Source organism: Tympanuchus pallidicinctus, unplaced genomic scaffold (assembly GCF_026119805.1).
Source record: "Tympanuchus pallidicinctus isolate F22 unplaced genomic scaffold, pur_lepc_1.0 scaffold11, whole genome shotgun sequence".
Classification (NCBI taxonomy): Eukaryota; Metazoa; Chordata; class Aves; order Galliformes; family Phasianidae; genus Tympanuchus; species Tympanuchus pallidicinctus.
In genome coordinates, this window is record NW_026294627.1 from 3847745 (window position 1) to 3968891 (window position 121147).

General features: G+C 41.7%; 2 protein-coding genes and 1 long non-coding RNA gene across 10 annotated transcripts; 2 read left to right on the top strand and 1 right to left on the bottom strand.

The window, feature by feature from the left end:
* The first annotated feature begins 14780 nt into the window (after positions 1 to 14780).
* On the top strand, positions 14781 to 19529 carry LOC128074665 (uncharacterized). The gene is made up of 3 exons (XR_008203261.1): positions 14781 to 14994; positions 16386 to 16596; positions 18623 to 19529. It is a non-coding gene; the product is annotated as an uncharacterized LOC128074665 (long non-coding RNA).
* A 10372-nt stretch (positions 19530 to 29901) lies between these two features.
* Positions 29902 to 93755, top strand: PICALM (phosphatidylinositol binding clathrin assembly protein). Of its 6 annotated transcripts, XM_052669844.1 has the most exons (24): positions 29902 to 30185; positions 56457 to 56599; positions 59593 to 59668; positions 60837 to 60939; positions 62480 to 62573; positions 63091 to 63202; positions 64433 to 64539; positions 65564 to 65605; positions 66292 to 66377; positions 67568 to 67691; positions 68050 to 68186; positions 71158 to 71258; positions 75917 to 76066; positions 77470 to 77553; positions 77909 to 77989; positions 80114 to 80221; positions 81071 to 81202; positions 81288 to 81318; positions 82293 to 82392; positions 83734 to 83757; positions 85859 to 85918; positions 87914 to 88018; positions 91367 to 91469; positions 92407 to 93755. In XM_052669844.1, the coding sequence occupies exons 1-23, from the start codon at positions 30056 to 30058 to the stop codon at positions 91457 to 91459; spliced, it is 2223 nt and encodes a 740-aa protein (XP_052525804.1). In that variant the 5' UTR covers positions 29902 to 30055; the 3' UTR covers positions 91460 to 91469; positions 92407 to 93755. The 6 variants fall into 6 exon arrangements, with proteins under 6 accessions (XP_052525804.1, XP_052525775.1, XP_052525772.1 ...); XM_052669812.1 differs by lacking the exons at positions 75917 to 76066; positions 77470 to 77553; positions 77909 to 77989 and having other exon boundaries at positions 29906 to 30185; XM_052669815.1 differs by lacking the exons at positions 75917 to 76066; positions 77470 to 77553; positions 77909 to 77989; positions 83734 to 83757 and having other exon boundaries at positions 29905 to 30185.
* Positions 93756 to 98554: 4799 nt separating this feature from the next.
* CCDC83 (coiled-coil domain containing 83) lies at positions 98555 to 117023 on the bottom strand. Of its 3 annotated transcripts, none has more exons than XM_052670243.1 (9): positions 116780 to 117014; positions 110951 to 111056; positions 108591 to 108675; positions 106963 to 107131; positions 106129 to 106296; positions 103733 to 103824; positions 102832 to 102900; positions 100561 to 100682; positions 98555 to 99547 (listed from the first exon to the last, which is right to left on the bottom strand). In XM_052670243.1, the coding sequence occupies exons 2-9, from the start codon at positions 111022 to 111024 to the stop codon at positions 99436 to 99438; spliced, it is 891 nt and encodes a 296-aa protein (XP_052526203.1). In that variant the 5' UTR covers positions 111025 to 111056; positions 116780 to 117014; the 3' UTR covers positions 98555 to 99435. The 3 variants fall into 3 exon arrangements, with proteins under 3 accessions (XP_052526203.1, XP_052526210.1, XP_052526220.1); XM_052670250.1 differs by lacking the exon at positions 116780 to 117014 and adding an exon at positions 114772 to 114868; XM_052670260.1 differs by having other exon boundaries at positions 99456 to 99780; positions 116780 to 117023.
* Positions 117024 to 121147: the final 4124 nt, after the last annotated feature.

The window sequence follows — 121147 nt, forward strand, 5'->3', positions numbered from 1 at the left end:
TGGATTAATCCTCCAAGTGGATAAATAAGATTTGTGTGAATAATTGAAACGACAAATGGTGTGAGGGAAAAAATCTAAAGACTTTGGTTGTGTGGTAAATCACTGTATTGTGCCTATTTGCAGCAAAAGAATGAAAGAACTGTGACTTTCAACCCCTACAAATAAATAGAGTTTCAGGAGAAGGGGAGAAATAAATAAATAAATAAATAAACAGGATTTGTAGCCGCACTAATTCCTGTGGTTAGAAAATATTTGGATAATGATGGGAGATCATTAATAACAACCAGGAAACAGAGTGACAAACAACAAAAAATAGCAAACTCAAAGGCACTCAGCCCAGAGTTTTCCATCAGAGCCAGCTCAGAAAAAACAGGCACATTTCAAATAACCATTGTGGATGAGCTCGCCGCTGTGCTTCCACGGGCCGATGACTTTATGACTGCTTTAATTTCAGGGTGATGGAAACCCAGAGCAGCGCGCTGTTGACACAGACCCATTGTTTCAGAGCAGTGGATGCACAATTGGATTAACGGGACAGGTTCAGACTGATTCAGATCAGAATCTCAGATTGGAGTAAGCCAACTGGAGCAGATTATTTTATCCTAGAGGAGACCTTTAGCCCTGCCTAAGTCACATCCCGTCACAAGACTCCTGAAATAGAAGAAGCCATGAATGTAAACATGATTTTTTTATATCCTGCTAGAACAGCAGATTCTCTTTTTGCGTATGTTTTAGTACCCACCTACAGATCTGGAAAAATCATAGGAATTTGTCCATACATCAAAAACTACCCAGAAGAGTTTTCTTTCCATGTTCTCACCAGTCATCTCTGCCCTAGTCTGAGGCTTGAAGACGGTTTTCAATACAACATAATCATTTAATGATGCATTCTCCTGCATCACGGCCATTAGCAGACTGCAGAAGTACCCAAATGAAGTTCATGAACAGTTTGAACTAATCTAATTAATACTTGTTTCAAACTTTATGGTAAACCTGCAGAACGCCAACATCAGAAACAAGAATGCTGATTCCTCCTGTGCATACTGGGGAAGCACTGGTTCCCTTTCAGAAAGGAAATCTAAATTCATCCTGAGCGTCATTTGGACGTCTGACTCAAAGGTTTAGTAGCATGTCTAGCCAAGCCACGGAATGCTTTCACATCTGGATGTGTCCCATTTGCTAAACAGCTTCAGTCTGCGAACAATTCCAAAATACACTGTGCTTTATTATTATAAAAGAATGTAATGTTATATAACCAAACGTGAAAGCACATATTGTGGAATATTTCAGAAAGAACAACATGTTAAAACTGCACTTTTAAAACAAGGTTTGAATTTAATGGAGAAAATGGCCTCAACTGGTCTGCATATGTCAATAGTTTACTTTATGTAATGGGCTGAGGGTAGAGCAGTCTGCCAGCAGAACTGCTTTTAAAATTAAAATCACACCGGTGGGACAGGAGCAGCTTTCTAACCTTCAGAGCAGGGGCGGACCTGAGCCACGGATGTCAGAGTTGGGTTATTCAAAAGTCTGAAGCACCAAGACCCTGGGATATTGCCTCGATAGCTCTCTGAAGCAGATGTAGAAGTTGTCCTCGGGTAACTGGGGCTGTGCCTCTTGCTATGGTGTGCTGCTTCCGTGTCATTTCCTTCTGATTTGAGGGCAGCCGAAATATTGGCCAAGGCCATTGCATACATAACATATACAACATATATAGCTGTTTGTGGAGGTAGAATGCAGTAGAGGCGAGGACTGCTAACTCAGACCTTTCTTAGACCTCTTGGAAAAACCTTTAATTTACCCATGACTCAGATTGTGCCTATAAAGCAGAGAAGCAGCTTTCCATCCTAGAACAGGGTTGTGAGAATTACTGAGAAATACATCTTTACTTGCAAAAGGCCCCACTTAGTATCATGGCATCGTGGTGGAAAAAGCTTTTAAAATTTTTCAAGCAGAAAGTAAAACAGAGAAGTCCCCACCATGCCCACGAACCCATGCTCCTCAGTGCCACATCTCCGCAGTTTTTCCCTCCTCCAGGATTCCACCACCTCCCTGGGCAGCCTGCGCCAATGCATTACCACTCTTTTTGAGAAGAAATTTTTCCTAATATCCAATCTGAACCTCTCCCGAAATCATGGTTATTTCTGTGCAATTCTAGGTGTGGCTAGTGTTGTTCCTGGGATCACTGGAACTGGCTCTGTTTAATGCTGATGATCTGGACAAGGACATGAGTGTGCATCCTCAGTAAGTCTACAGATGAGACCAAGTTGGGGGAAGTGTCAACCTGCCTGCAGGTAGGAAGGCCCTACAGAGAGACCTATAGAGGTTTCATTGGTGGGTTGAGAGTAGCAGGATTAAGTTCAATGAGAACAAATGCCAGGTGCTGCATTTTGGTCACAACAACCCCAGGCAATGCTACAGGCTTGGGGCAGAGTGTTTGGAAAGCTGTGGGGAGGAAAAGAATCTAGGGATGTTGGTTGAGATTTGTCTGAACATGAGCCAGCAGAGTGCCCAGGTGGCCAAGAAGGCCAATGGCATCCTGACTTATATCAGAAACAGTGCAGCCAGCAGGAGGAAAGAAGTGATCATCCCCCTGCACTCTGCTTTGGTGAGGCTGCACCTCAAGTGCTGTGTTCAGTTTTGGGGCCCTCAGCACAAGAAAGACTTCGAGGCCCTGGAACGTGTCCAGGGAGAGAAGGGCAGTGAAGGTCTGGAGCACAGGTCTTATGGGGAGTGGCTGAGGGAACTGGGGTGGTTCAGGCTGGAGAAGAGGAGGCTCAGGGAAGACCTTATCTCTCTGTACAACAACCTGAAAGGAGGCTGTGGCGAAGTGGGGTCAGCCTCTTCTCCTGTGGAACAAATGATAGAATGAGAAGGAATGCTCTCAATTTGAGTGAGGGGAGGTTCAGGTTGAATATTAGAATGTTAGAAAAAATTTCTTCTCAGAGTAATGGAGTATTGGAACAGGATGCCCAGGGAGTGGTGGAATCACTGTTCCTGGAGGTGTTTAAGGGAAGAGTGTATGTAGTACTTATGGACATGGGTGACTTGGCAATAATTGTGGTAGGTGGACAATTGGACTAGATGATCTTAGAGGTCTTTTCCAACCTCAGTGATATACGATTCTATGACAGAAAGAGCCCTTATTCTCCATATGAAGAACAGACAACTCACAGTCCTTAGGATAACAATGCTCCCATGTTTGCAACACTATTGATAAGAACACCAGCATGCCTAATATTGTGGGTAATATTAACCCTCCTAGATACACAACTTCTCTTAAATGCATTTATAAGTATGAACGTGATTCTTTTTTTTTGCAGACATCCCTCTCTAGTTGCATTGCAGTAACAGGCAGGATCAGTGGTGGGAAACACAGCAGCCTTTCCCATTTTGTGCTCCCAGGATTACACAAAGGAAGGGAAGTGAGGAATACGTCATCCCCCTCAAACTACACAGCAAATTCAGGAAGAAAGAAAAACATCTGAGTTGGAATGTGGCCATGTCTCAAAGGTTAACACCCTACTTCTGTGAAAAGTGCTATAGTCACAAGGGTAAAAAAAAATAAAATGGTTAAGTCCTCATGTTTCATTCAAAGGAACATATTCAGAGCAGCCAGGTCCTTTCTAGGCACACTAAAATGCAACCAGTAGGATACCTTTTTTGGTTAAGTCTTTACGAAAATGTGTGTCAGAATCCAGTGAGGAAATCAATGAATAATTCTTAGCCTATGGCTTAATTGTGAATCATTTGTTTGCATACTTCACTCTCCATTACTCATGTGGTGTGGTTGATTGCTTGGGACTTTGTTTTCACTGCAGAAAGGGTCTAGTCTTGACTTAGAATTTTCCTCCCCAGCTTTATTATACACTGAGTTTACAGAGATAGGAACTGTCATGCCCTGTCTCCATTAGGATTTATACTGGGATAGCCAGCTGGAGAAAGATAGCTACTTTAATGGAAAAAAACACTGGGCTTGTGTTTGTTTTTTGTTTGCTGTGCAGCAAACAGGTCATTTTTGTCCAAGACATTGTTTCAGCTCCCTGATTGAATGACGGAAATTTTTAAAGGAGAACAATGAAATGCCATTCTTCTGAAAAAAAATCTGGTTGTCCTCCAACTATTTGCAAATAATTCTGATCACAGGAGGCAGAGTAAAGCAAACTCATTAAAGTACTTGTGAGTACATTCAGTGTTTGGTATTGTTTTGGTAGATTCTGCCTGTTGCCACTCTTGGGCATTGCTCTGTGCAGAGAGGGAAGGGCCACTTCCCACCAACATCACCAGTTTGTCACCTATTCCATCCCACCCGGTAAAGAAAGCCATGTGCTGTAGCAGTTCAGCTTTCCTCTATCTTATGCCCTATGAAGCTTTAACTAATTCTGATTAGATATCTAAGGGTAGGTAGGAGGCTCGCCTAAAAAATGTAAGTGCAAATTAAAAGCTCACTTTTTAAATGCCTTTCTTGTTTTTTTTTTTTTAGGGTCTGCTTGTTAAGTGAGGTAGCATTCAGCACTGAGGTAGATGTCAGAATCTCAGCCTTAGTCAGTTCTGCTTAATGCAATAACCTCTTGAATGAAATAGTTTATTTCCTGGAGAAGGGCTCAACAGAGAAATCAGACTGTGCTCTGGCATGGCACTTAAATTGGCTTCCAGAAAGCTCATGATTATCTTCTGAAGCCTGCTGAGCCAAGAGTCTGTTCTTTATCACTGCTTCTTGGTCTGTTCTCTCCTTCTCATATCAGTTCTGCACAGCATTTTAAGCTGATGATTGGGTCTGCTTGGGAAATTGCTCTAATTTGGTTCAGGACATCACTTCTGTTCTTCTTGTAGCTTCATTTCATTGCCAAAGACAATGTGGAGCTGCAGAAGCCCAGCTTATCATCTTCTGAAAACAGTGTCTCAAGTTTTTAACCAGCTATTAGTAATCTCATGGATTGTTTTTTCATTCATCTTTCTCCTTCGATTGGTCCACCGAGTTACTCTTCCAAAATCAAAGAACTGAACTACTCTTTTTCCAGTATAACTCACAATGAACCCCACGGAAAAATTCGTATTGACTTCAGTGCTCCGGGTTATGGTCCAGGAAGGCATTTTCATGTTGTGATATTCCTTACAGCTTAAGAAATAAACTCTTAGCTGTGGGTATGTAATTCGCAGTGCTGCTTGGTACACTCACATTCTCCCTACAGTGAATAGTAGAAGTTTAAAGTAAGCACTTAAAAAAAATTAATTGACTTTTTCAGCTGCTACAAAGGGAGCTGTGTCTCATTGCTGTCTCAGTTAGCTACCATTATCAGTGTTCCAAGACACTGTAGCATCTTAGCAGAGAAGCCAACACTCAGCCAATGTAATAAGGAAATTATCTTCTCTCCCTGAGAGGTTGCCTTTCCAGATTAAGATTGGCCATAGGTGATAGAGGGCACCTCAGAACTTCTATTGCTGCTGTCCGTGCAGTTCTTGTTTTTAATAGCACCCAAAAAGACACATTGTTCTGTGAGTGTGAGTTTATCAGAAGGGCAACCTGGCTCTAAAAAAGAAAACAACTTTCACTATCAGTGTAATAGATCAGTCACAAAGCACTGTGTGGTGATTTTGTCCTGCCCTTGAGACACAGCCTCTCAGGTACACAGGTAAGGAGGCGGGTCATCGCCCTGCCCTTCTGTTTTCAGTTTGTTAGTTTGGAAGGTGCACAGAAAATGTGCAGTATGAGATTTGTGACAGATATTCCCAGGCTGGATGTGGCTCTGGGCAGCCTGGTCTGGTAGTTGGCAACCCTGCCCATGGCAGGAGGGTTGAAACTAGATGATCTTTGAGGTCCTTTTCAACCCAGGCCATTCTATGAGTCTGTGATTCCTATCTATGGAAACGGGACTGCAAACATGAAACATTTCTTTGGCGTACTTCTGGTTCTCCCTGAACCCATTGCAGCTTGCAGCCTAGGAGGGATTCACAATGAGGTGAAAACTTAAATCGCTTCTTGCTAATCCTTTGGGCTGATCAGGGCCCTTTTCTCTCTTGGGCATGGGTGAAAAAGTGTAATTTTCCAGAATGCTTAAAACATCTCTATCTGAGTATTTTTGCATGTACAGTCAAAATATGCAAAAGCATTAAAGCAGCAGCAGAAAATTCCAGAGGAATGTGAGCTATTTTAAATGACAGAATGTTACAGAGATTCCTTCTTGAAATGTCTGCAGCCCAACAGAGAAAAAAACACTTTCCGTGGTTTGATCTATCCTCTGGAGAACTCCACAACAGAAGCAAAAGTCTGTTTAACTCCAGAGTGAACTGTAGGAAGAAGTTCATAGAAACAACTTTTTGTCTACAAAAAAAATAGACATTTTGTTTCTTGCCCAACAACAGGACAGCGAGTTAAGGGAATAAAGCAGCAGTAGTCACTGCCAGCATGGTGCCATCAAGTTGTGCCAGGGAAGATTCAGGTTGGATATTAGGAAACATTTCTCTAAAAGAGTAGCTGGGTGCTGGACAGGCTGCCCAGGGAGGTGGTGGAGTCCCCATCCTTGGAGATGTTCCAGAGCCATGGAGATGTGGTGCTGAGGGTCATGGGTTAGTGTGCAATACTGGTGGTAGCTTGACAGTTGGACTAGAGGATCTTAGAGGTCATTTACAGCCTTAGTGATTCTATATTTCTATAACAAATGTGCTCCAACCCCAATCTGAACTGCTGACAGTTCCCAGCATCTTCCCAAGAAGTTTTTTGTGCAGTTGCTCAGCACCAAATCCCAAAACTGAAGCCTATGGAGAGGTCACTGGCACTGAGCAGGGAGCTTGCACTCCTCTTCCTTGCTTGCCAGCCACCAAATTGCTTTAAATGAGAATCTAAAAATACATCAAATGCTTCCTGATAAATATTTTTCCGGGTACACCATTGCTGTACTTGTCAAAGGGCTGTAGTGAGAATGAAATGTTCTACCAGCCTCTGTCCATTAAATGCCCAGCACATCACGGCTGCATCCGAGAGCCCAGGGTTTGAATGTCAGTAGCTGCAGAGGAAACCCAGAGGACTTCGTAGCTTCAACAGGGATGTGGAAAAGCTTCCTGGTTTGCAAAAGTAGCAATAATAAAGCCTGTGAAAACTGGTAGCTCCAGATTCACGCCTGGTGTTATGTGATCCTTCCTCCCTTTGAGTTACAGAGGATACCTTGTTCCACCTTCGGAAAACATCCGGCGCAGGGGAAGGAGAATGTTTGTTCTGTTCTTCTGAAGAAGTTTGAAGCAGAGCCCAGGCCGGGCCCCTGATGAAAGGCTTCGTGATGCCACACTCCCTTGAGGAGATTTTGAAGGAGTCCAATTTGCTGCAAGATACAAACGAAACTGTTTACTCAAACAGGTTTTTTCCCCTCCGTGTGTAATGCAATCTTCCAAGTCAGTGGATTCCTGCCGTACCGTTCTGCTAAGGCACACACTGCCTCATTGTGCACATCCAGTTATAACATTACAAAAACTATCAAAGGCTCTGACAGCGTTGCAGGGCTGTTTGCAGTTCTGAATGGCCAGAATTGTCCCATGTGTTGGCCAAAGTTCTGGTCCTGAAGCACAGTGTTTCTCAGCTGCCAATCTAGGTCACCTGGGTGTTTGTGAGGCTTATGTCATTCTTTGCAATGAATGCAGAAGACGTAAAAAGATGTTTGTCTCTTTGTCTGTTTCACATTTATTCTGGAAAAGAGATTGGAGAACTCACAAAATTCTTCCATAAATAACCAGAAAAAAAAGGAGCTTTAATGAGACAAAGTGTTTTGTCCGCTGTTTAAAGCGTGGAACTGACATTTGTTTCTGTTGTTGCTATCCATTAGTTCCAATTTCTGACACGAACTCTGAAGAAAGCTGTATCTGCTTAAGATCCCATGCCTTAGATTTATGTAGCTGAAACTGCTGAAAAACTCACTGCTAAAACAAAGAGGGGAAAAAGCTGATTTCCAGATTTTTATAAGATAAACATCAAACAAATTCCCAAGCAAATGAATCGCAATGCCTCTAAAAACACATAAGTGAAACCATCCCAGATGCCTGGTTCTTATGTTGCAAAATCTACTTTTGTACACTGGAAATTTCCTCAAAACTGCACTCTTCATCTAATAATTGGCTGACTGGGGCCATCCTTTCCTAATGTTGTTAACAGTGATTCTTGTGAAGGGACTAAATAAGCAGCTAAAGGCCTAAAATTGCCTACCCAGAAGAAGTAACTCCACAGTTAGAATTGCTTAGTGTTACTGTGGTGTAAATGAGGTCTGAGACTTGCTTGGCATTGTCGTGGGTTGCTGGTTGGAATGGGTGATCTTTTCCAACCTCTGTGATTCTTTGATTCTCAGCCATGACAGTGTCAAGGCCAGTGAAGATGGCAGCTTCTGCCCCTAAATTCAGGATGGAAATAAGACAAATTCAGCCTCACAAGGTTCCCTGTTGATCTGTTTGTTTGGCTTGTAGTTCTGGTCCCATTCCTCATCTCTGTACACTCTGTTCTGTTCATTAGATACCAAACCCACTACTTCAAAACAGTCAAAAGTTCTCCACGTTCTGCCAGTAAAGCCCACTCCTGTAAAGCTGCTCTGGAGCAATCTTGCAACTACCACAGAGCTAGAAAGGCTTAGGAGCATTTCTATCAGTCAAGCTTCTTGTTTTGCTAAGTAGCAAATGAAGTGGATCAGATTGTTGCAGCTCCAACTCCAGCGGGTACAGCTGCCATTTGATCTGGGCGCGCTCCTCTCCATCCACGCTGCGTGAAAGCGGTGACATCTTTATTTGTTTATTTGCAAAAGGCCTTGTAAACATTTCCACTGCTCCACCTGGGGGGTAATTTGGTGGTGTTCCAACAACTCAGGTTTTAATCCTTCTCTCACTGCCATGCGTGAAGCTGAGGAAAGCTGTTCTCTCTTGTGGCATCTGGAGCAGGAGCAGCTCATATCTGGGATGGAGTTCTGATGAAACTGGAGGAATTCCGTTGCTCATGGAGCTGTGCAAAGAAATACATGGAGACAAAATCTGTTACGTACTGCGTGGATCTGGATATCTTGGGTGGTGGAAGGCAGGCAGGAATGCTATATAGGATGGGATGATCTTTAAAGGTCCCTTCCAACTCCAACAACTTTACAGTTCTAATTGCTATCTGCGTCTCCTGTGACCGTGACTGTTATGTATTTACTACACATGACAGATTCTGACCCAGAATCCGCTGATTTTTAGACTAACAGGGGCAACACAAGTGTGCTTCCTATAAAATTCTCAGCCCTAAAAGCAACTTGAGCCCAACTGGCATCCAGCAGAAAAGGAAGCAGCCTCAGGGAGACGTAAGAGCTGCTACTTATTGCTCCAGCAGTACAAGCAAATTTCAGTGTTGCGTTGAAAAGATTATTTGTAAAGAGCACAATCTTGTCCAAGTGGATGCAAGAGTATCTCAGTAATAGTTCTATGCATTAAATAGGATGAGAGCGACTGAACAGATACCCTACATAAACATGCTCTTGGCTTTGTGGTTCATCCACTGCGCTACTGAAAAAAAAACAATTTGTGAAAATTCACTTCAAACATTTCATTAACCTTCCCAACTCTGACCCAGCAGGATGATACATGCTGAGAAACTAATACTATACTTTACATAGCAAATATATGTATCTGTCCCAGTCATTTCTGGGCACGGAATAAACATACATGGATTTTCCAGCTGTACCAGCTGAGGAAATTAAAGACCCTCCTCAGTAATCACTTAGCATCTTGCTAATTTGCATAGCTCCTAGGGAAAGCTTTACGCAAAGCGGTCCCTTCCCTTGACAAGAAGTTAGGGGCAGCAGGTACACATATGGGAAATACTTCTTATTCACCAGCACTAAATGCTTCCTACTCGAACTGGCAGCAGAGCATCTAATTCTATGGTGGTTTATTGAGGAGCTGGGAAGTTAGTGGGAGAGGGAAGATTCTACTTGTGCCTACCTAGAAAAGAGGCTAAAGCCAGCACAGATAGCTCTCCAGTAGCACTCCTGTGTCTTACATCAAGTGGGATCTCATACACTTGTTGAAATCCACATCCAAATAAAACAGGCGCCAGAGGAGCATTCAGGATCAACAAGGTTGATTCTCACAATACAAGCCAGTTTGCAGAGCAAATATTAACTTTGCCAAGATTGTCAAAAGGCCTTTGTTCATGATTTTGGTACTACCAGTTTACATCGTGACAGCTCAGAAGCACTCATTTTCCCTGCTGAGGAGCGCAGCTTTCCCGAGATCAGATAACTCTTTCTGAGGTATTTCTGGGAGGTCACTCAATATTAAGATGTTAGCACATTCAAATCATCAGTATTTTTTGAAAAACCTTAGCCATAAAGGAACGGCCTTCTTAATAATGTTCCCTGTGGTCTGAGATAACCAGATTGGCTTTATTTCTCTAGCTAGCTCATAACACAGCCTCTTCTGAGAAAAGCAATGAAAACACAGTTCACTTGAACCTCTGCAAGTGGCCACACCGATAGAGAAGCAGAAAAATCATATTTTTCTCACCTCATGCGGCAAAATCCAACAAATAATGCTCAGATCTCATCTTTGAGTGCCCTAGGAAAAGCGACCTTGCCATGTTGGCAGCCATCCAGACTGAGAATTTTGTGTCCAAAGCTGGGGGAAAAGGGCCATAGAGGCAAATGATTTTGCAGAAAGTTGGACTCAAGAAGCAGTTTGGAGTATTTTTAACAGAAGCAAATATTTCACATAGTTCTACTTTCAAAGGCCTGGATGTGGCTTTTGTTTAGTTTCTTTTGTACTTGGCTAGATCCCAGTTTATGATTGCAGAATATGATCTGCTTTCCTGTACCCATGGGCTCTTTAGTCAGTCTGTATGGAGCTCTGAGCAACCCGATGGAGCTGTAGCTGTCCTTGTTCACTGCACAGGAGTTGGACTTTCCAGAGTCCATTCCATTTCAATTGATTCTATGATTAGTCAGTAGAGAGGTTTCCAACAGTGATTGAAGGAGAATATAAAATGTAACAGCAGAATTCAGTGATTTTCAGTTGGGGGCTTTTGTTTGAATGGATGTTTAAATGGTGTTAAGTCTCGCCCACCACAATGATGGGCCCTTGAGAGCCCTCCCTAAGAAATGGAGAAAGGAGAAGGAAAGTAAGATAGAGGAGAAAAGGAGAAACTAAATGACTGCAGGCCATCAACTCATCACCACCATACCACTAAACCACGTCACACAATGCAGTATCTCCTCTTTTCCTGAAAACCTGCAGGGACAATGACACCAACACCTCCCTGGGCAGCCTGAACCAATACCTCGCCTCTCTTCCTGAGAAGTTTTTCCCAATATCCAACCTGAACCTTCCCTGCTGCAACATCCAGCAATTACTTCCCATCCTATCTAGTCCTGGCCAAGTTTCCTCCAACTGTTAGCCCAGCCAAGTTCTGAAGGAGGTAAACGAGCAGGACCTGTTGTGGTCAATGTTGTATGTACTTCATTGGAATGAGCGTGAATAAAAAGTGAGGGCAAACATGCAGCCTTAGGAAGAGATTCTGAGGGAGCTGATAGAGGGAATACTGCCTGGCAAACTTGGCATCCATGTGTGCTAGGCTTCATCTTGCAAAAAAAGCATGTATCAGGAAACAATTCGGAAGCCTCTGTGAACATAGCTTTATCCACTGCTTGAGGGAGAGCTTTTCCAGTTTATGCTCACAGTGGTCAAAGGGGTTAGATGGAATATACAATAGGGAGGGGGAAGGGAGGGGCCAGGCAAGGCAAGATCTCTGTCTCAGGCCATAGCATCTTGTCAGATTATTCCTCTGGATAGAGGAAGTGGAGGCACTGGGATGCTAGAATGATGACTGGATTCTCTTTGTGTGTGCTTTCTATGGAGAGTGGCACTGTTATCATTAGAGTTTTGGTTGCGCTGAGAAGTCAGTGGTCATGGTCACAAAACTGTCAGTGCTGTATACACCAGTAGGCCTTAGCCCTTGAGCTCACTGTTAACGTGGGAAAGAAGATAAGACAATAAACAGACAGAAAGACCTTGAAAGAAAATGGTAGGTCAAGGAGGGAACACCTATCTATCTTCTCAGAGATGTTTAGAAGACATCAATCACCTTATTCTCTAAACCCCAAACAAAATTACAGAATGTCCTAGAGTTCAGAAGAATCACATATTTCTCTCTGCTCCCGTGGAATGACAGCTGTAGGTGAACTGAGTCTTAAACACATGATGGATAGAGGTATCTTCTTTCTTTTTTGGAAATCAGAGTCATTACTGAGAGAAACAGCTGGATGGAGGAAGGCTGGTTTGTGACATAAATTTAACTACAAGAACCACAGGTTTTTTCTAGGTGCCAGCTGTTTTGGAGACTCAGCTGAATAATTTTAAGTATTGGAGTTTCTTATCTAACACAGAATTCATAATTCTCTAGAGGAAGCCTATGCAGATCCCATGAGAAATGCCTTGTCCTTGGGGAAAGGGGCAGATACCTATCTATCACTGTGACATTCGCCTGAGAGGGTATATTCTTTCTATTAAGTTAGAGGCCCTGTTTTGGCCTCCTGTACTTAGATTACAGATCTTGTTCCGTGAGAGTCAGCATTCACAAATGCATTCCAAATTCTGCTTGATTTAATCAGCATAATTTTCTGTTTCTTAATGGATTGGCCTTTCCCTCTGGGAGCCAGGAACACTTCAGCTGCAGTGAGAGCAGGGAGGGCTCGCAGCAAACCTTCTGTAGATCTGCTGTTCAAGGTGTTTGCTCCCCACTCCTTCACCAGGAGCTCCTCATCTCAAGGTGCACTTCAACCCAGTGAAGCTTACAAGAGGTCCTCTCCCTTCTCATGGTCACCTCAGTGCTTCTGTAAATAGAGGCTCCTTATAAACTCTGTGTCATTTACTGACTGGCTCCTGTTTCTGCAGTGACCAGCAACAACCTTCACGAAGCAGTGTTATGCACTCAGACTGATGGAAAAATCATACTGTCACAAAACTCTCTCTTGGTTTCTTTCACTTCCTCCAGGACCTCACAGAGACTTGTCCTCCAAAGGCTGCAGCAGAGCTGCTTCAACACCTGAAGCAACAGAAGGACCTTGTCCCAGATGTTCCCCCACATCCCAATTTCTCTCCCACAGTTTGATAAATTTGGCTCATTCACAAGAAGAGAAACAAAGATGAGTCTATCACTCTTTATCTCTGTGCCTTGGGTTGCCCACCAATTAAAAAAAAAAGGCTAACAACAGGCATTTCACAGAATTATAGAATCATTAAGGTGGGAAAAGATCACTAAGATCATCTAGACAACCATCAGCCCACCTCCACCATGCCCAATAACCATGTCCCTCAGTGCCATGTCTACACAGTTGTCGTACATCTCCAGGAACAGTGACTCTCCCCACTTCCCTGGGCAGCCTATTCCAATGCTTGACCACTCTTACAGAGAATAAATTCCTTCTAATATCCAACCCAAGGACCAACTTGCATTTGCACGCCTCTGAGGGGCGCTGTGTGAGATTAGTTAATGTGTGTAAAGCATTCTGTAATGGCTTGGAATGTTATAATGAAAAGTTTGAGCAGAATAGGAAAAAGGGATCACCCTCAGAGGGAATGTGATGCTGAGCCTTAATCTTATGGTAAGAGCTGTTCTAAGAGCAGCAGGGCTGTGTTCTGAGCTCACTTCTAGCACTGATAAAAATGTTATATTGAGGAAAACAGGAAAGTCACCAGCTGTGGAAAGTGCCATTCACATTGAAGTAAGGTTCTTCCTTTCCTCAGAAGGAAAATAAGTAGCTGTGGTGCAAGCAGTGCCTGGCTGACATGACTTTTGGCACACAGGCAGGGAGCAGGAAACCTGCTATGCTGCTATTACACAGCACAAACAGTGCATCGGGTCTGCAGGCAGCTGTGAGTGAGTCTGTGGGACTATGCAAAGGGCATTAAAAGAGGCACTATCAGTGGCCCAGATCTTAAAACATCATGACTCAGGTTTCATTACCATGAAATTTGCTTAAATGCTCGACATTTCCTACAAGTAGCAGTTGTGGTGAGGGGTTCCCCCTGCCTTCTACCTTCAGGGTCCTGACTCGGTAAGTCCTTTATTTGCAAACCTGAACATTGAAAACCTTCTGAAGAAATAAATGAAAGTTGGATTTCTCACATAAGTAGCCAATGTCAGAAGCCGAGCTTTAATGCAAAGTAAAAAGAATTATAAGTATCAGTAGCAGAGCTACCAGTTTGCCAAAGTATCCCCTTTTCCTGGCAAAAGCTTTCTACAGGTGATGGGTTTGGGCTCTGGTCTGTCCCCGTCTCACAATGCACAGAAAGGGGCAATTCAATGAAAGGACATCCCTTATTTGTGAAATCACCTCCACTTAGCAAGGATTAGCTGCTCAGGTCCAGAGTCAGTGCAGACTTGTATTGATCTGCTGAGCAAGAAGCTTCAGAAATAGGCATGGCTTCCATCTGTCCTCACATTTTTGTATCAACACACTGTTGCTCGATTGCTTTCCTGTTACAACAGCAATATTTCCAGCAGCCAGAAATAGACTGAGGAGGTGAGGCACCCAATCAGTCTGAAAGCCAAAGAGCTTAATCTGTTCTGTAATTAGGTTTTAAAAATACGTGGTCACATCTGGACAGCAAAGCAAGGTGTGTATTTTCCTCTCTTTCCCTCCTTTTCCTTGTGACAGGTATGGCTATATGATGCACTGTCAGAGGGCTAAGGTCATGTTTGCTTTGATCTGATAACAAATTGTATAATAAGAACTGCTTGACGTTCAAGAGAAAACTTGCTTGCTTTAACCTGTGGTTTATCATCACAGGTGGAAACAAGGATCACCTCAGGAACAAGACAAGTGAAGGACATTTTGCAGGAGCCAAATTCCAGACAACTGGTCTAGTCTGCAGCAACAGCAAAAAGAAAACAAACAAAAGCAACAGCTTTCCATATAGCTTCCAGCTACCTCTGGTACAGGACATTGTGAAGGCTGTGAGGTGACGTGGGCTTGAAACCCAGCAAGTCCTAGGGTATGTTCTTACTTCTGCTACAGGCTTGCTTTGCAACTGCTTATTCGTTTCTGGAGAGGAAAGGAGGAGTTTGATCTTAGTTAAAATAAATTCCACAACGTATCACCTTAGGCAAGCTTCTGTATAAAGATAATGATGTTTACTCCTTAACTTTACGAGGGTATTGGGGCTGTTATTACAGCTGTAGCACTTTGACCGCGTAAATGCTGTGTTGTCATAATTTTCTCTCCTTCACTCCACTGTGTCTAAAGGAGGACTTTGAGATTTATTATTCTCAGCCATTCTTCATTCCTGGGTGTTGAAGACATCAAGAAATGGTGGTTGAACTAGCTGATCTTAGTGATATTTTCCAACCTTAACGATTCTGTGATTCTGCACTTGTATGAAATCATGCTCACCTGTTCCAAAAGTTTGTGGGTGAATATTAAATAAAATTCAGGCTTTGACGCCCCTTTGGTCCACGTTACTGCAACACTAGAAGAAAAGGCAACCGGGTGAGAGGCTGTGGCTCAAGGATGCATAATCCATTGCCTTTCTCTGGGTATCAGTGGACTCACAGAATCACGTGCTTGGAAAAGCTGCTCCTCTGAGACTGTTGATTTTCTCCATTTCAGGATCAATATTTTCAACGAACCGTGATTTCCTCCTTCAGGGACAGATTTCTACTCCAAATAAATATGGCTCATGTTCTGTCGTCTTTAGAATTGTAACCCACATTTTATTGCTTGGCATTAAAATGCTATTTTCAACACTACTATCTTAACAAAGTCAGAGCTTGCATTTACTTTGTGACTCGGATGCAAGTACAGGACTCCTATACATCCCCTTTGAATACTGCCAGAAATTCTGATAGATAAAACAGTCCCCCACTTAAAAGATTGCTTAAGAAGTCCGTGGGGTTTTTTTAAATGCTTCCACTCTTTCTATTTGAAAACCTCAAGAGTCTCAAATGAAATTCTGGCCTGAGCAGAGGTCCCATTGCCTTGCTTTGTCACATTGCAGAATTGAATTGTCATCATTTTTTAATTATTTTTTAAGAAAGGAGAGAAAAGCAGCGGAGCATTCTGCTTCCCATTTGTTAAATACATAAATGAGACAGTCAGCCACAAGGGATTGGGACGGGAGGAGGGCTGGAAGAGAAATCTCAGTGGAAATTCAGTAATCCCATTTCTCTTTTAAAATAGCCTCGCAATAGTTTCAAAAGATGTTATTTATAGAGCACCACATGTAATAAGAGTTTAGCAAGTAAGGCAGGCGGAAGGCTTCAGTCTCAAAGCATGGCTCACTATTCAGTGAGCAAACTACTGAAGGCTGCCTGCAGCGTTTTAGCATCCCTGAATTCCCATCCTTGCCTGCACGTTCTTACCCTCTCATCACCTCTGTGTTGGCAGATCCGACTGAAAAACTAACCCTGGTGGTATGTTTTGGTGAGATAAGTTCCTCGGTCTGATTCATCACCCAGAAGCACAAGGGCAGTGGCACGAGGCAGGGGTGGCTGTAGTGGGAGCAAGGAATGTCACGGCGTCTGCTTCAACTACTGGCAATGCTGACAGGCTGGTCCCGCTGATTTCTTCATCCCAGGGCAGGCTTCACTTGGACACGGTGAGTCATTCCTTTGCTAAATGGAACTATTCACAGTGAAGGGAGCCTAAGGTTGTCCCCAGTCTTCGTGATTCTTGTGGTAAACATGTTATCCATGAGAGAACCTCAGCATCCTTTTGGAAAGGTCAAGTTAGCTTGAACCCCTCCTTGCTGTGGTGGAAAAAGAGAACGAGAAGCAGATCCTCACAGCTCAGAAAAGCTGAAAACAAACAGAACCTCTTGCCCATAACAACAACATTACTTCTTAGCCTACTCACTGATAGTTTTTTTCAAATCTGATTCATCAGTCAGGGTCTGGGATGGACAGGGTGCTATCACATATGTCATTAAAGACCCAACTCCCTGGCTCTGATCAAACAGCAAAGAGCTCAGCAGGAGTGGATTTGTGAACATGGTATCACACCAGGGTTCTGATGGGACTGTGTAGGATGGTGGAAGAAGGATGGATAAGATTTGACAAGCAGATGACAGGACAGGGCTGCTCAGCCTGTGCTATGCCAAATGTATTGCATTATTTTTTTTCTTCTTTTTTTTCAGTAAAATTGTTTGCTGTTCATTCAGGGAAAAGCAGCTTTTAGTGGAACTTACCTGAAAAAAAGCATGCATCTCAGGAGGAGAGCAGCAGAGCATAGATCAGGATTAGGAGAACAAGGCAACTGAGGGGCAAACAGTTTTGGAAGGAAGGTTTTTGGTTGGAAGGCAAGCAGGGGAGAAGGAGGGAAAAGAAGGGCACAGGAAGCAAGAACGAGATGGAAGGACAGAGACAGACAAGACCTAAGGGCATATTCACATCATAGTAGCTGGGTTGCCGTAAACAACAATGAGTATTCTAGCTCAGCAATCCATCTCATTGTTACACCTTACCTGCTTAGCAGGCTGCTCGGTGTGCTCTGTAGGTGTAACCTGAATTGTGTCGGCCTTGCAAAGTGAAACAAAAGCCTTCAGGATGGTGCAGAAGGTGAGGGAAGAGCAAAGAAATGCATTTAAACCTGATGAGAAGTAAAGAGCTGGCTGAGAGATGGATTTTATGGCTGGTCAACATTTATTATGGAGAACAGGTGAGAGTTTGTGTGGCTCAAGACAGGAGGTTTTTTTCTGATTTTTTTAATGTATTGGCCACAAAGAGATCACAGTAAGAAGCTCACATGTTCCAACCAATGGAACATTTTAATTAAACAGAGGCTTGCTTCGGCATGATGCTGTGCAAGCTTCATTTTCAATCATCAAAGCTTCTTCTGTTCCCGTGCTACAGCAAATGTCCTTGCAGTTTCTTGAGGCTGGGAGAAGTGTCAGCACAGTTCTAAGGCAGAGCATGTGACTCCTGAGACTTGAGTCCTGCATGAGATCAAAGTCGTGTTGAAAGCCCTACACTCATGGGAAATCCTTTTCATAATTAACATTTACATAACGACTCATTTACTGGCCAAACACATGTTTACATTCTTCCACTCTGTTTCTTTAAGAGACAGTGCTGGCCAGAGGTTTTTCAGAGTACTGGAAATAGATCTGTGTTTTCAGCTACTCTCCATTTACCCATGAGATGTTTACTAAGTCTCTAAGGGGACAAATGCTCCTGCATCTCCTTCTGTCTGCCAAGGAACCTGGATGCATTCTGCATGTGTTGAGAGTATGTATTGGGGAGAGGTGATAGAGAACCTGTGGAGTGACAAACCATCCTACCTCCTCTCACCAATGGGAGCAGAAAGGAATCTTTGAAGAAAGGTGCCTTGCAAATGTTTGTCACCTAAGGAGGCCACAGCTCAGCAGGCTGAGTTGCAAACAGCACCAATAGCTCTGCCTTGAGGAAAGGCAGGATTTCTGCTTCCCATCTCACATCTTCAGGGCCTTTCCTGTCTTTGTGCCTCCCACTTCGGTGTTTCTTGTCTACAAAATGGGCTGCAGCAACCTTGACCCACTGAGTCTCAGATACATCTTGAAGACAGTGTCATGTCTATAAACACCCAAGTCTTAAAGTGTGGAAGCTAATACATGAGTATGATGTGGTCTAACTTGTTTCTGACTGCAGGTTCTCCCCAGCCTGGTTCACAGCCACGATCACTCAGGACAGCTACAACCTCATGGAAGATGATTTGGGGAATTATTCCCTAGAAGTGCTCGTGCTTTACTGCAGTTTCTGTTAGAGGCAAAGCATCTGTGCAGAGAAAAGTCAGCCCTGTGAGATGATGAGCTGTCCTTTCGAGGAAATGAGATGATCTGGATTAGAGAAGCACTGAAAGATATTTCCCTGTGATGCAATCTGGAAAAGTTCTTCAGGTAACAGTTTCTTCTAAAACTCTGAAATGACACATCTGGGAATGAGGCAAATCTTTACCACTGTATTCTTGAAAAAAAAAAAGAAAAAGTAGTAAGCATTTTCAAAAGCAGAAAAGATCAGTAAATAGTAAACTCCTTAGCTGGCTGTCCGAGCATTTTCCTCCGCTATAGAGGCCCATGTTCCTTCCAAACTAAGTTGAGCTGTCTGTGGAGAAGTGAATGACGAGAGTATCTGCCACGTGCACTAATTTCTTGCATAACCTTCATGACAGGAATTCAGATTGCAAGTTAAAGCTGTGAACCACAGGGAGGGTAACAGTGCTCTGTTCTAAAGGTGAATTTCTCTGTATTCAGACCCTACTGCTTCAGGGATAATCAATTTTACCTTTTTATGCCAGGACTGCTTTGAAGCCAGGATTTTCTTATTGGACTTATTTATTTTCAAGGATGTTCTTATTGGACTCTGGAGAATCCTTCATACATTTTCATGACTCTTGGGTGTATCTCCATTTCTAGACGTCAGTTTGAGAATGACACAAGTTGCAAAAGCTTTGCATCCCTCGGAACTCTACCCTTCAATTTGCACAAGAAAGCAGTTGTTCACTAAGACTCTGAAGTTCCATCATGCAAAGGCAGAGACTACATCTAGGCTAGACATTATAAGCACTAATAAATGTTTACTCAGTTGACATTTGTTCCTGTTTAATAGTTTATCCTGTGTTAATATTATAAATCTAACCTCACGGAAACCCATCCAATACAACTGGGTACACAGAAATTAAAAGCGGTGGTTTTTAAAATCTAAACATTTGAAATTGTTCATTTGAGTTGAAATACTTTGTGATTGCATTCTGCAATAGGAGATGGGATTCCCACAGCAACAGAGCTATTCACAGCAGCTGATGTTACTCTGTGTCAGTAAGAAGGCCAGGATTTGGCAAAAGTTGCTTACTGATCTCAATATATAAGTCATTTTCCTCCAGATTTTCATATCATGAAAATAACCACTTTCTCTTGGTCTTGTTTCTTTCAGTAGCTTTGAAACTGTGCTGCTCTGTTCTGTTAAAATATGTGGACTAATCTTTGGTAAACCAACATATTTGATTGAGTCGACTATGTTCTAATAACGTTTTGGGTTAGCACAGTTAGTTCATCTGCCAAGTATTACATTTTTCCTTTCCCCACAAAATCAGGACAAACTGTACGTCTCCTGCTGCATCCGAAGCCGATTTGGCTAACTTTCAGCTATGCTAATTAAAGAATACAGCAGTCCTATTTTTAACTAATTTCAAAATACTACAGATACACTGCTGGCAACTGAACTTGTCTTAATGCAAAACTGGTAAATTGTGCAAAAAGTTTTGCGGTTTGTTTTCTGTCGATTCACTTTCACATCACTCCACGCACTCACACCCGGATTCTTACCATAATGCTAAGAGATGCCAAACAGTTACAAAGACCACATCCAGCTTCAGGATAAGGCTTAAGAATATAGATTCGCATAAATTGCTGTAAACAGAATGCAGTGCAACAGAGGAGAAGGTAAATGAATAGCAACAGCAAAGCTTAAAAACCTTTTCTGGACAAAACAGTACAAGAACGATCTGTTATGATTTTTTTTCCCCTGATATTTCCACTTTATTTTTAAGTAATACTTACTAAATAGAGTTTATTAGCATTGAGCACTACAGCCATCAGGCTTTGAAGTATTCCAGACCTTCAAATATGAGTGGTACAATGCTCCAAGTGTGAAATGGTTTTCTTTTTCTTAATTGGAAAATAAAAGAATCAGGATCTGGCAGGCACTAACTTTGCAGTACCAACTCCTTACCTCTCACCTACACAGTTTATTCTTACACTGCATTGGTATTGCTGGCCATGCTCTTAGCTTACAGGGACAAAACCTATTCTGTTTGAAGTCAGCAGGCATTTTGCCATAGATTCAATAGGAACAGAATCTGGCATCTGAAAACTTAACTGAGTGCGATGAAATAAGGATCTGCAAAGTCTTTGATTTGTGGTTTCACCTGCCTACATTGCTCTGTTTTCTTTACAGCTGTTCTTAGTTAAATGTTCTTTCAGGCATCTGATCTTTCAGGTCAACAAAACGTTGCATAAAACCACTTATTTTTCCCTATTTCCTCCAACTGGGTTATGTAATGCGAATCAGTTCGATGCATCTGATAATCATTTCTGCTCTTTATCTTTCGCTGTTCTTTCGGATTGCAAGGGCTGAAAACCACAGGTGCACAAAGTGCTCATCAGCATTGCTTTTGTAGCTCTTCCCAGTCTCAGCTGCTGTTGCAATGCCTGAAGTCTTTAACAGTGAACAGGCTCTTGGAGAATGTTAAGAATGAACACCGACACATGCAGGGTTAGTGTTCAACTTGTGTGTATCCCAGGGCAATCTCAGAGACTATGAGCCTTTCTTTTGGATCATTTATTCCTTCTTTATTCCTACAGTAGCAAGCACTGCCAATATGTCTGGCTTTCCAATGAAAAGGGACACTGTATGAAAAGACAAGGGAGGGCTGAATTGATTACCAGAAAAACACAGAAAAAGAGGTCCAAAGAAAAACTGGATAGATGGATTCATCTATAATGAGTTAAGATCCTCTGCCACTCTTTGCTCCTGCTTTCAGGTAAAAATAACCAGCAAAGATTCCCAAGATTTTGTGATCCACGGGAGCTGACTTTGCTGGCCTGCAGCCCATTGCCGGTGCAGAGATTCATATCACACAATTTCCAACACAGTAGGCATCTTCTGATCTGAAGTCACTTAAGTTTGTTGCCATATTCTCTCTTGGCCTTAAACTGATATGGATTTACCAGCTGATTACCAAGGGAATTTTAGCCTTACTGGAGCCCCTCTCCCATTTCTGTGCTGTAAAGCTGGCAACTCACTTGTTCCCAGAATACCACCTTCTCTATTTTCTGGTACCTCAGACCCTTCTGCGAGCTGTGAGAATATTCACAACATAAAGCAAAGCTACAAGTATGTGTTCCCTCGATTTTTCTTTCTCCATTGTAGCATCCTCCTGAGGCCCGTGAGTTGGCAGAAAGGTGTGTGCCTTCATAGGATTGTGTAGGAAGTGCTGTGTCCCCACCATCTGCCACGAAGGCTGATGGCATCCTGGCCTGCATCAGGTAAAGCGTGTCCCCATGTATGTAGGACTGGTGAGACTGCAGCTTGAGTGTTGTGTTCAGATTTGGGCCCCTCACTACAAAGAGGACGTGGAGTTTCTCAAGTATGTGTAGGGAAGAGCAGTGAAGCTGGTGAAGGAACTAGAAAACAAGAGCCACAAGGAGTGGCTTAGGGAACTTGGGCTGTTCAGTCTGGAGAAGAGAAGGCTGAGGGGACACCTCATTGCTCTCTACAACTTCCTGAAAGAAGGTTGCTCTGAAGGTCAGTTGGTCTTTTCTCTCAGATGACAAGGGATAGGATATGAGGAAAGGACCTCAAGTTATACCAGGACAGGTTCAAACTGGACTTCAGGAAGAATTTCTTCATGGAGAGGGTGGTCAGGCATAGTAAGGGGCTGCCCAGGGCAGTGGTGGAGACTTCATCCCTGTAGGTATTTAAGAGACAAGTGGACACAGCTCTAAGGGATACGGTGATGATTTCTCAGTAGGTCTGGTGGATGGTTGGTCTTGGTGAGCTTGAAGATCTTTTCCAACCTAAATGGTTCTACGATTCTATGTTTCTGTTATTCATTCACATCTGCCCTGCATCTGTCCCTGGCCTCAGTGAAGGAAACAAGCAGAACATATAATCCGATTACTTCTAGACAGGGGTCATGGCTGAAGCACGTTATCAAGGCAGACCTGCACTGCTGCTGCTCAGAAAACATTGCTTTTTGGGACCTGAGAAATAAAACTAGGAAACATAATATGACACAGAAGGCAAGAACAGTCACTCCTATATTACTTCTAATTCTTTGTTTCTCAGATCATGAAAAAGAAAGCAGCTTAAATACGAAGATATTTCTTCTTTTTTGCATTTCCTTCACTTCTCTGAATGAAAAGCACTTTCATTTATGTACGAATGTGTGCTGGAGTGACTTAGGACAAATCCTGTATTGATTTTATGATTCAGAATAGCTTATACACCATCGGGACATCGGGAGGCATTTAGTTAATGTCCTCCTCAGTACAGCAGTTTGATTTAATCAGCATGATGCCTGTCCACGTGTAAATGCAGTCACTGACCTCTGAAGCACAGAGCCAAACACTGATAGCCTCACTCACTACAGAGCAAGATTCCGATCTCACATCAAGACCAGGCAGTGCAACCTACCTCTGCAAGGCTTGAAATCAACTCATTGGCATAAATGGTTTTATTCAGCTGAGGAAGAGAACCATGATTTACTTTTGCTGCACAGGTTTGGACCTGAGAATACTTTCACACGTAGGTTTTCCTTTGGGTGAGAAGCCCCATTCAAGTCAGCATTGGCAGGACTGGACCCAGCTATTTACTCTGTATAGTTGGCATTGCCAGCATCAACATTTTTGTTTCAGCTCCACATCAAAATTCATGTGGGTGTAAAGCTTTCCCAGACATAGAGCACAAGCACATGAATCTCAACATTAATGAGGGAATCTATTAAGCTCTGCTGCACGTATATGTGTGCAAGAGTGTGAGCTTAAGTACTAATTATAGCTTGGCAGCAGGTTGAAGTGGCTGTTCAATTCATACCCTGTATTTTCGTCTGCTTATAACTTTTCTTAAAACCATTCCTTTGGGGCTGAAGTGTGTTATGCTTGCTGTTGGCTCAGAGGTGGCTGAAGAAAATGATAGGAGCTGCTTCCGAGTTACATGAGCCTGAAAGGAATGCAGTTCCTCCTGCACTCACACTGCTGGCTGCATGCTTGTGAACTGGCAGGGGAGTGAAATGAATGACAGTGCCCTCTCTGAAGCTCCCAGAGAAGGATTCTTATCAAATGCTATCTCCTGCCAAGTCTCATGAACGCTGCCAGTCTGGAATGATGATGAGAAGAGCACTTGGCAGTAAGGCTCTAGCTTTCAACACGAAATTACAGGGAAGGGATGGCACTAGCTGGGGCCAGGCCGCTTGTTTTTCTTGTGTGAAAGACAACCTCCGTAAATTTTTTGGAAGCATATCGGTGCACTTATTACCATGTGCAAAACTTGTGCTCCCCTTGGAGCATCTGAGTGAGTTACTGTAAGACTGCCCTGCCAAGAAAGAAAGTGTAAAAAAAAGTCTTCAGAAAACAGCAGCAGGGGTGCATTAGGAATGCTTGCTGATGGGCAATGGGCTGCAGATACAGGGGACGGCATACCTCTCACTTTACAGAGGTGTCAGTGTTTAACAAGTCCACTGGAAAGTGTGAACAAAATGTAGGGCAGCTTGTTTCCTTTCTATCTCACACTCCAAAAGGCATTTGTTACATGCATTTGTCTTGCAGGTAGCAATCCTGGTTTTGCAGACATTTGCTTCTAGCATTAATGACAAGATTGCTTTTGCAGTGTGTTAAGTCTCAAGTCAGGGCAGGGAGACAAAGGTGCTATAACACATAATGGAATTCACAACTATCATACTTGTTTTCCAGCTCTCTACTTAGATTATATGTCATGGGAGCTCCTACTTAAATAACCTACTCCTGAATGAACACAGTAAAATTACTTCTGATCACTCTTCTGCTATGATACAGCACTGACTGACTTTTCTCCCTTTCCACCTGCTTTTCTCATGTCATAATTATGTTAGCTTCTGGGCAGCTGCTTTATTCCTTAACAAAGTCAGCTTCCTTTGGGAGCATTGAATAGCAGGGTCATTGACTACCGGTTAAGTGAAGCTGAGTGAGGAGGTGGCACAAGCCGCAGGGCTCAGAATAGCACTCATGAGGAAGGATGCTGGATATCGTTCTTACATGGAGAAGTACAAATAGAGAAATGTGAGAGCAATGAAAGAAATGTTAAAGCTGGCACCATTTCCAGAAAGAGTAAAGTAAAGAGAAATAATAAAAAAAAAACCTTTTGCTTGGTGCATAGAGTCAGAGAATCATAGAATCATTAAGGTTGGAAATAAAAACTAAGATCATCTGGTCCAGCCATCAACCCATCACTGCTGTACCACTGAGCCATGACGTCCCTAATCTTCAACTATGTACTTGAGGAAGCTGGCTTTGTCTGCAGGGACAAGAGCTCTGAACCAGAGTGAGGACAGTGAGGGCCTAGAAGAAAAGCAGGTGCTGTGGGAGGAACGCAAAGTAATGGGTAATCTCAGCAGGAACATTTTGGATAGGCTCAAGAACAGCGTTTAGGTAGAAGAAAGTGATGTATCTGAAGCAGGAATGAACTGAGCATGGAATAACAACCATTGGAACTGAAAGGAAGGGTCTGAGCACTTACAATGTGAGGGACCGGAAACAATTTCATATGAACTGAATATAAGAGAGGCAAAAATAAAAGCTGGTGGGCCATCACATCACGTGTGGGCAGGAGGAATGTTGAGGGTGTACATGAGCACATTTGGAGTAGTAGAAAGGGGTATCCATTTTGCAATACTCTAGTGGTCATGCTTCTCCCGAATGTAATCTGGCCACTTGGCAAACCCCTGCTGGCTCCACGGTCATGTTGGCAGCATGAATGAGTAATGAGAACCACATACCTGGGCTACTCTATTTCATTACACCACTAACAAGTGTCACTTTAACCACAATCTTTCTAAGTCACAGCTTCTTAAAAACATGTTTATCTTTCTCTCAGAGGGGTTACAAATGCAAGCTAACTATTGTCCATAAAATTCTTTCATGAGTTGCTATGGTGACACAAATTATATTGAATTTTTGTTATAGTCAGGCTGCAGTATTATTCTAAATGTCTTTCACAGAGAAAACGATGTTAAATAAATCTTCGCCAAACTCTTTGAGAATGGTGTTGAAATTATTACGCTGCAGTTAAATGAGCAGTACTCTACTAGGTCAGGCAAAACCAGGATATTCAAAAGGGCATCAGTAACCTTCGGCTGTATTAATAAACCACCTCTGTTAGAGAAGGCAACGCGCCATCAGTGAGAGGTCTGCTTCTAGATGTGCAGCTGCTCTGGAGTTGCCCAGAGGTAAACCAGAGATGAACTATGACAGGCATACATCATGGCTAGCTACATTTGGGAAGCCAGAGAGTTGGTGTTTTCTGTTTCCTATTCTTTCCTATATATTCTGACTCAAACAGATGCTAAATTCCTGGACTGACATTCCGCTTTCCTTAAAAGTTAGGGAAGATACTATAATCCTTAGCAGCAAATAAATCTACAGTGATCCCTGAAATGGGCCATAGGAAATGTCTTGATCCTGATGTGTTCTCAAACCATTTATAAAGCACTGAAACACCATTTCCTATCACATTCAGCTAGACTCACTGCCTCTGGATTTCCTCTGCATTGCCTCTGCACCCTATCACTGTCACTCTTAACCATCCCCCTCAGCCTTTCCACCCCATTCTATTGAAATAGCTCCATTTCAGTATTTTCTGACTCCACAATTTTTATTCATCAGCCCTCTACACTTTCCAGATTACAGTTGCTGGTTTCTTTTGTTGCTGTTTCTAGGTACGCCTTTTTAGCCTTAGCAATAAGCCTGCTACACCCTAAAAGCATGTGCACAACTCTGTGCCTTTCCAGTTCTGTACCTCAGAAGGGTTGATTTCTAAGTGATCTGAAATTCAGCCAAAACACCTCCTTTAAACCTGAAGCTATGCCCTGTAAACAATGACTCCAAACCACAGCTTTCCTAATAGTTTGCTGAACATTCGCAAGAGCATGAAGTGTGGAGGAAGGCACAGATGCCAGCAGCACTGTGAGCATTAAAGCACACAGTTGGACTGCAGACATTACGGAGTAGAAGGCATAACACAGAGTAGAAACTGCACTGTTGCAAGAAAGCAATATACATAATAAATTACAGAGGTCACGCTGAGGCAAGATTTTCAGAATTGCAGAGTACACGTAGGGAGAATCAGCCCTGTCAGCTGGCCTGTCCTTTCAGCATAGCTGGATGCCAGTGACCGCTGACACTTTCAGGAGCTTGAGAATGCAAGATGCAGCATTTTTCAGGAGCTGAATCCATACTCTGGAACAACTCTTCACAAGAGAAAAGAATGTTGTTTAGGTTTGCCACTTGACTAAATATAGGACTCATTTCTTTGGATTAGTTTCTTTCTTTCTCAAGCACGCCCAGACAAAAAACAAAAACAAATGAGATATAAACTAATCAAACTTGTTTTCTTCAGGTTGGAAAGGAAAAGAGATTAATATTTTGATTTCAATTTCCACATCTTTGGGAGGTGCTCAGATATTATCTAACACAGTGCTTCAAGGTCCTCACTGTAAAGGTACCAAATGTCTCCCAAGTAATTCAAAAGCAACAAACAATTACAAAAATAAGCCCTCCCAACAACTTCTCTCTTGTTTCTAATTAAGAACAAAAATAATGAGTAAAATTTTTAACTGAGTGGGGTTAAACTCTAAGATTTCTGTGTTTACAAAGGGAGATAGAAAAGTTTAACTTATTTTGGGTTTTCGAACCTTTAAAACCAAGGTCACTTTTTGTCCCCTTAGGAATGAGACGTTTTGTCCAAATCTGGTCTCAGTAACTTGTACAGTCAAAAGCTTTCTCTCTTTGGATAGTTCCACTATTCTTGGAGAAAGCAATGGGCATAATCAGAGAAGAACCAACGGAGCTTAAATTACACAGGCTAATTCCATGGACCTTTTCCAAATAGCAAGCAAGACTTCTTGAAGAAGGGTGTTGAAATCCTGGTCCTAGAAGAAGTCGGAATAAAAAAATACCAGCAGCATCAAAATAAATTCAGCTTGGAAAGCAAATGGGATCCTGCGCTCCATCAGAAGAAGGGTGGCCAGCAGGGATGGGGAGGTGATTGTCCCTCTCTACTCTGCTCTTGTGAGGCCCCATCTGGAGTGCTGTGCCCAGGTCTGGAGCTCCCAGTACAAGAAAGACAGAGAGCTGTTGGAGAGGGTCCAGAGGAGAGCCACAAAGATGATCAGGGAGCTGGAACAGCTCCCCTACAAAGACAGGCTGAGGGAGCTGGGCTTGTTCAGCCTGGAGAAAAGAAGGCTGCAGGGTGACCTCATTGCAGCCTTTCAGTACCTAAAGGGAGCCTACAAACAGGAGGGGAGTCAACTCTTTGAAAGGGTTCATAACTAAAGGACGAGGGGAAATGGTTTTAAGTTGAGGGAAGGAAGATTTAGGTTGGATGTCAGGGGGAAATTCTTTACAGAGAGAGTGGTGAGGTGCTGGAACAGCTGCTCAGAGAGGCTGTGGATGCCCCGTCCCTGGAGGTGTTCAAGGCCAGGTTGGATGGGGCCCTGAGCAGCCTGGTCTGGTATTAAATGTGGAGGTTGGTGGCCCTGCGTGTGGAAGGGAGGTTGGAGATTCATGATCCTTGAGGTCCCTTCCAACCCTGGCCATTCTGTGATTCTGTGAATTTAAATCTCCAGTTTACAATATAATTTGGAAACAGTACAAAAAGGTGGTGTATTCACAGTGATGCTGCTGTATCAACAGCCCACAGCAGTCTTAGTGTTTTTGTTGATGCGAAGTTTTATGCTAAAGCTGTCCTATCTCAGAGTCCATTGGTGTGGGTATTTGGAACTCGAAGAGCAGGTCAGGAGGAGCCAACAAATACAAATGTGGCATTATGAAGGAAGCAAGTTCTACATGTGCAAGCACTCCTTCCACAGACACAGCAATTACATTATTTGGGTCCAGCTTTCACCAGTTATCCTTCATCTGACACTGATTTTCAGCAAGCATTATGAAGAGATAATCCTACTTAGATATCCTGTCAGGCAGACCAAGCCGACCGTCGTTTGTATACCGCTTCTGTTTAAATTGCCTAATAAATCCTTCAGTGGCTTCACGGATCAGGGACATTTCCAAGAAGAATCATCAGGAGGCACTTCTGGGAGAGGAAGGATATTTGCCTGATGGAATGTTGTGGTTTTGCTGTGTTATTCGCTGCTGTAGGAGCTGGGAAGAGAAGAGTGCCCTGTTGGAAGAAGTAAAGGGTGCTCAGGGTGGCTGTGATTGCACCAGAACTGAACTCTGGTTGCTGCTCCTCGGTGCCTGTCGTTCTCCTCAGGGTCACCCAGCTGCCAGGTCCTGGGAGGTTCCTGAAGGAACGCTTGACTAACTTTTATGGAACGTGAAGCAACTTTGCACAAAATCCCGTAAGTCAAGGGCAGAGCCGCTGGGTAAATCCGAGAGCCCTGAGAAGCATTAGCTGAGAGGTAAAACGGAGGAAGGCTGATCGGGAAAGACCTGAAAAACACACTGTAGTTTATTGATTTATATATTTATGATGTAAATTTGAGAGCTTTCAAATAAGACCGAGGAGGACGAATGCAGCAACCACTCAGCTCCCAGCCTTCGGGAAGAGCTCTCCTTCACGTCTCCGTTGGCCAAGGTACCACACAAGGAATTTCCAAGGCACTTTCCAAGCCGAGGAACACAAAAATTTCCTCACAACTCCCGAGGTTTTATTTTACAACCCTTTCAAGCGCCACCCTGCAGACCACAGAGCGGGTACCCACGCCGACCCAACCTCTGTTTCCCCAGTGATACGACACAGAGCCGGGGGCCGTCCCCGCTTTCCTCCAGCTGCGCGGACCCTCCCGGCTGAAGGCAGGCAGCCCTCAACGGCCCCTCAACGGCCCCTCAGCGGCCCCCGCCCGCCGCACCCGCGCTGAGGGCAGCCAGGCACCACGTGACCCCGCCCCTTCTCGCGCCCGAGGAGCTCCGCACCGGGACTCGTCCGCTGTAGGGAAAGGCGGGAGGGGAAAGGGGGGGGGGGGGGGGCGCGAGGGGCGTGTCACGTGGGCGTGGCGCCGGGATCACGTGACGCGGGGCGGCCGGAAAGCTCCGAGGAGGAGCCGCGCTGCCGCCATTTTCCTGCGGCGCCCAGCGTGTGTCCCCTGTCCCCGGCCGAGCGGAAGGCGCAGGGGGAGGGGACGGCGGTTGGGGGAGGGGGGTGGGAGGAGGAGGAGGGGTCCCTGCTCGGGTGACAGGTCCGTCCCTGAGGGCGGAGCGGGGGCCGCCTGCGGCGCGGCGGGGCGAGGAATCCGTTCAGCTCCATCCCCCGGCGCAGTCCTCCCGTCCCGGCCCCCGAGGAAGGAGCGGCGCCGCGCTCCCTTCCAGCACCGCCATGTCCGGCCAGAGCCTCACCGACCGCATCACGGCGGCTCAGCACAGCGTGACCGGCTCGGCGGTCTCCAAAACCGTCTGCAAGGCCACGACGCACGAGGTCATGGGGCCCAAGAAGAAACACCTGGACTGTGAGTACACGAGGGGTGACGGCGCCAGGGCTCTGCTTGCGCTCCGAGCCGGGCTGCGGGGCCGCCTGTTCTCCCTCCGGCCTCGCGGGGACGTGGAGCGGCGGAGCTCCGTGCGCTTCGGCATAGGACGGTGTGGTTGGGGGGTGGGGGTGGGTGGGAGCGGGGACGTGGCGACGGAGAGCTTGGGAGAGGCTGCTCGCCGTGCGTGTGCCCGGCAGGAGAGGCCTTCCCGTGGGTTTCTTCTTTATGCATAGGGCTCTGAGCAGTGTAAGCTTCTGAAGGACGGCGCTTGCCCCGTTCCTCTTCCTCGGAGGACCGAGGGCATTGAGCAGAGGAATGGGATGTTATTTCCTCGCTTATTGGTCTGGTTGGTCTCTTGCTAGAGCACAATTCTTGAATTCTATAGAATTGGAGCCTGTCTCCAAGTTGGTCACTTCTCTTATTTCTCTCCCAGGTAGTCTACTAGGGGAAAAAAAAAAAAAACAAAAAACAACCAATACTTTCCCATCTTTTTGCTCCATATAATCTTCTGTGTGAAATGAGTGCTCAAGGGATTAATCTCTCTCTTGTCCTTTCTAGTCTCCCTAGCAGGGGGAGATGGGCCTAAGAGGGCTTCTTTAGATCTTCAGCACCTGAGTTCAGCATCCCATACAGCTTCTATTAAAACTAAATCCAAAGTGGGAAGTCTTAAAAGGTTTTCTCTGAATTCTGTTCCACCCGGTTGATTACAGTGAGCTCAGAAGTTCATATTAGTGCATGTTCCATTAAGCTGTGAGGTCATAGGGCGAAGGATGCACTTCAGTTGGGTACTTGAGTGTATCATGTCCATTTATTGTAGACCTGTCCTCCTCCATCTGTAAAGAAAGATACTAGAGAGAAACCTGTGGATGTGCCTTCTGTGTAAGTGCTTTGTCCCTTCCTCCCACCCACGTATGTGAGAAGGCTGACTCTTTGTGTATCTTGAATTTCTGCGTTGACTCCTCACTATGTCTAAATGACAAGACCAGATGATAGTAATAGTATACTGTAGTTACTACTTTTTTCTATCAAAATGTATCTGACTTGAAGCATAAAGAAACTCCTGGTTTATGAGTACCTGAGAGAGATATGGACCATTTTATAGAGTAGCCATGGAAAAGCTGCCTCTGTTTCTTGTTGCTATTCTCTCATCCATTTCATCTTTTGCTTCAAGACTGTGTTATAAATGACTATATGTGATTGGGTTCTTCTGTTCTTTGTTTGTTGTATTTTGTTTTGGGTCAGCTGGGGAGATCTGTGGGCTGTAGTTAACTTCATTCTCAGGTAGAGAAAGCACCTTGTTGTATGGCTGACGAATGAAGCCATGATGGTACTGGATTTCTCACAACAGAAAGGGAGGCTTCATGGTAAAACCTTTAAGTTTATCTTGGAGTAGTAGAAAAAACATAGTTCCAGGACCGTCCAACTGACCCATCAGCTGCTCTTCAGAGTTGTGTGTGTTTATTCAAAGGTGGTGTTCTGAAAATGTTTGCAGGGGGATGTCCTAATCAAGACCTGTAGAATACTGTTCTGGAGGGGTGCTTGTTATACTTAGAACACATCGGAAAGCAGTGTCTGGTGATTGCTGGATGAGAGGACTGCTTCCTTATTTCCTGTCTGCTCTGGATTGAGAACTTCCCAGTTCCTGCTTCCTTCTTGGATGATTCTTTTTTTTTCAGAGTGATGTGAACTTATTTTCCATTAGCTTTACTACTATCACTACTTTTCCAAACAGTAAAAATAGATCCTGAGAAGATCAAGTTTTGTGTGCTGCCTCTAATAAGTTTCTTGGGAATCTCTGGTCCTGCCATCAGGAAATGACACAGTTCCATATTTTGGAAGTCTTCTTTGTTCGTACTGTTTATGGTTGCATGGTTAAAAATAAATGCTTTTTTTTTTTTTTTTTCAGAAGCTGTTATTCAAGCCCCACCTCTGGGTCATTTGCACATACTTTTTTAAAAAATAGTTTAATTCTTTTAACTGCTAAATAAATCCGAAATGCTGACCTCTCACTGTGAACAGCAGTATACCAGTCTCCCATGGGCAGCATCCCTCTAGAATATTTAAAAATATCTTAAACTTTCAAAACTTGATTTGCTGAAGCCCGTCTCCAGACTTTAGACAAGTTAATGAGTTACGTTTTCTGAGACTCTCCTGGAGTTAAGCCTTACTTTTGTAGTGTTTTCTGTGGTTGTTGCATATTCTTCTTGATGTGGTATATGCGTTACTTATGCAGACTTCTAATTCTGTGGCTGTCCTATTTCTGAAACTTTCTTGTTTAAGCTTGAGCTGTCATGAGCACATTGAAGTAGCCCAGCCTTGCACTAACCCGTATAACTGGGAAAAATGTAAAACAAATGCCTGTATGTGTGAGCATTCCAACTCTAATTTATCTTGTTCTTGATTGCCTATGGAGTTCCAGAACTGAAGGGCTTCCCTTACTGTATTTCTATGTTCCCTCAGTGACTGCAGTCTTAATAGCTAGAGTGTAAAAAGTCATTCTTGGACCGTATTGGTCCTTTCCAGTTACAGATTTAGTTGCTTTTTTTTTCGGTTAGAGGGAGAAAGAGATTTTGGATTGACAATTGGACTTGGCCTATGATAGGTAACATCAATCATCTTGTGATCCAGTGCTCTCACTCTGGATATGATGCTGTTCTGGAGGTTCCATCTTGTAACTGAGATAAGAATTCTGTTTTGCCATCCAGGTGCTGCATTTGTAACTACGGATTACTTGTTCCATAGTAATCAGGCTCAGTAGTCTTGAAACCTCCCGAAGTGTAGTTCATTAACTTTATTTTATGGAAAACCTAGTTTAACTAGGACTTCGTCCTAGTTTTCACACCACTCTGATATCTCACAACTAGCTTGTGGGTTTCATTTGTATGCCAGATTTCATACAGCCCTTCCTTTCATGGCTAGTTATTGTCTGCTGTATTCAGTGCTGTACAGAGATAAGAACAAAATTGAGTGTAAATGGTGCTCAAAACCTTGTTGCTGAATTTTGCTTTAATTTTTATGGTTCTAAGGTTGGAGTAGGGGGAGCTGTGTATGTATATATTGGTGGTGGGCAGTTAGTGTTAAGAAAGGCACTGGAATGGGCTGCCCAAGGAGGTGTTCGAGGGCTGTTTGAACGTTGTGTTGAGGGACATGGCTTAGTGAGAACTATTGGTGACAGGTGGATGGTTGGACTGGGTGATCTTGTAGGCCTTTTCCAACCTTGGTGTTTCTGTGATTCTGTGAAAGCCACGAGATAATGCATGTAATAGCAACTAGGGTCCCCAGTGGCACAGAGAAATGTTTGTGTACCTGTGCAAGTTTGTGAGTACATCAAAAAAGCAAAATGAAACAGCTTTGATGTGATATATGCTTAGGGCTGGGTTTTTGAGTGTGTGTGGTGTAGTAGCCCTGTCTGCTTGTAGATAATAGTGCTCTTTAAAGGAGAATGTGGATGGATGGGTTGGAAGGAAGTTATGATACTGTAATTATCCTTTCTTAACAGGAAATCTCTCAATAGTTATGCCAGAGTGTAGCTTCCTTTACTTTGTTTTTATTAAATAAAAATATTTTCTTATTGTGAAGAAATTCATTTTTTTGAGGAAGACAGTAAACTGACACTGCCCTCTGTTATGTAGATGTTACTGAGAAACTATGTGAGTGAAAGTAAGTTGAATTAAATTTGTTGGGAACTTATTTTCCAAGTCCTTCACTCAGCTGTTTTGGCTTTACTTGCAGACTAGAACCGCAACAAAGTCCAGCTCAAGTCTTGCTTTATGTTTCTGCTCTCAGGTGACAGTCAGCAGAGGGGATCTTGTAGCACTGAAGGAGGACAATAATCGCTGCTTTTTCTCTGTACCTCACTGGAAATCTGCAGTAAAGCTGTGAAAATCAGTGCTTTCAGTGATCACCTGCCTTTGAATACTGAGTGGTGCAGTGCGTTAACTCCTGGGTTCTTAAAACACTGTGGTGTTCTGCAGTAGCAATAGGTTATCCATGTTCTCTTTATGGCACTTAAAACTTTACCAGAGCTACTTTTTTTTTTTTTTTTTTTTTTTTTTGTTAGGACTTCCTGATGTTTCTCATGGCTTTGCTTCTCATTTTATATCTGACTGAAATTTCTGGAGGCAGTCCATGGCTATTCTTGCTTGGAACGGTTATGTGTAACCATAATTACTCCAAATGCAGATAATTACATCATTACAGCTTTCTTTTGAAGTATTTCTTTCTCTCTGAGTCCTTCTGTGACTCCTTCAGGATTTGTTCCTTAGTGAGCTTTCCCCAACTTCTTGCTAGAATTCCTTTACAGTATTTGTTTATGCCTTTTAGTAGAGCACAAGAACTATCACACTCCTCTGGAGTGCCAGAGGGCTGATTTTTCTACCACAGCTGCTCATTTGCAGAGAGAATAGCCATTTAGTTCTGCAGCTGTTGTTTTACTTTACTTAGCCTGAAGCAGTATTCTACTTCAGATGAAGTAAGAGGCAGGAGCTACGGAGGAGAGGCTGGAGAACACCTGCAGTCAGCTTACTGTGAATCTTCATACTGCCATTGTTTTGCGTTGGCTGAAGTTACTCAGGTGTCATGTAAGTTTGGGCTGTTGCTCTAACTATAATTTTTAATGCTGCAGACATCTCTCACATCTTCTAAACAAGATGCTCAAAAAAGACATTCTGCATTTCAGACTGTGACCTAATGATCTATTTCAGTCTTGTTTGTATTCTTAAGATCAGTTTTCAGTCCCTAGATGTGGAAGTTTTAAGCTGTTCTTAGTGGCAAGAAGTTTACAAAGTAACATTACTTTGCATAGTGATACTTTAAAAAACAAAAAACAAAAAAAGAACCATGGAGTACAAGCTTCCTTTTGTTGGTTTCCTTTTTTTTATGTACATTGCCTGTTGTAAAGCATATGATCACTAAACTACTGAGTAAATGCTGTGAAAGTTAACTTATGAAATGTTAGAGATCTTGCTCTCCCTGAAAAATACCACACCTTTTCTGCAACACAGACATGTTTTGCATGGGGAAGTTCAGTATTTTATAACAGTCTCCTGAAGTTTATCAATATCTTGAAGGTATTTTCACTTTTTAATGCTGAAACATCAGTTACTTTTCCAAAAATAGCCCAGTTGCTGCAGATAGGATGTGTGCACTCTTACTTCTGTAAACCTTGTTGATCCTAAATCATTATAGAAGAAAACAGGTGAGTGTTGTGAATGACTTGGTTGTAGTCTTGTTGTAAGACAGTCACTAAGCATTTGTGTATAAAGCAATAGTCTCGAGTGCACGTTTGTTCTTCTGTGTCAGCAAACTCTTTTGCTCAAGCAGTGAGAACTTTTCACAAGTTCTTTGACAGAACCTCATCTTGTCTAGAAACCTATTTATGTCCATCAGTACGGGAGTTTAACTTTCTAGGTTTCCTGCAGGTCGAAGTATTAACCTCAAAAGTAGCTGTAATGTGGAGCTGAACATTATCTTGTAAAGGTTCCGGTAGGGGAGACTTTGTTGCTGATTGTCTGCACTGGATTAGAAGTTGAACAAGAAGTGACCAGACAAAAAGCCACTGCTAAACAGAAATGGAAGAAACTGATGTTGATATCAAGTTGTTCTGATATTTTTCTTGCTGTTCAAGAAGTTATGTCTATTGTGAAAAGTGATTCTGTCCAGGCAGGGTATGGACTTTTCTTACCTGTTGCACACTTAGCTCAAAGGAGGTAGAAATACATGTGTTGTGTCTCAGCAATCACCCTTGGCTTCACATTTCAGCTTTATCAGTTAGATGGCAGTTTGTAAACCTCCAAAGGCTGTCTGTATATTCACCATGAACTTTGGGTATTCTCAAGGCTGTTAGTGGCAAATCCAGGTTCTGAGCATTTTGTGACAAATCGGGTATTGAGATTTGAGAAATCAGGGAACTAAGCTGTATTTAACTGTCTGTGAAAGTAACTTCATTAAGTTAAGCGTTTCATAATGACTTAACAAATGGGTCGGATTTTCAGATTGTGACTAAACATCCCTATGCTATTTTTCTAAAGGAGCTTTATTAAGGTAATACTTATCTGGATCATTTGAATATTAAAAATGAGCGAATTAGGCTTTTTTTTTGTTTTTTCTTTGGAACAAATGTAGTAAAATGACAAGATCTATGCCAGAAGTTGATGTGAAAAGTCAGTTCTTAGCGTGAGTCGCATGTAAATGTAGTGGAGAGAAGTGGTACAAAGGTCTTGTGGTTTTATTTTAATTCATGTGATGACGTACATGTAGTGTCTGGGCATGTATTGATGTATATATAACATAATAGACAAATATGGCTCTTAGGCTCATTCTCAGCTCTGTAATGTAATTTCTTTGAGATCTGTCAATTTCCTAAGGAAAAGCTCTCCACATGAAGCCCTTTTTCTCCTTCCATTCATTCTCTTGATAAGGCACTTCTGAAATCTTTGTGTAATGTTCCTTATTACCTCTGAAGCAAGCAGTCCTTCAGTTACTGTGTGTGTGTGCCGTGGCAGCAGTGCCATTCTGGAAGCAGCAGTTCTTCTGCTTATGTAGGAAGTGATACATTTGTGCTGGTTCCAACTCTGCTATTTCACATATTTACTCTAAATATGGTACTTGCAGTAGCATGTAACTTGGCCACTGCAGTTCCCAACTGTATACCATGCCATCAACAAAGCATCTCTACAGTTTGTAACCTTTGTCACTTTTAATACTTAAGCATTTGTTCTTCAAATTGTTGATGTTGGTTCAATTGTTATAACTGTTTCCTTCCCAAATTTTTTAATACTTTTTTTTCCAATTTAGTGGCTTTTATAACTGTATTTAATCCAGTTTGAAGAATGATAGATACTTCATTAGCATCCTCACAACATTTCTGGGTGTCTGTGATCTGATTATTCTGGTACTTTCTGCCAAATCAGAAGATCAAGTGGCCATCAAACAGGGGAAATAGCTGTCTGTGTTCTCTGACATTAAGGGCTGCCTGTGACTTGCTTAGCTCTTGGCAGTATTTGAATCTTCTGGGATGGATAATGAGGAGCTGTAATGTGATATGACAGTTTCTGTACCTGTCTCATGCTTTTCAGGTGTGTGCTTTCTGTGTTGGGTTTACTTCTGTTATATAGAGTGCTTCTTCTCCCTGTTTATACTTACATTCAGAAATCCCTTCAGCATTTCACTTAAATTTATTTCCAGTTGTGCTTGGCTTATTTGGCTGATAAATAGGTCGATATTTAATTGGAAATTGGGTCACACATGAGTTTGAATTTGATTCTATCCCCTTTACCTCCTCCCTAGCCTGCACTGCTGTGATAATTGCAGCCTTCACTGCAACCTATTTCAAACTTTGAATTTTTCTGATCCACATCTATGTATTCCTGACCTGACCTCATTTTTGATGTAAAATGGTAAAACTTGCTTAGCTATTCTCAGTATGGTGGCTTGAACACTGTGACAGTGGTGTCAGTTGATTGATTGTCCATTTTTCTATTTGCCAGAAACCATTGGTATTAATAATTTAGCAGACAGTGTTATGATAAGCTTAAAAAAATCTTGCTTTAAAAAATAAGCTATATACTTAGAGTACACAGCAACTATATACAGATGTGGTTTTCAAATGAAGCTAACTTTGCATAAAGCAATTCTTGTTTGATCTGGCTTTTCTAAATATTCTTTCTGTGCTCTTTTTCTCTCAACAAGTTTTACTGGTCAGAAATAAACAGATAGGTGAGGATTCCAGTATGACTTGGAATCAGTTGTGATGGTTCGTGTGATGGTCCGTGTGGCTTTGCTCTCATTGATATGGAGAAGTTCTGATTAGCAGGTTTAGTCAAATTACAGTGCCTGCATTTGTTGTCCTTCGTTACAATTGACTGCCACCAGTCTGTTAAGCTCAGTTGGAGTTATTCTCCTCTAAGTGCATTTCAATCAGATATTGAAACAGCACTGTAGAACGAAGTCTAGAGCATCAAAAGTATAGGAGGTGGACTTTGATCATAGGAATGAGCAAGAAGTCAATAGATGCCAAATATGAACACTTTTGCATGACTGGGCTGTAGTTATTTCTAACAAGGCAATGAAGTGTGTCGTGAGCTGCTGCCTTTTGGTTAGCTGTCTGATGGGGAAGCTCAAGATACACAAATGCCAGCTGTAAACTGTTTGAAATGCAGGGACTGACACGCTGTGCTATGCTTTGGGGAAAAAATGATGCTCTGGGGGCAGACTTCTTTTATAAATCTTTGATAGTTAATAGGGAATGAGATGAAACTTCTTTTTGGATGTGTTGAGCTGGAATGCTTTGCCACAGACAGTAGCATCATTAAGCCTATCAAATGTAATCAAGGCTAATGCTGTTTCCTGGCAGATTACTTTGCATTAAATATATGGAATATGTGAAGTTTATTTCCGTGCTTAATTTGGCATGTAAGCAGATAGAAATCCAGGGAAGCTTTTGTGTTAGTTCTCACGTGCCAGGGGACAGCACGGTTAATTGAATGTGTGATGTTGGGAATTGCATTGCTGTGAGTTTGAAGCATTGTTTTTAAAAACTTTTTTGCCTACACAGAGTTATTTTACAAGGAGACTTTATTCAGATTAAATTATTTGTAAGAAAAACAGAATACTTTTGTGAAGATGCTTTTGTCCTTCAAAAAAAAAAAATGTTAATGAGGAGCCTTTGTAGATAGGAATGTGTTCATCCTCTTGGTATGTAGCAGGGTGGACACAAGGCATTCTAACACCTAGTTGTACTGTAGCTGCATGTTCTTTTTAGCTCTCTGAGGTTCCAGCTAATGAATGACTTGACTTTGAAGTATTGGAATAACTAGCTAGATCTTGCAGTTAGAGCTTTTCTTTAGAAAACAGTTCTGTTTTAAAGATAGAATCAGGCTGAAGCAGTCTTTCCTTTTACTGATGACCACTTTGACTTTGGTTGTGGTTTATTTTAGAGGCTGTTCATGGCAGGGACATGTCTTTGTACATGGTAAATACAGAAATTTCCGTCTGGAAGCAGTGGGATGTGGGAGAACTCTTACATTTTACTACTTCTACCACTGGTCTAGTTTCAGACTGAAAAGGTTTTAAGCTCCATGCTTGCTGTAAAACTTTGTGAAACTTGCTAACTGCATCACTGCTAATGAAGTGCGCGTCAGGAAGGTCTCTAAATCTTGGGAGTGAGCAGAAGAGCTACTTTGGATTTATGAAGCCCAAACACAACATTACTGTTACAGGATGGGTACCCATTTGTAAGGTCCATGGCTTTAGCTGTTGATGATCAGTAGAGCTTTATTTGGAGCACCAGATAAGCACAACTTCTCTTCCACACTCTGTGCTTGGTGAAGGCTATTTCTGTTCCACCCTGACCTATCTCACATCATATTTTTGATTTTATTTTAAACAGCTTTGGCATGGACTGTAAAGGATAATTCTGATCTGTTAGCAGTTGCTAACAATGCTATTTGAACATGCATTGAAGCTGCACTAGGATGAGCCAAGATGAGTTTCATTTGCTCAGGGAGCTCCAAATACCTCGTGGGAAATATTATTCTGAATTGAAGAAGGAAGTGAAAGCTAAATCAGGCAGACATTTCCAACACTTCTGTGAAAAGAATGGAGGATTTTAGCTGTTGCTGTACTTGACTGCCTCTTCTTACATGAGCTGAGTACACAAGTTTCAGCTGAAACAGTTTTATGATTATATGTGTGTTTCGACTGGGGGAAGATACAATTTTTTAAATTTTCCTGTTGAGCTCCTGTACTCCATTTATCTGATCTATCCACAGTTCATATCAGAAAGCAATCTGTATTGTCCAGAAATGAAGGCATGAATGCGCCTGTCAATGAGAAAGCTCATTTAACGAGTTCACCTTTATATGCAAAACAAAGGAAATACTGTGGAACGGGTGGAGCTTGTGTTAAAGCGGCAGCAAGAAATATTCCAGTTTGAAGTATCTTGAATTTTAGTATTTATTAGAATTTAGCACAAGTCACCAAATAGGAGCAGCTTTGCATTTTGTTTTGGTGTCTTTGTCCTGTTCCTGTTGAAGATCGGTTCCTTTTGGAGTAGCTATTCAGATGGAACCTCTTGTTTTCCAGCTTGGATCCTTCCTCTTTGCATCCTTCAGATATTCATGGACATTGTAGGACCTGCCTGGGCCTCCTTTTCTCCAGGCTGGGCAGTCCCAGTGCTCTGTCTTCATTGGAGTTGTTCTCCAGGTCCATGGTGATCTTGGAGGCCCTCCATTCAACTCTGTCCAGTCTGCATTTAGTGGGGAGCCTGGAACTCCAGTTGCAGCCTCATGATTGCTGAGTAAAGCAGAACCATCACCTCTTCTGACCCTGCTGGAGATACTTTGCCTAATGCAGCCAAGAATACCATTAGCTGCCTTCACAGCATGGCTGCACAGCTCTGCTGGCTCATGTTCAGCTTGGTGTCTTATCAGGACCCAAAGGTTTTTCTTGCAGGCTGGCTTTCCAGCTGGGTTCCCTTAGCTTGTGCTGGTGCCTGAGGCTTTTCCTACCCAGGTAAGGAACTCTGTACTTCTTAGTGAGCTTAATGAGATTTTTGCCATCCAACCTCTCCGTTGTGTCCAAGTCCGTTGTCTTTTGTGGTGCTCTGTTGGGCCAACACTCCCACCAGTTCTGTTGGTGTGTATTCTAGCTTGGTGTAATTTTCAGTGATAATAGATATTTGATTATTAGCAGTTATCCATGTTGAAATAAAATCATTTTTCAGGAATCCTTGTTTGCCTTTAAGAAAAAGGCTAATATGCTATGATCAGCAAATAATCAAAATGTGTTTGCTCCTCAGCCATTAGCTGAGATTTGGTAACTAAAAGCTCTGCAGCAAGCTTTGAGCAAGTGTTTCTTGTCAGTGAGAGAGAAGTCTTATGGTAAAATACTGAGGGTTATTAGCTTGAATTTGATGAGCTGCTTTTACAGAAATTTCAGGAAAAAAAGATGGATTTCTTGAGAGGACTCCCTTATGAAATACATGCTGTGTTGTATTATTCTTTATTAGCAGTTTGATTGTCTTGACTTTTCTCCACTTTTTCCCCTCTGTACACTTACATTAGACTGCTTTTTATATGATGTCTTACAAGTGCTTAACTCAGAGCTACAGTTGCCATGAAGAACCCTTAAGCTCTGTTCAGTCAGCTAAAGCAGCAAGCAGCCATCTGATTTTAACCACTTGTAGGCATGTGAGAAGTCATGCTGGTCATAGAGCACAGAACAGGTATGGAACACAGCAGTATTTTTCACATACAGTATGTTGCTGTTTACTTCTTAACAGTTGTCCTGCTAAATGTCAATATTTCTGCAATGACTTCTCTGAGTAGATCTTCGTAAGCCTGTGGCCACACAAAACTCCTTAAAGATACAAACAACTGCTTTTGAAGCACTCAAGCTTGATTTTTGTAGTGCGTACAGAACACCTCGGTATCTGCAGGGTAAGTTCATTTGCCTTTTGTTCTCTTAGTAATATGAGTTAAAAACATGGTTGAACTGATATTCTGCAGGGACAAAAGGACAAAAGTCATGTATGGTGTTGGCAGCGTTTGAATCTTTTGATGGTGCATCTTATTTGGTGCAACAAACTGATATGAACTCGACAAATGCAGATGTTTCCGCAAAACCATGTCTGAAGGATTTTTTTCTCTTAGTAATTAACTGGGCAACCGTTTATTGCAGGGGAAGCTGTGGAGGGTGGCAAGTGCCAAGGCAGACATCCTACTGTGCATTTAAATATTTTTACAATTACAATGTACTGCTTTAATTACATTGCTTTTATTTTGCTATGTAATTACTGGTTTGCTGAGGACATCAGTATACTCCTGCTTTGTGTTCTGCAGGCGATGCGCAGCCGGGGAGGTTGCATACTGGAGGATGTGTTCTGGCATGAGTGCTTTTGAGAAACAGGGAAAGCTGGAGGTCTTTGAAATTCGAGAAGGTCATAGTCTGACCAAAATGCTTTGCTCTGTGGGGGTGGATATATGTATGCATCTTTATCTGCAGCTTCAGCACTGATGGAGGTAGGCAAATTCAGTGGTAGGCCTCCTTTCACTCAAATGTGTTTCCTTACAGCTCTCAAAAGCATCTAGGTGAAGTGTTGTGTTCTTGTTCTGAATTAGGTTTGTAGAAAAGGAAATCCTGCTTCCAAAGTCTGTTTTAAAAATGGGAGGAGACAAGCATGTTTTATGCAGCTTTGCAGAAGCCTCAGGTTGGATGGCTTCATTTCTCAGCTTGGCTTTTGTCTATTAAACTAACTAAGAGATGCAGCTCCTCTTTACAAAAAAGAGAAAAAGGGATCAATGTGTGATTCCTGCTTAAATAATGACTTGGAAGAATTTTGTGGCTTAAAAACTTGTTCAGTGAGACTTGTAAGATACTCTTGCATGTGTGCACCGTTTGCTTGGGATTGCTTCCTGCTTTCAGTGGGAGATTAGTGTTGAAGCTGTACAGTTTTCAGAGTAATTACTTTGGAAGAAAATAGCAGCACTCCCTCTTGTACAATTAACCATGCTTGCATCCAACCACAATGTGTAACCATCCATACTATTCCTGATATACTGTGTGCTGAAATACTTCAATATCAAATATGATGGCTGTAGTTCACAATCAAAGCTTGCCCATCCCAAAGATCTCTTCAGACTGCAGGCCTAATGTATTCTCAGCCAGCACTGCTCAGAGCACTAACTGTAGCTGAAGAAGTGGATGCATCCTCAAGTCTTCAAAGTTCTGTGCTCTGGAAATACTTAATGTTGAACAAATAACTGTTTGTGATTTTGATTCATTGAAATGATCACATGTTCAGCGAAAAAGGAGTATTTTCTTCCTCCTTGGTTTTAAATGCTCAGTGCAAATGTTCTGTTTATGCAGCCGCTGTCATGTGAGTTGGCAAATGCAGGCAGTTTTCATCTTGTAATCAAGAATCACCTTTAGAGAATGTTCTGTAGGCTCATTATTAGCATTTTTTAAAGATAAGATCAAGGCTCTGCATTTGGAGATGCTTCCAATGGGAATAATATACCAGTGTTTGGTATGGGAAACAAACAGTTCTTTTGGACTAATTTGGGGATAAAATACGTTTTAAAAGTACAAGATTAATGTGGAGCAGAAGTGTTTTAGCAAGTCTTGGACATTTCTCTGCATGTGGGTTCTCAGGAAGTAGTTGAGCTGTATTTCTTTAAGTGAGAACTTGAGGCTTCATCCTTATAGAGAGTAACGCAGTACTGGTGAGACTTTCAGTGTCTGCAGTGGTAACAAACACTGCAGCAGGAGGAAAACTTGGTTGTCAGAGAAAGCGTTATTGAAGTGTTATTTGGGGGGAATGGGGCTAAGGGGGGATCTTACCTAAGCAAGCAGATCTTAGATGTTCATTTACTTCTTATGAGCTTCATAATTCACACACGAAAATGATAATTTTAGCTAATAATGCTAAGAAATATAATGCTAATAATGCTAATAATAATTTCTTAGCTAATAATGCTAAGAAATCTGCAATCAAAACAAAACAGCAAAAAAAAAAAAACCCTAGTGGAAATGTAGCTTACTCTATCAAACCAGTTTTTTTTTTTTTTTTTTTTTTCTTCAGAAAAATGTGGAATGCAAATGGTTTTTCATTTATACCTTTAACTTTGCTAATAAGCTACATTCACTCTGGAGATCCATATCCAAAGCTGTGTTGGGGGGTACTTCAGTATGCTAGTCGAAATCAGATTGGCAGGAGCTGGTAAACATCTTCTGAAATTAAATTTTTCATTCTGGCTCAAGTAATCTCTTAAATCTTTGGCAGCTCTCCCTGTGAAAATGTGAATACTTAAGGACAGCAGACAAAAATGAATTGTAAGGAGAGGAAAGGACTGGAAAATTAATCGTTAGGAAGCTGACTATCTTGTAGATACTTTTATATTGACTTTCACTTAGATTGCTGGTTCTCTCTCATGACAAAAATTGATCTTGATGGGGGCAGGTTAAAAGAATTTCTTGGCATTTCTTCTGCATGATTATCTCAGAAACAAAATAGTGCAGAGAACAGCTTTGAAATACAGGGTTTGCCATCAAATTGGAGGATAGCTAGAGTGGAATATGTCCTTCCCAGGTTTTTACTGATAATTTTTTGTTAATAAGTGGTGTGTTGGAACATAGCATGTGCTGGCATTGTTTGAAGCTGCTCTTCAGGGCAAGATTAGAAGACAAAGTTAAATTGACAAACTGGGGCAGTTCTCCATGGAAGAGCTGCTTTCTAAATGGTAAAGATGATGTTAAAGCTGAGTATGAAATAAGGAATATCTGGCAGTGCAGGAGCACTACAAGAATTTTTGGCTTATTTTCAGTGTAAAACACTGGTGTTAGGCTGCAATAAAGGTGGAGTATCCTTCTGTATTTATATTGGGGAAAGAATGTAGCAGGGGACAGCATCTTCCTTTCTCCTTGGTGCAGGGGAGTTTTTGTTGGTGTGCTGTGTTTGTGGGTGGGGAGGGGAAAGTGGAACTGAGGAGAATCCAGAGGAGATCAGCTGGAAAGATGACTGGAAGAGTTTAGGGAGCACTGAAAGAAAAAGGTTTATTAAGAAAATGGGTGACAGAAAATAGTGTTGGTGGAAGGACTGGTGCCCTTCCCTGTTTCCTCTTATTCTTCTCCCTTTTGCATGCAGTCGTCTTTTCTGTAAACACTCCTGCCAATTTTCATCTCCTGTATGCATCTTCTCTTTTTGGAGAGTGAGAAAAACCATGTGGAGTGTTTTTTCCCCCACTTGGGGTAGCTTTTTCTGTTTTTGGAGAAATTAATATCATTCAAAGAGGAGTATGTTGTAGAAAAGAAGTTTTTTACAATAAAGATAATGAAGCAGTGGAGCAGTTGCCTGAAGAACTGGTGGATGTCCCATCCCTGGAGCCTTTCAGAGTCAGTCTAGATGGGGCTCTGAGCAACATGATCAAGCTGTAGGTGTCCCTGTTCATTGCAGGGGACTTGGAGTGGTTGATCTTTAAGGGCCCCTTCCAACTCAAATGATTTTTATGGCAAGTGATGGAATGAGCTCACTCTGTCTCAAGTCAGTGAGCTGCCTCACAAACACATGTCCTAAAAATGAGTATCCATCAAGTTGCATGGGGGGAGATTCAGGTTGGATGTTAAGGGAATTTCTTCTCCTAAGGATGGCAGCCAAGGGAGGTGGTGGGGTCACCATTCCTGGTGTTGTTCACAAAACATTTAGATGTTGTACTAAGGGACATGGCTTGGGGAAATATTGATGGTAGTTTGGACTGAGTGATCTTGGAGGTCTTTTCCAACCTTGGTGATTCTGTGATCCTGTTTCTGAGGTGAAATGGGGGGGATTGCATGTTAAGTGAGGTTCTTTCTAAACCTTACTCTTTCCTTTGATTTGATGGGGGTTGAGGATTGAGCCCAGGTTAGGGGTGACTTTTTATAATTTAAAAAAAAGGGGGTGTGTGAAATATTACAGGGAGGGAGTCATAGAGGTAGTGTCATTTAAGGCTCACTGTTCCTCCATTGGTTTTCCTAACCTGTTCTTCCCAAGTTGTGTTGTGCTCACCACCACTCTGAAAAAGGCCGTTCACTTACCTGAAGTATAAATCGAGAATCAAGATCTAAGGAAGTTAAACTGTGGTTTGTATTCAACTTACAGAGTAAAAATATTGTGAGAATGGAAGGAATTAGCTCATAGCAGTAGCAATCTAGTCAAATCTGTTCAACTGTGAGCTTGATAGCCTTTTCCTTTTGTAAAAAAGAAAAAAAAAAAAAGGTAGAAGTGAATTCATAGTACTGATCAAAACTTGTTACTGATGCTGGTACACAAGTAGCTGCCTTTGACAAACTTGTGTTCAAGGGATCCATCCGTGGGTTTAACCAAGACTCTGGTTAGATGAGTGGTGATCACTTGCTAGCTGTGGGATTGGAGCAGGTGACCTTCAGAGGTACTGCCCAACCTGAATTAATTTAAAGTTCTGTGATCTGATTTACATGCAACTTATTTTCTTTACTGTGCTTTGATGGTCTGGCAATTCAGGTGGTTTTCCTGCTGGAGCATCTCCTCTTGTCTGAAAGCATAAGGTGCTGATGCTTGCAGGATAAGCAAAACTTCTTGAAATTGTTACTTCTTCCTGGGAGAAATGCATCTGGTTGGAGCAGCGTAGAGGAATCAGGGTGTTGGTGCATTCAGGTTTTAAACTTCAAGTTGTTTGAGCCTTCATGAATCGTAATTGTTTCTGAATTAACGAGATAAATGTAGCTGGAATGAGGGAATTGTTCGTGCATGTGGCTGTGCTGTTGAGTTGGGATTTAGAAAACATTTAGTGTTAACCTTAATAGTGTGATGAAGGTATTCAGTACATTGGAGGGTAGGTACTGATAAGGGGTGCAGTGATCTGTTGTGTCTTCAGAAACTGTCTGCAAACATAACTTAGATCTGTGATTTTCTGCAGTGTTTGTAAGTGTGGGGAACTTTGAATGTTTACCATTAGAAATGTTGGATCAAAATGAGAATTTGGTACCTCCTCATACATGAGAATTAAGAAACATATAAAAACAAATAAAAACGCAACACAAAAGCAACTAAAAACCTGTTCCCTGTTTTTCCAATTGTTTCATGAGCTGTTTCCTATATTTTAGCTTTTTTTCCCCATAATTTCACTTACGGGTGCTTTGTTTTTGGTTTAAACTCATCTTGTTCAGAGAAGTCCCTGTTGAAGTAGTTATCCAGCTGAACCTGTTTGAGCTACTCTATTTTCACACAAGGTATCTTGATCAGTTTTTACAGTTCTCAAATTTGAGAAGTGGTGATTTGTCAAGGAGTTGCCATAGGAGTAAATCTAGACTGTGAAACATCCTGCAGCAGTAATGCTGAGTTCATGGGATTACTGACAGAAAAAGTTTCCAAGGACTGTAGTTAGAAATCACTGTTTTAGCTATGGGAGAGAATACTTCAGCCATACTTGAACTGAAAGGAATAAAAAGACAAGATGCAGTTTGATGAAGTGAAATTAGAAATTGCTGGCTGAAAGCAAGTTATACTACATGATGTTAAACCTGCCTTCAGCTTCTTTTATTCTGCCTGTCTACTGTGAATGAGATTAATCTCATTCCTTGTGAAATGTGGAGAGCCCTGAACAAAGTCGTTCTTCTCAGGTTTCTGTAACTCTTCCAGCAATAGTTTCCTGAGTTGGTGTATCTAATGCCTAGAAAAAAGGTTATATGCAGAGGAGGAATTGCCAGCTGCAGTTCTTACTGTTATGAGAAACATGCAGTGTACATTTCCTTATCTCCCAGTTGAAGGGAGTTGGATGAAGCCTCTGGGAAATGTGTTGTAGAAGACTTCATCTAGTAAAGCAGTTGGGTGCACGTGTGTTTCTTCCTATTCTAAGTTAACCTTAAGCTCAGATAAAATACTGTTTGTGGCATATTTTGCTTTAAATGCAAAGGCAGGTATTTTCTGGTAATGGTGAAGATAACGGAATATTCTTTCAGCTCTTGGATGTATGCAGGTTATGTAATATCCTTCTGGCAGATAAAAATCTCACTGGCTCAGACTAAGACCCAGCATCATTCTATCTTGATCAGTTAAGTACGTCATTTGGACTTTTTTATAAAGGCTTCACCTACAGTTACCAAATGTTTCTTTTTGAGGAAGAAATTAAGAAATTGTCAGTACTGCGTGCTTGTATCAATTCCCACTCAATTATTTTTGATTGTTTTTAGACAAATTGGATTTCCAGTGAAAAGTACTTGTATCCAGGAACTCTAATTGTATTTCCTGTAATAAAATAACATCTATAGAAGAGTTGGGAAATTAATTAGAGATTTATTGTATGTACACAAAGTTAGAGTTTAACACTTAAATTGGAATGCGTAGAATCAGGTTTGAATGTGGCAGAGTAGATATCAGCTGACCTCTGTATTTTGGTCTTATCATAGGATTTTGGATTTCCTCTGTCTTGTGTAAATGTCCAAAATCCTTTCATGGCACAATTCAATCCTCTGATGCTCAAGTGCTGAAGAATAGTATTTGTTAAATGCTGTTGAAATGTTTTCTAGGTGTTTTGTGTGAATTTTCCTGCTGGCACTGGTATGCATTTATCAGTGGAACCTTTTTGAGTTCTTTGTTCATTTTGTGTCTTAATTTTTGGAAAATACTGTCTTGCAACTGCATAAACTGAGAATTAATCTTAAGAAATATGGAAGTATGTCAGAACTGGGGGGATGGTGTTCGTAATCTAGAATAGAAGTTGTTGTCAGCAGGTGCTGGATAAAGTAATTCTGGACTTGTATGTTACCCTTCATGCAAAGTATTCAGGTTAAAAGGTATCTTTTAGGTCAGGAAATGACAACCACTGACTTATGGAAAGCCTTGCTGCTGCTACAGTCTGTGACTAAATTCAGTTTCTATTTCATTCCAGATCTGCTGCCAAATGCTACGTTGTTATAAATGGAGCGGTTGGTTGGTTTTTACTCTGCTAGGAGGAGGATATGATAGCGGGGTTTAATGGTACAGAGATCCTGTTGGCTGCTCAGAGGTGACCTATGGAGTGTTAATCCTAAGCACAGAAAAAATGTTTAGAGTCAGTGAAAGTAAATTGAATTTTAGAACACCGTTAGCACTTCAGCTGTGTTCTTAATACAACCAAAGGAAATGCTCTTTTTTTTTTGTCCAGTGACAAACTTCCTAGCAGTGTAAATCCAGTCATTTCAGATTAAAGACCAGTTAGAGGCAGAGTTGCTGACTTCCAATGTTCTGATTTCTTTTGCAAAATTCAAAGAAAGTTGGCACAATTAGCTGCTGCAGTGTTGTGTGGTGTCTTATGGGAAGGAATTGCATCTGCTAAACTTTCATCCAGCCCATGGTAACGTGCTAGCTCTGAAAGCATTTAATAGATGTTTATATTGAACATTGCTGACCAAATGATGGAACTTTTCAAATCTCTTTTTCTGTTTCTGAGATGAAATATTTGCTTAGAGTGAAAAGTATTACTGTAAGAAGATGAGACTTTAACACAGGAGCAAGGATTATAGCTTGGGAGTTAGAAGAACGAAGATCAAGACGTAGTGAAAGCAATTGAACGTATGTCCTGTGAGCACCATCAGTTTGTGCTCTGCTGTTTCAACTGTTGGGCTAAGTACAAATGCCAGATTTTTTCCCTACTGCATATCACATTCACAGCTGTGATACAATAGAATTGTTTTAGCTTTGAATGTTTTGTCTTGAACGAATGCTCAGGATGAGAGGTAATGACTTTAAGTTATGCCAGGGGAGGTTCAGGTTGGATATTAGGAAAAATTCTCAGAAAGAATAGGAAAGTATTGGCACAGGCTGCCCATGGAGATGCTGGAGTCTCTGTTGGTAAAGGTGCTGAAGGTACATGGAGGAATGGTGCTGAAGGATGCAATTAGTGGGCATGGTAGGGATTAGTTGATGGTTGGACTTGATCTTGGAATCACTGAGATTGGAAAAGATGATTCTATCTCATGGAGAGAGCACTCAGAGTACAAGGGGGAAGTCTTTAATTCATAGCCTTTGCAATCTTAAGTTCAGAGCTTAACTAAGATCCATTTGTACAGCTGGAGGTGAAAGGGGAAAAGGACTGATCATAAACAAGTGGACACTCATGCAGAGAATTATTTTCGTATCAGCGTTGTCCCATAGTCCATCATTAATGATTAGCCACAAATAGAATGTCAGCCAGCAGTGTGTTATCTCTGCAGAGTCAGAAAGCCAAGCCACTCACTGAATGGGTTGTGCTCTATTGGATTTCTGATACAACGTTATAAGAAGTGAGTTGAAGGTGAAATGATACTTCCTTTCTTTTTTTTTTTTTAAAGGCATATATGGCTTCACCATGTGTTTTGGCTTTGGGTATAAATTTATGAGTTAGGTAAACTTGAACTGAAGCATAGCTGGCTTGTTCTTTGGATCTATCAATGTGTATTCAAATTCTAATTGCCTTTCCTGCTGGTAAGAAAAGTTGCAGTGTTGAGGCCAATGAAAACTTCCTGACACCTTCATATTTTGCTGCATAATGCCACTTTTCTATTCCTAGTGTACTGCAACTTCTGCTAGTTTCCATTTTAGAATATATATATATTTAACTCTTTTGGAAGTGTAGGGAATTAAGAATTCTTAGTGCAAGTTTTAATGTGTGATAGCATGCTTGTTCATTGTAGTGTTTCCCTTGTTTGGTCACTGAGTTTCTCTGCAGTAAAGAAGCATGTGAAGTCTGGAAAGTATGTAGTCTGTTCAGAATGACCTTTAAACTTTGACAATGCCCTTGTTGTGAAGTACAGGTATGTAGTGTGTACATCTGCTCGGAGGTAATGACTCCAGTGAGGTATTTGACTACCAGGGTGGTGCTTAAACTATCAATAAATCAGAAAACAGGACTTAGCTGTGTGTGTCTATAGAATATCACAAAATAGATGAGAAAAAATGAGAGTCTTCTGTTGGGCCTTAAGAAAGTAGATGCATATATGAATATGTAAGCAAAGGTGCTAATGGGGCATACACCATCACCTGTGTCTTTCCTGTGTTGCTTTTTTGGTAGCTGGAGAGGAATGAAGTGTTTCATGTGATGTAGGTATCCTTGCCTGTCTTTAATCATGCTTTGTACTCCTTGTGGATGGTAGTTTCTGGAGTTAAAACACACAGAAAGGCTTTTTTTTATTGTTAAGGTGCCCATTGCCATACTTTATATTGTAATTGTGATGCTGTGTTTGTGACCCCGGTTTCTGTGACGGGTGGCTGACAAACACAGCCTGAACTACAGTGAGCTGCATTGAGGAACACTGAGATCTCACAGCAGTGGTACCTGCAGTGGGGAGGAAAGAAAATGCAGCTGCCAAGCATTGCTGCTTTTACATGCGGAATGGATTCTGTGGGGAAAATTAGATCCTTTGAATGGGAACAATGGTCAGCTGAACTGCTTGTTCTATGGAACTCTTTCAGAGCTGTATTTTGTAGCAGGCTTTTAACAAATTAATGTGTTGGGCTCATTCCTCCAATGCAAACCACTTGAATACCTAGCAGGACCTGTTACCTGTATTTTTTCCTAATTGTGGTCTGAACGTGAGCTGCTCTCCAGGACTGCAGTACCTGTTTCCTACATGTTTTCCAGTAATCTTCATAAAACTTCACTGTCTACATTACACATTAAGATCAAAATGCTCTCACTCTGAAATATTTTGGTCCTACTTCAGATGAAATTTAGGCAATCTGGAAGAATACTGCTGTATTTTCCCTTTCGTTAACAGTGGAATAATGAGCTCCTTCACTGCAATCTGGAAACGTCGTTGCTCATTTTAATGTTGCTTACAAAGTGACTTTCCCATAAAGTGTTAAAAATGCTGCTTTGGAGCAGTTTGGGCCGGATGAGTTTGGTTGCTGTGTTTGGACCAGAGTAGACATTGGTTTTCCAGTTGTCTTAGCAAACATGAATTCCTATTCAATGAACCACAGATGCGAGTTGGCAAGTAACTATTGATCAAAGTAATAGGGCGCTTTCAAGCTTCTTTGTGTTTAACCAAAGCTTATTTTAGGGACTGAATGAATTTTATCTGTCTTAGGATATGTAAGTGTAGATTCTGTCTTGTTTCATAGGATGCAATTTACCTTCTTCTCCCACTTAGTCTTTTCTTAACTGAAGAATGCAGTTAAAATTCTTGGCACTGTGTGCATAGTAATGTTAATTGATCAGTATTTCAATTAGCTGCATATGGGATGGCTATGGTAAGATGCAAAACAAACAAACAAAAAAGCAAAGCACATTGGAGAATATAACTATGTGCTTACTCCACATAGCATCTTTGGTGTAATAGCAGATGAAAAAGCTGTGGATAACAAAAATAGGAATTTGTCACGGTTGCTTGTCCTACTTTGAAGGGCTCAGTTTCTGGCCTGGAAGATCCAATTCTTGGAAATATTTCCAGGTTGGTATTTTAGAGTAGAAATGTTAAAAATGAGAATAAAAATATGAGAATAAAAAAATGTGCATCTTTGTGTACGCACAGTGGTTGAGTTTGTAATTTTGACTTGCATTCAGTCTACTCAGCGGGTTTCTGCAGATGATGGTCTGAGTTAGCAAAGTCTGTTTTCAAGGCAAATTTTAATTAATTGGTAAATTAATGGAGGTAAAATTCCCCAAATAAATTCATACGAATGGGTTCTCTGTGTGAGAAAACCAAAGAGCTATAAATCTGTCTTGGGGGGATGCCTAGGGCAGGATGGGGTTCTGCATCAGGTCAGATCACAAGCGCATGCTGTAATCACGCCTGTTCTCTGGGATAATGAGTTGCTGATGCCTCTGCTGCTGTATTGCCAAGCCTGACTGCCTTGGCTTTGCTGTTGGTTGGGAACCCTGTGATTGCATAAAGGGTTTTGCTAATCCAGATCTACACACCTGGTGAAAGTGCTGCATGAAACCAACCTGTAGGAGCTGTTGTGTGTGCAGGTAGCTTCTTGTTTCTTGTGTGTGAATCTTCAGCCTTGTACTTCTCATCTTTATGCTTCTCTGACCTGATACCTATCAATTGTGTAATATTTTAGGGGGAAAAAAAACAGCAGTGAATCATTTGGTTCTGTCCTGTAATGAAGCATGGACAGTTGTAAAGTTTGTAGATATCTTGGTTCAGAGAGCAAATAACTTTTCTCTCTCCTGGAGTAACCTATGATATGATGCTGCATGCTTTGTGCTCGGCAGCTTCAGCAGGTTTAAGTAATAGGATTGCTTAGGTGCAGGTGTAATGGCACATCTTTTAGTGCTGCTAGAAAGTTTGTAGTCCAGACACTTACGATTCCCTGCCGAGATTTCCTTTTTAGAGGGGAAAGGCATAAAATCTAAAAAACTGAATTAGCTGTAATCTAGCAGTGAAGATTTTAGTTAATGTAACAAAAAAAAAGATTGAATATCTTATATTTAAAAGACTGGAACTGTTTTATAGGGAAGTTGTGTAATTTCAAAATCTTTGCTGAAACTTGGCACTTGAATTAATATGGATAGGTGAAATGGAATTCTTCAAACTGTATCACCTCACAGATCTAAGGCCTCGTAACCTCTAGAAATTTGCATTTGTGTTGGACTGTGGTTTTGTAAGTCACTTCTGTGTGTCCGTTTTCTCATTCTCTTTCCATACACAGGGCATTAAGTCATTAATTGGTTTAGGTAGTGAGGGACCTCAGAGTCTGCTGATCTGAACCTTCTTGACCAGGGTACCCAGGAAAAGATCTGCTTCCTTATGGATTCCAGTGCCTGACCGCTTTCATTTAAGATCCTTTTTCCTATGAGAATTCCCCTCGCTGCACTGTCTGCTGCTTGTCGTGCTCCTGCTGTTAAAAACCACACAAAAATGTCCAAGTGAAGGTAATGTTTGTACTCCCTCCCACCACCTCCCTTTGTCTTCTCTTCTGCTGATGGAATAAGCCCACATCCTTCAACTCTGACTGTCCTGCCGAACTTTGGGCTGTCTCCACCTCCACCCATGGATATGGCTGTACATTAGTTGCTGTTTAAAGTTTTCCCCAATGCAAGTGTCCCACCCAGCGCCAAGCTTAAGGTAAAGTTCCTGTTGCTTACTGCTGCTTTCTTTGAAGCTTTGGAAGGGCCTTATCCCTAAGTAGTGCAGGTTTTATTGTATAGTGTTGCTCATACCACACCCAGTAACTAGCAGCATGAGCTAGTAGTGGGTAGGGGTGTGAAATCAGGTTGTATCAAGTGTACAGTGTTGAAAATCATTGTGTTTGTGCCTCTCTGTTATTGATGGGATGAGGTGAAGAACAACACCGTATGTGAGGCTGCTCCTGCAAAGCCAGCCCAGCAGTGTGGAGTGCAGGCTGCTGTATTTCCCTTCTGCTGTATTGTGCTGTGCTTCTTAAGCCATGGTTAGCATAAAAATGCCTGATCTAATTGAGGCCTAACTGTACAAGTATTTCTGTACCGAATCAGTATTACTCATGCAAATACTTTCAAAGAAGCTTTTAGACTTGTTTCAGAAGAGTTACATCAATGATAAAGGCACTTGAGGGTATCAGGATGTACCAGACTGCTAAGCATCTGTGCTGATGAAAAAGCATCTTCCACATAAAACCTTCCGTACATCTGTTCAACCTGCCTTTTGTACAGAAAGAAGCTTTTTATTTTGCTGGACTAATTTTGCAGTAATACGAGTTTTGTACCAACTCTTCCCCTTGTTTGCATTTGCAAATTTATTTCCTTCCACTCAAGGCTAGACTTGTCTGTTTACCCCTGTTCTTGCCCATTTTCTCCCAGTTGGCTGCTATTTCTCCTTCCTAATGTGCCTTCCCCTGTTCCCCCACTCACCAAGTTCATTCACATGCTTTTCACATAAGCATTCATCAGTGCTGTGAGGGATGGTTTTCAGCTGCTGTCACAAAGGCTGTATTCTTTTACACGCAGCGACAGATATCAAGACATGATTTGAAAGCTGTTTTCTTTAAAAACACTTCTACCAGTGTCAAATGTCTTCTAGAACAGATGTAATTGTTTAGCAATTCAAGGTAATGGGTTTAAATGATACCTCGTTATGATTGACTATGTGGCAAATGTTGTGTTTAGGAATAGAAGTTCTCACTTTCTAACTTGCATTGCACTCTTAGGCTGTGGTGTGTGACTTGATGTACTGCGATGCATACCTTTACACTTAATGTGTATTCCTGTTTGATAGCCTTGCACAGAACTTCTTACATTATTCCTTAGGTGTCAGGAATCAAGAAGCTTCAGGGCTTGGTTTTAATGGCCAGCTCAGAACATACCTATTGCTGAGCAATATCCTCACCTTGTCTTAACACCTAAAGTCATCATCCAATAATAGATAACCATACCTTAAAAGTGAGGTCATGAATGCCTGTAGTCATCAGTTTTACTTGTAGATCAAGGAATGGCTAATCACTCCATCTCACATTTTTGAATGTGGAAATCATTTCCTGCTTGCTTCCTTTAATTATTAAACTTGTAAATACCAGCGTTTTCAGTTCTGACTCTACTAGTTCAGAGTTTACAGTAGGCGTATGTTACCTGCTGCTTGTGTCTGAAGAGAGTCCTGCCTGACTTCAGTCACTCATAAGAGTTCATTCGTAGCAGAATAGAAAACTTCTGTCTTCAAAGATTAAATGTTTGCATTTGGAATTAACTGGAATCATAGGATCTGCTTAAAATCCTAGTAGATGACAGATAGGACTCCAGTCTTGATCCATATTGAAGTATGGCCATTGGTAAGGCTTTGAGTCTGAGGGAAAATAACTGCTTTATATGTGAGGTGGTAATAACAGTGAAATGTCATCTGTCTTCTGTTGAAGGAAATAAAAACTTAGTATTTAGTGCTACCAAGCCGTGTTGTATCACAGTTGAATGTAAATAGTTGCTTCTGCTTCAGTTTCTGTAGTATTGTGATCTGAAGTCTTCACTTCCTTCATCAGCATTTGAAACCAAGTTAATGGATTTTTCCTTAGTATTATTTGCTACATTATAAGCTGGGCTCCTCCTGATGACACATTTTTGGCACTACCAGATCTAAGAGATGAAAAGGATTACTTATTTAAACAACCATCTCAGGATTCACTAGATCTTGTTTGCCAGAAATTCATACAGAACAAAAACTAGATAGCTTTGTTTCAGCTACCCAGCCTTGATTGTTTTGCTTTGCTTCTAGCCATGTTTCTAGTTGCAGCCAATTTAGTTTTAGGTAAATGAATCTGTCAGCCTCTGCACTGTAGCTAGAGGCTCATTCTTAAACTTTTCCTCTGCTGCTCTTCTGGAGGTGTTGATTACGTTGTATCAAGGCTGAGTGATCTTTCAGTTTTAGTCACGTTGAACCATTGGCTGGAGGGGTTCATTGGTCCATAGAAAAGCCAGAAATGGGAGGTTTCATGTGTTACGATTAATTCCAGTCTTCCAGCAAGACTTCATTAAATAGTAACAAGTAAGAACTCTATTGCTCTTTAAAGAGTTAGATAACTTGAAGCTGGGAGTTGTTAGTCAGGGGTAGCATAGATTATTCTGGTGCTTCTGTTCCAGGACCTTGTAAGGCAACTGCAGAAACAATTAAGGACCTGGGATCTTGGCAGTGAGAAGAGTCATATTTGTGTTAATGAGGTTCTAGTTGACTGCTTTTCAGATATTTTTTTTCTTGGAAAGACATTCAGTTTTCATAGAAAATATTACTTTATGAAGTTAACACGGTGTTTTTTCTATTTCACTGATTTTCTTTCTTATAACTTACAGAATTTTTATTATTGCATTGCAGATTTAATCCAGTGCACAAATGAGATGAATGTGAACATCCCACAGCTGGCAGACAGTTTGTTTGAAAGAACTACCAACAGTAGCTGGGTGGTGGTCTTCAAATCTCTCATCACAACCCATCATCTAATGGTGTATGGAAATGAGGTAATGCAGAAAATATTATTTCTGAGAATGGTTAAAGCACTTTGTTTCCATAAATGTCAGCTCAATCCTTTCAGTAATTATTTATTGTCTGGAAGAGCAGCTATGAGATGTGGTTTAGTGCTTGTGGTAGCAATGATAATGGGAGGATGGTTGAACTAGATGATTTTGTAGGTCCTTTCCAACCTTGTGATCCTATGATTATTTTTGCCAAAAATTGCATGAACATGGGCAGAGTATTATGTTTTTCTACTTCAAAGTTTGTAGTGCTTGAATCAAAACTGTGTGCTGAGAGCTGGAGGTACCTTTTCCTTGGCAGTGTTGTTTTAATTACTGAAAATTCAAGGTAACTGATCGTGACCATCACCACTCAGCCTTCTGCAGCAAAGGCAGAATGCGTGCCTGTGGCTTTGAGTGTGGACAGACCAGTAACATTGCATACTGTAGCACAATTAAATGAATAAAACACCAATTCAAAACAAATTGTGAAGCAAAACAAGCTTATTGCTTTTTGAGTTTTGTGGGGCCTTACTTCTCATAATGCCAAGCACGGCAGCTGCTTGGATTTCCCACATCTCAAAAAAATAACTTATCAGGCTTTATGAGAAAGACTGTAAGCATTGGTTGCTATTGCAAACAGTATAGCATAGTGTACATGAAGTTGGGAATGAAGGGGTAGCTTTAAGAATTTACATTCACTACTTTGTAGTAAAGACCAAATAATATTCTGCTCTGCTGTTGAGGCCCCATCTGGAGTACTGTGTCCAGGTCTGAAGCCCCCAGTACAAGAAAGACAGCTGTTGGAGAGGGTCCAGAGGAGGGCCGCAAAGATGATCAGGGAGCTGGAGCAGCTCCCCTACAAAGACAGGCTGAGGGAGCTGGAGAAAAGAAGGCTGTGGGGTGACCTCATTGCAGCCTTTCAGTACCTAAAGGGAGCCTACAAACAGGAGGGGAATCAACTCTTCGAAAGGGTTGATTTTTGGAAAGGGTCCAGAGGAGGGCGACTAAGATGATCAGGGGGCTGGAGCACCTCCCCTATGAGGACAGGCTGAGGGAGTTGGGCTTGTTCAGCCTGGAGAAGAGAAGGCTGCGGGGTGACCTCATTGCAGCCTATCAATACCTGAAGGGAACCTACACCCAGGAGGGGAGTAAACTCTTCAAAAGGGCTGACAATAGCAGGACTAGGGGAAATGGATCCAAGTTGAAGGAGGGAAGATTTAGGTTGGATGTTAGGGGGAAGTTCTTTACAAGGAGAGTGGTTAGGCCCTGGAACGGGCTGCCCAGGGAGGTTGTGGATGCCCCATCCTTGGACGTGTTCAAGGCCAGGTTGGACGGGGTCCTGGGCAACCTGATCTGAATGTGTATGTTTGGTGGCTCTGCTAGGCAGGGGGGTTGGAACTACATGATCCTTGAGGTCCCTTCCAACCCGGGTGATTCTGTGATTCTGTGATAACTGCAGGACGAGGGGAAATGGTTTGAAGTTGAGGGAGGGAAGATTTAGGTTGGATGTCAGGAGGAAGTTCTTTACAGAGAGAGTGGTGAGGTGCTGGAACAGCTGCCCAGAGAGGCTGTGGATGCCCTGTCCCTGGAGGTGTTCAAGGTTGGATGGGGCCCTGGGCGGCCTGGTCTGGTATTAAATGTGGAGGTTGGTGGCCCTACATGTGGCAGGGGGTTGGAGCTTCATGATCCCTGAGGTCCCTTCCAACCCTGGCCATTCTGTGGTTCTGTGAAATACGTAGATATATATATATGCACACTCAGAGGTTTCTCTTGCAGATTGGCTGCACAGTTTCTGGTCTTGGTGAAATGCACTGAATCTATCCTTTGAAGCTAAGTAAGCCACAAGAGGGCAAACTTCTCATGTTGACATAAAGCATCATTGCTGGGCTAATTGCCTCTTTCCAAAATAGTCTCTGACATTCTGCTGTGCTTGCTTTTGGAGTCTAAAGTTTCATGCTGATGCCAATACAATTCACAGTAAGTTAAGGTGCCATTGTCTGAAATACTTGCCATGTGAAGAATAAAACTGCCAAATAAACTTCGTTTGCCAAACATATTGCAAAAGTAATGATGCTGAGTGCTTCTTGAAAAGAAATTTTGCAGCTAGGAATAGCACTTGAACAGTAAATATGGAAATTAAGTTTCATGACTGGGATGAAAGTCCAGTGGAGAGTTAGAGATATCTAGAAGATCGTAAAGAATCCACAAAGTGCTCTATAAAAAATTGGGAAGCATTTGATCTTCCACCTTTCATTTATTTCCTTTGTCAGAATACTGAGTGCATTAGTCTTCTCTAGTCTTTTTTCTGTTTATGCTACTGAAAATAATTTAGGACACATTGTATTAATCGGAATTATTTTTCTTCTGTCAAAATGTTATCGTGAATGGTCGTCTGGTTTATATTTGTAGCCATGCTCTAGAGAGTGCTTCATAAGACAAAATAGTTTTTCCTACTGACTTAAATCTGCTGCCAGCAACCTGAAAGGTCTTTTAAAAGATGTCACATCATTCATTTTATGAAACAGTTCAGAACTACGTTGAACTAATTTGAGGTATGCTGAGCATGGTGCTGTGATGTTAATACTTTTTATGGATTCTTATGTTTATTTAATGCTTAGTCCTTAAGAAGGTGGACGTATGTCACCTGATTCTGATGCTTAAGCTAAGTAGTATTTAACCATGTGCTGAGTGAAATTACATGACATTGAAATAAACTTTCAAAAAGGAAACTGGTGAAATAATTGTGAGCATGTTAATATATTTGGTGGGGAATTTTTTTTTTTTTTAGAAGCTTCTGATACATCATTCTGGCTTAAATGAAGTCTTTCAGGCTTAGTATTACAGTTAACTGAGTTTTTGTGATAGTTTGCTTATTTGAAATAAATGGTAAAGCCTAAAGGCTGAATTTCATGCATTGCACCATGAAGCTTCTGTTATTACCTCAGTTCCAGTCTGGGGTCTGTGTGGTAAAATTTCCAATTGTTCTTTTCATTCAGCGCTTTATCCAGTATCTGGCGTCCAGAAACACGTTGTTTAATTTGAGCAACTTCCTAGACAAAAGTGGATTGCAAGGTAAGGTATCGTTTTTGTTATGCAGCAGCAGTGCAGTAGTGTGCTGGCAAATACAACTCAGTAATTTTGATGGAACTTGGCCCTGGAGAAGTAATTATTGTGTGTTTTAGCTCAGACTGCTTTTCTTAATTTAGAGTGCTGCTATATAGAAGTTACGTGCTGGAGGAATTTGCTTTGGGAATCTTTTCTAAAAAAGACTTCCTTAGTTGCACAAATCCAAGATGGTATTCCTGATTTCTGAGAACAGTTCTCTGTTTGAAGGTATATTGTGATCATTAAATCTCAATGTGTTGCAGTTGCATGCAATGTATGAGTGAGATACACAAACAAAACAAATGTATTTCAGAATTGTTCGCAGTGTCCTACTCATCTTTGAGACTAATTCTGTAGGTAATAAGGTTTAACTTCATTCAGTTCTACTACAGTTCAGTGCAGTTCTGATGATGCATGTCATTGCCTGTCTATTTTTCTTCCTCCTGCATTGCTTTTTGTACAGCTTGTTACAATTTTTCTATGGGTGTTCTAAAACAGGTGTACTGGGTGGTTGCCTGGGGACAGCAGCCTTTTCAGTGGCAGCCCAAGGTCTGCTAAATTGAATAATTTTATTGATTTACATGCTGAATGCAATGACATGCACTGCTGTTGGTAACATAGGCAAGCTAACCATATAAATCCAGGCAAAAATAGAATGATGCTGCCTTTGGTGTCTTGCACTTTGAGAGTAAGTGAATTGAGGGAACTGGGCTTGTTTAGCTTGGAGAAGAGGCGGCTCTGGGGAGACCTTGTTGTGGTCTTGCAGTTACTTGAAGGGAGTGTATAAGCCTAACGGGGGGGAATGGCTGTTTACATGGGTGTATAGAGATAGGACAAGGGGGAATGGTTTTAAGCTGAGACAGGGGAGGTTTAGGTTAGATATTAGGAGGAAGGTTTTCAATCGGAGGGTGGTGATGCACTGGAACAGGTTGCCCAAGGAGGCTGTGGATGCCCCATCCCTGGAGGCATTCAAGGCCAGGCTGGATGTGGCTCTGGGCAGCCTGGTCTGGTGACTGATGACCCTGCCTACGGCACTGGGGTTGAAACTAGATGATCATTGTGGTTCTTTTCAACCCAGGCCATTTATGACTGATAAGCAATAGGCTTCTGAAACATCTTTTTAACTGTTTTTTAGGCTATGACATGTCAACATTTATCAGGCGGTATAGCAGGTACCTGAATGAAAAGGCGGTTTCCTACAGACAGGTGGCTTTTGACTTCACAAAAGTAAAAAGAGGGTAAGAACTGATCTTATTTTTTTTACTTACCTTGAGGTTTTTTTTGTTATCCTTTTGTAATTGAAGTGGGAAACATCAGTTTGGTTACACGTCAGTGCTGTGTGCTTAGGAAAATATTGGTGAAGTTATCTAGCAGCATCTGGTTTTCTCACTTATGTGTGTCCCAGGACACGCAAAGGAGCAGAATATTTTACTTGGTCAATACTCAGTGCCATGAAGAGAAACTAGTCTCTTGAGACCAGGTACACATTTTGTGTAAAATCACAGTGCAGAGCACCAGTAACCAGGTAACGTGTGCTGCTGATTAGGAAATGTCCTTCATCACAAGTGCCAGAGAAAGTGCACTGGTGATGGCTGAAAATCTTTCTATTCTTGTTCGTTCTCTGTGCACAGTGGTTTTTAAAGTTTAAAAGTGTAATGATAATCCCCATATTCCTGTTAATCTTTTTGCATTCAGCAGTGATGGAAGTCCCAATGACACAAAACTTAGTCTTTCCCACACACCAAATCTGTGTGTGGCCTGGTGGCTGCAGGTGCAGTAGATGCGCTAGATACAGCAGAGATGCACAGTTCGTTTGGAATCAGTTTTTAAGCCTACAGCAGTGTGTGCCTGAGGGTTCTTCCAGGAGCAGCACAAACTGCTTTGGGGTAGCAGTCTGTTGGTTCCACACCTCAGCTTTTGTCAGGGCTCTGCACACGTGCCCTGTCACACGAGGCTTATTGCAGTTGCTGTTGGCTGTCAGGAGGGAGAATACTGATGGAGGACACAGCTGAAAACAGCCAGCTCCCTGCTGCCTTCCAGCTTGGAGAGCAGCCATGGCCTTTTCTGTGCAGATGCACTGGAGACTTGCACTTCCAGGAAACATTTGGTTTGCTCTGTGCATGCAGATGAGCTATAAGGCTGCCTGGTTTGTCTTACAGCACTTGTTTGTTGTCACTGAGGTGCTTTAATCTCTTCCTTGGTTGTTGCTTTTTAAAATATTTTTAATAGTCTTTCAATGTTTTTTAAATGCCTAGCAAAATAAGTCTAGTCTGGTCAATTAATAAATGACCAGATATTGATAGTTTGCCATTAAAAGCAAGTCTCTTGTAGTCTTCATAATTCTTTTGGAAAAGCTTGAAATCACAGTATCTTGTTTTTCTTTCTCTTTGCTTTCAATTGAAAATGATGTAGGCTGACATGAAATAATAACCAGGTGATTAGAAAAAGCATAGATAAAAACAAACTTCAGAAAAAAAACCTTCATTGTATTTGTTTTTTTTTTTTTTTTTTACTGGATGTATCATAACTGAGATTTCTTAAATACCACTTTCATTCCCTCAGAGTAATTTGTCTTGGAGTCATGTTTTGTTCAAAAACTGTGGCTCTTGTAACACTGCAGTTATTATATAGTCTAGACAGCATTCTTAAAAATCAAATACCTGCTTTGTATGACCACACAAATTTAAGTATTTTCACTGACCTGTTTTATTTTTTTTCTATATTTCTCAGTAATTGCCTTCAAAATCCACTTGAACTTTCTTTTGTTTTGCTCAACAGGGCTGATGGGGTAATGAGAACAATGAGCACAGAAAAACTCCTAAAAACTGTACCAATTATACAGAACCAAATGGATGCACTTCTTGACTTCAATGTAAGTTTAGCAATGTGTAGAACAGATGCAATATGTTTGATGTGTAAAAAAAGAAATGCTGTAAAATATGCTAAGGTTCGAGGTCTTGAACTTGCCTCAGTGTTGTTCCTGTGTGTCTGTGCTTTGTGTAGAGCCTGAAGAGCAAAATGCATTTTGTTCATAGATTATATCTCAAGAAAGCAGGAAAAAAATGATGCTCAGTGCAAGAAAATCCTTTGTCTTAAATAAGTGTTATTAATCACGTGCATTATGTAATGCTTGTTTGTACATGTGAAGGTTGATTATTTCTTCTGTGTCTTTTTCACTACATTAGTTAGCATTAATGTTAGTTAACAAAAGCAGTTGCCAAAAGGATGGAGTTTTTCTGCTGAGAAATGCTTTGTTGATTTACTCTTCTGCTTATCTTCTATTACTGGCCAATGAGAGCATGATTTTGGATAGAGTACTCAAGTTCAACTCTAAGTTTTCCAATGAGGGATTGATTCAGTCAAATTAACTTTTTTTCTGATCTTCCTAGGTCAATAGCAATGAACTTACAAATGGTGTAATTAATGCTGCCTTCATGCTTCTCTTCAAAGATGCCATTAGACTGTTTGCGGCATATAACGAAGGGATTATTAACCTCCTGGGTAAATAAAACTGCTTTCTGCAATGCCTAATTTTGGGGAGGGAGCTCAGCAAACCATTGCAAATATCTACTCTTTTAAAAGAAATTGAAATAATGTTATTGTAAAATACTGAAATACTACAGATTTCCCCAAGTCAATGTGTTATATACAGGGATCAGTAAGTTTCTGAAAGTAAAGTCAATTTGAGATTTTTTTTTTTTTTTTTGCAAGGCTGCTTTCTTTGTCTCATTCTGATTGACAAAAACAATCAATGACTTTTCTTTAAGAAACATGATCCTATTTTGTTTCTAAATGCAGTAGGTTATCATCAGTTACAGACTTGCAGTCACAGTATTACTGATTGCTTGGCTTTTGAAGCTTTAGCATTGGTTGTTTGTAATGATCTGTTGGCTTATGTTTCTGGAGAGCGTCATGTATTTAGGGGGAATTGTTTTCCCACTTCAGATTCTTCCAGTTGCATGCACTGCAGATACAAGGGAGCCTGTCTAGGAATAATTAAGTTCACTATAGTGTGCTCTCTTGCTTGTTGCTGAATTCCGTGATTGAATCTAGTTATCTGATTGCTGTCATATTGCTTGCAGAATGGGAAGTAAAACCCAGAATTAGCCAATGAATGGTAGTCAAACTTCCAGTCTTGAGTCACAGACTGGTTCTTTTCTCTTAGTAATAAGAACTTGCATACCGTTGCTTTCATTCATGTTTTGACTGAAGCTCAATATAGAAACAAGCCTGAAAGCACTATTTCAGGAAGGCGGGGTGGAACCCTCCACTTCCAGCACCAGTATTTTGCAATCTGTTGCATGCCACTGTTGTAGACAGTGCTATAAAAAAAAGGCATCAGTCTTACAGAAAATACCAACATCTTGCCTGATAGCTGGCTGCTGGTATAGACTTGTGATTGTCATACCACAAAATTGCCTTTTTTTCCCCACAAGAAAGAGAACCTATTCTTAGACCTCACTGTCTCTTCAGGGTACTTATGAATGTGGGAGATGTAGTACCTGCCAGGTAAGGTGGAACTGCATGCAGATGATCATTAGTTCATGTTCAGTGGAGCTTTTGTCATTGGGTATGAGTTAGGCATAGCGACTTCTGCAGTTAACATGGCAAAACAAATCTGCAGGCATTTTGTGTTTGCCTCATTTTGTATGCTTCTACTTTGAAATACGCACAGGAACACTGCAGGCTGTGTGATTCCTTATTTAATGCGTGTGCTCTTCCTGCTTTTAGAAAAGTACTTTGATATGAAAAAGAACCAGTGCAAAGAAGGCCTTGATATATACAAGAAGTTCCTCACTAGAATGACACGGATTTCAGAGTTCCTCAAAGTTGCAGAGGTAAACCACGTTCAGCCAAACTCTACCCTCTGTTTGACAGAGCTGAATTTTTCATAAACCAAATACTGCTTCCTTTCAGCTGAATTTCATTCCTGTCATCTGTCTTTGTCCTTGTGATTAGATCATTTGAGGACTGTGTTGGAAAACCTGACTGCAAAGGACTTGTAGATTTGCACATTCCTCTTAAGTAAAAGATAAAAGAGGATTTTAAAATGTCCCTTGTTTCTTAATGTTGGTAGTAGTCTTTAATCTACTACTTTCTGTATACTCTAGTTTGCAATCCATGATTCTGTTAAGTTTTAAGTGAAATAAGTTTAACAAATAAACAGTGATGAGTAAGTGTATTTCAGTTATCTCTTGTAGTTATTTAACTCATAGACAGAAAAATCAGTTACTTGTAAAATGTTTTTTTATGTCATCTGATGCATTCTGAAGTGTTGTTGAATTAAGAAATCTCTCATTTCTGACGTACTTCTGCTGTTGCTTTTCTTTACTGTTCCTAATTTTTCAGGAGGTAAGCTGTAAAGCTTTACATTTGTCCTTTCAGTTGGTAAGAGTATGAATTGTGCTACTGTAAGAGTATGTACATCCTGCTGCAGACTGTTGTTTGACATACACTTTAGAAGGACAGCAATAGCTTTTAAGGAAAGCTTCTTCTAATAGCTTTGAAGGTGCTCTATTTTAGCAATTACATCTCTGTATCAGTAAATCTGAGAACTTACCCTGTAATTCATGGGACAGGCAAGGTCTCCAGCCTTACAATTCCGGAATACTCGATTCTCATTCAGCTTTGTTTCCAGGCTGTGTGTAAAAAGTCTCCAACGCACCTACTTTGAATGTGTGTACATTAAACAAAAGACCATCCTAATTACAACCAACAGTTACAGAATTCAGTTTGTCGAGATTTAAACTGTGTATGGAGTTAGGCTTTATATTTGACTGCATTTTAATGTTCTTTGCTTTTTGAGCATCACTGCCTTTACTAAATGCAAGCAGGTTCTAAAGCTTATTTGTTTTATTACAGCAAGTTGGAATTGACAGAGGAGACATACCAGATCTTTCCCAGGTAGATAAACCTATCATGTATTGTCATTACATGTCAGTTTTGATATTGCATAATCAGGAAGACTTGGCATTATAGCATTCACTTACGCTTTCCTCTGTATGTTGTCACCAAGTTATTTCAGAGTTTGATTAAATCCAACCCCTGTCAGAGCCTGGCTTTCATTTCCAACGATGCTATTGTAAAATGTTAGGGGCCACTTATTTCATACTCTAATTGAGTTTTGTGACAATGTAATTTCCATCGTGCTTGAAAACACAATTTGTCTTTGTAAGTTCACATAATGAAGCTTTTACATGATGTTATAAAGGTACAGTTTTTACCAAGCTTCCTTTGGCTGCAAGCCTATAGAAATCATTTCTGAAGGCTTGCAGAATGTGCACAAAGAGAAGGACTTCAGGTACAATTTCCTTAGTCTCTAGAAATACTGGCTACTTCTGATGTTTGCTGTTTCCTAGCTGTTAATTTTAACATCTCTTGACATATTTCAGTATTTGTGAGTCATTTTACACAGAGCAAAGCAGTGATGAGACAGCCTCAGGTTAAAGTGATTAAGTATCTATTGGATGCTAAGATGTGACATAAGGACTAGTACAACTCTAAATACTTACAACTGTATTCTCTGGAAGTCCTAACTACTGACATGCTTTACCTTAGGGTTTTTTTTCCTGTCTTTTCCCTTTTCATAGGCACCAAGTAGCCTTCTTGATGCTTTGGAGCAACACTTAGCTTCTCTAGAAGGAAAGAAAATCAAAGATTCTACAGCTGCAAGCAGGTGCTTATGTTCTTATCCTTTACAATTAAAAAAAAAAAAAATTGAAGCCAATGTTAAATTCATTATTTTGAGATTAGATTATAAAGTTTGCGTAGGTTTTGTTGAAGTGAAGGTTGCTTTTGTAACAATAGAAGAGGGAGTTGCATGTCTTGCTGAGTACTTCAGACAATTTCCTCCAGATCAACAGAAATAGAATCTGAAGAGCTGCAAAGATTTGCTGTAGAATCCCTCATCCAGTAGTTCAACTTCTCACATCTAATCTTGAACTTCTGAAGAGAAGCAGTTTTTTTAATTTACTGCCCATAAATCTTCATTTTCTGTTAATAATTAGACTTCTGCAAGATAAGAAGCATTTATCTGTCAGTGTCCTTAGACTCTTCCATCTCAATTGTAATCCTTTGTCAGAAGCAAGAAAATGTTTCCAGAAGTCCTTAAATTAAAAATGGTTGCTTAAAGTAATTGGAGATTAAGGCATTCACTGGTTTGAAAATGCTTGCTAAAACACCAGTACAATCTAGAGAAATCCTCTAGGCAAATAACTTCATTATGTTCAAATAAAAGCAGCTTAGTACTGGGGGATGGAGGGGGAAGTCATGCTAAATTAGATAGCATTTCCTTATTGCATGCCCAGACAATAACACAGCCATATTTTACGTGTTCTTTTGCACTGGTTTGCTGGCATTGGTGAGGTTACTGTATTTTAGAAGTGAAGTATTTGAATTAGTCTTTTTTGCACGTTCTTGAGCTTGGTGATAGATGTCTTTCTCTGTGATACATTGGTTGCACTGACAGTTCTATTAAGTTGGTCAACAGTTTGAATTTGGGTCTATGTTGTCAGAAATCCTTGTGAATCAGCACAATGCGTGTTTACTCTTCTTCTGTTAGCCTAAAATAAAAACTTCAGGCATCAATTTCTGTGGTGGAGTTCGAAGGGGAAAATTAAGAGATTGAAACTCAAAGCTCAGCATACAAGAGTGAATGGTATCTGTTCGTGGTATTTTTGTTCTGCATTTCATGTAGCACATCTGAGGAAAGCTCATCGCTTTGTATTGTGTGGTGACATAACCAGTCCTTCAAAGAATTCAAAAGGAGACTGAGCAGGAGGGTGGGTGCAGGCAAAGTGTTCTTCACATGTTGCTATCACGTGTCACCTATTAACAGCCTGATTTACTCTCATCCAATTACTTTAGGGCTACCACCCTTTCCAATGCAGTTTCTTCCCTTGCAAGCACTGGCCTGTCTCTCACGAAAGTTGATGAAAGGGAAAAACAAGCTGCATTAGAGGAAGAACAGGCTCGCTTGAAAGCTTTAAAGGTAGGCATCAGAAATTTTTAACTCAGAACACTTTTTCTGTGCTCTTATTGATAGTTTTATTAAGGCTCTTGTAGGAGCAGAGCGAAAAGCCAGAGTTATACAGAGTATGTGGTATTGTCAAAGTGCTGGAGGTAAAATCATACGTACATACGCCGTGCAACTTGTGAAGGGTTTGTGAAGTAATGTTTCTGAAGGGTTTGTGGTGGCAGTGTCTCCAGTAATTACCCTTGTTTAACAAACATACTTTACCGTGGGAAATAATTTAAAATAAATATTTAACTTTTGTTTTACTTGCTTCCAAACTGATATACACAAATGTTGTTTCTGGATTTCTTATGCCAGCTCACTTTTCCAACAGGAGCAACGTCTAAAAGAACTTGCAAAGAAACCTCATACCTCTTTAACAACCGCAGCTTCTCCTGTGTCAACTGCAGCAGGAAGCATAATGACTACACCAGCCATTGATATTTTTTCTACTCCTAGCTCTTCAAACAGGTATGTTTCAATACTGTTGCTTCACTGTGAGTTGGGGTGCAAGCAGAGGAGTATCATCTCAATTTCTACAGAGGGTACATTGGAGGAGGTTGTTTGGGTGTGGAGTTCATTAGGAGTGTGAAAAGAAATTATGTGTGAGGTGGGTAGGAAAATACCCTGTTCTGTTGGGGGGGGAAAAAAAGCAGTGTAGTGTGTCTTCATCTTCTATTTGCAGAATAGTTTCTGATGAACTGCTTACAGGCCTTGTAGCTGTTGACAGGCTAGCCAGGCAGCTGGAACTGTAAAAATGCACATGCTGTGCCCCTGAAGAACCTTACAGGCTCGTTCATGAGAAGTCGAATTTTCAGTAGGGAGGTCTTAATAATTCATGAAAGGCCAAATTCTGTATGGGGAGGTCTTAATAATGCAGAACTCAGTGTTGCATTTCTAGGTATTTAAAAGTTGAGTGGTAAGAAATATTCTGGTTGACTTTCAGTAGAAGGAGAGCCTGAAAACAGGGTTGGAAGGAAAAGAAGCAGGTTCTGCAGTATTGAGTTGTATCTGGAACATTTGTCTGCAGGAACTTGCAGGGACAGTGTAAGAGTACGTACTGCGCACTGATCCTGACTATTGACTAGCAGGAACAGTGTGCATAAAGGTGTGAGCTCCATTCTATAAATACTTGTCAAATGAGATGGTAGCAGAGAGCACAGCGCTTCCATGAGTTCAAGAGAAGGAAATGGCTCTCCAGAGGCGTATTTTGTTTTGGATTTGATTGTAGAATCATAAAATGTCTTGGGTTGAAAGGAGTCTTAAGACTATCCAGCTCCAATCCCATGCTGCTGTGGGCAGGGTTGCCACCCAGCAGGACCCCATCTCCCCTGGCCTTGAACACCTCCAGCATATCCAGTTTCTTCTTTGGGCAACTTGTACCAATGCCACACCACCCTCTCTATGAAATTTTTTTTCCTAATCTAATCTGTCTCCCCTATTTTTGTTTGAAGTCATTCCCCTTGTCCTGTCATTATGGGACTGCTTAAATAGGCAGTTTCCTTCCTGTTCTTAAGCACCCTTCAAGTACTGGAAGGCCACAAGGAGGCTTTCCTGGAACATTCTCTTCTCCAGCATGGACAAACCCACGTCTGTCAGCCTTTCTTTACGAGAGAGGTGCTCCAGCCCTCTGGTATTTTTGTGGCCCTCTGGACTTTCTCCAGCAGCTCCACATCTTTCTTGCACTGGCAGCCCTTGATCTGGATGCAGTACTCCAGATGGGTCCTCATGAGAGCGGAGCAGGGAGGCCAGTCACCTCCCTCATCCTTCTGGCCACCCTTCTTTTGATGCAGCCCAGCAGGTTGGCCTTTGGGACTGCAAGCACACGCCGCTGACTCATGGATTGTAAACCTAAAGGGGGATTGCTTATTTCCTTTAGAATCATGCAAGAATCCTTTCACTTCTTGCTGTTTAAAAGTAGTCAGTACTTGTGCAGCCATCTTTCCCCACTAGAAAACTACTATAGGAAGTTACTTTACATCTTTAAGGAAGAAAATAGCTGAATCGTGTGTAAGGAGTTAGAAAATCTGTCAGTGTTGATAATTGAAAAGCTGCTTTGAAATTTGTTTAAATAGCTTAGAGACTGAAATATTTGAAGTAGCAGCATGCACTGAACTACAAACTTTGAATGCCTGATCTTCCTTCTTACAAGGTCTGAAACAAAAACATCTGATTAAGGCTTCTTCAAATGGCTAGAAATGCTTCATGCTGAAGACAAGAGCATTTTCTTTTGAAGAACAAATGCTAGTTTGTCTTTGTTGAAATTCACTTGCTGGCAGTATTACTGCAATGGAGCAAAGAACAGATTGTACAGCAGAAGCTGTACACGAAGTGGATTTGTTGGATTGCAAGTTCAGTTGCTTGCTACTGGATGGAATGCCTCTGATTAATCCTTATCATTAACTTGAGCAATCTTTACTTGAAAATTGTTTTGACTCTTCATATTACAAAGCTGTGCTGAGCAGAGCTGCTTCTTAATAGGGGCAGTGGTAGCAAAATATGATTTCTTGATCTCTATTGGAATGAAATAATGAACTGAATCACACAATCAGTTGAGTCAGCAAGAGGATAGGCAGAAATCTGGGGTGTCTCTTCTAGTCTTTAATCTCTGTTCCAGCCTGTTTTCAAACAATCCTTGGATGCCCTGATGCTTCAGCATCTCTCCATAGCCATATGTGCCAGTCCTGGTTTATTTATCACTCTGCTGGGAAGTTCTTGGTGAACACCAATGCTTCAGTTTTATTTATTTAACAAGAGAAATCTGGGGGTATGAAAAGGACTCTTTGCTAGATGTTTTATCATTGCTGTTACTCTTGAAGTCATTGCAACAGCTGTATTTGAGACTTCACTCTTAATCTTCATATGTTCTTGGATCTCAGTTTAGTTGTGAGTAGACCAGTAGGTACGTGTGAGCTAGCTTTAATTTGCAGGGCTGATGTTGCTACAGCAGTTGGCCAAGTGTTTCAAGTGTGCTATGTCTTGTTTTCCCCAGAGGTCTTTAATAGCTCACAAGTGTAAGCCAGTTTTTAGTTTCTGGTAGTGGACAGGTCTTGTTACGTTTAGATGTAACACTTTGTTGTAACCCATTAAAGTGAGTTCCACAGTGCATGGAGCTTCATGAGGTTCCTCTAAAAGGTGCTGCAGATCATTTGATCTTGAGATGTTTTAGCCCTGTTAGACTATGGGGAAGATGGGAAAGCTGGTCATAATTTAGACAACTTGATTTATCAGTCATTTGGTATAACACAGCTTTCTGTATTTACCCTTTCTTGTAAAATATAATGTGAAATTCAGCAAATTTCATTATTTTGGTGTAGTTGCATCAACTTTTATAACTTCTAGATTGTTACAAAGCTTTCTTTATTGTTGACAGCTGCTAGCATTTGCCTTGCTTTGAGAACTGTGATGCAGTTCAAACGCTTGTATTGATTTGTCTTTGTAGCACTTCAAAGCTGCCAAATGATCTGCTTGATTTGCAGCCAACTTTTCATCCTTCTGTACATCCTATATCTGCTGCTCCACAAGTAGGAAGTACCTGGGGAGGTAAGAATTTTGACTTGAAGTTTTCAGTTTACTGTGCCTGTATTGCTGTGAAATGTGTGCCCAGACAGTGAGCTGTTTGTTCCACAAAAACTTGTGAACAGAATTTGCAGAGACAAGTTAAGAATGGGTTAGAAGAATAGGGAACAAGTCAGATCTGAGTACAGATTAAGATATAGAAGCATGTGGTTATTACAAACAGTCTTGATTTGAGATGTGCCTTTAGTCACTGACCAGCAGAGTCATCCTCATCCTCAGGGACCGTGTAGCAAGCTACAGAAAATTAGCTGTGAGAATCCTTTTGTGTGAAGATGTCTGTCAGATACTGAACTCCTCTGCATACTAATGCTGAATGTGGAATTTCTCAAGTCACTATTTCATGTAGACTGAAGTTAAATCAATTTTGCAAAATTTCTGGTTATAATAGGTAAGAATTTGGATGAGACCTGAAAAGAAGCAATTGAAACAAACATGGAAGGCATGGCAGTCCAGATCCAGGTTTCAAAACCAAAACAAGCACATCTGAAATACAGCAGGGAATTTGTATTTAACTACAAAAAGAAAGATATGATGAATGAGCTGTTAGATGGATGGTCTTACTGATACGAGCACACCCTTAAATCGAGAAGGCAAGGCAGGAGTCTCAGAAGTCATGAATGCTATTGTAAATTAGTTAGAGCACTTGCCATTCATCTCTTTTCTGCTTTGCAGAGTCCCAGCATACTTTTGGTACAGGTGACAGGTACTGGTTACTCGCACTGTTGGTTATACTGAATGAAAGTTTAAAAACCTTGCATAAAGCTTTCTTCTTCATAAATGATGCTTAGTGTCAAATTTTATTGTCTTATCTGGAAATAATTGCATAATAACTGCTTAATGTTGCTGAAAAATAGGAGTTGCTGCTTCAGAAAGCTTCATAAGCATTGGAATAATACTCTTGAGTTTCACTTTCCTTTATGAGCTTTTCTTAAGTCTTTCCTTTTACCTAAGTGAACTTTGTGACACGCAGTGTATGTTTTCTTCTTTCCTGTTTACTTCTGGTGTGTACTTGGTGTCCTGTGTATCTTCTCCTACTGGTTTGTAGGGAAATAATTCTGGTTGATGGAAACGATAGTAATGTATGCAGTACCTTGCAGGAAAAAGAAAAAATTGACTTGTCCTTTCATTTTGCTGAGCAGAGCATCTTTGGAGTTTTGGAGAAAGGTGCAATGGGGAGCACATCAAGCTACGCATACAAATTTTGATGCCTGATAGGCTTAGAGTTCAGACACTGTGAAAATGTTTTGGCTCATCTTGTTTGCTTTCGTGAATATCTTCTGCTTCAGCTTGTTCTATTTATCTAATTGTCTCATGGGTGAGAGAGATGGAAGGGGAGGTTGTTGTCCTCGTGACGGTCATATCACAACCTAGTGGTGTTAAGTTTTACCACTTTTTTGTATTAAGAACCTGAAATTGAGCCTGGAGGTCCTTGTTTGTTCAGTGTTGTGTTATTTCTGGTAAGAGTCTTCTGTAATAATCGTTGGTGTACCTGCTTCCTCATGATGTTTCTAAATACTTCTAAGATTAACTCCTTTAACTGAAGATTTCAGGCTGTCTGCTGAAGCTGTAAGTTAAAATTCTGGGATCACCACTTCCTTGTTAATTTTCATTTAAAAAAAAAAAAAAAAAAAAAAAAAAACAAAACCAAATCTGTGGAGCTTTGCAGACACGAACACTCACTTCACGTAAGTGAGGTGGATAGGAAGTGCTTTCCACATTTTACAGATGAGGAAATCTGAGCAGTTAACTGACTTGCATGAAGTCATGTGGCAAATCAGTGGCAGAGCCAAGAATGGAACCTGAGCTATTTCCAGTCCTGTGCTCTAACCACTACACAGCATCCCTCCCTTAGGTAATTTTATGAGATGATGTTTGTATTTGGTGTATTCAGTGACTTTGAGAAGAGTATCGAGTCAGGTACAAATTGACTTTCAGTGAAGAAGAAGGACTGCTGATGAGATTTACTCAGCATCCTTTAGGTATGTGATAAAAGGATAAACTGTGTGATGAACCCATTTTATTTGGGTTGCTGCCTTTCACTGCTATCTGGCAAAAAACCCTAATGAGGTTAGAAATTCCTAGAGTGTGGGTTCTGTTATTGCATGTTTTTGGTTTCTTTTCTCTAAACTGTAAGGGATGCCACAGAAAAATGTTAGTCATTCCTCTCTCTTAGGTAAGTTGCTACTAGCTGATGGATGGAAGGTAGAAGTCTGCAAAATTCCAATAACTTTCTTGAGTGCACCTGAATTACTAATACTTGAAGATCACCTGAAGGTGCAGTGATTCCACTGACACAAGCAGACACCGTGTGTATTCAGAGATGAAACAGGGCTTTAGAAACAGTTCAGTGTTGCTGTCAGGAGAGACAGCAATTGAATTTTCAATTTTTTTTTTTAATGATGTGAATTATCCAAACCAATTAATTCTCAGTTGTCTCTGTCTCAGGCATTGGCAGATTTTCAGATGTAAACATGCTGGTTTAGAACTGGGGTGAGACAGACCAGCAAAAAGAATTAGAAGATGACATTTCTGAGAGAATTCTGCTCAAGTTTTATTCAATTTCTTTCCTAGTCAAAACACAAAGCAACATGCAGCTGTTGACATTTGGGAACAGAGGGTGGTAATTAATACTTACCCTGCTTTGTACAAGTTTAAGTAATTCCAGTAGACAGTAGTTTCATGCAAGAAGAGTAAAGTAATGTGGAAAACAAACAAAAAAAGGCTAAGAAGAATAAAGGAAGCCTTTATAAGAGCTGTTACTGAGATGGTTTGAGGACCATCCCAGCTGTTTGATCTTTTGTTTGCCAGTGATCAGAACTTGAGAAGCAGAACAGATGTACCAGTGTGGAAAAAAATCAGTTTATCCTACCTGATTGGTTTTTTTCCCAATTGTAAGAAGAACCAATAGAATGAGAGGAATGTGAAGCAGCAACAGCAAGCAAGCAGGAGTTGATTAAAGGATAGTGCTGTGTTTTATTGTCAGATCAGTTTGTTCTGTGCGTTCTGAAGTGGCATTCATAGTAGACAGAGGATGCATACCTGCAGCAGGGACTCATTTCAGGTGCCTGGCTGTTTGACATGTCCACAACATGTTAGGTGGTAATGTTATTGCCTAAGGCATACAAAAGCTAGTAGGTTTTTGTATTGCTGCTGTTTATTACAAATGGAACATTATTTAGGGTGCTTATTCTCTACTCACTGTTGGTTACTCTGTTTTTTGTAACTGTATGATTAAAAAAAAATAGTAATAATGCCTGGTAAAGTACTTGTGATGTAGCCAGGCAGTCTGTGGAAGAAACCGAATGTTGCTGAAAAAGGTTTCAGGCTTGCAGAAAATGAAAATGCAAATGCATTAAGTCTGTGAAGTATAATGCATTTACGATTTTGAGACTTCATTTTCTTTAGGATTTGCATATGACTGGCAGCTATATGTCATCAAACTGTATAGGATTTATAGCTAAGAATCAGGAGATTGGATTCAGGCAGAGGCAGTCTGAAACTTCTATCTATGTCTCAGTAGTATTTACTAGTTGTGGATGATCAGTAAACCAACCTGGTTTAAAAGCTAAGTGCCAAGACCATGAGACTCAGATCTCTTAGAAGCATTACTGACATTTCTGCATATGGTTTTGTCTAGAACAGTAAGTGTGGTTCTAGGCAGTGTGATAAAATGGGGCTGGAGAATAGGGGAGACCTCATCGCTCTCCACAACTCTCAGAAAGGAGATGGGCTTGGCCTCTTAGGTATCTAATGGTAGGGTGAGAGGTAGCTGCCTTGAGATGTGTGGGGAAGGCTCAGGTTGGATATTAGGAAAGGTTTATTCTCAGAACTGGCTGCTGGAGGTGATGGGTTCACTGCAGGTGTTGAGCCGTGCGCGTGTGGCACTGAGGGACGCAGGTTGGTGGGCATGGTGCTGATGGCTCCGCGGTTGGACTGGGTGATCTTAGTGCTCTGTTCTGACATTAATGGTTCTATGCAGCAGAGCAGTTCTCTTCTTCATGGCCAACGACATGTCCACAAGTTTCATAACAAGGACTTTGCTTCTGTGCCTCAATATATTTCCAGCTCTTGAGAATTTCATGATGCTGAGAAACACAAAAAGCGTCAAGTTCCAAGATCAGTAGATGGAAAAGAAAGTTAGCACTCTGTTTTGGGATTGCAGCTGGTGGTTTTCTTTGCATACTTTTTTAAAGCCATTTGTAGACTTGCATTGAGAGTCTGGTGTGCTATGGTCGGAGGCAGTCACTGCTTCTGTAAACTTGTTGCAAGTATTGGGGGATATGACTGAATAGAGCAAAAACTGCTTGTATTTAAAGATAAGTAGCATGCTAATTTTCTGTATTAGTCTTAATATAGAGGAAGCATGTTGTGTAAAACCGAGGTAGTAATAATTCTTTCTGAGAACAGAAGGGTAGCTAATACACTTTTCCATGGGCAGAGAATGTATGGATAGTTCTGGTCAACTTAAAAATTAAATAGCCAGGTCGTCCCAAATTTAGAGGTTTTGGGATAAAACAATACTACTTGGACTCTTCTAACTCTTCTTACTCTTCTATACTAGGAAGTAACATACAACTAAACCCATCTCCGTTTTCTTTCTCTTGCTTTCTGGAATTGGACAGATCCTTTTTCTGCTACTGTTGATAATGTTGATGATGCCATTCCAAACCTAAATCCTTTCCTTACAAAAACTAACGATGCTGCTCATCTGTCTGTGTCTTCTGATGTTTCTACTTTCACCAGTAGGACACCCACACATGAAATGTTTGTTGGTAAAGTACCGTTTTAAATTAATTACCTATTTCCAAACATTTTATTATTTTGGTTTCTAAAACATATTTGGGGGCTTCTGAGAAACCAAAAAGAGTAGCAGATGTTTTTTGTGGTACGTTAGAACTTGATTTAGTAGTTGTGTCTTAAAAATAGTGTTACTATCCTTCCTTGATATTAACTGTGGTGGTATTCTTGCTGATGATGGAACTTAGTTACAGTTAAAGCAGTTGTTTGAGTTTGTTTCAATACAGGCTCTTATGCTTGGGAGTTTTAAGGTAAAATACTGTATGTGTCTGAGAATTAATTTTCTGTTCCTCAGATTGAAGCGTTCTTTTTGAACGTTGGAGTTCACTGTGATTTTCTTATGCAGGAGATTTGTTTTCTGCAATTTTGCTAACATGCAAAACTGATAAAGCCACAGATGTTTTGATGTGAATTCTGTTCATCTCAGGCAATTAACTAAGAACTCACCACTTAAAAAACATTAAAACTTAGTTTGGAGGTGATTCAACGTGCTGTCATACCAGAAATCCCTGTCATGTGTCTGTTGGTGCAAGTACCTCAGAATTGGATTGCTTGTCAGTATTTTAGCTTTCTGGGAATAAAAAAAAATCAGTTAATGATGTGTCAGTTCTGTTCTTAGACTGCCTGGTTTGAAGACAGTCTCGGTGCACCAACAAGGCTTTCTTTCTCAGGTTGAACCTCACTAGGACTGATCTCAGAAGAATCCAGACTTTCTTATAAGAAAGATATTTGATAGCTCTGTTTCTTAACAAGGAGAAGACCAAGGATCTCTTTGGAGATGCCACCAGTATTCTGACGAGTTTCCAAGCTTGTCTTGTCTTAGTGGGGAGAGGAGAAGCAAGAGTCTCCAGAGCAGAACTCCAGTTGTGAGACCTCTCTGGAATTCCCACTGATGTTTAGTTGGTTGAGGCAGTAGTTCACAAATACTCCGAGTTGTAACTGTGGTGTAATGACTCGGTTTGTTTCTAATCGCTTTTCTCCCTGCTTCTAAGAAACTGGTATGGCTGCAGGCAAATGCAGAGTGACCATTTGAAATGAAGCTTGGCAGTGGAGTTGTCTTTCAGTCAGAGCAGCTTCCTGGCTGTGGTTTGTTCTGCAGCCCTACAGAAAGCTGTGGCAGTGCAGGGCTGTGGTGCACAGCTGGGTGGGTTTGTGGGGCGTTCTTCATTCACAGCCCAGCCCTGACCTGCTGAGGACGGACGGCGTTGTTACACTGCCTTCCCCTTCAGCATCTCCCTCTGCGAAGTTCTGTCTATAAGCAGTGTGTGACTTCCTGACATACTGACCTATGAAAGTAGATGCAGCTCTAGCAGTAGCACAAACTAGGTGCTATGATAATGTGAACACGGATTTAAAATAACTCTTTCTGATTCTTTAGATCATTACAATCCATTCACTGAACTAAACCCCTTTGTGGCAACCAAATATGAATCCACTGTTGGGCTGTATCGTTATTCTTCAGGTATAAGAAAAATGCCTTGAAGTTTTTACACTTTTTTTTTCCAAAGGGTGTAAAACATGGCATTTACTGGGAAAAAAAAAAGAAAGAAAAAAATGTGTTTATCCTAACTTAGCTGTAATGTTGAAAGTGTTTTTTTCCCTTTAGAGTTATAGATGATACAAACTCGTTTCTTGTATGTCTTACCTGTATTAATTTTGTTCTGTTGTTTCTATGTTGTTAGAGTATATGTGGATTTATAGACTGACCTGAAATTAAATATTTGAATAGCAAATAGAGTGTATCTTGGTTCTCTTTCTGTAACTCTCCCTCTTCTCCTTTCCTGGCTTTCTCTCTTTTGTGTGACATGCCTTATCAGACTCTTTTTGTGGTCCTCAAGCTTTCCCTAGTGCTTCTCATTTCCGCAGTGAGCCTTCTTCTGTAGCTGGTCTCTTTGGAGGTAGGTAACAGGATGGAGCCTCACCTCAAACACTCAAGTTTGAATGTGTCGTGTGCCTGGAATTATTAGGTCTGTTATTGGCTACAGAAGTGCCTTACCACATTGGCTCAACTTTGATTTCTGTAGCAGTGCTTATGCTAGATGTGCTGTCACAGGTAGCTCATCTTTTTCTGGTTTGTGCTTGAACAAGGCTTTAGTCTGAGAAATGAGTATCTCCCCATTTCAGGATTCCTTCTGTACGTGTTGCTGCATTAATCACCTTCACTGCTTGTGAGACAGAGGGGTTGGGATGTTCTGAGGACAGAGGTTCACAACAGAACATACAGATGGTATCCTCTGCATTATATGTGTCTAATTTGTGCAGCGAGGTGATGTCTGCACAGTAACTTGTATTGCTGCTGTTTCTGTGGTGCCTTGCCAGCAGTTGGGTGGGCTGCTGGCTGTGACAGATAACAGCCTAAACCAGGAGGAGGAGGGGCTGTTAACGCTGCTATGCGAGGCTTAGCAATAGCTTCAATTCGTGTTTTGTGGAAAAGTTGATTCTTAAACACTACGAAGTGATGTTTTGTTTAAAAACACTAAAAACAACCAGCTGGAGTCGTACCAGGAGAACGATTTGATCTGTTCACTGAGCCCAACTCACAAAGTACCAAGCAATGTTTTGTCTTCTGGTTTGTCTCACTTCCTATTGCTCGAAACACCTGAGAATATGAGAGTGGGAACGTTATCTCACTTGTACCACTGAAGCCCATGTTTTAAAGAGCAATGAGTTACATTGTCAGACTTGTTGGTATGGGCACGATTTGCAGGACATCCTATCAAATGATAGGATAGAATTCTGATATGCAGTTCAGAGTCTCTGAAATGGCCTGCTACAACCTGATGCTGTACTTGTCACAAAGATACTCATTTTGTTTTGTTGTTTATTCACTTCCCTATCTTTTCCCACATTACTGCTTCCCTCATGTCCTTGTATGCTGTTCTGAGTTCTTATTTGATTTGTGCTTAATGGAAGAAATGTATTTTCTTGGTGGATGCTTTTGACTTGAAAGTTTTGTCTTCCTTTAAGACCAATAGGAAAGGTGACCCAAATCAGCTCTGTGAAGTTTGAGTACAAGGATTGCACCATTAATCATTAAGTGTTAGGTGAAGTCTCACTTATTTTAGGAGAACATGAAGACTGAAATGAGCTGTGTCAGCATGCTGAAAGTGATCTAACTATTGGGCAGCTCACTGAGGGGTTTTATTATTGAAGTGTGCAACCCTTTCTTCTGTTTTTACATATCATTAGAATTTGTTCAAAACCAGAAGCTAATTTGCAACACTTCAAGCATTCTTTTTTTTTTTCCTTACATAGTAATAATTTCTATAATTGCATGACTTGAGATGTAGATGCATACATCTGCACAGACTTGTGTGTGGTGCTCTGTATGAAACACCAGAAGACATGAGCTTTCATATCTGAGCCACCAACTTTATTTAGTATTGCTTAAAACTGTGCTCTGCAGTGGAGTAAGTTCTCTGTGGAGAGGAAAAAAAACATCTGGAGAACACTTAACAAAGATCATATTTGCTTTATAGGTACACAGCAGGAAACAAGTGAAATAATTTGTGCTCAAAAATAACTGTTAAAATTTTAGTATTAGGAATGTGTTATTGAAAGCATGATAGTCAGGTGTGTTGGGGTAGTGTGGATTGTGCTCTAGTTGTATCTGAGAGCAGCTCAGTAGTGGACAGGTGGAGGCAAGTAATTTTGAAACAGATTCTGCATCTAACCAGCTGCATTTCCTGCAAAAGCACAATGATTTTTCCTTAAATAATTGTAAGCAGTTAAAGACAGGGATGGTACGAATAGTGCCAGAGATTTAGCATTGGGGAGGATCTTCCACAGTCTGCTGGCATTCTTTTGAGACAGAAGCTTTTTTCTTGGGAGGAGTTCAAGTTCCAGCTCTTTTCCTATGAAAAGTCTCCCATGTTGGAGTGTAATGTGATCACTTGAAGTCTTCCTAATCATTCTTTATCACTGAAATAATCTACGTGTTTGTTGTCTTTTCCATAAAGAAGGCAAATTAACGAGGAAAACTTCACACAAGTGTTCAACTGCTTTATTTTTTTTCCACGCAGGGTTCACTCCGTCGCCTGTTTCTCAACCACAGCCATCAGCTGGCCTTAATGTTGACTTTGAGTCTGTGTTTGGAAACAAATCATCTAATGTTGTCCTAGATTCTGGTGGTAAGACATCTACCAAAATAGGTGACACGTCCTCGCAATCTGTGTTTAATCATATGACAGTGTTCCAGTTGACAAAAGAAATCAGACTTTAAAGGATCAATAACAGCATTCTTAATCTAGCTGTTTCTTACTGTGTAAGGAAAGGCTACTTCATTATTTCTGTATGTATCCTGAAGAAACATTTAATTCCTTAAATCTTTTCTGCATTGAAACTTCACACTGTGAACAGCATTATTTAAGTGTTGTCAACTGTGTACTGCAGCAATAAGTGGAGTTAAAGTTGCTTCTTAATTTTATTCAGTGGTGCAAAATATTATCAACACACTCAATTGCCTGTGCATTGCTTTTTGATGCAGAGATTCACTTCAGGAAGTGATCATGTAAGGGTGAACCATCAAAAATACGGTATTAATTTGGATTGTAATCAGTCTGAGAACCCTTCTATTCTTCTGAGAATTTGGGAAGTAAATATTCCAGCCTTCTGACATTTAACTCTTCCGATATTGGATTGGCTTTGGCCAAACCAGTGAAGTGCTAAAAGCAAACACTTTTTGATACAACTGAAATCATTTAGATATGCTTAATTTTGTTTTTTCATGTTTTGTGGTGGTTGTGAATCTGTTTTATGTAAAATAGATGTCACATAGGTTAAATCAGTAGAACAAAGCCTCCTTTTTCTGTAGTCTCTCTTTTATCCAAAGGCATAGTGCTTTTATCTTGTGTTCGTTGTAGTGCTGCTACTAAGTTAAGCTGTTTCACCCTTAGTGTTGAGCTAGCTGTATGCTGAACTGAATATAACAAAGTTCATGGGAAGCCTATGATTCAAATCAGTTTGTTTATCATTTCAAGGCTTTGATGAATTAGGTGGTCTACTAAAACCAACAGTGGCCTCCCAGAACCAGAGTCTTCCAGTTGCCAAAGTACCACCTAACAAATTAGTGTCAGATGATCTGGATTCATCTTTAGCCAATCTCGTAGGCAGTAAGTATTGAACAACTTACATAAATACTTATTTAATTCTTAAGTGAATAAAATCTCAGTAGTGTCTTTTTCTACTTTGTGACAGATTTGGGCATTGGAAATGGAACTACTAAAAAGTGAGTATGCCTAATCAAAAGTGGAGCTTTTCCTCTTGGTAGTAAAATCTTATGAAAGCACAGGTTCCAGCAGGTTCCAGCTTGCCCAGAGCGTCATCTGCCCTTCAGAGCATGTTTGGGTGGTGCTTTGATTCTGATTCTCATCGCATGGGATGTAACAAATTAAGAGATGCTTGAAAGACTATAGGTTGAGGAGTAACGGCAGTGGCAAGATGCCATCCTTTGTCTGAGTTCTTTCAGGTTGTCTCTATTTTTGGGAAATGAGTTCAGATTATTTCTTTAGGTTGTAGTGATCGTATCACGCATTCTAAATACTTCATGTGATCCTAGTGCATGCAGAACTACAGTATGTGAGACCACAAACCTCAGGCTTCTGCTTGACCTTTAGAGAAGTGAATTTTGAAGCAGGGCCTGTTCTAGAAAAGCAGGCATCTGTTCTAGCAGTGAAGTTGAGAATGTGATCAGCAAATTTCATGCTCACTGGGGCGGCCTATTGCCAACTCTGCAGTCACTCTAGCAGAAGTCTAGTGTGTAGTTGTTCATCACTAAACTATTTTGACTTCAGTAAAGTAAGCTAGGCTAAGCCATACCAGGGAATCTGAGCTTGAATCAAGCTAAGGTGGCTTTCCCTGGACATAGAATCATAGAATGGCCTGGGTTGAAAAGGACACAATGCTCATCCAGTTCCAACCCCCCTGCTGTATGCAGGGTTGCCAACCACCTGACCAGGCTGCCCAGAGCCACATCCAGCCTGGCCTTGAATGCCTGCAGGGATGGGGCATCCACAGCCTCCTTGGGCAGCCTGTTCCAGTGCGTCACCACCCTCTGGGTGTTACTTTACCCTCAGACCTTTCTTCAACTCACTTGCTGAATGAGCGTTGCTAAATGAAAGTTTCAAAGAGGAAACATTGTTCACATTTTGTAAAAGCAAATTGATTATTTTTCTAACAATTCTTTTACAAATTTATTTGAAGTGATGTAAATTGGACTCAACCAAGTGAAAAGAAACTAACAGGTGGTTCCAACTGGCAACCCAAGATTGCACCTACAACTGCATGGAACGCTCCAACGCTGGTAAGCAAACAGTCATTTTAAAATAGTGAGTCAAAACTGACAAATTTGCAAGTGACAGCTGCAGGAAAGAGGCAGTAGAAAAGTGAAATAGGGATCAGTTTGAGACGTGTGCTGCTTGGATTTGTTTTTCTCAGCTGTGCAGTTCTAGTAAATTAGTTTGCTGTGAGATATGCAAGTTTATGTTAAACTTTGGTGTTCCTTGAGCAGTGTGTCATGGCAGGATAGCTGGCTTCATGTTTCAGTGCATTAACATGAAGCCACGGACTGATGTGTTGGGGATACTTGGTAGTCTAGTTAAGAACAAGTCTGACAGCTGTGTTCTTCAGGTGTGTTGACATGCCAAGTGTGTTTACTATTACAACACTTAGCGTGCTCTGGGGGTGAGAATGGGCTGAGATTAATCTTCAGGTACTTCTCATTTGTGGTGCCCACTGTAACGTGTAGTATTGGCTAGAATTTTGGGTAGCATGTCAGGTGAGGGTTCTTGACTAATATGTCCAAAATAATAGAAGATATGGATAATTCTCGTGTGGTAACGGACCACTTTTGCACGTGGATCCTGCTCACCCGTTCACCAATGACTTGGAGAACTGTACACTGCCAGAGCAGGTAACAAAAAGTCCCGGAGGATTTATTGCATTTGATTCCAACTGGGGGAGGTTGAATCCACAGTGCGATAACCAAACATTATGGGTTAGGAAAGAGAGTGTCTCTGGATCCACCACCTCACCCCGGTGGTGACCAGTGTTACCAGCTCAGTCACAGAGAGAAATGTTTGTGGGCCTTACTGCAAGGTGTGTAGGTATTGAAGAAAGTGATTTCTCACTTCCTTTAGTGATTGATGGTTTGAGTTTATCTGTGTGCTTTAATCTGTTGAATAACTCATGTCTTGTATATGCATCTTCTTGTGATAAGTCATTATATTTAACAACTTTTATTCTTAGTTGCTGAGACACTTTTCTTCCTGTGAAACTGTTCTGTGAACATAAAAACCCAGAAACAAATAATCTGGAAGAAAATTGGCCTTCCTGTGCTGGTCTATTTATTGTGGAGTTACTGCTGCTTGCTAAATAAATATGCTTTTGAAAAGAGGACTTCCTTGTCTTCGGAAAAAGGCATATACCAAATAAATGGACTGTGCAGAGCAATTGAGAACATGCTAAGGGCAGTTTCACGGATGTACGCTGTCTCAGTAAATGACTTGAATTACAAGAATGCGTTGGGGTGGACATGTAATGTATCTGTGAACTAAAATGCTATCTGTGTATATTCCATTGTGTAAGTATTTGCTTCTAATCCAGTGTTATTGCATTATGTAATTGTTCTCCCTGGGAAATACAGAATGGCATGCATTTTCCACAATACGTAAGTGAAACAACCCACAGCCTTTTTGCAATCAACTGGCATGCTGATATTAACCACTGCTGTTGCAGAATCTCATAACCTTCTTGCTATTTACACATTTCTCATTTTAAAATCTTTGGTGTGCCAAAAATTGAGCTTTTCCTAGCATACACAAACTTCATAGGTGTTCTGCAGGCTCTTGATTCGAATGATGGCATGGGAAATACCAAGATTATTTTTCCTTGCTTTAAACTGTACCATTTGCTGCCAGAGAGCTGGGGTGTGTGTCTGTGCTGCCTTCAATGCACTTGGTGAATTTTGAATGAAGATAAGATGTTTGTGTTTGAATAACTGCATGAAACCTCACGGGCTTCTGTTACACTTGGCACTTTATCCACATTTGTGGTAGATCTTGAGTGTTTTTCAGAGGGGAGAGACCAATATGCAATTAATGCTCACGTTAAGAAGGAAGAGCCGTGCTGACGGTTCAATGGGCAAGCAGTATGCAATGCTTGCTGTCTGAGCAGTGCAGAATCTTTCATTTCAAAGAGTTGATGCAAGCAGTGGTATTGGTCTTTCCCTGAGTTCTGTTTTCGTTGCAGATGTCAGGTTCATTACTGGAGCAGTCAAAAAGAATCTATGTAGCCAATATGTTTAAGTAACATTGAAAGAACAACCAAAGTACCCTGAGAAAAGAAGAATGCCCTTCAGAGCAGCCGTTCTGGCCGTGTGGATATATGCAGTCTAGACATTCCTGACAGGGAAACGCGTCCTGATGGCAACTGAAATGCCTATGGCACTGGCTACCATGTATGAAAAAGGCAGCTGATACCTTTGAACTCAGCTCAGAATCAGCACTGCTGATGTCCTGTGCTTCACGTTACAATTCACCTGTTTAAATTCATTTAATTTATCTTAATTGTGAGCGTGTCACCGCTTCCCTTTTTTTCTGTGTTAATAACCTCCTGTGCATGCTGTGAGGTGTACATTGTCTGCCTTGTTCTGAGTGCTAATCCCCATGGCAATGAAAAATCAGACTTTTCCCTAAGAGAAAAGGAGATGGTATGGATAAGGCAGCAAGTTAGCTGAATGCTAATAAACACAATTTATAGCATGGAAAAAAGTGTTTTTGTCCTTATGAGAATTGATACTCATTTCAAAAGTGGCTGATGAAGCTGTAAAACAAAGACAGTGGTTTTGTAATGAAGAAGTGTCTTCCATGTACTTTAGACTGCCTAAGAGTTATCAGCTGTTTTTTTTATGTATATGGTGCCAGGCTGTTTATACAAATGCAGCTCAGTCCTAGGTTTCCTCTGACAGCGTTCTGCCTCTAACTTCATGGAAGTTACCTTGGGGTGAGGATAGTGTAAATGTGCCTGTAAGGTGCTAGGGGGATTCCTAACCTATTCAAATTGAGTGCACTAAGCAGATGAGGGAGAGACAGCGTGAGTTACAGTCCATGTGTTGTAAGTAGATGTAAATTGTTTTGAGGGCTCTGTCTGCCTTTGCATTAGTAAATGATCCTACTATAAGTTCAGAATTATCATCTTATCTAGGCTTAATTTGAGACTGAACAAGAGAAGAGCGAAGTTGAGTTTCTATTCCAATTAATAGATGTTACAGTTGTGCTTATGCTGGAAGCATGGTAGGGAGATCCCCATAGCATGTAGATCCTGACTAACGAGAGGAGGATTCCTATAATGTCTACAAAACCAATGGTAATTTGGCCTTTCAGTCTTCAAAAATTCTCTTTTAAGACTCTCATGTACCACAACTTCTCATTTTGAAATACGCTTAATGGAATTCTAAGAAATCTGCTTAATGAATATTCCTTCTACAATCTCTCTGTATCATGTAATGTTCTTTAACCAGAAAGTCAAGAGGATGCCAGTATTCAAACAGGTTAAAACCAGATACGTGATTATAAATTCATCATGATGATCTAGAAGCTTAGAAGCCTAGGTATTTCATCTCAAACAATTTGGGTCCATTTTAACACAAAGGCTGCAATTTCTAATAAGTTCACACACGCCTTTGCTATCTTCATAATAAGCAAAGTGCTGCAGCTTTACCTGTACGCAGCCAGTCCCTGCTCTCAGCTCACCTCTGTTCTTCCCGCTAGGCACCGCCTGTGATGGCGTATCCTGCCACAACGCCGACAGGGATGATGGGCTATGGGATGGTGAGTAGCACTTCTGTAACTCCACATTCAGGTGCTGTGTATGCTTTGATCACTCACTGGGTAATAGTGATTTTCTTTTTTCTGAACTGCTTCACCAAAGACTGAATTTTACCTCCTGGTGAAGCCACACCTTGTGTTCAGTTCTGGGCCTCTCACTGCAAGAAAGACATTGAGGCCCTGTAGGGTGTGCAGAGAAGGGCGATGGAGCTGTGAGGGGTCTGGAGCACAAGTTTTATGGGGGAATGGCTGGGGGAACTGGGGCTGTTCCTCTGGAGAAGAGGAAGCTCTCAGGAGGACTTATTGCTCTGTACAGCTCCCTGAAAGGAAGCTGGGTTGAGGTGGGGTTGGCCTCTGCTCCCAGGTAGCAGTGGTAGGATGGAAGGAATGGCCTTCAGTCACGTGTAGTGGTGTTGCTTGAGAACTGCATCTCTTGCTGGCACACCAGTTGCAGAAGTTCTTTGATACAGAGCTGGCCTTGGTGCTTGTTGCTCTGAACGATGGTTCAAAGTTTTGTTCTTGGCTCAAACCTGAAAATATTTCTGAAATGTGTTTTAACTGCCTCTGTTCTTCATGAGTACAGTTGTATAGCACAGCTTTGAGTGAATGAAATGGAAGGGAATTTTCCTGAAACACCTTGATCTGTATAATAAAAATTGGTTTAATGGTATTATCAAATTAGATTCATAACTTGTATTTAATAAATGAGCAACAAAAATGGCACGTCTTGTTCTGTGCACACTCATTTGTGCTTAAAGTACCTGGGTGCTGATTGGAATCTGATCGATGTAACTGAGCACTGTGATACTGGCAGCGGCTTCCTGGTGACTTTGATTCAGCACTTAGGGAAGGTAGCATCTTCAGAAAGCAATCTTGTGTAAAGCAGCATTGATTGTGGTGTTGAAAGGCTGATAGGAAATGTAAACTAGAATTAGTAGTAGCTGTGGTTCTGTTGCTATGGGTTGCTGTTACTTGTTGGACGTGCAGCATGAGCAGATGGATGAGGTGGGTCATCAGGGCGATGTTTGGCTTTATAACATCCTGTCTCTTTCATACTTTCCTGGGATCCCTAGCAGTAAGTGTTGACCTGTTTTACAACCTGCTTTTTAGTTTTTCTTAAAAGTGTAGCTCTTAATGTGGCCATTTCTAAGCAGAGATCTAGGAGCCCTTTTCTGTCAGTGAGGGGATCCTGGACTGGCAGTTTTGTTGGTACAGCTGCTGACCTCAGCATTCCCTGGCTACTTTTTTCCTGTGTCTTCATTGCACCAGCAATTATTCTGAATCTTTGTTAGGGTATTTTTCAAAGAGTCAGTTTTTCCTGAACGGGTTTGCCCTGTGGATGCCTTCCTAGTTAGAGTGATGGGTGGAGTACTAATATTTGTCAAGGAAAAGTGACTTGGATGGGATGAGTTCAATAGCACCAGTACTGGCTATTCATGCAAAGCTGAGAGGAATGCCAGAAGCAACAGCAGTGGAGATGAGAGTCCAAGCAAAATAAAACTTGACTTTAAGACCATTGATGTATGTCAAATTGTTAATTGAGCTCAGCCAGCACTGTAGAACACTTCAGGCTTGGATTAACATTAATTTTATGCGTAGTTTTCAGGGTTTTTTTTTTCTTAAACTCCACCAGTTCAGCAGTGGAAGCTCAGAAGAGGTCCTTGGTACTTCTGGAGGCACAGACAAGCTCTGTTGTCAGACCTCAGCGTTAGTGGCAAGATGACCAGCACTAAAGCTTGTTTTTAAATGTGTTCCAGTGTTTTTCATCTTTGCTATAAGGGATGGAATGAGCTCAGTTCTTACTGTGACTGTTCCTTAAGCGTGCACTGATGTTCCTTTCTAGTAAGCTCTACTTGCAGAACACCATAGAAATGTTTTGACTGTATATATCAAATAGGGCCAAGGCCTTTCATGCGTCGCTGTTTTCCTTTCTGTCCTTAAGAACTTGATATGTTTTAATGCTAGATGTGATTTAATGTTGTGTGGATTGTTTTCTAGCCATCACAGATGGGAGGTATACCAGTAATGACACAGCCAACGTTAATATACAGCCAGCCTGTTATGAGACCACCAAATCCTTTTGGCCCTGTACCGGGAGCACAGGTGTGTATGCTCAAAAATTGTTACTGGGGAGAAACTACAGCTGGATCCGTTGCTCTGAAGGTGTTTCAGTAACTCCTTGTATTGGGAAATGCATTGCACAAGCACGCTGGTTCATGTGAGGATCGCTTCCTGGCTTCTGAAATCCAGGTTGATGGCATAAAGTTTGTTATACAAAAGCAAAGGTGGAATAGCAGAACCATAGATAATGTCTGAAACTGTTGTTCCCCTGGGGGTGTGAGTGGGGATTTCCTTCATTTACAGCGTTGTCAGGATATCCAGTAGATGTACAAAAAATGGTGAGGGAAACAAACTTTGAACACTTCCATGCTCTTTTCAGAAAATAGTTGATATCATTGGGAATGTGAGGTAGTTATAGTGTAGCTAAAGGTGCATCCAAGTTTAGCTGGCAGATTGGGACTCCAGCATTAATGCTGCATGTTTGTTCTTGCCAGTCAAACATTTCTCAAAGTTCATGCTGTCCTTCATGATGCTATTTAAAAAAAAAAGCAGTGATGTGACAGTATTTTGATCTGACTACGAAGAGCTCTCCTTGTAGGTGGCTCTTTAAAAGCATGTATTTATTACTTCCTTACTTTAGGTGCAGTGGATGTACTTGTGAATCGGTGTAAGTGTACAGGTGTGTGTGTGTTCTGGGGGCTGTCGAGTGTGGAGGAAAAGGAATTCAGCAGTAGGTTGGAAAAGAGCCTCCAGCCTTCTTCCAGTTGTTCTTCCAGCTGTTGTCTGATCCTTAACAGGAGTTCCATGCTCATTTTAGGTCTTTGTGGATATACATAGGTAGATATACGTTTCAAAGGTTTTATCTGAAAGAGACATTGTTTATTTGCACCTTCCCTGTAACTTCAGGCAAGTGAATGTAGGTAACTCTTACATGGGGTGTCATACTGTCGTGTGGAAGGGATGAGCTTGGCACTTGATAGAGAGCAAGTCAAATAAATACAGATAATCTTCCTCAATTCTGAAAGCATCAATGAGGAAATACTCCTTTTAAAAAAATGTGCCTGCTTAATTTAGTTATAAACAAGTAGATGTGAATTGCTATGTTGAGCCTTCCTGCTTCATTTGACATTGCAGGGTTGGTCTAGGTTGAATTTCAGCTGGCTGTCATAACAGGAAGAAGAGAAATTAATCACAAGTGAGGTGTGTAGAGCTGTATTTATTGTGCTGTTGTCTGAGAACACTTGGTTCCTGCAAGGATTAATTTGACTGGAAACGTGCCCTTTGAATCAGCACTTACTGTGTGCTTAGGAAGGATTTTCCCTGAGATTTGCAGGCGTTGAATGCAACTTCAGGCGTGAAACTCTTTACCTTTGGTGGAAGCAGTGAGAGTTGATGGCTGCTGGAGGTGAGACTTGGGGCCTGATCCAGCAGTGTGTGTTGTGCTTCAAGTGCCACAAACTCTAAGTGGGAAAGATGGCTGCATTCAGTTCTAGACCTGTTGGCGCTAGAAAAAAATGGGTGACCTGTGCTGTTAGCATTGAACTCCTCTCCTTAAAATCTGCCATGGCATGTCCTGGTTTTCCAGCATATTTATAAGCAGTAGAGATGGATGCAATGTAGTTAGACGTGGGTTTGTATGCATTACACTGCTTTTGGGTTTCCATTTTCATACTTAGAGGAGTCTCATTACAAGTATTTGTCTGAAGTTGGCTGGGGCATCCAGGGAGTACCACGGTCGAGCTTTTTTCCCCTAGTATTTAGTGTGAACAGGCTTCCTGAAATTCTGTCTCTCTTTCTGGTTACTTGCTGATGTTGCTAATGGCAGAGCATCAAATCTACCAATCTTCCACACTGCTTTCAAACTGGGATGTTACGTTGGACTTGAATTGGAAGGTCTCCAATTAGTACCAATTCAACAGGATTTTTTTAATACATGATGTCCTCTTCATGGTCAAATAACATGACGAATGTGTCATGAAGTCAAGTTGCAGTGGGCAGGCCTTCAAGTTATGGCTCTGTTTGGCTTAGTAGTCTGATTCAAATCCTGGAGAGTGGTGGGGTGTGAGCTACAGCTTTCCAAGGGGAAGAACTGGGTTTGAGAGGAGAGCTGCTGACATCCTGAAACTGCTTCTCAAGCACTTCCATTCTGTCTCATGGCTCTTCCATAATGTGTTTATGGGGACTGGACCAGAATGCCTCACTTTTAGCAGGGCTTCAGGAGGGACGTGAAGATTTCAATCCCAACAGCATTAATCCTGAAAGAACTCCTCCACCCTGTACGCTTTCCAAGACATTGTGAAAAATACCAACTTGCAATATTTACACTCTGGTCAGAAGTGCAGTCCATTCCATAAGTGTGTTCCCTGTCACACGTAGGTGGGCAGATGTTCATTTCCAAAGGAAATATGCCTTCCATGGGGTGGTTTTGCAGCGGTTATCGTGTGCAGGTACACACAGGTTGTTCGCAGCTCAGCTACGAGTCACCTGTTAAAATGGTGGGGTCAGAGGTTGAGAAGGCTGATTCTCTGTAACTGCAAAAACATGCAAGTTCTGCAGGTGGAGGGCAAACGTAACTTAAAGCACAATTTATAACTGGGAAAGCATAACAAAAAGGACAAAAGACTTAAAGTAATGAGAAAGCAGCAGATATTCTTACAGGTTGGGGGTTATTAGCCTCTTCCAGCAGCAGCTGCTGAAAAGCCAATACCTGTGCTTGTAAATTATGTACCTACATGGCTGAATTTGGAGGTGGTGCTTTAAATACATGGCTCTGTGACTTCATTTTGTAGTGGTTTCAGGTTCCAGTTCTCACATAAAGGATGGCAATTGACAAACTCTCACTGTTATCTCTGCCACCATAACATACCCTCTGTTCTCCTTCCAGCCCTTGTATTAAGAACAATCCATTCGCTGCTGTCCTCCTCCTTAGGAACATTGCATTTTGAGGGGAGAGGTGCTGAGAGCTCTTCCTCCTGCAGGAAGACTCCTGGAGAGCTGCCGTGCTCCAGCCAGGCCCTCAGCCTTCTCTGCCTGCCAGTTCACAGCTCTACCAGTAAAGCAGAGAGAGCTAACGTATCCCACAGCGTCAGGCTCAATGTTTTGAGTCTTTTGAAGAGAACTGCTGTGAAAGTGCCAGTCTGTTGGCTTGTTTGGTAACTGGCACTTGAAGTTCCCTTTCCGGAGGGGCGCATCCAGCTTTTTCCTGCATTACACCAACCACAGAAGAGGCTTTCTGTTTTCCATATGACCAAACTCCTTGTTTTAATAGTTGATTTCTGCCAAGTTTGCCTCAACCTCCCCTTGTCCTTTCATTACACGTTCAGCTTTCATATTCTGTCATTGAGACCTTTTTTCTTTTTCTTACCCTGTCTCTGTCGTCTTTCCTACTAGCTGTCTGCAGCATCCAGCCCTTCCAGTCAGAGTCCTCACAGAGCCTCAGGAAAGGACCCCTTTGCAGAGCTCTCTCTCCAGGATTTCTTGTAGAACAACTTAGGTATTGTCCGTTATTCTGGGGAGGTGCTGGTTTTGTGATGTACAACGAAGATGAAAGTTCTAATCAGTTTTATTTTCTTAAAAACACTTAGAGATATATTAATAAAAACCAGTCATGTTGAAAATTGGAAGCACTGTGGAAGTGACTTGGGAACTTGGTGCACTTGACAGCTTAAAGATCTGATCAAGTCAAGCAGTGTTTTGCTTCAGTTTGGAAATAGTTTGCTAGCTCCTCTCTGCAGTGCAAGAGCCAGGGCGCACAGGGCTTTGTGTTGCAGCTAGGGAGAACGAACTGGTTCCACCTGGTGTTTTCCATTTCATCAGGAGCGTGTTTGTTATTCACTGCTAGCAGCAAACACCCCCTGCTCCCAGCAGCCTGCTCGTGCACTTCACCAGGTGCCCAGCAGTGCAGAATGAGGTGCTTGGCTTGTGTGTGTGTGGGGCTTCAATTCTGGTGCAGCTACTCAATGGAATTTTTCTTCTGCTCCTATTTGTATTGGGGTGGGTGGGAATAAAACAGTGAGTGAGAACGTGGATCATTCTAGAAGACACAAAGAGAAGGCCTTTGTCGTACAGTGTTCTGCTTTTCTGTGGGTGCTTCCTCTGGATCCAGCTGGAACGTGGCCTTGGGCTCCCCATGCAGCCACGCTGATCTGTGTCACCCTGCTGCTGCTGGCAGTATTGCATGGAGTTGTTTGGTTGGACAAAATGGCTTAATGGAAGCAGATGTTAACGGGCTGCTGTTGGTGGAAAAAAAGAAAACATCCCGATGGCTTTTTTGTTTTGTTTTGTGAACTTCTTATTTCTGTTCGAAACTTCAGACCTGTGGGGATCTTGGGCGTTTGAAGAATGGAAATGTTTGAAGAAAGCACGATTTATAGTGAAATCCTACTTCTGGTTGTGCTGGATGTTAACATGAGGGTTTTTAATCTTTCCAGATTCAGTTTATGTAACTTTTAGCTGGAAGAGAAAAGAACGTTTCCAAATAGATGTGCTCACCAGTAAGCCCCCACTTCCAGGAAAAACAAACAACTTCAGTCTGTCAAGCTCTCCTCTTCCACTGAACGACGCAGTGAAATGAAGACCAATGAAGGAACCTGGGACAACTCCATAGGAAAGCATCAGCATCCAAGGCAAAGCCGAGGCTTGCCACGAGTCGAGGCTGAGATCCTGGTTTTGTCCTGGTGACCAACAGGTCGATCCTTGCGGCTTCTGATAATACCTATAATCATAACGTACAAAGAGAAGCCTGTATTCTGGAAATTGAATTGGTGTTTGGAAGTGCAGCGCGGGGCGGAGACGAGTCCTTTACCGTAACGCGAAACAAGACTCTGTGGGGAGGGAGGGTCCAGTCCTAACTCTAATTCTGCAGTTACCTTTTCTTCAGTCCTCACAAACGTAGGCACAGCAGTAATGGAAATTAACTTTTTTAAGAAATTATATATTCAGTTTGCAGTAGACATTCCTTATGTATTATTGTTTGTATTTATTTATGATTATCAATTTAACATTAATATTGTATCAAAAAACTCCTTATGAAAATGAGTATGGATGTATACAGTATGTCTGATTTTTATCCACAAAGAATGAATCTGATTCAGAATGCTTTTCAGCTGACATACAGAGCACTAAATATTTTAAAGGTCTGAATCTAATGAGTTCTCAGCATATATGGGAATTAGGGAGGAGCTGTAAAATGCATTAATCCTTATAGTCAATTCTGTGCCTAGGATTTTGCAAGGGAACAGTTAACTGACTAGAAGAAGCACTACATTTTTAATTCAGCATTAGTGCGTTGGGAAGGAACTTTCTTGCTTTGTGCTTGGCATGTCATTATTTTTACATTTGACATTATAAGGCCTTTCCAAAATGAATGTGAGGAATTGCTTTCACTTTAAGACTTTCCTTCTCTGTAAAAATTGAGGTGTCGCGTGTCGGGGTGGGGGGAAGCCTTTTCGTTTGGAGAGTGCCATGTTTCTGCCACACACCTTTTCACAGCAAAAAGGGGAAGCAGCCTCCTGACAGACATGGAGTTACAATTTAGTTAATGAAGAATTTAAGTAGCGCTGTTGATCGGTGCTTTGTGTAAATACATCATAACTTGTGGGTAGAGAGGGGCCTTCAGAAGGATAGTCAGTGATATGAAAGCAATTCTGTACATGAGTTAAGCATACTTGCTGCATTGTCTCTGCAGATTCTATTTTTGTTTAAAATATTAAAATGTACGTTAGCAAAAATGGGTGGATTTTCAAATAAAATGCAGCTTCCACAGAATTTTGTTACGGTATGAACGTCTGAGGTGCTTTTCTTTTGCTGCTTGAAAATGTGCACTGATAATTGCATTGTTTACTTAATAAAATACCAAATGTATTTGATATGTGCATACTGTATTGCAGGAGGAGAATGACAGTGGTTCTCATCTGTTCTGTTGGGTCTGTTGACTGAGGTAGATCTGCTTTCATAGTGCTTGGGTCTCTGATCCCTCTGGAGATCCCGTGTGGGGCTGTGGACCCGCGGTTGGAAATGATGCTGGTTTTGCTCTGCTGTGGGGATGATGTCCTGCTAACCTTTCCTGGTGACTCATAGTGGCTGTTAGTGAGCACAGATGCTGCCCAGGTTGCACCTTCCTGATGGAGGCTTTGCTACTAAACGTTGCTTACAGTTCACTCTTCAGGAACAACTAAATTGGAGTGACAGATCTGATTGTTTTTCCCATTTAACTTGGCCGAGATGAATGTTTGCTTTCAGTATTGCTGGAATTACTGCAGGCTTTGTCCCTATGCCTCTTGAACACTGAGAGGCACGGGGCATCCACCACCTCTCTGAACAGCCTGCTGCAGGGTTTGGCACTCTCACCCCTTTTGGTCACATGCAGTAAATTGATGCTGGCAGTACCTCAGGAAACTTCTGCTTGTACGTGACTGTGACATCAGCTGCTCTATCCAAAGCAGCCTGTTGGCTTCTAGCTGCCAAACAGCACCTCAGCAAGGAGCAGCTGGTGAAAACCTGCATCTCCTGTTGAATGAGAAGTACATGTCTTCAGAGCTGGTCGAAATGTTAGAGAGATGTAAATGAATTGCAGTTTGAAGGCCGTGACGTGATTGAGATCAAGATTGTGGCAGAAAAAATGAGAACGAGGTACAAAAGCACTGTGAGAGATGGTAAATGCTGATGGGACGGGAGGCTGACAAGGTAATGTGATGGGTAGTGGGGAAATGTGCTGACTGCAGAAGAATCAATGTTAATAAGATCATATGTAAATAAGAGCTTTCTCCTTGGTCTGCTGGCACTCTTCTGACTTGACCTTTGTAGCTTTTGCATGCTGCAGGGGGGAGAGCAGAAACAGCCCTGACATCTTCCACCTAACTTGCCAAGCAAGAAAATACTGTGAATTCCTGATGAAACATCTGATGTTGTCTTGTGTAAAAACTGAGTTAGAAGGGAATGTGTGATGTCCTGGCTTGGGCAGGAGTGGGGGGAGAGCCCCATACAGCTGTTCTGAAGCTGTACTGTACTGCCAACCCTCCCTGCCTGAGAAAATGCTCCATTCATTTCACCTGGGGGAGGTGACTTACTCAAGGTAACAAATCAGGCTATGACTTAGATAACACATTTCTTGTTTTTCTTGCTTCTCTGTTGACGAAATTTCCTGAAGCTAAGATTGGGAAGCCTTGGAACAGCCAGACAGCTTCCTTAGAAGTTGTGGAAGCTGATAATGCCAATGAAAATGTGTTGAATGCAAGCATATATTTGTAGTTCTGTGGTTGCAGTGTATGAGAACAGAGGTTTTATCTTTACGGTGTAGATCTCTGCTTCATTCACAGTGTGTCTGCTGAACTTCCCCATGCCAGCTACAGCAATTGCTCCAGTATTGTTTTTGCCAAAAAGCACGATTGGATACAATTGCAGCTGCTGGCTGCCCTGCAGTCATTAGAAGTGAAGAAAAGGTGAGCACCCTGCTGAATCCCAGCTTCCCAGGGCTCAGGGGAGCTGCTCTGTGGGTCAGCTGTAGGAACACTTACTGGTCTCCTGCAGCATGTGCTGCCCCAGAAGACACGCAGTGCCTGACATACACTGCAGAGCACGAGCTCTGGAACACAGAGTTACAAAGAAACATCTGTACTCACACAGTGGATTCAAAACCCAAAGGAAAGCCTTTTTCAAAGGACCACTCAGCACTGAACCATCAGAGGCTTATGATGCTAATGCCATTAGTTGCTCTTGCCTGTCACTGTAGTGTAACTTTTCAGTCCATTAGCTTCTGCCTTGACCTTATTCTGGCAAGCTCCTTTTAGCCCACAGAGCAGTGTGTGCAAAGCCCTTTCTCCCAGAAAGCAAACAAATGAGTGCTGCAGAGCAAGTCCTCTGCCCTCTTTTCTCAATATGTGCAGGTCTGCACCTGCAGAGAGATCACTGTTACATAACCTCGCTGCATCAAAGGCTGCAAGCCTCCCAACAAACCAGGGGAGAGCTCTTGCTTACACAGCCAGGCTACAGAGCTGTGTAATCCAGTTGCTTTCCCCTGTAGGGAAGTTGCTCAGAGAGGGTTCAACCCAGCATGAACACTGGTAAGCAGTATACACCGTGTTTTGCTTTTTTAGGCAGGTAGTGGATTTAGCTCCAGCTCATTTACCACATGCTCATGTGCAGCTTGGGCTGTGCCTGTGTTTCTTTGACTCAACTTTGAATTTCCAGTGAACACTTGGAAGGTTTTTCCTGTTAAAACTACACTGTGTTTTTAGTTGTGTGCCAGCTAAAAACAAGTCCAGCTGAACAGAGGCTTTGCTTTTGCTACCATTGTGGGGCACGTGGATGCTTTTCTGCATCTTGTAGCCCAGTGAGTGTCCTATGCTTGTCTTGGGCAGCAGAACCACAGTAAAACAAAAACTATCTGAATGATGGGAATTTAAAGGTGATCATACTGCCAAAGGATATTGATCTCTGCTGGCCCATGGTTCACCAAGTGTTGATCAACTCTCCCAGGTCCATTTCTCAGCACAGCTTTCCAGCCATTCTGCCCCAAGCCTGTAGCATTGCCTGGGATTGCTGTGGTCAAAGCGTAGCACTTGGTCTTATTGAACTTCATCCCGTTGGCCTCAGCCCAGTGATCCAGCCTGCCCAGGTCCCCCTGTAGGCCCTTCTTATCCCCAGGCAGATCAACATTTCTTCCCAGCTCGGCGTCATCTGCAAACCTATCCAGGATGCGCTCAATTCCCTCATCAAAGTCCTCAGTAAAGAAGAGGACAGGCCTCAGCACTGACAGCTGGGGTTCACCAGCTGGGTGTAACTCTGTTCACCGTTGGGTCCCAGCCCTTCAGGCAGTTCTTTACCCAGCAAAGAGCACAGCAGCCCAAGCCCTGGGGTTGCCACTTTCTCCAGCAGAATACTGTGTGACACAGAGTCAAAGGCTTTGCTGAAGTCTGGGTAGACAATGTTGACACCTTTTCCTCATCTGCCAGTTGAATCACCTGATCCCAGGAGATCAGGGTGGGCAGGCAGGACCTGCCTTGCATGCACTCATGCTGGCTGGGCCTCATCCCCTGGCTGTCCTGACCTGCTGTATGATCTCACTCAATGATCTGTAAATGCTCTTTTGCTAAAAGCCTAGCTGTTTCCTATGTAAAAGCCTCACAAGGCTTTATATGCAAAGCCTATAGAAATCAAGGGGATGTGAGACACTTCACTGAAGATGCTTGCATCTGGCTTTGCAGGCTGCTTGTGGTTTATGCCCTAATTAACATGTTTCAGATTTCTTTTTAGCTCCCTCTCACTCACACAGGCACTTATGGTTAAAACCTAAGCAGTGATTTCAAGATGCAAAGTTATTTTTTCTGAGGTACAACTTGATGTTGTCTTGCAGAGTGCAGTGGATTATGGACAGAAGCACAGAGGTGAGCCCTGCATTAATGTAAATGCCCTCTGGGGAGCGGTGGGAAGAAGGCAAGGCCTTTCTTTAACAGCAAAGCTGTTCAACATAAGCCATATTCTAATTCCGTGACTGAACGAAAAGCCAGACTAACCACTGAGCAGAACTAATCTCTCTTTCAAGTAAGCTGTCTCCTACAGCTTGCGCTTCAATCAAAGAAAACCTCTGCAGCCAAAGGGAGCCTTCTGTTGGGCTGGAAACATGAGCACCTTGCAAGCATGGATCCACGTTCTCTGGCTACATGAATATTAGGGGTCACCTCAGTCTTTGCAGTAACTCGGTTACAGCAGAGGCGTCCAAACTCATCTACGTGTTCACTCTGCAACCCGAGGGAGATTCAGCCTGAGATGAATGAAGGCTCCTGTGTTTCTGTGCTTCTTTGAGAGCCAGGTTTCTGAGGAGCTGGTAGTCAGTTCCAAGCACCTTCGGCTCAAGGAGACACCTGCTGGGTGTAAAGGAAAGGATGAAAAATGGTTGCACTGAAGCACGAGATTAAAGTGAGACACTGCAATACTGTTTGCCCTGTGGGGAAGTCAGTGCATCGTGTCCAGGACACACAGAACAGGGAAAAATTCAGTGAATCAGTGTGCCAAGATACATTTAACAAACACCAGACACATAACAAAGATGAAGGCTTGCACAATAAACTTGGCTAATTTAAAGAAAATGATTTTATGCTGTTTTTCAAAATTTTTTAATTAATTGTCAATAATTGTAAGATGGTTAAGTAGAATTTTTGATGCAGATAGATAAAATGATTCAGACATTCCATTTCTAACAATATTTGAATTGTGCTTGGTTAACCTGGATTCTCATTTAGCAAAGTATTATATGTCCTATACTTGATGGCAGTCTGCATTCAGTGTCTGCTCAGGGTGCATCCCACATTTGACAGGCTGCAAGCAGGGGCCACGAAAGCTAAGTAGTAACTCAGATCATTTCTTAGCTATGCCTGCAGCTGCTTGGATTGAGAAGCCCAGGGCATGCACAAGACTCTCCTCTGTATCTAAGGAAAGCAGCTCTCCACATGCCTCGAATTAAACTTCAATATGTAGATGATTCAGGCTTTCAAAAATAGTTCCACAAAGTGCATTCATTCCTTGAAGGACAGAGCAAATCTTTAATGAACCAAGAATGTTACATTTCTGTGTTAACAGTCTTTGCTTTTTTGAAGACAAAAATGATGTGTGTAGTTGTTAAAACTTTATGAAGATCACAATTAGTTGTCAGTAGCAGCACTGCTTATAATCTTTAATGTGGCTTGACAGTGTAATGTAATAAACAGCTATAGCCACAAATACTTACAAAATAGGAAATACAGCAGAAATAGTTACTTCTCTGTATGCATCTCCGTATGTTCCTGATACACAGCTATTCTTACAATTTCCCTTCATAGCTCAGATTTGCAGCTGACCAACTCTCAGGATGACAGTTCTTGACACAGAATGACAAATGACATGTAGGTCTGTGACAGTGACATGATCCCAGCTCCTCCACCAAGTACTGTGAGCATACAGCACAGGTAGCAGCGCTGAGCCTGTCACAGCAAACAGGCATCTAATCCACACCTACCAGCCAGCTCCGAGCCCGATACATCTTACCAAGATTTGAAGGTCAGGCTGGGCTCTGTGCAGCTTCACCTGCTCTTGCTAGGGAACAGTTTCCAATAGCTCTATGAGCTGAATAAGTGCAAGGTGCATGTGGGCATCACGTGAAAGCAGCGTGTCCTCCCCAGGACGAGATACGATAGTGAAGTTACGATGATATGGATCAGTAAAGAGCTGATTAAGATATGAATCACATCTTTGTAAAAGATGGCTGATTCCATTAGCCAAGCTCCTGGCTAGCTCTATGAGTAATGACATTCAACAGTCTAAACACTGATTTCAGTTTTAGAACTATGTTACCGATTGTGTTGTCTCTTCCTAATCCAAGCTACATTTTATCATTACTGTGGTGGATTCATTTGAGTGGGAAATTACAGGCAGTTTGGAGAAACCATAAGAAATAAGCTTTTAAATGTCCAGTGACTTATCAGTTCTTATAAGCTGCTGGCATGTGTGTTACCTGAATACTCTCTATGCTCTACTGCTTTACTTTCATCCTGGAGAGATTCATCTTGCAAGCCAGCTGCCTGAGTAAGAAACAAATGCCTATGAAAGTAAAAGGGGAAAAAAAAAAAGTGAAACTCACATTAGAAGTCTGAATTCTCTCTAAATCCCTTGGTGCAGTGCCTTGGGGTGAGAGGACAGTGCCCTTTCTGATCAAGCACAAATGCAGAACAGCGCAATGGCTTAAAAATGCAATGGAGGCAGCCAGGTAGCTTAGCAGCTAATGCTGCTCATTGTTTGTTCTCAGTGCTTTAACTTCAGCTGTGTCCATGAGACTAAAAGAAAACAAATGTTACAGTCTCCAGTCAGTCCAAGACTGGAACCGCAGCTGGCAGCTCCTTCTTAAAAGCAGTTCAGAGTTGAGAGGAGAGAAAAATGTTCACTTCTGACTTAAGACGTCGAACTTTTTTGTGCAGTAGGACTGAAATGCCCGAGCTGGGAGTAGAAAATGAAGAGGAGCCATTCTGTTATCACACTGTGCTTTGCATACCGTTAGCAAGGACATTTGGAGGGTAAGTTCATTGCTCTGTAGGGAACAAGGTCAGTGGTTTAAGTATAAAGGAAAGTAATACTACAGACACATCTGTAGAGAAACTCACTCCAAGGCTTCTTCCTTACTGCTGCCCAGTACTTCTTGCAATCTATTTCACTTTGCAAGATTGCAAAGCCTCATATACTTGCATATTAATCCTTTAACATTTTACCAGCAATAAAAGAAAAAGCCATCACTTGCACTTGGTCTGAGAACCCGGTCTGAGACAGTGACAATAGAAGGAAACTATTTCAAGCCCTAACTGTACCTCCATTAGGAGAAAGTAATAACGTACAAAGACCCAGCCATAGTCAAATATTTCAGCTTCTTCCCTGAATTTTGGTATTTAGAAGGTTACAAGTTCACTGTTATCCTTTAGAGATGCAAGTCCCACACACAGTCAAATCCAGGTACCACACAACTAGAAAAACTACATTGCTTTCATTGCTGGAAAGCCCAAATAGAGGTAGGCCTTGTTTTTAAAAAGTGATAATGACCTCTGAGTCTGAAGGCATCATTTTACCTGGGTACTCTCAGGTTCTGAATTTTGTTATCCATCAGTTTTCTCACTAAACTGATATTTTCTTCTTCCAGGAGCTGAACAGAGGCTTTCAGATCTCTCACTTCCTTTCGGTACAGTTTAACCTTTAGACAATTAAATAATAGTAAATAAAAACAAAACAATGAAAGGTAATTTCAGGTAGTTACTAGGAAAGCTTTCCAGTAAGGGTACAGACTGTCTCAGCAGCACATGCTTAGGAAGAAAGCAGTTGTGTCAGCAACACTATGCACAGGGTGCAGACCATTTTCAGGCAAAAGAAAGGTCTCTGGTTCTTCTACATCAGAACCCTTTGCAGACACACGTGTGGGCAATGCAACCCTGCTAGCAGAACCTTCTCACGTGGCCAAATTGTTCTGGGAGAAACAAACTTTGGATTTGTCTCTTTTTGTCAATTTCACAACAGAACTTGGAGAGAGAAAAGCATTCTTTGCAGAGGGAAATTCAGGCCCTTGCTCAGCAAGTGTTCCTCTCCCAATTCCCATTCACACATAAAACTTTCTCACCCAGAATTAGTGATGCTTTCTGTCCAGGTTAGCCACTGTATGGACTACACCCCAGGTGCTACTTCCTTTTGTTTAATAATCATCCCATGCTCAATGAAGTTACATTATCTGCAGAATACCAGCTGTTCAGTTCCCACAATTTCTCGCAATTTACCTGAAGTCCAAGCGACTTCTTTCCTCCTTCACTGGGAAGCAAAGTGTTTAATGGGGTGGATACCTTCTCCAAAGCCACGCGTGCACATGTATAAAAGCAGGATTTAGTACCCTGAATACTTCTTTTCTCGCCTAGGCCTAATTCACACCGCTACAATCATCCAAATTTGCAGTGAAAAGCCACTTCCCATTTCTTCTAGCAATTAAAAAAGGTGAAACTGGCAGGACATTAAGCAGTAGCAGGATGTGGCTTGGCACAACGAGGTGATACAGCTTTGTGTCAGCTTGGTGCAACATACTAATGATGGAAAAATGTGACCATGTTCTCCAAATTCATTCCCCTTTAGAGGCAGCTATGCTACGTGTGTGTTGGTAACTCTCTTTTCAGTTCAGGAAAAAAAAATTGTGAACACTGACAAAACTGAAATTTTTGTTTTAAATCCCCAAAAGAAAATACTGAAAGGGTCTGCCACCTACATATAGCCATCAGCCTTCAAGAAAACATTTTATTTGTATAGGGAAAGCAAAAGAATGAGTGAATTCCAAGGACTGGAAAAGCTACTGGTAAACATTCTGTTTGCCACAATAATTCAGAGCAGTAACTCATGGGAAACCAAGAACAAAAGAAAATAATTCATAACACAGAAAACTCCTGTTTGAGGGGGAAGAAACCCACAGCCCTCAAGACTGAGCAGAGAGCCTGCCAGGACAGAACACTCTAAAGTGGACCTCTGCTGTTACACTGCCCAATATTGTGTAAAATTTGTGAGACAGAGAAAAGGGAATGGAATTCTCCAGCAGTACATGCTCAGTCAGTGGTGGAACATAAATTCAAGCTCCCGTTTGCTTATACAGATTAAAACATTCATTCCCTTCTGCTGACAACTACCTCATTGCCACAAAGACTGTGGCTTGGACACCCTCCTTGGAAAGCTAAAGGTGTGAGCTCAGAGCTTGTTAACTCGAAGAAGGAAGGCCGTGTCCTTGCATATTGGCCAGTGCCTTAAACCAGCAGGTACAAAGGAGAACCCCTGCCAGATTTGTTGATTTGGTACTGAAAAAGAATAAGTTCACTCATTAAGTTCCAAACAAGTTTTTCTCCACTCTAAATAAACTGTGAGTTGCAAAAATGGGAAAGGGCATTTCCTCCCTCCAATCTCTTGCTTTGGTTTTGACCGCAGTGAGGAATCTGCGCTGGAACAAACACAATCAAACTTTCACCGCGGAAAAATCAGTGTCATGGATTTGGCTTACAAAAAGATTTTCCTTGACAATAAAAGTTACATATATCTAATATGTAGCTCTAAATTGCCATGAAAGAACAGTATAAAAATACCAAGTAATAAACTATAGCTATGTGCAATTTGCATCTTCCTCTCCTCAGGGTCCTCAGCTCCAGGGTTTCTTTATTACCTCCCATTTAGAGCTGCCTGAAGGCCCTTTTTCCAAAGTGTTTTTTTTTCCGTGCTCTAAAAGTGCTCAGAGTATTTGTGTCCCTGGACACAATTACCATTGTATGCCTCTGTATTTCAAACCTGAGCTGCTCTGATAAACTGAAAACAAGTGATCCTCTTACCTCTTCCTTTAGCCACTCATTCTCTTCAATTTCTCTGCAGCTGCTTTTGTCTAAGTATCTTACAGCGTTCTGAGAAAACACAATTTAAAATCATCTCCTCTGAAGGCAGGACTTTGACAGCGCTGTACAGTAAAAAGAACCTTCTGCTGTTCAGCAGGAAATAATTAAGAAACATCATCACAACAGGCTGTAACATCCCCTGAGGGATTACAAGCAGATTTAGCCCACAAGGCCAGCTGTTTCTTCTCCATCATCCAGCCCTGTTTACATGACAAGCAATTTACTATTATTTTATAGTTTTCTATATTTGAATTAGGAGAATTTATTTTTTCTCCATCAATTTCTGCCCAGTTCCCACTACTGCTCAAGACTTCCTGTTTTCAAGCTGTCAAACCTTTGGTGGTTACAACAAGACAAGTAAAATCACAGCTGAGACAGCACTAATCTGACAAGTGACATAAACGTGTAGAGATCTGTGCTAACGAGCCACTGGTACAACTGAATTATTGATGTCAGTAAGAGGAAAGAAACAACAGGGAGGGCTGGTGCTGCTGTACCTCACCACAAGCACACAGCACTAGCTTCTCACACTGCATGTTTTTTGGTGTCTCTGCAAGCAGAAGCAATATGTTCATGAACAAGTAATACCTGTGCCTCGTGCCCTGGTTTCCCATACCTGCTCTTGTAAAATGCCCTCAGAGCTGCTCATTGTTTGATGTAAATATGGTACACGGGTGTGACAACAAGCAATGCCATATGCAGTAAGAGCACTGACAGGTCATTTTGCTCTCAATTTGTCAGAAAAGTTCCACATCTTAATTCCAATTGAAATAATAACTTATGCAGAGTGCAAAAATTAGAACTATAACACAGCATTTTGGGAAAAAAAAGGAAGGAATACCTCTGGGGCCTGTTCCTTATTTTTCTTCATGTACATCTCAACCAGAGTAGCATTCTCTTCTTTCACTGCTTTCAGAGCATTTCTGTAATATTCTTCAAAGCAAGAAAGAAAACCAGAAATCATAACCTGACAACAATGTTGTTCCTAAACAGGAACTTATCAGCCAACACACACGTTGAATCCCATACTGTGGAGCAGCTGACTTGTCCATAGAAGACATCCTTCCAAATCCAAAGAGCAGTATTAAGCACAAAGCTAGAAAGCTGAAGTAGCTTGCACTTCTCTGTTGGCAACAACAGCAGCTCCTAAATCAAGTAATTCTCTAGTAAGATATTTTTTATCTTAATGTTAAATTTTCTCTCTCGATAGCAGAGCTCCTGGAATGACCCACAGGACATCTTGAGAAAACTTAGTTTTTATATATAGAAGCACAGCAGGTCATCTCACACACTTGGATTAGTGCAGCATTTTTTTTCAGTTACCATCCTACAGAGCCTAATAAATCTTCTGACCTACCCATGTCTTCCAGGGAGTTCTAATTTGACAAAAGAAAAAAAAAAAGGAAAAGGGAATGTGGCAATTGCCTCAAATATTTGCTCTCATCATTACTTGTGCTCCTTATTTAGAATGTCTTACACTGAATTGAATTTGTTTGACTCTGAGTTCTAGATACCTCCTGTTTAATTATTTGGTCCTTCCCTTCAGTTGTTTTTGTGCTATTCTAAATAGCCCCCTGCTGCTTTGTTTTTTCTGCTTGTGGAAGAATTAATGAGATTGCAGCAAATTTGTTTGAAGAAAGGCATTTCACCTTTGTTCCAGAAGCTTAAAATTCTGCCTAGCTCTGTGCTTGTGTTGCAGACACTCCACTTACTGCTGACTTGGCTTTCAGTGTGTCTGGACATGGACCCATTGTGAAATCAAAAGCAGTCAAATAGGAAAGGTGCATTAGTTGTGCATTAGTTCCTAATTTAACACTGTGGAAGCTGTCTGCTGTAATCAATCCACCACCTGGACTTGGCAGGAAGAACTAGAAGTACTTACATGCAATATTTGAATCACCTTTTCATTGTTTCAGACATCTGAACGATCTGAGATGCTTTGGGACAATAAGAGGAGGAATTGTTCAGACACACTCACTCCTTCTGTGGAGCCTATTTCCCCCATGCCTCACTGTAAGATTTTTTCCTCCAGACCTCATGTAAGTGTAAGGCTTTCTTTTGCTTCCTCTGCCCTCCAGTAATTCTCTTTACAATGCCATCTCCAGACCACATGAATGATGCCAGTGTCAGGCCCTGCAGAGGTAACTACAGAGGCAGAAAGCACTCTACCTATATTTATACCCTAAACCTGCTACAGATTTGAGAATTAAACAAGCCCGATTTGCTGCAGCATCACACTGGATGCTTGCTAGCTGTATTTTTTGTAGGCTAGGAGACAGTACTCCCCAGCCACATTTGATTTTTGGAAGCTGAGTAAAACAGTATGCTAACATTCATTACAGCATCATTTTTCTGTATGCTAATTAGGCAAGAGATACTGCTTGAGATACAAGAGATATAGCAGAAGAGATACTGCTATACGTATCTCTGTCACAGTCCCTCAATAAATATTTCTGTTCATCAGGAGTTTTTGGCTCTACATCCTGTGATATGCAGGAGGCCAGACTGAATGTTCCTATGGGTTCATTTTGGCATTCTATATAAGAGTCTATTCTCTTTTTCATTTCATATATCAGCAGCTGTACAGCAAAGTTTTCATTTGATTGAGAAGAGGAAAAACACACAATAAAAAATATCAGCCTCTCCTTGAATACAAACCTTGATCTCTGAGAAGCTATTTGGCAATGTAGAAAACATAATGCAGATCTTAATCATGGTAAAATATGTTTCAAGAGACAAAAAGATAGCAGGCTGGCTTTTGTCCTCAGTAGCTGATGCCTGGTAATGGTTGGCACAGAATATACAGACTGTTAGAGTGTCACTGCCTGTTACTAGCAGCTGTTGGCTGTGGCCATGCATACTGAGAGGGTCATAAAGGAAGAAAATCAGGACATCCTTCTCCTGTTAGCAGCATGGGTTACACACCAGCAAAATATTTAAATGATTTTAAAATAGAGCAGTAATAAAAAAATCTAACGGCTTTATAAAGCACTCAGCACCAGAATATACAAGCTCTTAAATAATTGCACTGTTGTGTCAATATTGAAACAGTTGCCAGGATTTGTGTATGTCTGCTGGCAGTTTGGCCTCAGCATGAGATTAGCAAATGGAGGCACAGCTCAAACCACTGCCCGTACAGCTCCCTCCAGTCTTGAATTTCAATCATAATCTAATTAGTTCATGCAAGTAATACACAAAGAATTTAGAAGGTTTTCATTACACTAGGTGTAAACTGACCTGAAGACCTCTGAAAGTCATCTTTGACTTCCTTGATGTCTTTTTTCAGATTCTTAATCTTGTTGGCATCCGTCCTACTTCCTACATTTTTGTAGTCCAACCAATAATCCCTCTCACTCTGCCTTACTGAAAGTCGTTGGTCAGTTTCTTCTGTTTGGAAGCGCAGGTCTATAAAAATAAGAACATTGGAAGACAAGTTCATCACCAGTTTCTTAAACTGATATTCTGTAATTCTTTTGACTTCATTGATTTCTTTAATGAAGGCACTTTCACTGGGACTGGGGAATAGGGGGAGATTCTTCTACATTACAGCTCTTTATAACATGATGGTCTCACATAGCACCAAGGGCCAGCATCACTGCTGAAAAAACACTGATCCTCTTCTGCCAAGGAGACAACAATTCTCAGTGAAGTGTAACTGAAGACACATCTGACTTCACTCCCACTGAGAATCACAGGGATGGCAACCACATCTTTCAGCAACCACAAGCAGTCCTTCTTGCTGCCATCAATATTCATTTTTCAGTCTTCCAGTGGAGCCAGTGCAAAGGGCTTTCATGAATTTCAATTTAATGGAAAATATGAAGTGTCTGTGCTTGCACAGTAACACACCTCACAAGAAGTCTAATATACTAGGTTTGCTTATACAAAAGACTCACTCCCATTGATTCTTAATTCAGGTTAATGAGCAGATTTTCTTACAAGTCCTTCACAATTGAATTTTAGGGAGGAAAGGTTAAATGCTGTTTATTAACAGAATCTATTTAAAATGCAAAATCTGTGTAATTCCGATTGCGTAAACTGCAAACCACTCTTCCACAACTCATAATTTACCTTTTAGAATTTGCTCTTTGTCCTTGGCATATTGCCATTTGTCTTTCAGTAATTCTTCCACATCATCCCTAGTTACAACCTCTTTTGCATCTTTTTCTCGCTCCTTTTCCTCTATTCTTCTTAGTATACGCCTGATGTGTGCCTGCTGTTTCTCCTTCAGGTTGTCATTCTACAGGAGTTGGAAAGACGTATGTAGAAATGTTTTCAAATTTGCTTTCAAAGTTACCAGGTAAAGCAGTGAAGAAATGTTGGACCTGTACCAGTGCAGGATGGACTGCAAGAACGCTCAGCTAAAATGTATTCTTCTTGTTTGTAAAGCACAGAGGGGAGAATCTGCAAGTTTCAGAAGTTTCTCTGATTTGAAGATGTCTACCCCAAGGAAATGAGAAACAAATGGTTGCCTGAATATACTTGGTGCTGCACATGAATAGTCCTCCATTGCCTAGAAAGAAAGCTTTTTGTGGATCAATTTAGTAACAGTTTATATGCATGAGTTAATTACTTCAACATTCTTCATGAGAATTTAACGCCTTCGTGTAGCAACATCATCAGACAATCAAGTTACTTGCATGTAATCACAACAGAGTCTTATCTGAGCAAGAGCTGGAGTCCTACATACAGATTCCACAACTGTGATTACATCCTCTTGACCATGACCCTGTCAAGAGACACTAAAAGTATTTGAAATTACTGACTGTATGTTTTCTCCCAAAGGACAGCATAAAGGAGCAAACAACCATACCAGCCAAACCAATTACAATGCAGTAAAGAGTCTCAAACATTCCCCACTTCTGAAAGGATTAACTCTGAACCAGTCAAAAGCAGTAAGATGGGAGCCCAAAGAGCTCAATAAATAGCACTTCAAGCATGCCCTGAAGTGTCTTGTATAGTCTAAAGTTTGAAGAAGTCCTTAAGAGACCATGAACTAGCTGCAAGTTGAGCGAATAACCACAGGAGCTTACAAATGTCTGCAGAGAAAAGAGCTAAATTCACTCCTGCTGATAGTGCAGGATTCGTGTTACACAAGAAATATACAACCCAGGTTTCAAGACTGAAAGGAACACCAAGGAAAATGAAATAGGTATTTTAAAAGTCAGTGGGAATAGCAGGCATTGGAAAGAACGTTTGTGTCAATGTTTCACTGCTATGGGAAGTTTAAGGATTTTTGAGAGATTTCAATTCCTTTCGTGTGGTGAATGTAGATATATCCACCTTCAGAGCTCGCTGCTCTCAGTTCTCAGATGCCATATTGGACTGCTGTGTCTAAGTGTCACTCAGGATAAATACTTAGTGAATTAATGAGGATCTCACTTGCACTGAAAATCACCTCCATTGAACTCACTTTAATTTACTCCTGTGTCCAAATTGGCATCTCTACTCCTGCAGCTCTTTTTTTTTTTTTTTTGCATGGTTGCATTTAGGACAGCTATGCTTTATAACTCCTGAGCATATAAAGAGATTCATTAACTTCACTTTCATTGACTGCAAGAGATTTGCTGCAATGGCTACTTGTAGCAAATGTAATATTCAGATTTAAAAAATAAAACTGAATCTGTGAGTTAAAATACCATGTGTGAAATGTGTCAGGAGAAAAAAATGTGATAAGAAAAAGATGTATGGTCACTTACTCTTTCATTGTATTCTTTGTTCTTTTTTTCCACTTGTTTCAAATCAAACAAAACCTTATCAATTGCTGCTTCTTTTCTTTCAATTCTGAAGAGAAAGAGTAAAGAAAGAAATCCTTACAAAAAGAGGGGAGAAGGGAATGTTAAGCTAGATTAGACATAAACTCCACTTACACATATTTCTTTTGTATCACACTGATTCAATAATTCAGGTAAATACTGATGTCTGCTCACTGCACAGAAAACAAAAGATTTCCCATGTGGATGTGGACCTTCACATCAGTCTGGATCTCTTGCTCATTCTGAGAAAGGGACTCCCTGGCTAAAATGTTCCTTTGGCTACTCCAGTGGCTACCAGATAGGAAGAAGTTCTTCTCCTTTTGGGCTGTGGATTAGCTGACCTTTTTGCAAAGATTGCTTTTAAGACAAGACAGTTTCTGCTCCAGAAATATTTTTTACTCACCACTCGCTGTAGAAGAAGCCTAGGCAGTTCTTTCAGAGGTAGGCCAGATAAATCTCAAACTGGAGCCTTAAAAGGCATCAAATTCTTCCAAAACTTTCATTTGGTGAGCCTTAGAAACTGCTTGTTTTCCACCAAGAACTTGTTAAGTATCTTCAGAAGTGTTATAGAAACGGGCACTGCCAGAGTTCCTCTGTCTATAGATTTCTGTCAAAGATCTAACTCACTGCTTCCATAATTTTCGTAGACCACTTAACATCCTCTTTGCCACAGCTACAGAACAGCTTCAGTGGTGATCACTCTTTCAGAAATATTCTAGAAGAACGGTGCTGTTTTTGCAAACAATTTTTTGTTGCAAACAATGTTGGTTTTTTTTTTTTTTTGCAAAATTCTCTGTAGTCTTTTCCCTCTTCATTCCTGAAATTCACTCACCGTACAGCAAAATGGAGCCAAGTATTACACTTATCACAGTATCTTTTACTGTTCCAACCAGTATTGTTTCTTGACTTTCTTTGTTTGCCCTTTCCTATCATATTAATACATTTTTTAAAAGAAGATCACTTTTTTTTTTTTTTTTTCCTAAGTTTGGATCACACAGGAATTGAGAAATGTACATTGGAGATGTGTAGATTTATAAGCTCTTCTGTCAGAGTGCTCCACAGTATTCTCAAGTTTTCCAGTAGGCACAAAGATATGAGACTTGATGGTCTCATAATGTATTACTTATTAGACAAAGGTGACAGCTTGGCTCCGTGCTGTGGCCTCCTAAATAACAAACTCACTACGAACAGCAGTCATCCTTCAGTGAGCAAATGAAGCTGGAAAGAAAGTTAAATACACACGATGTGGTGGCAAAGTCACAAAGAGGAATGTGAAAGAAATACACTTGTACTATTACACTGCTTTCCACAATAAAGTGGCACAGACAAATTATAAATTTCAGAGACAGAGAAGGAATAAGAGAGAGAAAGAGAACAAAAGAGGAGAAGGAGGAAAGAAACAGGAAGAAAACTTTCTTCCTCTTTTCCTCTACTACTGGTTTAGAAGCTAAAGATGGTGTGCCTGCACAGCACACATTTCAGTGGAAGACTTCAGATAAATGAGTTGTTTGCTTTGATGTCCAAATATGCACAACAACAAATTTATCAGAAACCTATTTTTCCCTTCAGTCTACTACTACACTGTGCTTATTTCTTAGCAAAATAGATTTATTTATTTTTTTCTTTCTGGATAGTATTTATTTGTGATACAGCTCTGCAAACCTTGGTCTGTTTCACTACATAAATTTGTACTCTGTTCTTTGTAAATTCAAATGGAAAATTCCACATCAACCCTGTAAACTCCTGCAGGTGTCACCAGAACAGTGTATGGTTGCTCTTTGCTTTGCCCAACCTCTGCTACTCTTTAAGGCCAGAATTTTTAACTGAGAAACTACTGGATGTAGGTTATATCACTTTCCTTTGTGTTCCACTCTCAGCTGCACTAACAGAACCAACTGGAGCTCGAGGTTCTGGCTGTTTACCTCTGTGAACACCGGGGAATTCTGGAAATTACAATCAAATGTGATCTTGTGATCTCAGAGCAAGCAGATCAAATATCTGCTATTAACAGACAAAAAAATTTTTACTGTCTAATAAAACTAATTGTCCTAAGTTACAACCTAATGACATAAACTTTTTTCTGGCAGTCAGAGAAGATTTTGTAGAGGTACGGTTTAAAAAGTGTGTATTTCTAAAATAGCCTTGAAAGCTCAAAACAAGAGCACAAAAGAATGGTGTGCAATCACAACCCTCCATATGGTTTAGTTCGGGCTCTGAATTGGATACTTTGCTGTCTGCTTTATTCAGTCATATACTCACTCATCTACTCTAGGTGAGTGAAAAGATAAATATATTAAACTCACTGAAATTCTAGTAGGGCTTCCAGGAAAGCTGATTCTTCTGCACTTTGCTCTTCTTGTTTCACCTTCTCTTCCATGCTTTTTGATGTATTTCTGCTGGATATTAGATCTAAAAAGGAGAGGGCAAAGCAGAAAGGAAGAACAAAACGAGGAATGAATGATCCTCAAATCATGATACGTTCACCAGACTTTGTCACTTATAACAAGTTTGTAACAGCTCTGATACAAATGAGGTGCTCTACTGACAGCAGTAACCCTGCCCATGGCAGGACTCAGGGACACGTTCTGACACCCTGAAGTGTTGTCCTGAACAAATATATGTTTGTGAGCAGGGCCCTCTATCACTAGTTACTTCTTGCATCCCTTACTGTGGGTTGCTTTACATTTTTTTGCAAATCAAACAAGCAGTTGTTCTTCTTACAGTCCTTTGTTTGTTTGTCAGGCTTGTTTTATTATCAAGTTCACTTGTTAATATGCATCTCTTTCCTTCTCCTTCTGTTCTCCTAGCACTATGAATATTTGCCATTCACTGCAACTCTGATATCAGTTTTCATTGTCAAAGCTGGAACAAAACCACTCTCTGAAGGGCTATCTGTGTCAGCAGTATTCCCCGGGCATGTTGTCACAGCTACCAGCCTCAGAATTCAACTGACAATGAACAGTTCTGTAATGAAACTGGTAGCATATATTATTTAAAATAAAATAGTCACAAGAAAATAGCACTTATGAAAGAAGATTGCTCACTTTTGGTAGCCGCATCACCAAATGTCAAATATTGTAAATATCAAAGGAAGTTTTAAAGTTGGTGATTAAAAACACAGTACACAACCTGTTTCCATTTTCAGCTTGTTTTTCTGTTCATCTTCTGAACACCCATTTATCACTCTAATAGCTAAGTTTGCAACAAAGCAGTTCTGTGACTAAACATGCAGCAGGCTGGGTGCTCTTCCTGTTAAAACGAGGACAGTAAAGGGGGGAAACAAATAATGGAAAGCAACATAGTAACCAAATTGACCAAAATTCAAGGGAATGGAACCCAACTATTGACACGTGCTCTAATCCACACACTGGCAGATGCCTTCTTGATCTTTCACCCTACCCTGAAGCAAGGCAATGTCAACTTTCTGTAACCAAAATTACTTTTTACCCTGGATGAGCACACGATGCCTGGTGATGAAACAAGTGAATGTGCTGAGAACAGCCACTCTGCTGCAGAAAGGCAGGTAAAAAATGCTCACTCTGCAAGGTGAGAGGAAGAATAGCCACACCTTGGTCAACCTTGGAGCTCCTTAGAGCTTGGAGTATCTTCATGTTTTATCCAGAAATTTACCCCTAGTCTATTGGAAAACTACTTGTACAGATTCTGTCTGCTCTGCTGCTGAAAACATGGACTCACGGAGTCAATTGCCTAAAGCTGTCAATCACAGTCTTTGCAACAGTCAAATACTGAAGTCACAAACAGAGCCAATTCCACTCACAGAAATGTGGAAAATTCTAACCCTGCCAGCTGCACCTTGAAACTCCCAAAGAGTACCAGGTCAGTTTTAACGGTTGCTACAGGTGAGTAAAATATTTCTGTTGTTAAATCTCATTACGATCATGCCTGTGTGACAGCATCACCGTGACTGCTGTAAAACTTATTAACATTATCCATCCAATAAAAAATCCTGCTCTGTGTGAGCAGCTGCTCAAGTCTGACGCCTTATAATTCTGTAATACTCACGTGTAATCTTTACAGATACTAATTCACATTAAGCTTCCATTTACTTAATACAATGCTTTCTATGAAAGCTTTAAAAATTGTGAACACTCTGAGTGTTAAAGAGACCAAGCGAATTAAGGAAAAAATGGCAACAAGACAGAGTGAGGTACTTCACTCCAGATCAAATCCACAAGTACAGGATCTATTTTTACATACAAAAAAGAACCTGCCATCCTCTCCAGTGCAGAATTAACTGAGTGGTATTGATTCCACTTCCAGCACTCAGTTTGCTGGTTTTCCTCAGAAACTGAAGATCGCTGTAGCAGTTTTTAACTTCTTTTTTGTAATTGATCTCTGTTTAAAATGATCTCTTCTACTAAATGGATAATCAATTTTCCTCCTTAAAGTTGGATACAAACTGAAACAACATTTTAAGCAGCAGTATTTTCCGAGGGCTTGTTTTTTGAAACTCAAGTCTCAGGTGAGATCTAATGATATATTTATGAACTTCCTCCTGTGTAGGGTGCAGCAAACAAGCCTCCAAGCTGTACAGTAAGGTAAACAGCATACTGCAATGACAGATTTCCTCTGTTTTGCAAACAAGAGAAAACACACACAGAAGAGATAAGGAAACATATTTAGGGACTGAGAACATATTAAACCTGCAGGAAACCATTTGCAGAGGATAAAATCTATTTTTCTCCTCTCAAACAAGTTAATCATAAGGCTGAACTCCTAACATAATCCCACTATCATTACCAGTGCATTTTCAATTAATGACTAATACTGCCACTTTATTCTTAGAATCAAGCAACTCCCATATATTCCAGCCCAGGCACTGTGACTTCCAGATACTGCAGTGATCACCTATATGGTAGCCCTACCAGTGACACAGACTTATCATAGAATCATTTGAGATGGAAAGGACCTGTAAAGGTCATCAGGTTCAACTTCCCTGCAAAGAACAGCTCGATAAGGTTGCCCAGAGCCCCACACAGCCTGCCCTTGATTGCATCCAAGGATGGGTCAATCAATTAACTGGGTAACCTGTTCCAGTACCTCACCACCCTACTGCAAAAAACGTTTTCCTTATACCCAGTCTAGATCTCCGCTCTTTGAGTTTGAAACTATTTCCCCTTGTCTTGCTACAACAGACTCTTCTAAAGAGCGTACCCACTTCCTTCTTATAGCCCCCCTTCAGATACTGAAAGGCCACTCTCAGGTCTCCCCAGAGCATTCTCTTCTCCAGGCTCAACAACCCCAGCTCTCTCAGCCTATACCTGTAGGGGACGCATTCCATCCCTTGGATTTTTTTTCTTTTTGCTTTACCAGCAGTCTCCATGAACAATTATCACTGTCATACCCTCTCCAATCTCCAAACCACACAAACAATTCCTTGTGCTCTCAGTCCCTTACTGTGTTCTGTGTGCACTCCCTGCCAGCCCCTGCATCACCAGGCATCCTAATGGAGGTCTGAGCCAACTTGCCCCCAGCAACCAGACTGCACTGCCTGCCATACACATACAGATTCATAGAAACATTAAGGTTGAAAAAGACCTCTAAGATCGTCTAGACAAACTGTAGCACCACCATGCCCACTAAACCACGTCCTCAAAGCCACATCTACAAAGTTCTTTAATGCCTGCAGGCTTTAATGCACTGCAGGACAGCGACTCCACCAACTCCCTGGGCATCCTGTGCCAAAGCATTATCACTCTTTCTGTGATGATTTTTTTCCTAATAACCAACCTGGACCTCTCCTGGCACAACTTGAGGCCATTCCCCCTCATCCAATTTCTGTTAACTGGGAACAGAGGCCGACCCCCCCCCCCCCCAGCTTCCATTCAGGGACTCGTAGAGAGCCTCCTCTTCTCCAGACTGAACAATCCCAGTTCCAGTTGCCCCTCATAAGATCTGTGCTCCAAACTGCCCCTCCACACCGTCCCCCAGCGCCTCTGATCACCCGCTGCCCAACCATACCCTCAGCGCCCTGCTTAGTGCCCCCCCACACTGCCACCACCCACACCCAAATCCACATCACCAACCCCAAGGCCTAAACGACCACCACCACCCCCTCCCGGCCCGGGCACCCAGCCGCCACTCTTGTCTCAGCAGCACCCACACAACGCTGTTGCCCCTCGCCCCGCCGCTCCCGGCCCTACGAGCTCTGTCAGCCTCCAGGCTGCTCCCAGGGCCGCGCCGCCTCCAGGGCAACCGGAGCTCCCTGCCCGCTGTGCGCTTCGAGGAACAATGGCGCCTCCTGGCGGCGCCTCGCGGAGCTGCGCCGGGGGGAAAGCCCGCCAAAATCCTCACAGGGATGGGTGGATAGCCGCGCCTCGCAGCCCGTGATGGCGGAAGGCATTGAGGCAGCGGGCAGTCCTCCTGCCACAGGCAGGCCACCGAGGGCTGTCCTCGGCTTTCGAGGCGTCTTCATACTCCTGGAGCTGTGGGTGTGTGGTGAAATCACAGAATCACAGAATGGCCAGGGTTGGAAGGGACCTCAAGGATCATGAATCGCCAACCCCCTGCCACATGCAGGGCCAGCAACCTCCACATTCAGTACCAGACCAGGCTGCCCAGGGCCCATCCAACCTGGCCTTGAACACCTCCAGGGACGGGGCGTCCACAGCCTCTCTGGGCAGCTGTTCCAGCACCTCACCACTCTCATGATAAAGAACTTAATCTTCATGCAACACTTGAAGCTTTGTGTCTTCTCCTGGATTGGGCGTTTGAAAGCAGCGCTTCATTACAGCTCAGACTTAATGTTTTTGTTTGTGGCAGCAAAACTTATGTTTATCTCAGAGCAAAAGAACAGGAAATCTATCAGGCCATCTAACACACCTGACCTTTAAAGATATCTATTTTATAACCACTATTATCAAGACAATCTCTTCCTTAGAATCACAGAATCATTCAGGTTGGAGAAGACTTCTAAGACCATCTAGTCCAGCCATCCACCTACCACCAGTATTGCCCGTAACCATGACCCTAAGTACTACTGTGTAGTGTAGTACTTAGTCACCTCCAAGTAGTACTTGGAGGTGTATACTTGGGTCACCTCCAAGATGGTGACCCCCACTGCCCTGGGCAGCCCATCCAGTGCTTGACCACTCTGAGAAGAAATTCTTCCGAATAGAGCACCATATATAGGCAATTTACCCTCACTATTCCTTTCCTTTTACAGTTTACACTTAGAGCATACATTTTATTGTTATATTTTAAAGGAATTTTGAAAGGACTTTCTAAAGATTTTGGAAGACTTAGTGTTTAAAGATGTGAAGAAAGGCCATCTGCTGAGAAGCTGACGGAGGCTTTGCCCTCCTCATGAAACAAGAATGAGCAAAGAGGTCAAAGGCAGTCCTTACACACATGTATGCAGAATAGAAAGCCCCTCATTCAAGAGCACAGTTAGAAATGAGGTTTGATAGAAGGTAGGACTGTGCTCAGCAGTGTGGGGCACGGGCAGCCAAAGTGGTAGTAATGGTGATAAAAGGACAGTTGGACTAGATGATCTCGTAGGTCCTTCCCAACCTTGTGATTCTATGATGTTATGAAAATCATCTCTTAGATATGGAGAGAAAAGTGTTTTACCACATAGCCTCACTGTGCAGAAGGACTTATTTGAAAAAAACAACAGACTTTGGGGCCCAGGAGATGACTGCAGAGTACAAAGTGAGGGCTGTCCACACATTCATAGAATGGCTTAGGTTGGAAGGGACCTTAAAGATCATAGAGCTCCAAGCCCCTGCTATGGACAGGGTTGCAACTCACCTCATCGGGCTCCCCAAGGCTCCATCCAACTTTGAACCTGCCAGTACCACACCATTTACCTGTGGATTTTTGTTTGTTTTCTAAAGATGCCATAACACTTTGTTACACTGCAATCAAAAACACACTTATGTCTTCTCACTGTGCTGAGAGCATTATAATTCTGAGGCTATATAGGGAAGCAGGGTTGGCAGGACCTGTCATTCCAGCACTACTTTTTATCTTCAGGTGCTACCTTGAGAGTGCTCAGGCTCAATTTATGTGAAAAACAGCCACACTTACACAAAAATCAGTCTTCAGATCAACTACAACAGTGCAGAGCAATTGTGGGGACAGGCTGTATGCTGGTTGCAGGCTCTTACCGTCTTAGGTTACTGAGGAATCAGTCTGAGGGTCCTTTCACGTCATTCAGGTATTTTCAATTTGCTCTTTACTGCAGACTGGTGACTGGGCTGAGCTAGGACAGCCCTTGCATCCATAATCCCATGGGTTTCCCCTGAATCTCCTTCAAAAACAAATCACTGAACTAGCTGTGAGAAGGAGAGAAGAAATATGTTAACAGACACAGCACAAACCCCATACGTAGTTTTGCTGCTCCATAATCACAGCCAGTGGTCCTAACGATCCTGGGGCCCACTGACACTTGGAGCATCCCAGCAGCAAGTAGCTGCTTTTCCCTAAGCCCTGGTTCAAAACTCCTTAATTAAAGAGGAAATTGTTTTGGGCGATGGGTGTAAGACCCATCAGTTCCGGCTCCATCCGGCAGGGGCCAGGCGTCACACGGCTGTCTGCTCTGAAAAGGCTCAGGCTCACCACTGCCTTCTTTTTTTCCACTTTGGGACTGCTGTGAGAGGGGAAAAAAAAAGATATCAAACACAATAGAAAAATACATTCCATGTGCCAAGAGTGTCAAAAGGGTCCCCATTTCTAATTAATGCACGAAGTTACATTAGCAGAAGGGCAGCCTGGATTTGAATACATACAGATTAGAACACTGCATTAAGCTGAATAAACAGGATGTATGGATAAGAGGCACTTGAGTGAAAATTATTACAGGGAGTAACTGAGTTTTGTGCTTTAACAAGGCCTCCACTTCACTTGGATGCATGTTAATTGAAATGAAGCCCTATTAAAATCCAGAACTTTGGCAGATAATGCATACAAAGCGTTCTCTATTCTCTCTATTCCAGAGAGCTCCAGCTTCACAGAATAGTTTGAATTGGAAGGGATGTATAAAAGTAACCCAGTGCACCTCCCTTGCAATGCACAGGGACACATACAGCTGTCAGGTGTGCAGAACCCATCCAGGCTGACCCGCAGTGTTCCCAGGGACGGGGCACCACCACCTTGCTGGGCAACCTGCCCCAGTGCTGCTGAGGGAGAGGCACCGCTGGAACACAAATGGCAGAATGTGTATTTTGTGCCACTGATTCAACAGAAAAGCACCCATGGCAGCACCCTGGACAAACAGATGACTGAATCCTCTATTATCACTACTTGTATTATCAGTACTCGCAGGGGTGGCCAGCAGGGACAGGGAGATGATTGTCCCCCTCTACTCTGCTCTTGTGAGGCCCCATCTGGTGTAGTGTGTCCGGGTCTGGAGCCCCCAGTAAGAAAGACAGAGAGCTGTTGGAGAGGGTCCAAAGGAGAGCCACAAAGATGATCAGGGAGCTGGAGCACCTCCCCTATGAAGACAGGCTGAGGGAGCTGGGCTTGTTCAGCCTGGAGAAGAGAAGGCTGCAGGGTGACCTCATTGCAACCTTTCAGTACCTAAAGGGAGCCTACAAACAGGAGGGGAGTCAACTCTTTGAAAGGGTTGATAATTGCAGGACGAGGGGAAATGGCTTTAAGTTGAGGGAGGGAAGATTTAGGTTGGATGTCAGGGGGAAGTTCTTTACTATGAGATTTGTGAAGTGTTGGAACAGCTGCCCAGAGAGGCTGTGGATGCCCCGTCCCTGGAGGTGTTCAAGGCCAGGTTGGATGGGGCCCTGGGCAGCCTGGGCTGGTGTTAAATGTGGAGGTTGCTGGCCCTGCGTGTGGCAGGGGGTTGGAAATTCATGATCCTTGAGGTCCCTTCCAACCCTGGCCATTCTGTGATTCTGTGATTCTGTATCTTTACTGCAAGCAGGCGTATCTTCACACTTCTTAAATTACATTTTACCAGGTAAAGTGAAACAAGGATCGTTTTCCCTCACGTCACACCTGCGGACTTCACTTGCGATACCCACTCGCAGCTCCAGAGCCTGCTGCCACGACCTTGCCCCTCAGCGCGCCATTTCAAACCTGCCCCACACAACCTTTCCCCGTCCCGCACAGCGCAGCGCCCGCCGTGTCCTCAGCAGGCTTCCCGATGCCCGAGGCGGGCAGGGCGAGCCCAAGGAGCCGCCCAGCTCTGCGGGACGTGGCGCCGCCATTGGCGCGGGTCGGAGCCGCCTCCAGCCGCCACCTCCCTCTCCTCAGACGGGCGGCTGCCGGATGGGATGAGGTAGCTCGGGCTTGCTGCTGATCGGAGGGATGGGGTAAGCCGCGGAGATGGCGGTGGGGTCCAGGAGGGTGTCCCGCTGAGGGGAGCCCCTTGAGGGGTGCGCTGGGTGCTGTGCCTGACTGTCACGCCTCACCTGAGCCTGGCTTCTGCAGAACGATGCTTTAGTAACTGGCGGCCTTCTTCGTTTAAACAGGACTCTCAGATCTCTGCTGTGAGATGCTAAATAGGAAGCACTTTAATTTTGAAGCACGAACGGTGTCTTGCGTTCTGTCTCAAAAGTGACTTTGTGGAATGGGACTTGGTCCTAAAATCCAGTGAACTTGGTTGTGTGTGTGTGCGTTGAGGGATCTGCTGTATGTGGTTGTCACTGCAGGATAAAGGTCACTTAAATTTGGGGCCAGGCTGTTGAACGGCCCTGCAAGTACTGCTGAGCGCTCTGTGGGGGCTCAAAGCTGGAAAGTTGTGGCCACACAGTGCCATGGAGCTGATGCCCGGTGTTTAACACTGATGGCTGCAGTGCATGGAAGTGCCTTTCATCAGAGACACTGGAATAGAAGTGAGAGTTTTATGACATTCATTAATTACTATCTCTTTTGCTTAGTGTTTTATGCACCTTGCTGCCTCCCCAGAAGAAAAGGGTGTGATCTCATCTGCTTCTGCCACAGTTTTGGGAAGGAAGACTTACCCTGGCCTTGCCAACATCTTAGTTATTTTGCAGGATTATTCTTGTTCCATCAGACTTATCTCCTCTTTGTTCTGCAGGTTTATTCAGCTTTCATCACACATCTTTCTTGTCTGTTCTACGTGTTTTGCTCTTATCTTGCAAATTTTACTATTTGTATGTTTTCCTGTGCATAGCTTGGTCAAATGTACCACGAGCTTCCTTCCATTTGCAGTTTTACATATTTATGCATAGCTGTGTTATAAAATACTACTAGTAATATTACAGTATTACAAAATGCATATATATGTTGCTACAAATACCATATTTTAGTGTGCTTACACCCAGGTTTAAAGCATGGCAATGCTAAGGCATCTTGGTCTACTTTTACCTTATGGGTGCAGCAGACCTCTGCTTTGGCTGCATCCTTGAGTTTTCCAAAGCTGTTATTGGACCTATCTCATACAAAGGAAACTTCCTTCCAGCATCTCCTGTAGCCCAAACGAACATAGTATCCGTTTCACTGTCAGGCTTTTAAAAATCTGTGAAACAGGTCATCGTGTTCTTGTTTAATCTCCTTTTCCTTCAGTCCAAGTACCGCTGGACTGCTGTGCAACTAGGAATGCAGGGCTCACTGGGTGAGAAGGAGAGTCAGGAGAGAAAGTTCGGTCCGGGATGTGGTAGCCTGACTGCGAGGAAGTAGACCTGGATTTCTTGTTTCTGCTCGCAAGGTTGCATCATATCTTTAATGAACTTTTAGTTGGATGGGCAGTTTAATCCTTGGTGGCGCAATCTCAGGGAGAGTTAAAAGTGAAGAAAATGAAACCTTCATAGACTGGCATATATTTGGTAAATGAGGGCATGTGTGTTTGAATCCTCTTGGATTAAATGGTTCTGGGGTTCTGGTTTCCCTCTCTTCTTGAGGGTGTGCCATGGCCACTGGGCAGTGCCTTGCATTGCTATCTTCATAAAGAATGAGCCACTCCTGCAAAACTAAATACCTTTGTTAGGCACAGGTATTATACTCTGAACTCTAGCCTCACAAACTAAACTCCTTATTTTGCTCACTGTATCTGAAAAACAATTTCAATCACAACCTCCCTCTCCTTCTTTCCCATCCCTGTGCTTTTCAGCAGGATTTGTATGTCAAATCCAACTCACACAGGACACCTTGACGTGGCTCCTCATCAGTGCAACTGCAGACTGCTACAGGAGCTGTTCCCTGCTTCTCACCTCTCACATGGAGCAATTGGATTTAGCTCTCACTGGGCCCTCTTAGGTTTCTTTGTATCACAGTGCTGACTCTGCCTGGAACCATCTACTTTGCTCTGTTTGGCTCTGGCTATCAGCATTTGGGAAAAGACTGTTTTGCACGCAGCTGTTTGCACGGCTGGGCTGGGCCACCTCGTGAGTGAAGTTTTCATGGCTGATGGACTTCCTGTTATTATTGCAATTTAAGATCACTATTAAGGAGGACTGGCATTACTGCTTTCTGGCTTCAGATTTAGCCAGAATAAATGTGGTAGCAGATGGAGTATTTATATTATACATATTTCCAGTGCATAACAATATTTTTAACTA

Bases quoted from the DNA above. Each gene is read 5' to 3' on its own strand.
- PICALM (XM_052669844.1), top strand. From the start codon at position 30,056: ATGTCCGGCCAGAGCCTCACCGACCGCATCACGGCGGCTCAGCACAGC. The intron at 59,669-60,836 runs GTAAGGTATCGT...ACTGTTTTTTAG, and splicing joins AGACAAAAGTGGATTGCAAG to GCTATGACATGTCAACATTT. The intron at 88,019-91,366 runs GTGTGTATGCTC...CTTTCCTACTAG, and splicing joins GCCCTGTACCGGGAGCACAG to CTGTCTGCAGCATCCAGCCC.
- CCDC83 (XM_052670243.1), bottom strand. From the start codon at position 111,024: ATGGAAGAGAAGGTGAAACAAGAAGAGCAAAGTGCAGAAGAATCAGCT. The intron at 106,297-106,962 runs GTAAATTATGAG...TTATTTTTATAG, and splicing joins CAAAGAGCAAATTCTAAAAG to ACCTGCGCTTCCAAACAGAA. The intron at 100,683-102,831 runs GTAAGAGGATCA...AATTGTCTAAAG, and splicing joins ATGAGTGGCTAAAGGAAGAG to GTTAAACTGTACCGAAAGGA.